Source organism: Ursus arctos, unplaced genomic scaffold (genome assembly GCF_023065955.2).
Source record: "Ursus arctos isolate Adak ecotype North America unplaced genomic scaffold, UrsArc2.0 scaffold_36, whole genome shotgun sequence".
Classification (NCBI taxonomy): domain Eukaryota; kingdom Metazoa; phylum Chordata; class Mammalia; order Carnivora; family Ursidae; genus Ursus; species Ursus arctos.
Window position 1 is genome coordinate 6,486,381 of NW_026623050.1, and position 137,469 is coordinate 6,623,849.

At 55.2% G+C, this 137,469-nt stretch overlaps 6 protein-coding genes across 15 annotated transcripts in view; 3 read left to right on the plus strand and 3 right to left on the minus strand.

The window, feature by feature from the left end:
• Positions 1–13,378: 13,378 nt before the first annotated feature.
• PAK6 (p21 (RAC1) activated kinase 6) lies at positions 13,379–50,146 on the plus strand. 2 transcript variants are annotated; one of them, XM_057306284.1, is made up of 11 exons: positions 13,379–13,751; positions 14,510–14,591; positions 26,039–26,155; positions 37,517–37,725; positions 38,573–39,226; positions 45,040–45,537; positions 45,639–45,772; positions 46,126–46,252; positions 46,367–46,492; positions 46,970–47,104; positions 48,504–50,146. In XM_057306284.1, exons 4-11 carry the CDS (start codon positions 37,522–37,524, stop codon positions 48,669–48,671), a joined length of 2,046 nt encoding a protein of 681 aa, XP_057162267.1. In that variant the 5' UTR covers positions 13,379–13,751; positions 14,510–14,591; positions 26,039–26,155; positions 37,517–37,521; the 3' UTR covers positions 48,672–50,146. The 2 variants fall into 2 exon arrangements, with proteins under 2 accessions (XP_057162267.1, XP_026335819.3); XM_026480034.4 differs by lacking the exons at positions 13,379–13,751; positions 14,510–14,591 and adding an exon at positions 25,382–25,456.
• Positions 50,147–54,132: 3,986 nt separating this feature from the next.
• ANKRD63 (ankyrin repeat domain 63) lies at positions 54,133–55,309 on the minus strand. Its single transcript, XM_044377525.3, has one exon. It carries the CDS (start codon positions 55,307–55,309, stop codon positions 54,161–54,163), a length of 1,149 nt encoding a protein of 382 aa, XP_044233460.1. The 3' UTR covers positions 54,133–54,160.
• Positions 55,310–60,405: 5,096 nt separating this feature from the next.
• Positions 60,406–79,813, minus strand: PLCB2 (phospholipase C beta 2). 3 transcript variants are annotated; one of them, XM_048219018.2, is made up of 32 exons: positions 79,457–79,628; positions 75,879–75,956; positions 75,179–75,247; positions 74,423–74,563; positions 74,202–74,281; positions 74,057–74,110; positions 73,875–73,950; positions 71,753–71,853; positions 71,432–71,598; positions 71,191–71,337; positions 70,839–70,996; positions 70,500–70,582; positions 70,151–70,235; positions 69,452–69,590; positions 69,204–69,331; positions 68,981–69,077; positions 67,886–67,970; positions 67,622–67,746; positions 66,944–67,098; positions 66,251–66,415; positions 65,565–65,664; positions 64,931–65,035; positions 64,698–64,792; positions 64,498–64,573; positions 64,210–64,251; positions 63,870–64,092; positions 63,600–63,774; positions 63,394–63,470; positions 63,208–63,303; positions 62,649–62,706; positions 61,832–61,918; positions 60,406–61,478 (listed from the first exon to the last, which is right to left on the minus strand). In XM_048219018.2, exons 1-32 carry the CDS (start codon positions 79,538–79,540, stop codon positions 61,275–61,277), a joined length of 3,555 nt encoding a protein of 1,184 aa, XP_048074975.1. In that variant the 5' UTR covers positions 79,541–79,628; the 3' UTR covers positions 60,406–61,274. The 3 variants fall into 3 exon arrangements, 2 of the variants coding, with proteins under 2 accessions (XP_048074975.1, XP_048074977.1); XM_048219020.2 differs by having other exon boundaries at positions 60,407–61,478; positions 64,210–64,254; positions 79,457–79,813; XR_007190001.2 differs by lacking the exons at positions 60,406–61,478; positions 61,832–61,918; positions 62,649–62,706; ... (16 more) ...; positions 70,151–70,235; positions 70,500–70,582 and having other exon boundaries at positions 70,910–70,996; positions 71,484–71,598.
• A 13,011-nt stretch (positions 79,814–92,824) lies between these two features.
• INAFM2 (InaF motif containing 2) lies at positions 92,825–95,939 on the plus strand. The gene has a single exon (XM_026480026.4). It carries the CDS (start codon positions 93,318–93,320, stop codon positions 93,774–93,776), a length of 459 nt encoding a protein of 152 aa, XP_026335811.3. The 5' UTR covers positions 92,825–93,317; the 3' UTR covers positions 93,777–95,939.
• Positions 95,940–100,898: 4,959 nt separating this feature from the next.
• CCDC9B (coiled-coil domain containing 9B) lies at positions 100,899–110,141 on the minus strand. 7 transcript variants are annotated; one of them, XM_026480022.4, is made up of 11 exons: positions 109,991–110,141; positions 109,062–109,175; positions 108,681–108,788; positions 107,916–108,068; positions 107,698–107,823; positions 106,872–107,071; positions 106,514–106,572; positions 105,665–105,718; positions 105,467–105,566; positions 104,843–104,885; positions 100,899–104,759 (listed from the first exon to the last, which is right to left on the minus strand). In XM_026480022.4, the coding sequence occupies exons 1-11, from the start codon at positions 110,000–110,002 to the stop codon at positions 104,220–104,222; spliced, it is 1,509 nt and encodes a 502-aa protein (XP_026335807.2). In that variant the 5' UTR covers positions 110,003–110,141; the 3' UTR covers positions 100,899–104,219. The 7 variants fall into 7 exon arrangements, with proteins under 7 accessions (XP_026335807.2, XP_044248417.2, XP_057162268.1 ...); XM_044392482.3 differs by having other exon boundaries at positions 109,062–109,205; XM_057306285.1 differs by lacking the exon at positions 109,991–110,141 and adding an exon at positions 109,269–109,893.
• Positions 110,142–126,839: 16,698 nt separating this feature from the next.
• DISP2 (dispatched RND transporter family member 2) overlaps positions 126,840–137,469 on the plus strand; it is a 12,549-nt gene continuing 1,919 nt past the window's right edge. The window contains exons 1-8 of the mRNA XM_026480021.4: positions 126,840–126,952; positions 132,717–133,046; positions 133,296–133,325; positions 133,474–133,597; positions 133,898–134,013; positions 134,192–134,319; positions 134,531–134,628; positions 136,128–137,469. The exon at positions 136,128–137,469 is cut by the window's right edge and continues 1,919 nt beyond it. Coding sequence (XP_026335806.3) covers positions 126,840–126,952; positions 132,717–133,046; positions 133,296–133,325; positions 133,474–133,597; positions 133,898–134,013; positions 134,192–134,319; positions 134,531–134,628; positions 136,128–137,469 — 2,281 coding nt within the window. The remainder of the gene's footprint in view (positions 126,953–132,716; positions 133,047–133,295; positions 133,326–133,473; positions 133,598–133,897; positions 134,014–134,191; positions 134,320–134,530; positions 134,629–136,127) is intronic.

The window sequence follows — 137,469 nt, forward strand, 5'->3', positions numbered from 1 at the left end:
ATCTTGTGGTGCTGAGGCTACTGGGTGTCTTGATTAGGACTGTGACTGTTAGAAAGGAAGAGAAAAGGTTTTGAATGGGGGATAGCAACCTTTCAGAAATAGAAAAATTACCATCCTACTACCTGCAGAATAACTTGGCGAGGCAAGGGTTAATAAAGGAATGGAAGGAAGTTTTGTTGATTGGAAGATTTGAAGAGGTAGAGGCCAGGGTAAAAAGATCACTTGGAAGCATGTAATAATTTGGGAGAGACTAGAGGTAGAGGAAGTAGTAGACCCCCAAACAGAAGCATGAATTACACCGGGTTTTGGGCATAGGGAAGAAAACTAGAAGAAAGGGATAATGAAAATGATTTATTTCATATCCAAATATCAGAATTCTCAACTGCGCTCCCTCCGTTGCTGGTGCCTGATTTTTTTTTTTTTTTCTTTACTCTAGTTGTCACTGTTACTGCTCTAAGATTGCTGGAAAGCAGAAAATTCTAAGTATATCTCAACTAAAAATATTTAAGCATATATAGTTGAAGCACTGAAATATGACTTGAATCTGAAAGATAATCAACTTAGAAATTTTTGCTCTTAACCAAAATACAACTTTTCAAACATTTTCATGTTTGCTTCTTGTACAACTGATGATGTAAAATTATATATCCGTATCTTTGATGTAATTGAGCCCTTCTACCCCTCTGCTCTCATTTCTCAATCCACCGTTTTGACACATAAAATCATTACTCTGAGGATGGACAGTAAATTTAGATTATTTCTTAACATAGCCTTAGCTACCAATTAGTGACTTCTTCAAGAACCTTGGCAGCAAGGCTGAAAAACCAGAGCTCTGTCTCTGAAAGTCAGCTCTGAGGAGAGGGAAGAGAATCTGGAGAAGTTTCTTTGTCAGAGAATTTGCAACTGTTTTGCCACCTCTCCCTCCATTCCCCATCCCTCCAACCCTGACCGTTCTCTGTAGGGGGAAGAAAACAGGACCGATGATGTCTTAGTTTTCTCTTTGCCTGGGCATAAAACCACAAAGTGGGCACGTTTCCATTTCCCTTGTATTTTGTGCTTGTTTGTCTTTGAAGAAGGAAGCCTCTGTTTTTTGGCAGAAGCTTCAAATGGTTCTTATTTCTCGTCTCACTAAAGGCAAAAGTAGTGTAACAGTGGACCTGGCAGGGGAAACAGCTGAAAAGACAGGATTTTTACTTTAGTTTGAAAAGAGACCGTGGAATATATCTAGAGCCTCACCATTCACAAAGTCTGCTTCCGCTAATCTTCTACCGCTGTTAGAGCCCTCACCTTCCTGTGCTGGTTGAGTAGGAAACCTTCCACCCAAGTCACAGTGCTCTAACTGAGGCCAACCTGAATCTGGACATAAGGTTTTCCTATAGCAGTAGGACTTTAGACTATTAGTTGAGCTATTATCTCCAGGTAGATAAGAAAGCCTTCAGATGGTTGGCTCAGGGCTCTTTGAAACGACCCTTGATGCGTTTAAGCTAACATCTTTAAGCAAAGACACCAAAGAAAGGCTTCTTTTCCGTTGCATTGGAAAATGTGGAATTCTTCCTCCAACTGCACCAATTCTTTCTAACATGCCAAAATTTGCTTCCAGTCTGGCTCCTAAAATTAAGACTTCCCTAGTGAGAAAGATATATTGTAAAAAAAGATTTTTAATACAGCAAACTTCGACCTTAATGAGGTCCTTGGTTCCACCAAAGACAGAAGAAGCTATGAATACTTAATAAAATAAAGGTGGCATTTCCAACCAGTGTGGGAAGAGATGGGGTATTCAATAACTGGTGTGGAAACAATGGGTTAGAGTTTGAACTCTGTCGCCAGTGCCACCACTAGTTCATCCCTTTATGCAAATTAGAAAAAGGCCCCTTCCTCCAGCAGTTTCTGTGCTTCCCAGTGCACCATGGCTTTACTGGATTGCAGCCCCCACGTAGCCGGTCAGCCTGCTGCCCTTGTGCAGTGGGGTCAGCTGCACAGCCATATGCAGTGGGCTTGCCTGCTCCACTGCTTATCTGCAGAACCGTCTTAGATAGATCAAAAACACTAATGTAAGAAGATGAAAATGTAAAATGCTAGGGATGCCTGGGTGGCACAGTTGGTTAAGCGTCTGACTCTTGGTTTTGGCTCAGGGTGTGATCTCAGGGTCATGAGATCAAGCCCCACAGTGGGCTTCACATGCACACACTCAGTGCAGAGTTTGCTTGAGAGTCTCTCTCTCTCTCCCTTTGCCCCACCTGCCTGTGCTCTCTCTCTCTAAAATAAATAAATAAATCTTTGGGGGGAGAAAAGAAAATATAAAATACTAGATTATTTTGTAACCTTTTGTCATTGTGACGTAAAACCAAGATACAGGCAAGAAGATTGCTCTTTATTACTATAGTAGATAAAAACCAAAATCTAATAGGGCTACCTATCTCTCCCCTCCACAAAAAAAAACCCAAAACCAAAAAACAACCCATAAATTAAAACTAGGAAAAATAACTTGCAACATGTATTTACATCATCTCTCACTTGCATTATCTCAAGCTCTCATAGCTGATCTCTATGCTTCCCTACCCACACCCAGTCATAACAGAACCCTTAGCACAGCCTGTGAGATCCTACCGGTCTGCCCCCACTGTCCCCTGCCCTCTTCCCTGACTCTCCTTTTTCCCCGCTCACTCCTCTCGAGCCTGTCCACCTCCTTGCTGCTCCCTAAACACGCCAACTAGCTTCTCTCTTTATGGCCTTTTTGCCTGCCATTTCTTCTACCTGCATCTTCACATGGATTACTCCGTTCAGGTATCCTCTCAAATCTCCACCTTATCAGAGAGGTCTTCCCTGGCCGTTCTGTGCACAGCAGCATCCCCCCCCCCCCCCCGCCCCGCCACACACACTGCTGCTACTTTGTCCCTCTTTACCTGCTTTGTTTTCTCCAAAGCGCCTATCACACCCTCGTGTGTGTGTGTGTGTGTGTGTGTGTGTGTATGTGTGTGTAAATTTTTTTTATTTCTGTATCCTACTACTAGATACAGAAATCTTAAAGAAGTTAACTTCTTCTTTAAGAGCAGGGATTTACTTTGTTTCCTGTTTTAACCCCTTTAACTTCTTTAAGAGCAGGGATTTACTTTGTTTCCTGTTTTAACCCCAGTGTCTGAATGAATAAAATATGATAAAGCATTATTTAACTCTAAAGTACAGAGACCTCTTTAAAAATTTTTGAAAACCAATAGAAACAGACAAAGGACATGAACAATCCAGTAAAAACATTTTAATGGCCAACTCACGTGAGATGTTCACCCTTCATTCGTAATTAAATAAAATGCAAAATAAACCTGAAATTTTTATCTTTCACATAGGAGATAGTTGAAAATTGTATTTGTGATGGTGAAGGGAAGCAGTTACTCATATGTTATTTGTATTATTAGCTGGAGTGCAAATTGTACATCATCGGAAGGTGATTTGGCAATATTTATTAAATTTAAATATTCCCTCCAGCTGAGAAACTTTCCTAAGAACTTATCTTAAAGAAACATTGGCACAGGTTGGCACACTCACAGAAAGGCGCCCTTTGTATTGTTGTCTTCCTGCTTCCAAGATTCATTAGTCCCGACAAGGTGATCAGTATGACAGACCCCAGGAAAACAGGAGTCCGGGAACCAGTGCAGAGGTGACATGGGACATTTGTGTAGACTGCAGGGGTACTCTGGCTCTGGTGCTGACAGCCAGTCTTCTCGTTTGGCATGAGCGCATAGAGATGGCGGAACATACATTAGGCTTGGAGAGAGAAACTCCAGACATTTTCAGCTTAGGTTAAAAACAAAAAGAAGCTGAAGAGAAAACGTGATTACTTTTGGAGAGAACCATAGGAGTGGGGAGAGAAAAGAACAAAGGCTTTTACTTTTCGTTTTGTGCCCTTCTGGACCTTTTGAATTTTCTGACCATGTCCATGAATTACTTTTTTCCTTTTTTTTTTTTTTTTTTTTTTGTCTATTGTCTAAGAAACGATGGGCCACCTAATGACTGTTAGTTTGGGGGTGGTTTTTTTTTTTAATGGGAAATTTGGGAAGCTTTATCATCCAGATATCAAAGCAAGATTAATTTGGAATTAATGAGACACTGAGGGGCGCCTGGGTGGCTCAGTTGGTTAAGCATCTGCCTTCGGCTCAGGTCATGATCTCAGGGCCCTGGGATCAAGCCCAGCCTTGAGCTCCCTGATGAGTGGGGAGTCTGCTTCTCCTTCTCCCTCTGCCCCTCCCCCCTGGTCATGCTCTCTCTCACTCTTTCTCAAATAAATAAAATCTTTTTAAACAATGAGAGAGTGAAAATATTTTAAATAATTGAAGATACTTCTAAACTTCTATTTTTAGTTTGCTAAAAATTCATATATATTCAAATGTTTTATAATTTTTCTATTTGAGAAATGCTTTCCAAAATTGCCATCTTCCTTATAATTTCCTGTCTGTGAACAGGGATTAAATTACATAAAACTTGACTTTTTTTCAAAACAAAATGCATTTTATGGCTTTCATATAAAAACTTGAGTTTCTACAAACTGACATTGATTAAGAAAGGAACAGACAGACCATGATGAACTTAGGCTAAACTTCTATAAACACATACCTTTTTTCTACCAAAGCATACCATTACCAATAATCCTGCCCCTCACGGCCTCCTGTGGCAGATTTTCGGCTGCTGAGCAGTATTGTCCCATAAGTTCAGATCGGCCTCTCCATGGAAAAGGAGTGGCTGCCAAACTGCTTGTTTTCAAACTCCTTGTGAACAAAGGACTATGCATCTATTAATTTTATATATCCCAGAAATTAGCACATAGTTGTCAAAAATATGTTGTGAATTAAAGTGTTGGAAAAGAACAGCTATGAGTTCAAAAATTAGTTGCACTGGAGCTTTGGCGGGGGGGGGGGGGGGGGAGGTAAAATCTATCCTAGGCTCTAGATGTGCTTGGAATCATAATCTCACTTTTCTAGTGTGAGTGTGTTGCTTTATGTATGTTTCTGTAACCTTCTGTTGTAATTGCTGACCTTACATTGTGAGACATTTCATTGTCCTGTTTACTCCTTTCAAAATTAAATGTTATTTCCACAACTGTATTTATTCCATTGGAATGTGTACTTTATTTCCCACATGTGTTTAATCCAGCCTCACATTCATTTGAAAGTTATGTGAATCAGCGTATGCTGCAATTTCAGTCTTACTGGCCTGGTCATGTGATGTATTTTTATTTAATTGCTTCAGTCCTGCAATTAGCAAAGTGAGAAAGGCATTTCATAAAAACAAATGCCCATTAAAATCTGTGAACAAAAAGATGAATATATACATTTATTTGTTTGCTTTTGCATTTTTTCAAACAAAATGGAAAAATCTGGTAATATTAGAATCAGGTGATAAAAACACCGAAAAGATGACACATGAAGCTTCAATGAGATTGGCTCGTTCGAGGAAATGAGATCACTAAGGATGAGTGCATGTGGTACAGTGAGTCAAGGGGTCCCAGCAAAGCGGGGTTAGGCAGGCAGAAATAGGAGCGAGGCAGAATAGATTAACGTTAGCTGCTGTTCCTGGGAGATAGCTTCCATGTCAGCTGGACTTCATCGCTGAACAGGTAGAGAAGCCCCTCCACTTCCTCAGAACTCACCCAGACAGGCACATCCCATCCCAGCATGTCGACCAGTGGTTGAGGCTCCATGGTGTCAGCCACTAGGGGCCGCCCCATAGCTCCTACCTGTACCGTCGCCCTGCTGCCTTACAGGCCTGTGTACGTGCCTTCCCTCTCTCCCTCGGATGAGCTCTTTGAGACAAGACTTGTGGGGTTTTATTATACCTTAGTTTTAACTTGCACATTACAGGGGGTCAACTCCACAGGCCCAGGGCCTGCTAGAACGTCCTCAGTATTGAGGTGGCTCCCTGCCTGTGGTGCCGAATCAAATCCTAGCATGGTGGTCAGAAATGCCTCTAGAGCCAGAATACCTGGGCTTGAATCCTGCTGTGTGGCACTGAACAAGTTACTTACCCTTTCTGAACTAGTGTCCTCTATGAAATGAGGATAGCACGAGTGTCTACCTTATAGAATATTGTGAATTAAAGTTTTTAGTACAGATAACTTGTAGATAGCTTGTATTGAGTTAGTTCTAAAGTTGCTTGCATGGTCTAAAGTTCTCTGGAATCCTCTCAAGTACATTGGGATCCCAGCTAGTTGATCCCCACCTTTACTGTCTTTTGAGTTAATTTATAGTATAGCGTGTAGCCAAATCTGTAATATGATAAGGGTAGGGGAAAGAAGCATGGTGTTCTATAATCTGGAGATAAGGGGAAAGGCGTTGTTTCTGTTGGAGGTAACTTTCAGGAAACCAAATCTTTGTCCTTAAGACAGTCTCAAGATCAGCCAAGTACCAAGCTACCAGGAAGGGTCCGTCTGGTCCCCAGTCTTCAGCCCACAAGGGCATTTCTGTCTGAAGGGTCTCCTCTGGCTTACAGCTCTCTGCTGCTCCTGTGCCGTGTTCAAAGCACAGGAATCCTTAAAAGGCTGCCTCTGGTCAGTTTGTTGTGATGCATCAGGCAGGGTCTTGCTCGGTGGTGGGCAGAAGGACGCGGATTTCCTTCCTTCTAGCCACTGACAGATGTGGCTGACTCCTCTCCCCCACCAGGGGAAAGACCGTCCGGCTTAGGGAGCAGGACCTACTCACCCCACTTAAGCCCAAGACATTTAGTCTTTCTGACACTCTTCTTGCTAGAGCTTAGGCTTTTGGGACAATTTCTATTTTACCTTCTGCTATCTCCCTCTCCTGAGCCAATGAGTAAAAGATGACCACTTGCTTAATAGGAAAAAGAAAAAGGGGAACAGAGGGAGCCCTACAAACTCAATTCAGGAACTAGAAAACTCGGGCCCAAACCCTAGGTCTGCTTCTTACCAGCTACTTGAGCCGGGCAGGTCAGTCTGCCATCTAGAAACTAGTGCACATGGCTCCTACCCCAAAAGGCCATTGTGAGAATTAAAAATAAGATGTGGTTGCTCAGCATGAAAGCTCCTTAGCTCATAGCAAGGAGCAGATTCCTCTTCTCCCCCCCGCAGACCTCAGAGCTGGGTGCACAGGAGGCAGTTGGAGCTGCTGTCATCCACTGTGGAGTCTAAGCCAAGATGGCGACACCTGACTTTCTTACTCACTCAGGCCTCCAGCTGCAACCTGTTGATGCCTGTTGAAATGTGTTCATTTATCCCTCCAGGGCAGCAAATAATCTCTCAGAATATGTCAAAGAAGATGAGCCAAGAAATGTTTATTAAGCTCTACTGGGGTTTCATATTAATGACAGGGACCACGAAGGGCATAAATAGACGTAAGGATGCTCACTCCCTTCGGGGAGTTTATGATTTAGAGAAACAGGCTATTACAGGTTAAAACCAGTAGATGTAGAGAGAAGAAAGTCAAGGGACATCTCAAGGTAAGCGACCAAAGTTCAAAGGAGTGGAGCAGATGTGTTTTAAGACGCTCAGAAAGTGAGGGCCAGACAAGGTTGGGGTGTCATGGCGTGGCAGGGACGGGAGCTGGTCGGTATTAGGTAGTTTTCAGCTACAAAAGTCAGGAAAACAATCCAAAATTTCATACGGGGTAAGAATATCTGTTATTTCACATAATAAGGCTGGAGCTCAGCAGGTGTGGAGGGTCCAAGTTTCTATCCCGCCATCTTAAGCACGTTGGCTTTTGTCCTCGGGCTGGTCACCTTAGGGAACCCAGCTGGCGACCACAGTTCCCAGATCCACAACTTGGAACAGCACAAGAAAACTTTGCCCAGAAACCCTCCCGGCAAACTTCCCCTCTTGTCATCCACATGGGGGATCCCTGGGGCCTAAACTAATCCCTGGCAAAAGGAGGGAAATTACGAATACTGGTTCAAACTAATCAAGATTCCCTTCTGGGGCTGGGGCTGGGAAGGGGCCCTTCCCTGAGCACACAGGTAGGAAAGTGTACGTCCAAATAAACTGGGTTTCTTGCAGCAAGTACGAAGGGAGAGGCAACCAACGGTGCATGCCACGTGGGTGGTGCTGGGAAGAAAAGAAGGACGCATTTGATAGCAAGTAGCGTCCTGGACTCTGAAACAGATTGCCTGGGCTCCATGCCCTGCCCTGTCACTTAGCGACCTGAGCAAGTGAGTTAAATTCAGGAGGCCTTAGTTTTCTCATCTCTGGAATGGGATAATAGGTCCGACCTAGATTGTAGATTTCATGAGGACAACTAGTCTTGCTCACTGAGTTATCCTCAGCACCTAGCACAGAGCTTTGCACCTAGCAGGTACTCAATCGGTATTTGTTGAATGGATTCATAAATTAGATTGTTGTGAGGATTAAATGAGGTAACATATGGCAAGGGGTTAGCACAGTGCATAGCCTATACCTTGTGCCCAAGAAAATTAGCTTTTAGCCCCATTGTAGAGCCCCTGGGAGCCCTCCTCCACACGTGTGCTTTTGCTGCTTTGTTTCACTTGGACCGCCACATCGATCACTAAGCCCTTGCTCATGCAGAAGCTGAGATGTGTCAGGAAGGCTCTGCTCCCGGTGAACTGGGGCTCGGACAGCAAAGGTCCATGGCATCCTCGGCTGGAAAGAGGGTAACACTGGTGAGTCCGATACTTGGGACTGACCAGTTTCTGAGCCGGCCTTCACATTGTCGTTAACTCCTGAGGGTCAATCCCCTGAACTCCCCCCCACACACACACACTGGGACCAGGTCTACTCACTTCTAAGGCCCATGTAGCCAGAGTGGAGGGGCGCCTGTTTCACTCTGACATAAAGCTTCCCCCCACCCCCCGCACCGTCTCAGCGAGGTCCCAGCCAGTCTGACAGAGGGGCGCCAGCCCCTGTCATAGAGGCTGCTCCCAGGAAAGGCTCATCCTATTTCTCCTCAGGGGGAAAAGTCCTACAGGGCAAAAGCAGAGTCCCTAGCCGGGGTCACTCCTAATCCTTTTGAGATTCTGATCTGTCCTCTCCTCCCTCATGTCCCTGTAGCATCGTGATGGGGCATAATGGCAAGAAGGCAAGACCATAAAAAATGGTGCCCACCTTCTGCCCTCTCAGCCATCTGCTGCCACTGGCCTCTTCAATGGGTCTGTCTCCCCACTGGCCATGCCCCGTCACCCTCTCTTCTTGCTCCCCCTGGTTGACCCAGAGGCAGGGGCACTGGGGGGATGGAGGCATGGGGAATGTTAAACCAGTTTCTCAGGGAATAATCCCTGTCTTTCCTCAAACTGCACTATGGTCCCTTGGCCTTCTCCCAGCTTCCCGTGCCCATTGGTATCCAGCTAGGTTCTGCAGGCCAGACTGGGCTATGGAAGGCCTCGGCATTTCCTCTTCACTTTAAGGCAGCATTGGCCTTCTGATCAAGGTCAGTGGCCAGGCAGCAAGGCTATTAGCCAGCAGCAGTAACTCTCCCTGGGCTTTTCCAATTTGCTTTTGTTGAGGAACAGAGTTCCTGGAGAAATTCCCTAATCTGCAGCCCAGCAGGCATTCCTACTCCATGGAGCATGGTGGAGAAGATTCCCCTGCCAGCTGTCTTCCACACATCTTGCCCAGTCCCCAGGGCACCTCATTACCCTGGGCTCCCTGCCCCACCCCACACTCTCAGGATGGACAGAGGAGCAGGCAAGAGATGGCACAAAAGGGACCCAGAACAACCCAGAACAAGCCCTTGAGCTTCCTTCCCACTGAGGACCCCCAGGACTTGACCTTTATTTGACCATCTTCCCCTTTACTACCAACACCTTGGAGGGCAGCAGATATCCTGGAAACCTCTGCTTCGCCCACCTGCCACGTAGGAAACCGTTTGGGAAGATCTCGTGAAGGTAGGCCTCTCCCTCTGGTCTGGTTCTCCTGGAGGCCCAAGGTTTAGGGGCACCTCTAAGGTGAGGCCGCCCCAGAGTGCAGGACACACAGGCCTCCAGTGGCAACACATGCTCATTCATCCAAGCCCTTCCTTTCCAGGTAGGGGATGAAGGTGGGAAGAATTTGTCCCTCCCTTCCTGGCCCTGCAGTAGAGCTGTTGACAAGTGTAGGCAGGTGGAGACAGGCCCACACAGCCATTAGGAAGGTCTTCGTAAAGCTTCCTACATACACGCAGCACAAGGGGAAGTGTGGGGAAGGAGCTAAATATCTAGAAAAATTCATCTGGAAAAAGGAATTTTTACCACAGACTAAAACCCTCGATTTTGTTTCTGAAACTTTTTATCCTTTGGGAAAACCTGGGAAGCATTCGTTTATAAAAACTTCTGGACTTCACTGCTTGCGTGGCCTTTCTGAGCACATCCCCAGTGGTTTCTTTAAACCGTGCAGCGGGACACTGGGGATGCAAGAATCCTTCCAGCTGCCCCTGACCGAACCAAAATGAGGCACGTTACCTTTGAGGCTATAAGCATATCTCCATTTTCAAGAACAAAAGAATAAAGGGAAAAACTTCTATTAAGAAATTGTAAGGCCGCCGTCTTGGCCAGTTCGCAAAGGCTGCAACTCCCAGGGAGCCAAGATTCAAAGGCAGAGAGGCCCCGGGTGACAGCACTGCCGCGGCCTTTGACTGAATTACAGAGCCAGAGCGGGCCTGTGTGGGCAGCAAAGGGGACAATCCGAGCCTGTGAGGAGGGAAAGCTGAGTTCCAGTCATGACTTTGCCTCTCATTTCCTCTGTGGCTTTGCTGAGTCACTTATGCTCTCGGGGCTGCAGTTTTCACACCTGTAGAAGGGGCGGGAGGGGCTGGTGATTCTAGAGTCCCTTTCGGCTCCATGATTCACTGTATTCTAAGTCAGGCTGGCCAGGCACAGAACCTCTTCAGATGTTCATTCATTCCACCGCGTTTACAGGAGCGTTCACTCTGTGCCAGGCACCACGCTGGCTTTCCTGCCCCGGGGAGCTCAGAGCCTGCTGGAACCAGCAGAGACGGGACTCAGCCGGGATAAAGAAGGGCCCAGGGCGCCGCCACTGGCGCAGGAACATCTGGGCCTCCGCCCACCCGTCCCTGCAACAGGCAGTCAAGCTTGGCAGGGGGTCTTCCAAAGGCTGGCAGGTCCCCCTGCCCCTTGTACAACCTAAGAAAGAAATGGATCTCAGTTGGCAGGTATTCTCACCAAATCAAGAAATCACGCCACATGGAGTAGAGGAGTAGGTCTCTGTGCAGCGCATCAGTTTCCAGAAGCTCAGGAAGACAAGAAGAATAAAAGAATCAGCAACACCGAGTATCACGCTCAGAAATTGAAAATGAATAGAAAAAAATAGCAAAGGGGCACCGGAGTGGCTCAGTCGGTTAAGCGTCTGCCTTCGGCTCAGGTCATGATCCCAGCGTACTGGGATCAAGTCCCGCATCGGGCTCCCTGCTCAGCGGGGCGTCTGCTTCTCCCTCTCTCTCTGCCGCTCCCCCTGCTCTTGTGCTCGCTTGTGCTCACTCTCTCTCTCAAATAAATAAATGAAATCTTTATAAAAATAGCAAAGATGCTCTTTTGAGCATCAGCTCGTTTTTGGCCCCCAGCACCCATTCCCCTTTCCTTCAATAATAGCACCCTAGTTGTCTTCCCCACGCCATGTGTGGGAACAGGAGCACTGTGCCCAGGGTGCCCCCCCCCACGTGACCTGAGTCTGCCAGCCACTCCCCTTGCTCTTGTTAGGACTCAGTTACTCGACAGCCATCAAAACATTCCTTTCCTGCTCAGGATGGAGCTGGAGTGGGTTCCACAGCTGGTAGTTGGGGGACCTGACTCATCAAAATTTTCATGCGTAGTGCCATGAGGTCCAATGAGCAGTTCGACCTAAGTGTCTGTGTGCGCAGCTTGAGGCCTTCGCTCACAAGGTCCCTGGGGGGGTCACGGTTTTAGAAGGTGAACCTGCCACGATTTGGTGGGTGGTTAAGGATGAGCAACAAAAAATACAGTCATGAAAGTGGAGAAAAAGACTAATGTTTATTGAGCTCTCAGGATGAGCCGTCCCTGTGCCAGGAGCTTTGTTCATTTAGTTCCCCCAGCCCCGTGAGGCAGGTGAAATCATCCCCATTTTGTGAATGAGGAAACTGAGTTCAGCTGGTTACATCACAGGCCAAAGGTCACTCGGCTGATGACCAACAGAGCTGGAATGTGAACTCAGGACTAGGAAAACTCAGAACCTGGGCTTTTACTCAGACACCACATCGCCTCACTGTGGAAGATTTATGAAAGAGTTCTCAAAAATAATTTGAGCGGCCTAATGCCACCTTGGATATAAGGGCCTAGGGCTGGGAAGAGCCAAGGGGAACAGCAGTCTCCCTCCGGCTGTCAGCAACAGTGGGCCCTCGGAGCAGGAGCTGGCTCGTCAGGGGTGGTGTCTGCAGTGGGGCAGCCAGACACGGGTTCTGGGGGAGCCTGTCCAGGCTGACGGTCAGAGCCAGGGAGAAGATGGTGTTTCTGTGAGTGTGGTGAGAGAGGGGCAGGGGGCCAAGACTAGGGCCCCGCAGTTGGACACTGGGAGGAGAAAAGGAGCTAGGGAAGCAGACAGACAGGCTCAGAAACCAGGAGGGCGTTTTGGAAGGCCAGGCTCCACCTGGTGTATTCAGGGAAGCTGGCCTGTGGGTGTCCAGAGGGGCTCAGGCTGCCGACCTGCACATCCCCCTGGTTCTAAAGGGTCTGAGTGGCTGGCTTCTGGCCCCCCCAACCCAGGAAGCTGGCGCCCACGCTGCCCAGCACCCACTGTGTGCCGCTCTCCCTGTGCCCTTCACAGCAACTCCAGCTGAGACCCTGAAAGGGGAGTTTGGCCCAGCTGCGGCCAGGGCCAGCCAGCTCTGTGGTGTGGGGCGCCTGGGGGTGTGGGGGGGGGGCGGGTTCTGGCTTCTGCGGGCTGGGGAGCTGCCTCTGAGCCTGGCAGGCAGCCCTTCCTTTCCCTCCCCCTCAGTAAAGGAAGGCAGGGAAAAACGTGTTTTTATAAATAGCTCCAGCCCCAGCTGATTTGTAAATTCAGTGGGTTTTTTGTGTCAATGACATCACCCTCCTCCCCATAGCAACCCCCGACGATATCAAAATTGCCAAGCAACGTTGGAGCAGCTCAGCGCCCCAAACGAGCAGGTCGCTGCCTGAGGATTTAATGGAGAAATCCCAAAGTGAGCCTGGGTGCGTGGTGGAGGAGGGGCGCGCTGCGGCGGGGAAGGAGGCCGGAGCTCGCGCGCCGTGCAGCCTGCCAGGCAGCCCCGGGCCAGCTGGCGCGCCCCGGCCAAGGCCACGCGCCCTTTGACAGCCCTGCTGTCGACAGCAGATGGGGGAGGGCACTGGCCTGATGTGCCAGGAGCTGGGAGCAGCCATCCAGGTGACTAAGCCGGCCCACTGGCACTGAGTCACCTGCTGGCCCTGAGATCTCTTCCTTCCCTTTCGCATCTGATTATTCTGGGAGCTGGAAACTCGAGCTGCACCTGGGTCCCGCCCCTTCCCGTTCTCCCCTCTCTACCTTGGGCTCCGAGGAAGATGGGACCCGTCAGGAATCGGCTGCCACCCCCTAAGGACATGGAAGATGCTGTGGGGGCCCGAGGTTCCGGGAGAGAGATGCTGGCTGGCCAAGTGCAATAGCAGACATGGTGATCGGGCTGCCGTGTCCTCCGGAGGTGTCAGGAGAGAAGGGGAGACTGGTCCGTGCTAACTGGAGTCCTCCCGGGCTGGCTTTGAACTCCCCTCCCACAGGATACTGCTGTACACGAGTGGCTTCTAGGGCCAGAGTGGCATTTGAAGAGCGAGGCTGGATTGGCTTAGGCCGGCCTGGGCAGGTAGGTGGCTCTGTGCTGGGTGTGGCCCCACGTGTGTGTGAGAGGGCGCGTGTCACCCCCCACCCCCACCCCTGCTGAGGACAGAGGGCTGGGGATGGGGGACTTGGCAGCAGTTCACCCCACGGATGCTGGGCCCCCCAGGGCCCTGAGGTGGGTGCTGTGGAAAAGGGACCCCAAGCCCCCGGCCTGAACAGGTGAGGCGCAGATCGAGCTCAGACAGGCCCAGTCCCCCTCTGAGCCCACGGGACAGAGACTCGGGAGCACCTCCAAGTCGGGAATGGTGCAGAGGGTTGGGCCAAGGATGGAAGCCAACCCGCCAGGGGGCCAGACGGAGCCTCGGCTGCCCCCCCTTCTGACAGCCCCCGGGAGTTGTGTCATTCGACCGCGTAGTGCCAGTCAGCACCTAAGTGTGTCCCCGGCCCAGCCGACAGGGACGCATGCCCCGAGCGGGGTGCGGGCCGGGGCACGTCTTCCCCCTCCTCAGGACCCCGCTGGGGGCCGCCTGAGCCCCCGGCCCCCACGGAGCATGCTCCGGCGTGTCAGGCAGAGGGGCGTGGGCCACCTCCCGCCGCCTCCCCCAGCCTCCCCCGTGTAGCTGGCAGCCTCACGGGCACACCGGTGAGTAAGCCGCCAGGGGGAGGACGGCTGTGTGCCCACAGAGGCAGGACGACACCAACCAGGAGCCTTCAGGAGAAGCGGCTCAGCCAGAAAAGCACTGAGCTTTGCTTCTGTTCCTTTTTCTCTTTTTCTGCCTGAAGGGAGTGCCTCTTCCTGGGCTAGAGACGAGCACCGGCCTGCAGGGAGGAGCACCAGGCCCGGCGGCCCCAAGGAGTGGCCACGGTAAGGCCCCTGCGGCCGCTGCGGGGTCGGGCTCCCCGGGCGGGGCTGGGGGGCCCAGGCGTCCGGGCCGCCCACCGCCCGGGACAGGGGCAGAGGCTGCGGGTTTCTAGGAGAAGGAGCCCCACACCCCACCCGCTCCGCCGCGGCCTTTCCAGGTTGAGGTTGAAAGAGCCCGGGGCAAGCTGGCTTCTGGCTTCCCACCCGAGGGAGAAATGCTTGTTCCTGCCTTTCTGCTCTTCTGCCTTTACCTCCCCCTCCCGCCGCAGGGCCGAGCTGGTGTGGTGCACCCGGACGCCCCTCGGGGAGGCCCCTCTCACCCCACCACCTCTGGGGCACTCGGCTCAACTATTCATCCCACAAATATTTATGGAGCATTGCTGGGGCTCGCAGTCACACCCTGATGCAGAGTCTGACCTGGCTGAGCTTCTGACTCTGAAACTTGGCTTCAGGTCAGGTTCAGGGGGGCTGCCTGGCTGAGCACCATCCCTTCTCACAGGCCTCAGGCTCCCCACCTCTGCGGCAGGGTTGATGACCTGGTTGGCTCCAGGGGTCACGCCCACTGAGCTCGGGGTTTAAATTGCCGGGGCCCCACCGAGAAGCCAGGTGAATCCAGCGTACACAGTTTGTTCTTTCCCTGGTGTCACAGAGCAAGGTTGGAGGGTCCTGCGTGGGGGTCTTTCCCTAAGCTGGTTCTGGTGGCAATGGGGTTCCAGGAGTAATGGATGGACTCAAGGCCACCCGACTCGGCCCCACAGAAGCTCATCAGCTAGGAATAAGGCCTTTGGGCCAAGCAAGGAGTCCCCTCTGCAGCTTAGGAGTGGCAAACCTGGGAGCCCTACTGACAGGCGTGCCTAGCCAGGAGGGGCTTGGCACTGGGAGCAAGGCTTCTAGAAACACCCAGCTGGGGTGAAAAGCTCTGTGCACCTGAGAATGGGCACAAGGTGGAAGTGTGGGGGCTGCATAGACCTTCCAGGCCCCCAAAGACAGACTGATGATTCTTTGTGAGCTGAGCTCTCTAGGCTGTACCAGGCACAGGGAAGGTGCAGGCCGGTCTGGGGTCTCTAGCCACAGCAAAGTCCACTCAGCACAATTCCCAAGGATGACCAGGAATGCCCTCTGTCCTGGAGAAGGACATGGGACTGGAGTCCAGATGAACCATAAGTGTCTCCCATTCAATTAATCTCCATACCTGGCTCCAGTATGAGGAAAATGACCCAGCTGTGACAGTAATTTGCCTCCTTGCACAAGGTGACTCTGAGCCTAGGGGTCTCCCAGGTGTGCAGAGCCGAGCGGCAGCTGGCCAGCTGGGGGCAGAGTGACAGAGATTGTGGATGCCAGACAAACAGCAGACCAGCTGCCTGGGTGAGGAGGAAGCAGAGGATAGAGGGCAGGGCATAGGGGGCATAAGGGGCAGGAGGAGGAAAGGTTGCCTGGGCTTTTAAGAGGGCTTGGGGAGGGCTCTGGATGGCTGGTTTTCTTATGACCTGCCCACCTTCATGGGAGGCGCTGAGCAGGACAGAGGTGGAGACGCTGAGAGACTGTGCTCCTTACCCAAACAGTCCCAGAGATGCTTCCTTTTCTTTTTCTTTTTTTTTTTTTTTTAAGATTTTATTTATTTATTTGAGAAAGAATGAGAGAGAGAGAGAGCATGAGCAGGCGGGAGGGGCAGAGGGAAAGAGAGAAGCAGACCCCCCACTGAACAAGGAGCCCAATGCGGGAGTCCATCCCAGGACCCCTGGATCATGATCTGAGCTGAAGGCAGGTGCTTAACCAACTGAGCCACCCAGGCGCCCCCCAGACATGATTTTAACACACTGTGCCCTGGGTGCAGAAAGCAGGAAGGACTGTCCTGTGGCCTGAAGCAGAGCCCTTCCCATAGGATACCCTCCACACTGTAAGTGGGAAGGCCCAGAATTCAGGACTAACTTGGGCAGTCGGAAGGTTGCTAGCAACCTCATAAACAGGCAGAGCCAACCGGTTGGAAGGGAGCATGGAAAATGGAAGCTTTGGAGGCAGAAAGAGCTCTCCACTCCCTGAAGCCAAGCTGGCCCTGTTGCCCCCGGGGAGCATGCTGACTGGTAGCTGCCCCCTTCTGAGCTCAGCCTGAGGGCCCACTCAGGGCTAAGGTGAGAAGCACGAGACGAAGGGGAACTTGACTTGTCTGTTCTTGGCAAGACCTTCGCTCAAGGCAGCACATGGAGATGGCAATTGGCGCCTGGTCCTGGCTTGCTGGCTTGCAGGGAGGGAACAGGGCTGCCTGACTACTAAGTACAAAACACATGTGGCAGGGACAGGGGGTGGGAGAAAGTGCTGATAAATGAAGGACCAAGCCCGTCCCCTGGGGAGCTAACAGCTCCTCAGCAGAGCAGTGGAAAGGGAAGCTGAGCTTGGAGCCGACCCCACCAGAAACCAGCTGAGCTACAGAGCCTGGATCAGCAACAGGGTGGTGGCATTCTTCGGCCCACCCTGGGCCCCAGACTCATGGCTGAAGCTGTCAGCCATGACCCATCCAGTCCAGATAATTTATGAATTTAGACCAATGCTGGGAGATGGATCTTAACATAGAACTTAACAAAGATGGACAAAAACGGATTCGTTGAGAGTGGAAAGCAAAGGAAGAAGCAGTTCGAACGGCAGTGGGTGGAGGATGAATGCTCAAGGAGACAGACAAGTGCAGGAAGAGGGAGAACGCTGGGAAGCAATGTGGTACCAGCTCCAGTCTTTCCTGAAGAGCAAATTGTCTGCCCCTGAGTTTGTCTAAGGAATGACTTGAGTCTGTGGAGAGTTTCCTTCTCCATCTGGGGTCTAGTTTCAGGTCTTGAGGACTTAGGCAGTAGACAGTGAAGGAATCAAGAGGCCTGGTCCCCTCTTTGAGTCTGGAATTTTGTCACGTGGTGGCCCTGATTCGTTGAGGGACGATGTACTCCTGAGCCCCATCTGAAGCACAGACTTGGAGAGGCTGCCTGCAGGGGGCCGGACCGAAGACCACGGGGGACTTCTTTTTATTTTTTTTTCAGATTTTACTTATGTATTTGACAGAAGGAGACAGCCTGTGAGAGAGGGAACACGAGCAGGGGGAGTGGGAGAGGAAGAAGCAGGCTCATAGCGGAGGAGCCTGATGTGGGGCTCGATCCCGAGACTCTGGGATCATGCCCTGAGCCGAAGGCAGATGCTTAACGACTGAGCCACCCAGGCGCCCCACACAGGGGACTTCTTGATCACTCTGGCAAGTAACTTAGAAATGCCAGGAACCATTAAGGTTCAGACTCAGAGACTTTATGCTTTTTCTGCCAAAGTTATCTGTTCTATGGATTTAGGAAAGGTAATGTCACGTTCTGTTCACCTGAAAAAACAAGAACAAAGTATGTCCCAGAACATGACATACTTTCATATGCTGGGGGAATACGGATGCGAAAAATGGGTTCCAGTTCCCCCAAAACTGCATGGAGCCACATTAGCCCCAGCAAAGGGACACCCATGGTGGCCACCATTTTCTATCAAACCTCTTTATAACACATCAGGCAGTGCAGAGACCCAGGTCTTTACAGAGGGAAGACAATGACTTTTTTTGCACACCTGTGGGTTTTCTGTGGCAACCTTCCCCTCTCGAAGTGTTGCCTCAGTCAGCAAATGCTGGCGTCTCTCTGCTTGGCTCTGGTTTGCCCAGGTCTCAAAGCACTCAAGCCCCGGGGCCAATGGCTAAGGGGGCGGAGGCAGATCTGTGTTCTCTTGCACACTCAGGCTGATCAGGACGTGGAGAGGGGGACCTCTGGGTGCTCAGAGAAGCAGGTCCAGAAAGCTCAGGTCAGCTAGTGGGTTGTTCTGGTCTCTGATCCCAGTGCAGCAGGGACCCAGCCCGCTCCACCCCGGGGGGCAAATAGCTACCAGCCAGTCACCTTTACTCAAGGTAAAGTAAAGGTGCTGCCTGCCGGCCTGCCCAAGCTCCTGAAGGCTGCCGGAACAGCAGCAGGGTGAAAACCGGGAGGACTGGTTCTTTGCTTCAGCTTCCTGGCCAGGAGCCTCCAGCCTCCATTTTCTTTCTTTTAGCTTCAAATGAGGAATTGCACAGGAAGGCACAGAGGGGAGAGGGAGCCGGGGGACCATTTATTCCACCACCTCACGGGCATCCAGAGCACAGTCTGGGGGCCGTGAGGTGGGGTGCAGAGGAGGAAAGGACTGCCCCTGAAAGGAGCTCGCCACCTCGGATGGCCATAGCACCTTCAAGCCAAAAGGAGTCCCTAAGAATGTTTACTCAAGCCCCATAATACTATAGAGGGAAGCAGAGGCCCAGAGAAGCAAAGTGGGTCCTGAGATCACCCAGCTGACTGGTGGCAGAGCCTTGGTTTCAGGCCTTGGGGGTGCCCACCTCCCAGTCCTGTACTCCCTCACCACCCAGGCTGCCCTTCTGTCAGCAGCAGCGTCAACGGTGCCCCCCAAGCAGGGGCAGGCAAAAGCTGCAGCGGAACCTGATGGTTCGAGGAGACAGCCTGGCCCAACACACTAAGAGGCCAGACAGGTCCTGATGCTCGGCTGTGCCTCCTGCCCTAACAGGGACCTGGCCTTGCCACACCCACCGCCCCGCCCCGCCTCACCCCGCCCCTGCATCTCGCTCAGCAAGCAGCCCCAGCTCAGCCCAAGTTCATTGCTCAGTGCCCCCCAAGGAGAGGCTTTGCCCCCACACTGCCCCACCCCTCCTCCAGGATACTCTCTGATAAACAGAACCAGCTAATTCATAAATGGATTGATTTGACGTTCTCCTTGTCCCAGGAGGCATTTTACCTTTTACCATAAGGCTGGCAGCCGTGTCTTAAACCAAAGAAGAAAGTAATGACGAAGGTATCCAGGAATGAAAGAGAGATTCTGGGCAGAAGTCAGAAGAGGCGCGCAGGACACCCTGTTATTTCCAGTGGTCTTTTCACCAGTACATACTAGGAACCCAGGCAGGAAATTAAATGTCCGGGGTTAGATCCCAGAAGCAGGAGGCCTGTCGCCTGTCATCTGTCACCCTTATCACCAGGCCCAAGCTGGACAAGAGAACTTGTATATTGCACTATAGGGGTCTTGCTGGAAGATGGTGGGTCTGGGACCCAGAAAGGTGGGGTCCCATCCCCAGGGAGGGATGAAGTCAGGCCCAGAGGCAAGAATGCAAGGCCAGGAGTGAGCATGCATGCAGAGCTCTTGGGGAGGAGAGGATGGTCAGCCAGGAAGAGCTGGCCCCACACAGTCCGTCATCCCAGCAAAGGCCATTGTGCCAGCCACTGGTGAGGACATGGCAGTGCGACCAGGACCCCCGCCAAGTCCGTGTTCACATAAAGTTCCTGCGGGCACCATCCCTGGGGTAGTCAAGGCATGGACCAGAGACTGAGGAAGGAAAGCCCCCACGAAGGGATGGCAGTAGCTGCCTGGGCCCCTCCAGGCCCCTCTAAACATGGGCCGGCCCAGCCAAGTGGCAGTTAGACAGGCCATGCCGTCTAACACTGACCCAGGGCAGATGCAGAAAGCCGAGTTCAGGGAGCACTGTAGCCAGGGAGTCAATGTTCCCAAGAGGCCACAGGCCAGAGCGTGTGAAGTATCTGCATTTAGAGCTAAGGTGTTGCCCCCAGACAGTTGGGGACGGGGCCTGGGCAACCAATAGCGTGTTTCCTCACACTCTTTCCTTCCCTGGGGCTCCGGTCTGGACCCTTACCTGGTCAGGCACGAGCCTTCTGCTCCCCCCCCCCCCCACTCACCTGTCCTTCCTGAAAGCCAGGCCCTGGGATCAAGGGCATGGGTGCCAGTCACGGCCCTGACCCGGCCTCAGACCAGGGACAATGGTGAGAGGCTCAGAGGAGGGAGGAAAGGACAATGAAAAGTTTCCATTCAAGCTGCTTGCAGCTGTCAGCTCTGCCAGCAGAAATGCTAGCCAGAGAGCTAAACTGCCAGCAACAGACATTTGCATGGAACTTTGGAGCCCATCAAGAGCAAGGGCTGCGAAGTGATCACAGTGAGAAGATATTAAATGAATTCATCATGTCTCTAAAATGGGTGTCCTTGGGGCGCCTGGGTGGCACAGCGGTTAAGCATCTGCCTTCGGCTCAGGGCATGATCCCGGCGTTATGGGATTGAGCCCCGCATCAGGCTCCTCTGCTATGAGCCTGCTTCTCCCTCTCCCACTCCCCCTGCTTGTGTTCCCTCTCTCGCTGGCTGTCTCTATCTCTGTCAAATAAATAAAATCTTTAAAAAAAAATAAAAAATAATAAAAAAAATAAAATGGGTGTCCTTGGCAGGTAGGTGGCCCGTTCTGTTTCCAGCCCTCCCCAGGGTAGCTCCTACCCCCATGAAGCTGGGAAGGGTGCCGCAGCCAGCTCCACCCCTGCTTCAGCCCCTTGAGGCAGGTGGACGGTGGCCCCGGAGTCTGAGCACTTGTCCACATCACCAGGCCGCTTAGGGCCATCAGACAAGTTCAGCCTCCAGTGTCAGTCTGCATTTGGGGAGGACAGGCCTCCGTATCCCCAGCAGCACAGGAAATCTAGTACAGATGCAGGGCTTGAGAAAAAGGCAGGCAGAGAGAGGGTGGAGGCTTCTAGGTATGGTTCACCTCTGCTAAGGCTCAGAATGGCACAAAGACACATCTGTCCAGCCGCTGGACAGGTGAGTCCCATGGGCTTTCCCCAAACACCTAACGGCCCAGGCAGTGCTGCCACCCGGGGCTAGGGTTCTCTCTCTGGGATCTGTAGTTGCTAGATCTACTGGGTGGACGTAGTAGCAGGTTCCCCTGAAGAATCCTCGGACTCTGCCCTTGCAGCACCCACACTGGGCTCTACTGCTCCCTGTAGCAGCTGTGTGCATGCCTGGCATGGGGGAGGGGAGTTTCTGCCTGGGTCCCTTTAGCAGCTACGGGGGCCAAGGGTCAAGAACCTCTCACCCCGTCTGGGAGTGCGGGTCCCCGGGACTCTGATACCCTAGGCTCTAGCCTTGTCATTCCATCCCCTTCCCAAGAGAGAGGGACACTGTCTCCCCAGTTATACACATCAAGAAACTGAGACTGAGACATGCAGGAAGCCTAGAGAGGCAGAGGGCTCCGACCCAGCAAGAACCCATGGTCTCTGCAGCAGCACTGTCCACCTCTCTCCTGCCTAAGGGCCCCTCCATCCATACTCCCAGGCCCTCAGGGGTTTGCACCCGCCTCTCGGCCCCATCACAGGAGGGGCACTGGCCCAGGCTGCCCCACGAGCAGGAAGGGACAGGTACTGGGCACCCTGGACAAGAGGGAGAGGACGGGGTCTTTTCCTAAGTGGGCCTCTCTCCTGGGTCCAAGGGCTGCAGGGTGAGTGCACAGCTACCCCTCCTGGGGCCCCGGCTCCAGGAGCTCCTCAAGCCAAGTAGCAAGCGGGGGCACCAGCGCCCACCGGCCCAGCCATGCCGCATGCGGGCCTGAGCGCGCCAGGCCTGGTCTAGGTCTGTGGAGGACAGATGGCTTGATGAGGGGTCTTCAGGCAGCATGCTGGTTCGTGACGGGAAATCTAGCACCCTGCTCCTAGCAGGGGACTCAGTGACAGGGTGGAAGAAAGTGAGGCCCCTCTGCCCCACATACCCACTGCCACGTGGGGGTCCTCATGCCCTTCTCAGAAACGGGGGAGGGATATTTCCCACATACACTGTGTCACGTGACTCACCCTTCCTGGGTGGTGGTCAGAGTTGGCGCAAGGAGGGCAATCCTCCCCGCTCAGCTGTTTCCTGGGACTTGACCCCACATGATCAAGTCACGTCCGAGAGTCTGAGTAGCACAGATAAGAGAACAAGCTGGGGGCAGATACACTGGGGTCAAGTAACCACAAGACCTTGAGCTCGTCCCTTACCCACTCAGCCTGTTTCCTCGTCTGTAGAGTGAGAATATAATCGTATAGCGCTTCTGTGCCGGGGCTGTTGTGAAGACGAGTAAGATATGTGTAAATACTCACGAACTGGCAGCATTACTATTTCTCTTACTAGAGGAGGGCAGAGTCACCCAGAGGAAGGAGCCCTGGAAGGAGTAAGTAAGCCTGTCAGCAGTTCTTGATCCCCAGGAAGCTTCTGAAGTCACGGAGCAGAAAGGTACAGGGAAAGGATAATGTGTTTTTGTTTCTAAACCACAAGCAGATCCGTATCTTTCCTCTTTGGCCCTAACCTGGGCTCTCAGCCCCGGCTTAGGTGCTCAGATGTTCCAACAGGCCCCAACAGCCAAAGGCTGAGAGAGAGCTAGCTGGGAAGCACCCGCCCTGCTCTGCGGGGCTGCCCTGATGCCCTCGCAGACAGTACTGCTTGGCCAGTGCCCCAGAGCTGGAGTGGCTCCAACGGCATTGCCCATTGAAATGTCAGTTGTCCGTGTCCCTGTAGAGAGCTCCTGCCCGATCTGAGAATGGCAGTGCATGGACAAGCAGGAGGCCTATGCCAGCCACCAGGGTTCTCCAAAGAAGGCTGTGCCTGGTCCCTTACCCTGTGCTCAGGACTCTAACCTGGGAACAGGGCTAGAGGGAGGCACATGAATGCTAGAGGAGTCACTGTCCCCCAGACTGCTCCTGCCACTGCCTGGGCAAGGCTGAGTCGGGCGTGGATCAGAGGAGGATGGGGGTGCGGGGCGGGGGGACTTAATCACAGGACGAATTCTGCACATCCCAGTCGTCCCATTTTGTAGAGGGTCATCCAACCCAGTGCAGCAGACCCACCTGTAGATGGGACTGGACGTGCAGAAACTGAGGTTGGGAGGGGCCCAGGAGGTCCCCTAGTGTTGTCTAGTATCCAGGATGGGAACCTTTTCTCTAGCATATCTCACTGATAGTTATCTGGGTTCTTGGATACCTCCAATGTTGGGGGATTCATTACCTCCCCTGGTCAGTTATATTTGGGAGTCTCTGACTCTCTTCAGGCCCCAAACCCAATCTCTGCTCCAAAAGGACCCCAGGGTTTCCTAGACTCACTCCTACAGGGTGAGGATGGGACTTGACTAGTAGCCTTTCTGGGACACCCAAGCCTGGATTCAAACCAGATTAAATACCAGTTCATTTCTGATAATATTCTAATGGTCAGTCACACTTTATCGTAGTCCAACAGTTCAAAAGTACTGCTTGGAGCTCTAGTTTTGGTATAGAAGTTATCTGAATTTTTTTATAAGTTATTTGTATTAAAAGAAAATCATTCATGTGTGCACTTGTGAGTCAGTAAAAAGTAATTTAGGGTGTTGATTCTAGGTCCAACGTCATGCAGTTCATTCTAGCTTTGTTCCTGGTTCATCTCAAATCCTCAACAACCAGTTTCCAGAACGCTCCCACCCAGCACAGCTTGCTTCCAGTAGCCAGCATTCAGCCAGTGCTCCCACATCTCTAAGGGGAAAGCCACCCTTGTACCTGCTGTCCCCTCCCCGCCACACGGCCCCCTGAGCCTAGGCTCAGCAGGCAACTTCCTGAGGGGATGCAGGAGGTTAGGGGTTGGCTCACAGGGTCAGGCCTCAGTGTTGCCCTGTCAGAGGAAAGAGAAGGAATCTTCTTGGGAAAGACACAAAGAGGAGGAGGGGAGACAGAGGGTAAGAAGAGGAGCAGAGACTAAATATACGTAAGAGCGTGTGGAGGCGGGCAAGGGGACCTGCACTTAGCTGCCCAGCTGCCACACCACTAAGCCCTATAAGCAATAGAGCCCATATGCAAATGCTTTATCTAGAAATTGCACCCATAGATCTAGAATCAGTGAATAAAGGCAATACATGGCAATAGCGAACTCAATAACGGAAGTTCGAGGCACCCAACGATGACAAAAATCCCAGCACTGTCCTCAGTCCCCGCTGTGACATTGGCAGTCATCCAGCCACTGCTTGGGAGCAGCCACTCAAAGTCTAGATATACCGAATTTCAGAGCCAGAATCCCCCCAGCACTCAGTCAGATACAGCCCTGTCTGGGGGCCCAAGTCTAGGACAGCAAGGGTCTTCTCACTTCCTGGTTTAGGGAAGAGACAGACAGGTGGCCCTGCCTCTGCCCCACAACATATCGACCCTCTAATTCAAAAGAAGCAGGGTAAAGTGCAGCCAGGAGTGAGCCCCTCTGAAGGGCCATCCTGCTCCTAGGCCAGGGCGCTGCAGGGGACAACCTGGGGATGCCAGCTGTGTAACCAGGCCCATTCTCCGAGAATGCAAGGAACTCAAAAGCTTTCTTTTTCCGAGGGGTCCCCTTGGGGGCGGGGGGCTGGGAACCTTGAGGCTGAGGTTCTCAGAACTGAGCCGCGTCTGACGAGGAATTTGGAATCCCTTTAAATCCTGGCTTTCCCACCCGAGAATGGGCCTTGTCGGGATGGGACAGACAGGTTTTAGGACTCCAGCTGAGACTCCCCAGTGAGTCTAGGTGGGTGCACTCGCCCCGCTGCCCCTCTGGCATCCGGGAGGAGTCGGCGCGCGGCCTCCAGACGTGCAGCTGCAATGCCAATCAACGAGTTAATTACACACCGAGGCACTCAGCGGATAATCCAGGTCAGGCCCCTGCGCGGCCCTCCAGGGGCCACGGGGCCACGGCAGGTCGCAGCGGACCCGACCCGGATGAGGGCCCCCAGGCGAAGGGCCGGCCAGGGCGGGAGCCGAGAGTTTAGAGGAAAAGGGTCGAGCAGGGGAGCGCCCCTCGGGCGAAGAGGCTCCTGGCCATGGCCCCTGCACCCCTGGGCGACTTTTCCCGGGCTTTGTGTTCGCCCTGTCCTACCTGAGGCCACACCCTGAAATCAAACTCGCGGCCAGGTGAAGCCGGCGCTGCACAAACAAGTAAGCGCGGCCTCTCTCCGCCGTTCCCGGCGCCGCCGAGGTCCCTCCCGCGGAGGGCGGGCCCGGCTCCCGCGGCCTCCCCGAGCTCTCCAGGGACTTCCCGCTGGGCAGGTGGGTGCCCCGGCCAGCCCGGGAGGCCGGCGACCCCTGGGGGGGGGGGACCGGGACGCAGGGACAGGTCTCCCGCGCGCGCGGCCTCCTTTCCCCGGGTTTTCAGTCCCTAAAGTTCGGGGCTGGCCGGCGCCCTGTGCACCCAGGAGCGGCCGTGGGGAGGGCGCGGGGCTGACGGGCCCGGAGCGCCGGTACCGGGAGCCGGCGCAGCTGGGGGCCGGACCGACCTCCGCGTGTGCGCCGCCGCTTCCGGCCCAGCTGCTGGGGCTGCTGAGGCGCGGGGCTGGGGGATTCGCGCCCCAGAGGGGCGCCGCATGCGGGCCTGCGAGGTGGGGCCGGTGGCCGCGCTGAGTCGGAGCGGAGCGCGGTGGGGACAGCGGCCCGAGGCGGTGCTGCGCCCACTGCCCCTCCTCCCCGTGCGCCGGGCGCGGAGCCCGCCACCTCGCCTTGTACCTGAGATGGTGGCTCAGTCGGGAGGCAGGCCTGGGGCGGATCCGAATGCTCTGGATTCGGCAGGTCGCAAAATCCACCGAGACACATACAACATTTGTCACAATGCATTTCTGATCTCTTTCCACCCAGGCCTCGGAGGACTAGCCAGGGAAGGTCCTCAGTCTTCCCTCTCCTCGGTGCCTGAGAGATCTGCCCACTGAAGGGTGAGGAGTCGAGAGGAAGAGGAGGCGAGGAAGCGGCCAGGAGGTGAGTGAGGAACCTTCAGCCCTTGTAAGGTGTCCAGGAGCCTTCTCAAGACCTCCATGAGGGACAGGCTGGAAGGGGCAGTGGACAGGCTGGTGGCCCTCCTGGGACGCTCTGGGTACTGTTAGGCAGGGGCAGTGGTCCCTCCTAGGTGCCATTTCTCCATCCTTACTGGATGTGCACTGTAACTCCGGCCAGCCCACAGCAGGAGGCCCCGGCGCAGACTTCTGCCTGCCCCTGGCCCAGTCTCTGCTGTGGTCAGGTGTGATGCCTGTCTGGGGCGAGCCAGTGTCACGAAGGCCGGGGCACTGAATTCTTGCTTGGGAAGGAGGCTCCCGAACAGGAAGGGCAGCAGCCGGCCCAGTGTCTGCACTGAGCAGGCCCGGAGGCAGCCCCAGGCAGAGGTGCTGCTCCGCACATCCCAGCCTGCTAGCTCATTGCCCACATCTCCCAACCTGCTAAAATGGATCCAGCTGTTCCCACACCCGTGGAAGATGAGCAACATCCCATCTGGGATCTAGACGCTGCTAGGAGCACCCAGGGCTAAGACGTGAAGAGCTCCCGGCGTGTGGGCTGGGTTTTCTGTGTCTTGTCCTATTCTGGTGTGTTTTCGGCTCCCCCGACTTGTTTTCCTAGGTAGGGGAAAGAGGGGCGTCAAGACCGTGTCTGTGCTCGGGTCTTTTGGAACTGTTACAGCATCTACTGTAATACTGCGAGTCCTCCTCGGGCCATACATAGGACAGTAGCGGAGAACACATTTGGAATCAGAAAGAGCTGGGTTCAAATTCTGACTTCGCCTTCTATTTATTCCTTAAGCGAGTTGTTTTACTTCTCTATAAACTTAAATGTCCTCACCTATGAAACCGGGCGATCGAGCGTGCCTCAGAGGAGAGTTGTGAGAAGTCACGGTGATAAATAATCAACGTCCAACAGCCCCAGCCGTGAGCCACCTCCTCACGCTCTAGTTATTACTTAGGAAAAGTTAAACTACCCAAGCCCTGGATTCTCCTGGAGAACTTTGAGAATGGTCTGGCTCTGTGGCAGCAGACTGGGGAGGGTTTACCGCAAGCCATGGGAACAAAGTAAAGGCAAAGGGTCTGTGGTGGGCAGGTAGAGGTGGCCCGGGAAGGGGCCAGATCTGGAAGAGGCGGGGATGTACTGTATGGTGACTAACATAATATAATAAAAAATCATTATTAATAAAAAAAAAAAGATCTGGAAGAGGATCCAGCTTTGGAGGCAGAGACAGCAGGATGTTCTGTATGTGTCACAGGTGCTCACGTGTGTGTGGGAGACCCGGACACATTGTTGCCACAGGGCTGCCCTGGGCAGAGGGAGCCTCTGGCTTGAGGCTTCTAGTCCTAGCTCTGCCCTCAGCGGCTGTGTGACCCGGGGCAGGTCGTTTGACTTCTCTGAGCTCCAGGCATGTTAGCTTAGAGACAGTGGATTTGAATACCAGCTCCAAACTTACTATCTCAGACAGTCTTTCTCTCTGAGGCTCGGTTTCTTCACCTGTAAAACAGAGCTCATAATATCTAGCTTGTAGGATTGTGGCCATTAAATGCACTTATAAGCACCTAGCACAGCGTCTGACGTGTGCTATGCGCTTTACACCCATATGTGTGTGTATATTCCCTTCCTGGTCTCCTCCATCCTCTCCCCGGCCACCTGTCATCTTTCAGATGCACCCAGTAAAGCAGGTTTGACACATCTCACAGTATTGTGAGCATAAAGTCAAGAGGGGAACGACACAGAGATATAGGAAGTGAAGAGCTGTGAAACATAATCTTTTTGTGTGGTTAGGGGCCTTAAGCCTGTGACTGGGGACTCTAGAGGCTCGTTCCAGCCAGGGTCTAAGGACCCTGTGATGAGGACTCGGGCCTCTGCATGTGGAGGCTGCTGAAAATTGGGCAGAGTGAAGAGGGGTTCGACCTACAGCCCTTCCAGGAAGGCCATTCTTTACTTTTCCCTTGGAGATAACCCCGAGCCCGGGAAAGCCCAATGCTGTGGATTCTAAGTACAGTGAACGGAGGTCAGAGGGCTGCGCTGGCTTGGGCCGCTGCTGGACCACAGCACTGCATTAGTAGGCTGGAGCGGGCCCCGAGGCGGGCCTGAGTCAATATTGACCTTCCTGGCTGGCCAGCCTGGCTCTTTGGCCTCTCATTCAGCTGGAGTGTTGACACAAGAGATTGAATGAGCTTTATTATCATATTCTTTTCAACAACAGCCCCATTATCTCTCCCGCGGGGATTCGCTGGGACCTGTAGTGTGGGAATGGTGACAAGTGCAGGGAACCCAGGCATTTTGGCTTACATGCAGAATGCCCTCTGCCTGCACACTCAGCTTCTCTCTGGGTCTGTCCAGTGGGACAGCAAAACCTCAAGGTCCTGCTCAGCATCCTGGGGACACTCCCTGCTTCAGCACGGAGGCCCTGGGCAGATCTATGAGGCCCTCAAGCAATGGTCGTGAGGGGCACAGCCTGGCTCTAGGACCCAGCCACCCTGCAGGTGACCACTGAGTAGAAAAACACATGAAATTCTCTTCAGGCCCTTCCCCCTGGTGAGACTTGGAGGGGGGGAGGCAGGAAATGAGTCCCCTGACTCACGTGATGTGAAGAGGGGTAGATGGCAGGCCCAGATCTCTGCTAGAGACTGAGGGAGGGCAGAGATCAGCTCCATACAAAGGATGAGCAGCAGGGGACAGAAGGACAGAGGGCAGGGGCATCGGGGAGCGGGGAGGAGCTCCCCATCACTGAATGTATTCTAGCAGGCCACAGACATGTCCCTGTCAGGAGTGCCACTGAGGGACTGAAAGTTGGCCAGGGACAGAGGAGAGGCCAGACCCCATGAGCAAGTCCCCAGGCATGTACACTACCATCTCTCTGGCAGGTGGGGCAGATCAGGGTGGGGTCTAGCAACATCTCTTTGGAAAAGCAAGCCAAACTGCATGAGACCAAGGATTTTGTGTTATTCACCACAGTCCCTAGAACCTGGAGCAGAGTTGATGTACAATAAATGAATTTATTGAATCAATTTATATTTAAACAAACTCCAGAAAGTAAAATTTGAGAATATTCCTGGCCAATAAGAATACTTCAGTGAAAGGCTGGCTTCTGTTTACGATATTCTCAACCAGGGGGCCAGTGAGGCCCATCATTCTTCACGGAAGTGTGTGGATGACAGTTCCCAAAGTGGGTTACAAAGAATTTGGGCAACCTAGCTACAGCTCTCTGGGTGGAAGGGCCCGGCCCTGGAGGTGACATGGTCCTTTTTAGGCCCCTCTGTGCCTGGATGGTGGCAGTAGTGGAGGTACCTTTCTAAGTGCTATAGAACTTTGGGGCTTGGGGGGCCTGGGGGTTCAGTCAGTTAAGTGTCTGACTCTTGATCTCAGCTCAGGTCTTGATCTCAGGGTTGTAAGTTCAAGCCCCACATTGGACTCCATGCTGGGCATGGAGCCTACATAAAAAAGAAGAAGAAGAACTGGGGGGCTTACCTACCTCAGCATCATGATTCTAGAATTGTTCCTTCCCCAGGGCATCATGAATGGGTGTGAGAATGAGACAGGGGTGGTGGTGGGGGGGGTGACAGCTGTCTGCAGCAGCATTCACACCAGGTCAGAGAGACACAGGTCTTCCCCTTCTTTGCTGCTTTACTTGGGCAAATGACTTGATCTCCGTGAACATGGGATTCCTCGTCCACGTAATGGGTACAGTCATAGCCCGCCTTATAGGCTTGTGGGGACGAGATCCTAAATGTGACACGATCGGCCCAGAGCCTGGTGCTTACACTAAGCACTCCCTGCGTGACGACTGCCTGAGTGTTTAGGTATTTACTGAAAATACCTAAAATTGCCCCTTGAGCTTAGAACAGGTACTGGTCCCCTCCTCAAGTACCTGGGGACGCTGGCAGAGGTGAATGGGTCTGTTCCCTTGTCACCACTGGAAATGCTACAGCCTAGAAAGGAGGAGAGTAGGCCGAGGTCACAGGCAGGAACTCAGGACCCGCATACTCTGGGGCCACCCCAAGCCAGCGCTCAGTAGTGCTAAGCAGGCGCTAAGCCTCCCTCAGAGGAAGCCCATGTGTCCCTCCACTCTGGCTTACAAGCACTGGGAGGGGGGCCCACGGTCCCTCCTTTCCAGTCACCTGGATATGGAGGGGAATCCCACCGGCCTCATTCCTAAGAATTTACCAAGATCTCAGGACTGAGACAACCAACCAAATCCTGCCCCCCTCAGATTAGCTGCAAACTCCTCCGGACTCACTTTCTGGAAGCCACCTCCCCAGCCTGCAGCGCCTTCTTGTGGCTCCCTTCAGTGGGCTCCAGGTCCTTCCTTTGGAAGGGATCTGATGTGTGGAAATAGCCAAACCCCACTTGAAGCTGGGTGTGGAAGGTAAGGTAGGTGACTCAGCTGGACAGCAGCACTGCTGGTGAAACAGCTCGGTGGCCCTGGCACTCCAGGCCCTGGCGGTTGCACGTCTGCTCCCCCAGAGGAGCAGTTTGAGAGGGTGACCCACCCACTGTGGCTCTTCTCCTCATTCCCGTTGTGGCCTCTAGAGCAGCCTCGCCTAGCAGTACCCTGCTCCAGGGGGCCCACCGCCCAGACCCCTTGTAGTCATGGGACAGTAGCATCAGCCGTGAAGCTCTACCCACCACTCCTTGAGCCAAGCCTGCAGGTTCCTGGCTTGAGGCCGAGGCCCCGCCGAGCGGCCGTGGATCCGTGCTGGAGAGAATACACTCCTGCTGCTGCTGCCGCTTTTCTCATATATCCAGGCCCTGATGTCACAGCCATCAGCATGCGCTCCATGGAACATTTGAGCCACCCCTTGCAGGGCAAAACCCAAACCTGATTCCAAACAAAGTAAGGGGCAGCCTACACGTCAGGACAGCCCCGATCTCCTCTGGCTTCTGACTCACAGATGAGCCCAGGAAAAAAGCCTCGCAATCTTGATTGAGGGAGCTGGCCCTGCCTCCCCCCCTTCTCCACACTCCCATGAGTCCACACAGGCTGCTCAGCCCCATGGCTGTTCACAGAGACCCCAGGAAAGAGACGAACAGCAGCCCAACTCCCTCAGAACAAGCCTGGTGGACAGAGCAGGGGCTTTGGGACCAAATGTAGGTTCAGACCCCCAGCTCGGTCCTTTCCTGATTCTGTCCCCTTGGGCAAGTTATTTAGGCTCTCTGAGCCTCATCGACAATCGAGAATCATGGGTAATAACAGTAATTCCTACCCCCCCTGGGTTGGTGTGAAAATGAAATGAATTGATCCTTGGGAAGAGCCAAGCACATTCCCTTTCTGGCTCCTGTTCCTCTGACATGACAGCCATACTGTCAGGGACATTGGGCCTTTGGCTCCCTGAACTCTCCCACCAGCTCCACCCTCAGGAGCTGGGTGTGGCAGGATTTCCTCCAGAAAGCCTCTGCCAGGAACTGACAGGCCCCCCATCTGCCAGGCTCTGGCTGGAGGAAGCAGCCATAGCAGGAGCTGTGCTGGGAGTTTCCTTCCCAAACTGGTTTGGGCAGGGCTCTTCCCCTCCCGGTGCTGGGCATTCCCTCTGGTCCAGTCCGGGGCCAGCCAGCAGGTGACGTCTGCAGCCATTCAGAAGGGGGAAGTTCAAAGCATTCCTCAATCTCAAGGTTGGATCCCCGCTTAAGAAAGAACCTTCGGCATCTCCTCCCTCCCCTGTGTTGGGATGAGGCCTGCGACAGGAGGGGCTGGGGCAGCGGAGGGCTCCCTGAGCCCGAGCTGGTGCTTGGCTTCTGGCCATTTCTACTTCAGAGTGTCAGGTCCAGGTGGTTTCTGTCAGGCTAGGCAGAGGGAAAGGCAGGGACTGGCTCTCCGAGGGAAGATCATCTTCCTTCCTCCTCCCTCCTCCCTCCTCCCGGTATCTTCTTTGAGGAAAGCCCTCTACTCGGTGAGTGGAGTGTGCGTGCAAAGAGGTGGCGATACCAGGAAGGCAGCAAGGCAGCTCTAAGGGTCGGCCGGGCTGGTTTACCACCACGGGTTTACCACGGCCTCAGGGCTGATGCCGCAGCCACCCTCCCTCGGCCCCTGGGCCCTTGACCTTGGTCAGAAGTAGGAAACAGGGCTGGAAAATGGAGACCTAAAAATGGCAAATGGAGGCCTCTGTCTGGACCCGGTGTGCTCCAAGGACACGGGACCCGTTGCCAGAGAGATATAGGACGTCTGTCTGCATCTCAGGGGTTTCACACCCAATGACTTGTCAACATTGGACACCTGAGTGGGGGAGTGTGTCTCTTAGAAACTCAGACCTCATGATCACTCTTTATTCTAAAATGTTTTGTTTTCTTTATTTTTAAAAAATTCTCTGAAAGATTTTATTTATTTATTTGACACAAGCAGGTGGAGTGGCAGGTGGAGGGAGAGGGAGAAGCAGGTGGCGGGAGAGGGGGAAGCAGGCGGCGGGAGAGGGGGAAGCAGGCGGCGGGAGAGGGGGAAGCAGGCGGCGGGAGAGGGGGAAGCAGGCGGCGGGAGAGGGGGAAGCAGGCTCCCCACCGAGCAGGGAGCCCGATGTGGGGCTCGATCCCAGAACGCTGGGATCATGACCTGAGCCGGAGGCAGGTGCTTAACCCACTGAGCCACCCAGACGCCCCTTGTTTTCTTGAGAAAGAAATTCTAGAGGGGCGCCTGGGTGGCTCAGTCAGCTAAGCATCCAACTCTTGGTTTTAGCTCAGGTCATGATCTCAGGGTCCTGAGATCAAGCCCCGTGTCGGGCTCCCCCCTCAGTGCAGAGTCTGCTCGTCTCTCTCTCTCTCTGCTCCCCCTGCCCTCTCCCTCTAAAATAAATAAAATCTTGAAAGAAAGGAAGGGAAGGACGGAGGGAGGAAAGAAGGAAAGAAAGAAAGAAAGAAGGAGGGAGGGAGGGAGGAAGGAAGGAAGGAAGGAAGGAAGGAAGGAATGAATGAATCCTGGAATCCTAGAAAGAATCCCCTACTCCTAACCGTTGCCATCAAGAGTTCTGCTTTGGACAAAGAAAACCTTGGTAGTTGAATTTATCCCTGAGACCCATGGGTGTGGAGGTTTTGACCCCAGAACATCAAGGGTTCCGGGAGAGCCCAACAAACTAGGCTCCCATGTAGTCACCCACCCTGGACCTGGGGCAGGCAATGGCCAGACTGTGGGTAACCCCCTCTCCCATCCCCCCATTACTGCCTCCAGCTTATTATTTTAGCTTTCACATTTAGATCTGATTAATTTTGGGGTATGACATGAATTCATTTTTCAGGATTCTTTTTTTTTTCCCATATGGTTATCTAATTGTTTCAGCTACATTTTTTGAAAAGATCATCTGTTCCCTACCATATTGCAGTGTCACATTTGTCATAAATTAAGTGACCTTATATGACTGGATCTATTTCTGGATTCTCTCTTCTGTTCCATTGGGTGATTTGTCACTCCTTGTGCCAGGTCCACACTATATCGATTATTGTACTGTTACCATAAATCTTGGTATTTAGTAGTGTAATCCTTCAACCTTGTTCTTCAAGATGGGCTCTACTATTCCTGATTCTTTATGTTTGCTCTGTACATTTTCAAGTCAGTTTGTCAATTTCTACCAAAAGAAATATGCTGGGATTTTGACTGAGACTGAAACAAATCTATAGATTAATCTGGAAATAATTGATACCTTTATATCATTGAGTCTTCCAATCTATGAACATTCTTTAATAAATTTAATAATGTTTTATACTTCTCGGGGCGCCTGGGTGGCTCAGTGGGTTAAGCATCTACCTTCAGCTCAGGTCATGGTCCCAGGGTCCTGGGATCGAGTCCCACGGTGGGCTCCCTGCTCAGCGGGGAGCCTGCTTCTCCCTCTTCCTCTCCCCCTGCTTGTGTTCTCTCTCTGTCAAATAAATATAAACAATCTTTAAAAAAAATAATGTTTTATACTTCTCAGTGTAGGGACCTTGCACATCTTTGATTACGTTTATTCCTAGGTATTTGACTTTTTTTTTTTTTTTAATGTCTTCATGGACATTTTTTTTGAAGTTTCTCCTGGAACTCATTCATTATAAAAAATACATCCCAGGCACAGCCGAGCGGGGAAGATGCATGCGGGAAGCCCTCCCCGGCTGCTTCACCCTCCCAGTGCCTTGATGTGCGCACCAGCCCAGAAGCTCCCTGAATCCTGTCGTTTAGGGGTTTCTGTGGAGGCCTCAGTGCATAGGCACAATTGATTAAATCATTAGCCATTGATCATTAACTCCATCTCCAACCCCACTGCCTCCCCAGAGGTGGGGCAGGGCTGAAAGTTGGAACGTTCTTTCCATCTGGGATTGCAAGGGTGTTAGGAGTTGTATACCAGGAACGGGAAACTGAGACCAAGTATCTCTTTCCCATTGTACCACAGAATCTTTAAAAAAATTGTTTTTTCTATTTGTTTGTTGTTGGTATGAAGAAATACAACTGATTTTTTTTAATTGACCTGGAATCAGGGATCTTCTACATTCACTTATCTAATTCCAATAGTTTATATATAGATCTTTCTCGATTTTCTATGTACACGTTCATGTTGTCCCAGGCAGTGTTAGTCTCACCACATTCTGGATGCGTTTTTGCAGCCTCTCTTTAGGTGGGGATTTCCCATTAGCTAAGTGACTCGCTCTGATTTCTGACCCTACCTGCCCCCCCTCCAAAACCCGAGCTCAGTTCATTGCTTCCAGCAGCTCCCCACCTTCACTACCACAACCTGGGGTCCTAGGACTCTGTGGTATCCTTTTTCCTCAGACTTTTCCTACTGCCTCTGGGAAAAACTTGTTCTCAGGAGGGGACCCAGGAGGTGGATCCCAGGGCCATTTACCTTCTGCTAAAGATGCTATCCCCTTGCATTCCTGCAGAAAAAGCTGGGCATTCAGGTGGGGCTGGGGGAGTCGGGAAAGACGGATGTTTGGGGATGAAAGTATTAGCTTACTCTTCTTCAGCTCTTGGGTGTGTCCTTACACCTGCAAAAGAATGTGAGTTCACAGAGCAAGGCGGGGAGCAATGACACCATCAGTGAAGCTACTCTAGGGCCAGAGGGTCTATCGGTGAGGCTCTAAGCACAGGACTGCAGAATGAGGACTCTGGGAGCCAAAGCCTGAAAGGGACAAGGTGTTTTACCAAACTGCAAACCGTCTACACAATGGAGAGGTGGTGAGGTGGCCAGGTCCCCCAAATGAGGCATGGCCCTTTGATCAGCGAATCTGTAAGGAAAGGTATTGGGCATCTCTCCTGGATCTGGATCTGCTCACGTCCTGATTTCTGCAGGGCCCTGAGCTGGGAAACAGAGGTGCACAGAATCAGAAACATGAAAAAAGAATCAGCCCCCGTTCACCGGGGGGTCTGCTCACTTAAGCCTCCTGAAGCCTTGTGAGGCAGCCTTTACTAACCCTGTCTTATAAGTGAAGAGCCCTGAGGCACAAATCATTTAGGTAGCTTGCACAGAGTCTCCCCAAATTAGCAGGAGACTCCCCACAATTCGCCTGCAACTCAGCAGGTATATTTCACTCCAAAGGCCTTGGTCCTTGGGGCTCCTGCATAGGGGGATTTGCCTGCAGGGAGCATTTGGTAGACTCCCGGTGGCGTCAAGGCCCCAGAAGCAGCTGACATTCCAAGAGGTGTCACGTGGATTCTGATTGATTCACACGGGCTGAATCCCTCCTTGGGAAAGCTGTGGCTGTCTGAGGACCCCTGCCTTTACGAGTGGGCACCAGCTGCCTCCCACATCTGTGACGTCCTCCAGAACGTGCTAAAGTGACCAAGAAAATGCTGTTTCCAGAGTAGGAACCAAAGGAGAACCCTTGGCTCTGTCTGTTTCCAAATCTTTGGGGCTTTTGTTTCTTTGTTTTATATGCAAAAACTTGTATTCATTGCAAACGAGAACAAAACAACAAAAAAGAAAACGGTCAGAACCACACCACCAGGGGCGCCTGGGTGGCACAGCAGTTAAGCGTCTACCTTCGGCTCAGGGCGTGATCCCGGCGTTATGGGATCGAGCCCCACGTCAGGCTCCTCCGCTATGAGCCTGCTTCTTCCTCTCCCACTCCCCCTGCTTGTGTTCCCTCTCTTGCTGGCTGTCTCTATCTCTGTCAAATAAATAAAATCTTAAAAAAAAAAAAAAAAAAAGAACCACACCACCAAGTCTTTGGATAGACGAACGATCCAGGCATTCAACTCAAGAAACAAACATGCCTGTTTCTTGAAACCTAGAAGTGACGTTTTCAGGTACACAGAAGCCCATTGAGTGTATTTACCATGATAAAGAAAAAAAATTAAAAACAAAACCCAAAAAACCATTGAGCGGCTTGGAGCTGCTTCAGATACAAAAGCTTTCAAGTGAGCAGTCCCACCCAGTCTTCCGTCCACATGTGGTCCTGGCCAGGGACTCTCTGAAGGCAAGCTGGAGTCCTCATTTTACCCTGGGTTTCCAGTCTCCCCATCTCAGATCGGCAGGCCCATGTCCCTGGTAGCTTTTGACATTGTTCATAGGGCCTTAGGCAAAGCCCAGATGAGCAAGGAATAGAGGTTTGGCTGTAAGTTGATGTTTTGCACAGAGTTCTGAGACTCGAGGGCAAAGGGCCCAAAGTGGGGAGACTGACCCCTACGCAGCTGTCCTCACTCACGCCAGATGTGCCCTTGACTCAGGACCCTTCTGGAATCAGGGCCAAGCACTTGGGGACCAAGAGGGCCCTTTTGGGGGGTTCCTGGTCCTGTGATACGTGCTCCCAGACTGCACACCATGTTGGCTTTTTATGAGTGTGGTTTATTACCTAAATAGGTTTTCTGTCGTTGAACCATACTGGGATGGACCTGAGTTAAACAAAAACCTGTAACACGCTGTTGGGTTCAGTTTCTTAGTTCTGTTTAGGGCTTCACTTTTGTTCATACGTGAGATTGGTTCAAGTTTTCTCTTTCCTGCACTATTCTTACCTGGTTTAAGAATCAAAGTCGTACTTGCTTCATAAAATGAATTTGCCTGCTTTCCTCCCTCTTTCTCCTTTTTAAATTATTTGACAGTAAAATGATATTTGTAATGGGCTTGGGATCTTATAAAAACACACCCCCAGAGTCTGCCTGCTCGGCAGGAGACTTGGCACAGACGAGAAGACAGACACCTCTCTTCCTTGTTTATAGTCTGTGTCGGCTTATTTCTGGCACTTTTGTTGTTTCTGGGACTGCTTTGCTGGGAGCTAGCCATATCCCTGAGGAAGTAGGGATGAGAGGTGAGGGGAAGCCCCGGGCTGGGGGGAGGGAGCCCTGAGCCGGGGTTGGGGGGGTCCAGCACCCACTGCAACCACCTAGGCTTCCGGGGGCCAGGCTCCCAGGAAACCCCTCACTGGAGCTCAGCCCAGCCCTCCCCCACGCAGGCACCATGTTCCGAAAGAAAAAGAAGAAACGCCCTGAGATCTCAGCCCCACAGAACTTCCAGCACCGCGTCCACACCTCCTTTGACCCCAAAGAAGGCAAGTTTGTGGGCCTCCCACCACAATGGCAGAACATCCTGGACACACTGCGGAGACCCAAGCCCGTGGTGGACCCTTCTCGCATTACTCGGGTGCAGCTCCAGCCCATGAAGGTAAGGTGGGCGGCGGGACGGTCGGGCTGACTGCAGGCTCTCCCGCTCCACGGAGACCGGAGACCGTGCCTGGCAAGACAGCAAAGACACCTGGAGGAAGCACGTCATTGCCAGCTATCAGTCAGCTGGCTGTTTTCAGTCTCCACTCAGGAGCCTCACCCAGGGGGAGGACTCCATGTCCAGGGGGGAGGAGCCTGGGGAGGCCCTCTCTGCGGGCTGGTAGGGTTGCCAGATTTAGCAAACAAAATTACAGGGTGCCCAGTAAAATCTGCAATTCAGGGAACAACACATTACCTTTTAGTGTTAAGTGTGTCCCATGCCATATTTGGACACACAGCCCCTGTTTGGGCTGGGGCTCCCAGACCAGCAGGATTTCGCCGTGTGGGTCACGAAGGGCAAGAGCGTTTGGAGTCAGGGGCCTGTCAACGTGTGTGGAGGAGAGCTCTGCACTGGTTGCTGCCTCCTCGGGGAGCTCCGGACAGCTTCCAGAAGGCCACAGATGGAGCTAGAGAAAGACAGCAGGCCCCAGGAGGGTTCTGGACCCCACCCCCTGCCCCCTCAGCTCCCCAAGCTCAGCTGCCCATACCGTTTGAGGGGCTTACCCCCTGTCTGCCCTGCCCGACTGCCCCATGACAATAGGCTTCCTCCTTGTATCTCTGCCCCCCCCCCCCCCCCGCACAGGCCTGACCTGCTGTGGGTCCGGGTGAGTGGCTGAAAAAGTAAGGAACAGATGGATGACACAGCAAGTGAGGCCCTTCAGTGTCCCCCCCCAGGATCTCCCCCCGCTCCGTGGAGGCCCCGTGCCACGAACAGGCTGCTCGCTCACACTCTTCTCCCTCCCCTACAGACCGTGGTGCGGGGCAGCTCGGTGCCCGTGGATGGCTACATCTCAGGGCTGCTCAACGACATCCAGAAGTTGTCGGTCATCAGCTCCAACACCCTTCATGGCCGCAGCCCCACCAGCCGGCGGCGGGCACAGTCCCTGGGGCTGCTGGGGGACGAGCACTGGGCCGCGGACCCGGACATGTACCTGCAGAGCCCCCAGTCTGAGCGCACTGACCCCCACGGCCTCTACCTCAGCTGCAACGGGGCCACACCAGCAGGCCGCAGGCAGGTGCCGTGGCCAGAGCCACAGAGCCCGAGGGTCCTCCCCAATGGGCTGGCTGCCAAGGCACAGTCGCTAGGCCCCACGGAGTTCCAGGGTGCCACGCAGCGCTGCCTGCAGCTGGGTGCCTGCCTGCAGAGCTCCCCACCCTGCGCCTCGCCCCCCGCAGCCACCAGTAGGCGCGGGACCAAGGCTGCCAGGCACGGTTCTGAGGAGGCCCGGCCGCAGTCCTGCCTGGTGGGCTCAGCGACAGGCAGGCCGGGCGGGGAGGGCAGCCCCAGCCCTAAGACCCAGGAAAGTAGCCTTAAGCGCAGGCTCTTCCGAAGCATGTTCCTGTCTACTGCTGCCACGGCCCCTGCAAGCGGCAGCAAGCCGGGCCCTCCCTCCCAGAGCAAGGTAGGTGGGGGCTGGGGTCGACCCTCTGGGCCGCTCTCAGCAGGGCAAGGAGCCTGGCCTTCCCTACTTACAGGGTCAGGCTAGGGAGAGTAGAAGGGAACAGAATGATCAAGAAACCAGCTCAGCCTCCACTGCGGATTCTACCCTGAGCCAAATGAGCTCTGGTCTTCCAGAGGCTGTGAGGGTGAGTCAGAGGGGGCAGGCCAGCTCGTTCGTTTTCTGGGGGGCCTCAGAGGGGCTTTCGGTACACCCCTGCCCTCTGCCGTGTGTCTCAGTGGACCACGCTGGGAGGCAGTCACCTTTAACCATAAGCCCAGACCCTCCCCCGGTGCCCAGCGACCACCAGCCTGGCCCCAGCACTGGGCAGTGGCAGGCTCCGGCCTCCCTCTTCCCAGAGCTTCTTTCCACCTCCACCCCTCTCTTGCCCAGTGCTCTCCTGAGGTCCAGCAGACGCTCCCTGGACTGCTTCTCCCTCAGGTGTCAGAGTTTTCATGTCAACTCCTTCTCCAGCGAGAAGGATTCTTTGCTTCCGACCCTGCCCCTGCCTTTTTTTTTTTTTTTTTAAGATTTCTTTCTTTATTTGAGAGAGAGAGAGTGCAAGTGCAGGGAGGGGCGGAGGGAGAGAGATTTCAGCAGACTCCTCGCGGAGCTCAGAGCCCGATGTGGGGCTCGATCTCACAGCCCTGAGATCATGACCTGAGCGGAAACCAAGAGTCTGACACTTACCGACTGCGCCACCCAGGCACCCCCCCTCCCCTTTTCTTGAGTGGTTGTTCGGTTTAGCATTTCTGGAATGATTTGTTGTGCAGTTCACGTGCCACAGGAAAAGCTGGAGGATTGAGTTGGCCTCGGCCCAGAGCAGCCGGAAAGCCGACTTTTGACATGCGCGACAGCCTCGAATGCACAGATTTTTCTTGTGAAATAGGAAACAGCGAAGGGAGCTCTAATGGTGACATTTCTTGGCAGGCAGAGGAGAATGTTTTTGCTTTTTCCATGCCCTATGATGTCCTGTCCGTGGTGACAGTACCATCCTTTCTCATTTAGCAGATGAGAAGGTGGGCTCCGGGAGGGTCACACAAGCCCCAGATATGGAGACTGAGTCAGGGAGGGCAGCAGTGAGAGGGCCCTCCGGGCTCACGCCTCTTGCTCCCCAAGGCTTTCTGATCATGGCATCTCTAGCTCCTTCGTCGGGGGCGGGCAGAAATGAGCTTACACTGCAGCGCGAGGCTGGGAAGTCAGACGTAAGAAACAACTGGTGACAGTGACATGAGTGACAGACCTCCCCTCCCCGGAGGGCTTTCAGAGCAAGCCTGGCACCTCCCCGGCGATGGTGCATGAGTGGGCTCCAGCCTGGACTTGGGTGGAGAGTTTGAGGAGTGGCCTGACTCTCAACCTTCCTAAGTCACTGCCAGCCCAAGGCTCCCAGGGAAGGTTCTGGGCTTTGTGCACTCGCTGGGATGAAGGACGCAGGCCGGGCTCCCCCATGGAATGGGGGGTGGAGGGCTGAACAAGTGAGACGTGGCTTGTTGTGTCTGTGAGCGGAGAGGTCTCTGGAAGGCTGTGCTCCTGGAGAGACACTTCCTTGAAAAGGAAGGTAGGAGCAGGCCAGTGCACACTGCCCAGGAGGTGAGAACTGGAACTTGATCGCTCGCTGGCCTCTTGGGAATCCTGTGGCAGGGTTTCAGGGATTTGGAAAAAGGGGGTGTCAACACTGGGTGGGCACTGACATGCCTGTTTCCGAGCTCCTGCCGGCACCCTACAGCAGGGAGCAGGCTGTCCAGCCAGCCTCAGTCGGCCTGTCCATCCTGCATTTTAGCAAGGATCTGGCATAGGCCACTGCAGCTGGGTGTGCAGTGAAAGCAGGTGGTGGTCGTCCTCTGGGGCTTGGAGACACCCCAGTTCCAAACCCAGGGCAGTGGTTTCCTTCCCGGCCTCTTGGGCTTACATTTCTAGAGAAATACTTCCAAGCCAGGCCTCTAAAAGACAGGGCTGAGACTTCGTCTGAGCTGCTCCGGGCCAGGCCTTCTCAACCCCTGCCCTATTGACATTTGGATCAGAGAATCCTTTGTCGCAGGGGCTGTCCTGTACCCTGTAGGGTATTTAATAGCATCTCTGGCCTTTACCCACTAGATGCTGGTAGCACCTCTCAGCTGGGACAACCAGAAATCCTCCCCATACATGGCCAAATGTCCCTTGGGGGGATAAAATCAGCCCCCATTGCCAACCACTGCATCCAGCTTCCTCCTCCACCCCCACCGCCCCAGGAACCACCAGACCAACCCAGCAGCCAGCCTTCTGCACCTCGGCACATCCCAGGGCTTGGCTCAGGACGCTCACAGCAGCAACTACAGCCGCTGTCCGTGCACTGGTGCCCTAGGAGGTCAAGCCACCTGCCACCCAGCTGCCACCACACCCTTGGCCACTGAACTAGCCAGAAGAGGCTACAGAAGGCTGTGTGGCTCTCGGGCTTTTGCGCTCAGCCCCAGGAAGCTTGGCCTGCAGTCACTCACTTTGGCTAAATAGCCAAAGACCTCGAGCCCTGACTGGGGTCAGAGGCAGGGAGGCCGAAGCATTAAGACAGGAACTGGGGGATTTAGAAGCGGTTCCACTTAGAGGCAGAGAGGCTAAATCAAAAGACCCCGACAATCCACAAACCTTGGTTAAACACCTACTGTGCACCCCGTACTCTGTTATGTGCCAAGGACCTCCGATAGGAGCACAGCTAAGGTTATCAGGCTGACCAGGACTGAAGTGAGCCCGCTCTTACTACTCAGTGCCTCTGGGCAAGTTACTTAACCTCTCTGAGCCCCTTTCCTTACCGACAAATACAGATAATAGTAGCACCCGTGGAATGCTAAAACAACCCAGAGGTTATGAGAATTCAATGAGATTATGCATGTAAGACCCTTGTCAAAGTGGCACACCCTTCATAAATGGCTTTATTATTTTTAAAATATTAGGACATGGCCTTTGCCTCCAAGGCACTTAGATTGCAGCCCCCAGCCCACGGCTGGAGAGCCTGGCCCTGTCGCCATGGCCCAGGAAGGGAAGATGAGGCATTGTCGTAACCATGCATGGCTCTTCCCAGTGGCTTCCCGCCCAGGAAGACATCTCAGTCACACAAGGAACTTCAGAGCCCATGACAACTAATTCCATCTTCTGTCCCCCTTTCTCTTTCTCGGTATGGCTTAAGACATTACCCCTGGTTTTTTCTTGTGGGGACATACAGTAAAAGCTCCCTTCTTGTGGAGACAGGCAGCAAGGCCAACAAAGGGACTCTGGGGACCAGAGTCCTGCTGAGGTGAAGACTGAGCCCAGCCCCATTACCCCGCATCCCCTGTCCCAGGCTGGGCTCTCGGCTGGATCCCTGCCCTTCGCCGCTTCCATCCACCCACCCACCACACCCTTGGCCCCTGAGTTCAGCCAGCACCTGCAGCAGTGTCTCCACAGGGGCCTTGACGGGGCGGGGGGGGAGCAAATCCCCTTCTTGGCCCCTCAGCAGGGCCTGTCCTTACCTCCCCCGTCCCCGCTGCCCAAGGCAACTCAGCCAGAGAGCAGAGACAGCCTGTGTAGGGGGCCAAGAGGCCACCAGGTGAAGGGAATCATTTTACAGCCTGCCGTCGACATCCAGGGGGAGAGAGGTTAGGGGGCCATTAGAGCAACCACAAGAGCAGCTCTAGCTGCCTCTAGGCCCCCAAATTGTGTGCAGCCCGACCCAGACGCTCAGAGAGCATGTTTTCTGTGACCCACACCTTGCAGGCCAGCGGGCAACGTTTTTGTAGGGCCTTGGGGGCTGCCTCGGTGATGGCGTGATGAAGTGAGCTGTGGTGGTGTCCTGTGAAGCCTCTGCTTCCAGGACATGGCCTCCCAGCCTCAGTAGTGGCCTTGCTCCCTCCACCCCCAGTCCCACCCCTCCCGCAGCCTCCCTGAGGCCATGGAATCACAGAGCCCATTTGTCCAAAACTGCTCCCAGTGTGGTCCACTGTCCTCCGGCATCAGAGCCCAGGGGACTCATTAAAATGCAGAGTCACTGCTCTAGGGACTTACCGAAGCTGGACTCTGCATTTTATCCAGCTCCCCAGATCACCATGTATTTATAGACGAGATGGGCTCCAAGAGGGTGCGTTGCCTGAGATTCATCGCTGGTCAGAGCAGAGCAGTACTGGAATCTAGGTCGTGACCCCCAGTCCAGAGGTCCCACCGCTCCACTACACAGAGTGGGGAAACGTGGGTGAGGGTCAGGTGCTGGTGACGACATGGGAGGGTCTCTTTACTATCCAGATGTGCTCCCCGGGCAGGATGGAGTCGTGGCAGCAGTGCTGGGAGGCTGTCCTGGCTCCTTCACTGTGAGGGCTGAGCCCGAGCCAGGCATAGCCTGCCAGAGGCTGGTGTGCACTTTGGGGTGTGCAGGCGGGGTGGGGGCGGCAGTCTGCCACAGCTTGTCTCTCTGCTGGCAGGGTTACTCTCATACGTGCTCCCCTCTAGGCAAGATCAGGCACTGTGTAAGGTGGGGTAGACACCCTGAAGCCTGGGGAGAGGGTGCTGAAGAGGTTGACAAAGTTCTGCTGAGCATGGTAGGGTCCAAGGCCCAGACGTGGGGTCCCTCGGCCCAAGCTGAGAGCCTAAGGAAATCTCTTGGAAGTTGATGTAGTTCTGAGGATCTGGACTAGGGCCCGCTGGACAATAGACAACTGCCATATGATGGGTTCTGAGATGTTCTGGAAAGTTCTCTGCAGCCCCTGAAGTGTCCCTTGTTAGGTTACTTACAGCCCTTTCCAGGTGCCCCTTTTAAAATCATATAATCCCTGGGAAGAGTCATGTTGCACATCGCCAGCTCCTTGGAGAGAACCCAAGGATGGGGCACTTTCCTGCCAGGCTGGCAGGAGGCCTTGGGCCCTGAAAGGCAAGGAGCCTCAGAGGCTTCAGGGCTGGCCCTTGGGCTCACTGAGGCCCAGTCTGCCACTCAGTTCTACCTTCCCTCCCTCCCCACCAGAGGCCATAAGGATAGGCCCCCCACCTTCCCTTCTGTGTGTGGGGGGTCATCAGCCAGGAGTGCTCAGAAGCAAGTCCAGAGGCTGCTCTGGGGAGCCCCTAGGAAACCTCCCTACCCCTGGCCCCAGGGCTTGGGTTAGGCTGGACCTACCTCCCAATTCCAGATCTCTCTGGCATCAGATCCCTAGCCCAGGAGACATACCTGAGAACACCCCAGATGGTAATAGGGCTCTGTGGTCCTCTGTTGGGGCACACTCTCACAGCATAGACATGCAGACTCCCTGCTGTCAGGCAGGAGTGGGGCTGTCAGACCCCTTGCTGTGGCTTCCCTGCCCTGTGCTGGGAAGCAGTCCCAGCTGCCCCACGGCCCAGGGCCTCTTCCGCCCACTTGGGTCCTTGGGTGTGAGCACCCCGGGAATGAAGTAGGTCTCTGACCCAGATTCCCCACAGAGCCTGGCAGTACAGAGGGAAGACAGCCTCCCAGTGGCCTCCCTGGGCTCTGGCTGTCAATTACCCAGGAAGAAATACCCAGCAGAGGACACCCCAGGGACTTTGCTTTCCTTCAGTTTCCCCGGCGAGGCAGAGCGGATGTCAAGAGCTGCTGTTTGGACTGCTCACCCGGGAACGCTGGGGGCTGGGCTCCTAGGCAGGAACTTCGGCTTCAGCTGCGTTTGAAAATCCTTGCCCACAGCACCTCCCCGATTTGGTCCGATGCCCTGCCAGACCTGCCCCTGTCCAGAGGTCACCCCCTGCTTCTGGGAAGGTCACTCCAAACGCTGCCACAGCCAAACCCTTCTCTGTTTCTCTTTCTCTCCCTGCAGCCTAATTCCTCTTTCCGGCCACCACAGAAAGACCCCCCACCAAGCCTGGTGGCCAAGGCCCAGTCCTTGCCCCCGGACCAACCCATGGGGACCTTCAGCCCTCTGGCCACCTCGGATACCAGCAGCCCCCAGAAGTCCCTCCGCACGGCCCCCGCTGCCGGCCCACCCCCAGGCCGGTCTTCCCCCGCGGGCTCTCCACGCACCAGGCAAGCCCAGATCAGCACCAGCAACCTGTACCTGCCCCAGGACCCCGCGGTGGCCAAGGGTGCCCTGGCTGGCGAGGACACAGGTGTTGTGACACATGAGCAGTTCAAGGCTGCACTCAGGATGGTGGTGGACCAGGGTGACCCCCGGATGCTGCTGGACAGCTACGTGAAGATCGGCGAGGGCTCCACGGGCATCGTCTGCCTGGCCCGGGAGAAGCACTCAGGCCGCCAGGTGGCCGTCAAGATGATGGACCTCAGGAAGCAGCAGCGCAGGGAGCTGCTCTTTAATGAGGTGGGAGGAGGGGGGGTGTGGTGGGGCGCTTAGGATGACCATCTGGGAGCCTGGCCGTGGGGACGGGGCCTGGCACTCAGGCAGCCCCATCTGCCCCGCAGGTGGTGATCATGCGAGACTACCAGCACCTCAACGTGGTGGAGATGTATAAGAGCTTCCTGGTGGGCGAGGAGCTGTGGGTGCTTATGGAGTTCCTGCAGGGCGGGGCGCTCACGGACATTGTCTCCCAAGTCAGGTGGCCAGCTGGGAGGCCTGGGCTCTGGGAGCTGGCTGCCCCCACCATTGTCCCAGCAGGGGGATTGGGCAGCCTCGGGCCAAGAAAACTTGGGGTGCCTGTCACATCATTGTGAGCACCCCCTGTCCATTTGGGTTAACAGACCCAGGAGGGTTCGGGGGAGTGGGGTGGGGTCTCCAGCCTAGGTCCAGGCCCATTTCCACTGAGGCTCTAACCTGCCTGGACCCCCGCACCTATTGCCTAGCAGCCGTGGGGCCTCACCCCAGGGGCACCTAATCTGCCAGCCCGGCTGCCCCACAGCCCTGCCGAAGCTCATGTTTTCTTCTGTCTGTGACCTGGCCTTCCCTGTCCAGGCTGAATGAGGAGCAGATCGCCACTGTGTGCGAGGCCGTACTGCAGGCCCTGGCTTACCTGCACGCCCAGGGTGTCATCCACCGGGACATCAAGAGTGACTCCATCCTCCTAACTCTCGATGGCAGGGTAGGGCCCTCCCCAGCCTGGCACACTTGTGCCCCTCCCCCTGTGTCCATGCTCCCAGCTCAGCTCCCACTTCTAGTTCACCACTCCCTGCCCCCCCACCCTTCTCAACCACAGGTGAAACTCTCGGACTTTGGATTCTGTGCTCAGATCAGCAAAGACGTCCCTAAGAGGAAGTCCCTGGTAGGAACCCCCTACTGGATGGCTCCTGAAGTGATCTCCAGGTCTCTGTATGCGACTGAGGTAACCTCTCCTTCCATGGGCCAGTCCTCCCAGAAACTCCTGTTTGGGAACAAACAGCCCCTGTGGCCCCTGCAGAGACACCCCTCCCCCAAAGAGCCCTGGTTTTCAGGTTCCCACTTAGTCAATACCCTACCCCACTTCCCATTGCCCCCTGCCCACTCTTGGGTGGGTCTTCCCTCGCTTGTGACTTTGCTGCCAAACTATTCCCAAAAATGTTCCTCCTGCAGCTTGTGGGCAAGGTGGGGTATGGCCAGGCTTCCCCATGTGTGATGGCCATTCTCCCTGAATGGCTGACAGCTCTGCCCCTAGAGTCAGTGGGCACTCCTGCAGGAAGTCACTGGCCACAGGGCAGATGGACAGGAAGGAGGCCAACTCACCAATGACAGCAGGGACCAGCTGCTCCCGTCCCCCTGCAACACACTGCTACCAAGGGGCCCTACTCTGGCCAGTGGTGTCAAGGACATTCTCTTCCTCCAGGTGGATATCTGGTCCCTGGGCATCATGGTGATTGAGATGGTGGACGGAGAGCCACCCTACTTCAGTGACTCCCCAGTGCAGGCCATGAAGAGGCTCCGGGACAGCCCCCCACCCAGGCTGAAAAACTCTCACAAGGTCAGTCAGTGCTCAGGGTGGACGCTGCTGGCCCCATTCTTCCTGAGACTGAAGGGACCAGAGCCTGGGCTCCCAGGCCCACCCCCTCCCTTCCACAGAATTCGGAGGCTCCCAGAAGAGGTTCCACCCTCCCCACACAAAACCCGCAGCAAAGTCCTGTGGTCGTTTGGACAAGTTTCCACCTGTAGGCAATTGACAGGAGCCTGAGAGAAGGAAAAGCAAGGCTGCCAGGAATCCCTGATGTCCTGGGGAGGAATCTAGAGAAGCTAACTGAGCAGGAGCCCCTCCACTCCCTCTGTCAGGGGAGCCATAGCATGGCACGGTGTTCCCAGTCTAACACAGCAAACTGTCTTTTCCTCCATCAATGCACATCCTGACCACATCTGAGCCACAGGTTTTCCCTTAAAACCAGTGTGTGTGTGTGTGTGTGTGTGTGTGTGTGTGTGTGTGTTTGCGCACGTGCACATTTAACCCTTTTCTGTCAAATCCACCCAAACCCACAGGCCTTACCAGTGGACACCCCCTGCTGGTAGCCAGGTCAGCTTAGGGCGGCAAGTGGCACTGCCATCTGATGGCCAGAGAGAGAAATGTCCCAGAGGGTTGAAACCCAGTCCCTAAATAAAATACTTCTGTGGCCCCAACACAGCTGGATGGGAGGACAGTCTGGAAACACCTTCCCAGTCAGCTGGTCCTTGGAACCTGCCCTGCCAGCCCCAGGACTAACACATAGGGGAGATTTCCAATTGGTTAATTCCCCCAGAGGATGTAGCCTTTTGTAACAGCCCAAGACTTAGTCTTATCCCAAGATACTGGCTCAGAATGAACCAAGATAAGCCCTTGGCTCAGAGCATTAAAGAAATCTTCCTTGTCAGGTCTCACTTTGTTCTTTTCCATTTTTCAAGACACTTCATCCCTGGCCTCTTTTTGGATCCTCACTAAAGACAGGGCACGTACATTTTATCATTAGCCCTTTGGGCAGATTAAGAAAACTGAGGTCTAGAGAAAATTGCAACTTGTCGAAGATGAGGGATAGACCCAGGACTGGATCACTAATACCAATCCCGTGCCCCTTCCGCAGAGCCATAGAGCCTGAAGTCTGCGAGCCTTGAGCAGCAGGGTGGGGAATGGGCTGTGTATTGAGAGCTGGGCTCCCTAGAAACCAGGCATCTTCCTTCCACTGCTCAGCACCACCCCCTAGAGGTGAACTAGTCACTTTTCCTGGACTGATGCCAAGTTTCTTTACCTACCTGATGATCTGACAGTACTGGGCCTGGGAGCTGCCAGGAAGTGAGCAACAAGAGAATTCGGGACCTTCAGATGATGGTGGGGCTGGGCAGATGAGTCACCCCAAAGTGACTGCATGCGACGGCTTCCTCTCAGTGCTGCCCTGTCCTCACAGGTCTCCCCAGTGCTTCGAGACTTCCTGGAACGGATGCTGGTGCGGGACCCCCAGGAGAGAGCCACGGCTCAGGAGCTCCTGGACCACCCTTTCCTGCTGCAGACGGGGCTGCCCGAGTGCCTGGTGCCCCTGATCCAGCTCTACCGCAAGCAGACCTCCACCTGCTGAGCCCACCCCCAGAGCTCACCTGCCACCCATGCCTGCAGGCAAGGGACACTGGGCAGCCAGCCTGCCGGCAGGGCCTGCCTGCCTCATTCTCTCAGTATTCTCTCCAAAGATTGAATGTGAAACCCCACCCACACCCTCCTGCCCTTTAGCCCACTGGGCCAGGCCGGACCTGCCCCTTGGTCTCTCTCCCTCCCAAGAGAGTCCCCAGTTGCCTTTGGGATGATGGAGACCCCTTCTACAGGATAACCCTTTGTTATTTGCACAGGGATATTTCTAAGAAACGTGGAGACCAGCACTCCTGGCCGCTGTGGCCAACCCAGCAGAAAAGGCTGCTGCAGTTTTTTAACGGTAGTTGTACACTAGCGTCCCAGGCCACCTCAGCGGGCACACTGCCTGTCTTCACCAGGATACTTGCTGTTCTCAGCTCCAGCTCTAAACCCTGGGGTCTCGAGAGGGCCACAGGGAAGGTTTCTGTTGCCTGGAGCTGTCTTCCTCCCTCGTGTCTGACTTCCTGAAGGTACAGTCCGACCTGCACCTGCTTCCCAGCCCACCTGCACTGACATCACTCTCCCTGCACAGCCGGCCCTGAACTGTGAACAGCCTGCTCGCAGGCCAGGGAAGTAGGAGGAGCGTTTTTCTGAGGGAAAGAGAAAGAATGGAGTTGGTGGTAAACGTGGTCTCACTTTACAGGATGGAGAGAACATCGTGTGTGTGTGTGTGTGTGTGTGTGTGTGCGCACGTGTGTGTGTGTGTGTGTATATGTGTGTGTGTGTAAGTGGCGGATGGTCACCCCGACAGCCTGGCTCCCTTCAGGTGGCCCACAGCCAGCTTCAGTAAGGCTTCTCCATCCTTTCTGCCACTGAGTTCTACTCTGAAGGGACCTGCTTTCTTGGCCTGGCTTCCCACCTCCCAAGTCCCTTGTTTCTACCTGACCAGCGAAGAGATCTGCATTGAGTCTAATGCATCCTAGGGGCTTGGCAGATTTCCAGGTTTCTTCTCTACTGTCGAGTCTGAGAGCCAGAGACAGGAATGGTGAGGGAACAGACTTTGTTTTACCTGTGAGCTCCATCTCAATAACCAGGTCATCAAGGACCCGTTCTTATCAAAATCTTGGTCTGGGGGGAGGTGAACCACCTCCTGGGTCCCATCCTGTCATGAAAATGGGCACCCCCTTTGTGCAAACCATCGGCCCTAGCTGCCTCTTCAGACACCTGTCTCCTTGTCCCCCTCCCCTCCCCACCTTCAGGGATGTTGTGAGTCAGGGAATCCAGGGAAGAACTCCAGGTGTCAGGACCCTATCTAGATAATATTTTTAGATTCCTCTGCTCCCTAGTGGCCTGCTTTGGGGCCCCCCCCAAAAAAATCGCAAGGACTTTTTTAAGGGTCAGAGTTTTAAAAACAAAAGCATCTTCCCTAGAAACTTTTGTGAATTGTTTGCACTTGTGCCTGTTTTAAATTAAACTGAGTGTTCAAAACCTCTGGGCTGTTGTCTCTGAGAATGGAGCCAGGCTGTCTTCAAGCTGGACACCCTGCAGTGGGTGTCTGGTGTGTGCCCCCCCCACCACGTGAGCTCCCCAGCAGTCACTCAAGTCCGCAGAAAACCCACCTCCCTGGTGGCATGTGGGCCCGTGAGGGCAGATAAGGAGGAAACAAGAAATGAAAGGCCCTTGGGCTGAAAGAGCTGAGAAAGAGACAGAGCTCTCCTTCCCAAGGGAGCAGAACCCAGCCAGGAAAGCTGGAGCCATGTGCTGTGCTGGCTGGAACCACAGGGGCTCTGGGGGCAGCCGCCAGGGCTGATGACCACTTTCTGCATCAGCATCTCCCTTCTCCCTTTTGCCTCTCACCCCAAGACAAGTCAGAGGCCGAACTCTGACTATCCATAGGAAGTGGCCTGGAGCTGCTTCCAGGAAGAAAGCAGTCTCTGTTTCGGTTCTCAGAACTGAGGGGTTATGAAGGAGCAGTGCAGTGGCTGGAAATCAAGAGACTTTGGGTAGGGGAGGTGGATGGAATTTTCTTTCAACTTCTAGCTCTGACACTGATTCCAACACAGCCTTCCTGAAAGCTCAACCTACTCCCCAGCCCAGGGTTCACTGAAACCTCTCAACCGGCATCCAAGAGGCATGCAGACCTCCTTCTGCTCCCCACAGCAGTCCCACCCAGACAGTGGCCCTAGTTGGAGGGTCCTAGTCCCACCAACTCGGTCCGAAGCAGTACCTAAGTCCTGCCTTCAGGCCGCAGCCACAGTGCCCAGGGGGACAGACGGGGATGGAGGCTGATGGAAGGCGGAAGCTTTGCAGGAAGCAAGCACACCCTTCTGCTCCAAAGGGAGCCCAGAATCAGGAGCAGCTGGCAAGGCAAAGAGAGGCCAGTTCTTGCAACTGAGTACTACTGGATTTATTAACTATTCTTCTGAGTTCTAATAGTCCTTCCACCACGCAGTGCCATTCCAAAAGTGTGTGTGTACGTCATTTAGCCTCCCGCACAAACAGGTTCTGAGCTCGTGTTAGGGTGCCGGGATCCAGTGGCCTGGGTGATTCTTCACAACGATGAAAGCAACAAGAGTTGGAAAAGAAAACTGTTCAGAAAGTCTCTTCGAAAGTGGAGTGAGTTCGAGAGGACCCCAGCCTCAAAGCCCTGAGGCTGACAATGAGAAGGAAGTGCAGGGAAGCGAAATATGGTGACATAGAGAAGTTCCGCACAAAGCTGGGCCCGGTAAGAAATCTGCAAGAACAGCAAGTCAGTCAAACACAATTCAGTACTGACAGGAAAGATCTGCTGCGGTTTTTCAGAAACATTGCTTTCAACCACCAAGCCCTTGGCAACTCGGTGGAGAGGAGCCCTCACGGTTGTTTGCTCAGTAAGGAGGGCCCCGGGGTAACACTGAACCAGAAAGCCAAACAGGTCAGCAACATTTGAAAGATGACAGCACCTTCTACCTAATGTTCAACCCAGACCTTAATGGTGTTCTGAAGAAGCCAAATACTTGTATGCTTACACCATTAAAAAACTCCGTGAAAATTAAACACAGAAAGGGAATAAGTGAGCAAGCAGGGATCGGGGGAAAAAAAGGAGTTTGTACTTGGGATGTCCAGTGATCCCCCATCCCACCCCAGATCCTCTCCCTCTGGCTTTTCAGGTGCTTCTGTATCGGTTCACCCACCACCCAGACAGTGGGACTGAAGAGAGGCAGGTGTGGGGGGAGTAAGGAGTAGGGGAAGGGCAAAACACCCCCAAAACGAAAGCAAATCTCATCAGAAGAAAACAGTGCAGGTCCAAGCTTCAGAAATTATAAACAAGGGGTTGGAAACTCCTGTTTTTCAGAACAGAGCAGGAGCTCTCTGGACATGGGAGCCTTTACTTGGAAGATCTTGGGGTCCTTAGTGAAGAAGGGTCTGGGCTCCTTCTACTCCAAATCCGAGTTGTTTTTTTGTTTATCGTCCCTCACTTCACTGCTGGGAAATGACTTCAAGTATCCGGATGTAACATACTACAAGAGGAAGAGGATTTCATGGGTAAATGCACACGGAGGGAGAATGTGGCGGTGATCCCAAGTAAAACCAGAAGTCTAACTGCAAGCCAGGGCGCCGCGAGGAAAGCGCAGCGCTGCCACCAGGGGGCACCAGAGATCACGTCCGGTGCCGGGTGGGGGAGAGAGGGCGCGGCCTTGCCGGCCTCAGAAGGGTGGAAGGACTCGGGAGGCGTCTGACACCTATACCAGACCCGCTCACCTCCAGGAGGACCAGTTTCTCAGCACAGATCATCCTCGCTCTGGGCCGTTCCCTTAGAGTTACTGGTGAGAAACCTTCCGTTCTGCAAAGGCATATAGATCGACGTCTTGAAAAGACCCCACCTCAGACGGGTGAGGCGCTGCACGTTCAACCTTCGGGGTTCACAAAAAGAGCCCCCAAGCGCCAACGATCCCGCGGGCTGGACGCACAGATCCCTGTGCTAGCGCTTCCGCAAGGTCCTGGGGCACGCGTTCGCCAGACCCGCTAGAACCCCCGCCCCCTTAGGCCCGCACAAAGAGGAGGGCTGGGAGGGAGGGGAGGAGAGGAAGGACCACGCCGGAAAAGGGCATTTAACCACCTCTCCGCGGTTGCCTCTGACTCACTAATCTGCCCAGTAATGAAGCTGGGCCGGGCCCGCGTCCCACGCGCCTGGGCAGAGGCAGGGGTCCTTGGTCTCGACCTCCAGCATCCATCATCCGCCCTGCCCTCCATTAACGGCCCAGCGAGAAGCAGGAGCCCTTTAACAGCCCCCTTCCAGCTCTCGCAGGAGTTTGATGTAATTTAAACCCGGACCTGCGGCTCGTGTGGGCTTCCCGACTCCCGCGCGCCGCCGTTTAACGTGGCAAACACTTCAGTCAATTATCCCCCTCGCAGAGCTTCTATTTAAAGAGACATTGTCAGGTTCTTAAGCCTAGGATCAGCCCCGCTGCTTTCTGCCTCATATACAAAGACTCAAACCACGAGTTCTTTGAGAACTGGAAAAAGTACAATTAAACCAAGCCTTCGCAACCATTCCACCCTGCGGGAGCACCCACGTGCGGGACGGGGGAGCAGGGAGGTGGTGGGGGCGGGAAAGTGCCAAGTCCTTTCCATTTCAGGCTCTAAGAGTGAGAGGAAATAAGGCTGGGCCCTGAGGGGCAAGACCTCAAAGATAATACTCAAATGCAGCTGAGTTCTAGCTGGGCTCAGGTGCTGGGAGCTGGGCTCAGAAGGCGTTGGTGCAGGGCAATGACCCCACCTCATCAGCGAAGTTGAAAACTGGGTGGGCCAGAGGCAGAGGGAGCTGAAATTACCCAGAAGCTATTTCAGGGGACAACTAACCTTCCATACCAGGGCCTCTGCCACCCCTTAATATGCTCTCATCTTCTTGAGGCAAGAGTTTCTCCCCAGAAAACCTTAACCTCCAGATTCCTTCCTAATCAGCTCTCCTGTCGAGAAAGGCTCAAAAGCTGGTCTCCTTGCTCTCCTTCTCCAACACTTAAAGGAAGGGAGACTTCGGCGGCGTTCAGCATTACTGTCCACATCACTAAGCAGAGGGGGGAGGCTAGGCCTTTGTTCTACGAGTCAACTCTTCCGCGCAGCCCAGCCGGGGTGTGGGAAACTGATAAGGAGGAGGTGCCCCGGCAGGAGTCGGCAAGACTCAGAACTGAACCTTAGGGCTCACAGTAAGGGGTCCATCTTCCTGGCTGAAAAGCTGTAGCCTGTGGAACCAGTCTTCTACTCCTCCCCTCCAGGACAGGAAAGGTAGGCTGTAGGGAAGGTGAGAGACCTAGGCAGGGAATACCAACAAGCACAAAAAGAGAAATAAAATAGGGGTTCTTTTCAGAGAGAGGATTGATAGGGGTCTGGCCTGGGCAGTGGGGACAGGTTCTGGGATCACAGGCCGAGAAACTGCCCGGAAAGTGAGGGACCTGGAAAAAAGAAATCTCAGTGGAGGAGAGACGTAAGAGGAGGGGGGCCAGGGCTCAACCTCGACGCTGTTTACCGCTGAGCGTGCAGCACCACGGCCTCCGTGCCCACCTGCCAAGGCTGAGGCTCAGGCACCGAGTGGGGCAGAGCGTTGGCCTCTAACTCCGCGCCGCTCTCGGGCCCTGATGCCTCCCCGACCAGGCTGGGGATGTCTGGAGCTGTGGAGCGTCGGCGCAAACCCAAACGGCCAGAGCCGGGGCCGCCCTCCGGGTGGGGGCTAAGGCCAATGGGGGCTTGCACTAAGGTCGGAGGCGCTCCCTCCAGCACCTCCTGCGAACGCCACCGCCCAGTCCCTGAAGACTGGGGCGAGTGTGGTCGGGCCATCAGGGCTCCCGCCCGCAGCCGAGCCGCTTCCTCCTCTGTTACAGCACCCAGCGCCAGACTCATACTCCGGCCCAGCTCGGGCCTCTCGCTGCCCTGTGCTCGGTGCCGGCCCGAGCCCTTGGCCCCTGGCCCAGCCTCGCCGCCGTGACCGTGGCCGCCGGCGGCTCGCGCAAAGCGCGCCAGGAGAGGCCGAGGTAAGCGGCGGGGGCTGGGTCTTCGGCGCTCGGGGCTGGGCGCGGGAGCCGGACGGCCAGGGGGGCTGTCGGAGTTGGAGCCCCGGGCCGCGGCGGCGGCGGCTGCGCGGCCCCAGGGCCCGGTGAGGGCTTGCACGCAGGTCCCGTGGCCGCGGGCGGCTGCCAGCTGCAGCGCCGTGAGACCTGCTCGGTTGGTGCGGTCGAGGCGCAGGCCGAGGCGGCGGAAAGAGCGCACCAGGAACTCGAGCACCGCCCCATGGCCGCACGCCGCCGCCCACATCACTGGGCTGTTGCCCGCCGAGTCGGCCGCCTCGGGGTCGCCGCTGAACTGCACCAACAGCTGCACCGCGTCCAGGTGGCCGCGCTCGCACGCCAGGCTGAGTGCCGTGCGGCCGCGCTCGTCCCGCAGGTTCACCGCCGCACCCTGCTCCAGCAGTAGCCGCACGAAGCGCGCGCGCAGCGCGGGGTCCGGCAGCCCCACCGCCACCATGAGCGGCGTGCGGCCCTGCTCCGCGCGGCAGTCGATGATGCTGCGGTCCAGCGCATCCAGTACAAAGCGAGCCAGGTGCACTTTGCCCGCCTGCATGGCCTCCAGGAAGGTGCGCGTACCCGCTCGGGGGCACAGGTCCTTGGGCTTGAGCATGGCCCCGGCCGCCGCTCCCAGGCGGCCCAGCAGCTCCGCACGGGGGCGCCCCTGTTCCCGCGCCCCGCCGGGCTCTGGGCCCTGCTGGTGTGGCTCCCTCCGCGCGTGGGCGGCTGCAGCCGAGGGTCCTGACGTTCCCACTCTTGTGCCCCAACGGCTCCCGCTTCCCCGCTGCTCCTGGGCCGCACGCCTGGTGTCTCGCAGCTCCTTCCCTGGGCTTCCCGCGTGGAGGTGCAGGTTGCTCGCTACTCTGGGCTCCGCGCCTGGCCCGCCACGAGACTACGGGAGCCAAAGCTCGGATCCCCTCCTGTCTGTCCCGCTGTTTTCCGCGTGTCCGATGCCCCTCCGTCCCTTGTGGCACTCACCCGCACCCGGGGCAGCCCCCGCTCCCCTGATGAGACGGTGGCGCCCGCCGAGCGCGCCTGCCTCCAGCCCTGGCGGGGCGCGCCGCTCCTCAAGCTGCTGGCGCCGCTCCTCCGCCTCCTCCCCGCTCGCGGGGGCCGGGCCACACCGGGGCGCTTGCTCCTTACTTGAGGGGCTCAACGGCGCGGGAGCCGCCGCCCGCCTGCATACCTGGCTTTATAGCCTCGGGGGTCTCCAAGGCAATGGCTGCCCTGGAAGCCGGCTGAGCCGTCAGGGCAGGAAAGCACCCGGCGGGAGAGACCGCCCCGACGCCCACCCCTTCGTGGGCCACGAAGTCGGGGAGCGGCTCCTCCTCCGCGCTCCCCTGGGGCTGCGGCGGCGGTTGCGGGGCGGAGGCGGCGGCTGCTCGCTGGGGGCCACATGCACCAGGCCAGGCCAATCCCAAAGTCACAATCGTCTCTTCTCGTCTCCCCCCCCCTCCGCCCCTACCGGAGTCTGTGCTCTCGGCTCCTTAGAAACTTAGGACCTCGGGCCCGTCGGGGAAGACGGAGGGCTGCTCCCAGCGGTCCAGGTGGAAGGAAATGGAACCCCATGAGGACAGAATTGGACCGCAAGCGAGCTGGGAGGCAGCGGCGAAAGGCGAACGGGGAGTAATTGGCGGGGGCGGGGGGGGGGTACCTGCGCTGCGCGCGGGGCGGGGGGCGCTTTTTCTGGCTGAGAACTGCCACTCCAAGTGTAGCGAATCACGCACTCACACACAATTGTTCCTCCCGCACACGCTCACTCGGAGCGGGGGTGGGGGGAGACTGCGCCCTCCAATCTCCGACGTCTCCAACCCCGACCACGCGCCCGACTGCCAGCTCCCGGCGGCTGACGGGCGGGCGGAGCGGAGACGCCGCGGCCCGGGCGGGCGCCTGGGGATTCGGCAGTGCTGCAGCCGCGCTAACGACGCCCCCGCGCCGCCTCCGCGCCGCTTCGGGGCCGCCCGCCACCCCGGGACATGTGAGAGACCTACGCAAGGCTCCCCAGGGTCCTCGTCTCCCTCCGAAGCACAAAACCACCCCCAGATCGCCGGGCTCTGCTTTTGACTACTAGCTGACCCCTTTCGAAGGGAAGGAGAAGAGAGCTGGAGGCACTAGGTGTGGGAAAACTACCGCATCCCCTCTCCCTCCTGAGGTGGGGGCGGTGGTGGCCAGGCCTTGGTTGAGGGGAGTCAGGGCTCCTCAGAGCCGCCGCGGGTGGGGAGCGGGAGTAGGAGTGGAATGAGTATCTGTGAAGTGTAAAGCAGTGAATCAGTTATCAACTACAGAATTTACTGAGACTTTTCATGAGCCAGGCATTGCGTTCCAGCCGTAGGAAATACAGAAGCAGCAGCTCAGTTCTGGATAGAAGAGACCTTCCCTCTCAAGCAGGAAGATAAGACCAGGACAAAAAAGAAGAGGGTATCAGCTGAGGGCTGAATACCTCTGTTAAATACAAACAAGACCAAGACAGTGCTTAGAGGAAAAGGTGGAGTTGGGTGTGAGGGGCTCTGGGATTGTCTGAAGCTAGGACTCCAGAGGTGGTCTTCAAGGATGTGGGGGATCTGGCTGCGTGGAAATAAGGAAGACATTCCAGACAGATTACATGGAAGCCAGAAAAACACCTCTAGGGGACAGTACTGAGAGCTGCTTTACCAAGTACCTTCCTATGGAAGACAGGAAATGAGGGGAGTAATACAGCTGTCCTGAGCCTGGGCAGAGCCATGATAAGGTGCTTCGAAGCAGGAGCCGTCTGGGGAAAGGTTCTGGGCATGGAGACCATTTGCCTCTGGGAAGAAGACAGTGGGCCCAAATGGGTGAGTGTCAAAGTGCACACAGGGCCCTGCACTCCAGGCTTCTTGCCTTTCTCCAGCTCCTAGGCTTCAGGGATGCCCACCTGGCATCCTGGGCCCAGCCATGGAGCAGGGGCTCCCACTTCCCTCTGTTCTGGGGGGGGGGGGTGCATGTGATGTATGCCTGTATATACTGTCAAGCCCCCATCCCCTTTATCTTTTTATATTCTCTAATCCCCCTGCTCTGCCAATTTTCTGTCATGCTGCCACAGAAAGGGCACAGCATTTGACCTCAGAGTTAAGGGCCAGCTTGAAGGCCTTTACCAGAGTGCCGCTCCAGACCAGCCTAGTCTGATCTGCAAAATGAAGCCCACAATACTAGCCCCGCCTGCTTTAGGCAAGAGCAAGCTAGGGAGTGTCAGGGAAAGAGCTGCACGGTTACTCAGAGTGTAGAAGGCCCAATCTCAGCCGCAGACGTGGGGTCCCCACCTGGGGTGTCACCTGGGGGTGGGCACAGACTCTCCAACCCCAGTAAGGATGCAGGAAACTCTCCCCCTACTCAGAGAGCAGAAGAAAGGCTTTCCTTCCCTTCATGACTCAATTTCCCTTTTCTGCAGCATGAAGGAAATTGCTTTCTTCCCTTCTTTCTGTTTCCAGAGTCAGGGAAGGAGGTAACCGTGGAATCTGTGTGTGGCAGGCCGGCCTGACCGGCCAGGCAGGTGGTGACACAGCCCAGGTAGAGGAGAGAAGCAGTGGGAACATGGAATGGGCACCTGCTTGGTCCTAAAGAACCATGGCCCCTCCTCCTTGAGCTTCCCTGAGAACTCTGCCTCATTTGTGTTCCCGCTCCTGGGGTAGATGGAGACACTTCCAGGGAAACAGAGAAGCTGGAGCAGGTCCCTGTCAAGGCCTCACCCTGGCTTGGCCCAGAGCGCTAGGCTGGCTATTCTAGAACCGAGCAGCCAGTGCATCTGCTCCAGCTGCCACCGCCAACCCGGCCAGGCCTGTGGCAGGATGGGGGGATGGGGCCAGGTCTCAGGCCCTGGAGCCTTTGCTCTGACTTTTCCGTAGGCTCAGTATGTTCTGAACAGAAAAGAAATAGCAAAACTGAAAAAAAGCTGAGCGTGTGCTGCAGAGCACGGAGGCTCCGACAGCCGGAATTAGAAGCTGTCGCTTAGGGAGCCGAAGGCTGACAGGAGATGGAGCTGAGGCAGGGAGCAGGCAGGCGCTCGGCGCTCCCCTCCTCCCCTCCCCTCCACCTGCTGAGCCTCTCCCCTTGCAGGCCCCAGGCTGGCAAAAGAGCTTCCTCCCAGGGGTGCTAGGCTCAGGTCTGCAAGTCTGTCATTCTGTCTGTGGCTGGCCCCCCTCCCGGACCCTCTTCTTTCTTCCTCAAGTGTCACCAGCCCCCTCAGCCTGTCACGTTGCACCAGCTCAGCCGGGTTGGGCCTGGTAGCACATGGCTGGGAGATCCAGAGAGCTGGGGGGTGGGGGGTGCAGGAGGTGGGGTGAGTCAGCAGGGGCTCTGGTATCTGAGTCAGCAATGGGACTGAGAAGGGGGTAGGGACCCTTCCCTTAATGTAAAAGGTGAAACTGAGGCACGATGACTCTACGGGGAACTTTGCCCCAGCCCCACAGATACACAGCAGGAATTCTCCTACCCAGGGCCTTGAGGGGGGCATTAACTCCTTCTCCACACATCCCCTGCAGCCAGAGATGAACTCATGTCCAGGGCCCAAAGACTATGGCCTTTTCCCAGGGGGCACCTCGCCCTCTTTCCAGAGGACAGAAAGCAGGGAGGTGGGTATCTGGACCTGGCCTCCTGGGAAGCCCCCAACCTACTGCGTAGAGGCCTCTCTAGGAGGCAAGACTGCAGCTCCTAGCCCATTCCTGGGCTCCCCAGCTCCACGCTGGGGACCCCGAGACTCTGCCTGGTCTGACTTCAAGGCTAAGGGAAGGCAGTTTCTCCTTCCCCTCAGCAGCCATTGGCAAAAGCTGGGGACTCCCCAGTGGGCTCTCTTTGGCAATGGCCCTGGCTTATGCCCGCGTGCCTGGGTCAGTGCCTTCTTGTAACCTGGCTCCTCACCCCTGCATGGCTCTACCCCTGGCTTGGCAGGGAGCTGGAGCAGTTGAGTGCCCAGCAGGAGAGCTAAAGACAGGGCACTGCTCTGGGGTACAAGTGTCCCACCCTTGGCTGTATCCAGTGTGTATGCAAGCAGGACATGTCAACAACAGGCCTTACTGCTGTGAATGGGCAGGACCCCTAGTCTCAACTTGCAACCAGGGAATGCTAGGATCCCAGAGGTCAGGCCCCCCAGAGGGACGGAAGGTGGTGGTGGTGGTTCCGTTTATTTTCCAAAGGCACAGGTGCTCAGAGCTAATGGCATTTGTTACAACTCTCTGATGAGAAAACAACCTCTTCCCAGAATCAGTCCCCACCTGGCCTCTCCCAAGCCAGTGCCTGTTTCCATTTGGGATTTGGGACCATGCCATAGGTGCAGTGAACAGCTGCCCACAAACCCCTTTCGAGCAAGTGTTGGGTGCAACCATAACTACCTAAGAAGCTGACCACTAAGTCTGCCTAAAGGGGCCCAAGTGGCCTCGAGGTTCACAACTCCCCGAGAGGAAGGGGGCACCTTTGCACCAGGCTCTTCTGCTGCAGCCCTGAAGGTAGAGACAAGGAAGGGCCATGTCTAGTTGGGGGGTGGAGAAGAGGGATGACCTCATTTTCCAGTGGTTGTGGCATCAGGACCCGCAGAAGGAGAAGTGAATCCCCTTCAGGCCCAGAAGCGGGGCCGTTCCACTGGGCTCTGGAAGGGGCCTCACCCTTGGGTTAAGCTCCCAAGGGTTTTCCCCCAGGCCATTTCATTTCAGCAGCATACTATCCCCTGCCCCCCCCCCCCCATTTATTAACTGTAGAACAAAGGCCAGGCTTAGGCAGGAAATTTGGGACAGGGTTCTCTTTAGTAGGAGTAAGAAGGAGAAAAATAAATAAATCTCATAAGGTCAGGAGAGAAATGATGCTGACCTTGTCAGGCAGCCTGAGTGGGGGTACGTACTAGGAAGTACCCCCCCCCCCCGGCCTAGGAGAGTGTCCCAAAGGCCTTCCTTAGTCCTCCCTACAAGCCAGAGGCCCAGTTGTCTCAGCAGTCAGGCAGCTGAGGCAGCTTTTCCATGTCAGCCTCCCATCCCCCACAGGCAAGAGGCCAGGGAAGGGACCTCAGCCTGGAATTCTCGAAGCAGCTGTCCCCAGGGAGCGTGGAGGTAGTGCCAGGCTCTATATCAGGGAACTGACAAGGAGGCCAACTCAGCACAGGTCTGAGAAGGGGCCTCACAGCAGGCGGGTTTGGAGTTTGGTCCTGCTTGACCCAAAGGTGCTAGAGTGGAAGTTCCAGGCAGCTAGGCCTAACCCTCCAGGTAAGGACATGGAGTCCAGGGCGGGACACCACTATGTTGCACGCTGGAAAGGTAAAGTGTGCCTTTACCTGCCTCCCAGTCCGTATCCTTTTGCCCTTAACAAATATGTGACATTTATTCAGAGGCAGAGAAGAAGGATGAGGAGTAGGAAGTCAGATTGGAGAGGACCTCCAAACCTCAGATGGGCCCCTGCCCTGATGGTACCTGGTTCCTGCCTCCTCCTCTAGCCTGGCTGTTGAGGAGGGGGCTCCAGAGTCCAAAAGAGCCCCAGCTTCCCACAGCCTTAGAATGCTAGGGCCTTTCCTCCTGGGGGGATGAGCCACATCCCAGAGAAGAGTGAATGTCCTTATAGAATGTCCCAGTGGGATGGGGGCATCAGAGGCGGCTCTCCTGGGCGCCCGTCTTTACTGTGAGTGGGTCCTGCTCACACAGCTCCCTGAAGGCCTCACAGGGCCTCTCAGGCTTGTCCTTGGCCTCAGAGGGTAAGCAGTCCCTGAGGCAGGCCTTCACTGACTCCTTCACCTCAGCCTCCAGGCCCTTCATCCTGGCCTCGTATTCTGCCAGCGCCTCCTGCTGGAACTGTGGGGACAGCAAAGACCACCGCCAGGCTCAGGAGGGGCCAACTCCCCACTCTCCCTCCCCTGGACAGTCAAACAAGGAGATGCCCAGTCTGTTCAGATCTCCCAGGAGACTGGGGTGGGAGGTGAGGGGTAGTGGAGACCATCAGGGAGCCTCTCAGAGAAGGGGGTGCCAGCCAAGCAAAGAGAGCTGTAGAACTGCCTATCTTACAGGACCCCAGGACACTGTGAGAACCAGGGCCTGTGGCCCACCAGTGAGGGGTGAGTCCCCATTCTGCCCCCACCCAGCTCCTGACTGGTGGCTCCCCGGGGCAGGCCAACTCTGCTGGCTGCCAGGGTGGTAGTCCCTGTCACCTGCTTTTCCATCTCCCGGATCTGTTCCAGGCAGGCTGCCTGCTTCTCCTCTAGCTTCTCCTGGTGCTTCTCCAGGTTCTCTGTCATCTGGGTGGGAGCGAAAGGCAGGGAATCAGGACAACACAGACAGGCAGCCTGGCTTGGAATCCAGCTACAATCCCAGTTAACCAGCTGTAAGACTCGGGATAAATTTGTTAACCTTCAAACAGTTGTTTTAAATGTGTACAATGAAGATAATTGTCTGTCTTGCTGGGTTGTGCAGGAGTGTATGAGACAGTTCATGTAAAGCACCTGGCTTAGAGCCTGCCACAAGGTCGGGATTCAGTAAGAGGAACCCGCAGCCCCCCCCCATGCCTGGTGGCCCAGCTTGGCCAGCTTTGTTATTGTTGTTAATAGTCCCAGGGGAGCTTTAGGTCCATTCTCAGCAGGGCATTCCTTCCTCTTCTGACTTCTTGGAGCCTCAGGAAGCCCCACTCACTCCCTCATAGCCACCCACCCCAATTCCATCCTCCCCTGGCCAGCTAGCCCCTATCATTTCCATCCAGGGCAGCTGGCCAGAGACAGATCCCTTTAGCCTGGTACCCTAACCTCCACACAAAGGGCAAAACCCTGGGGTAGCCTGGGGGCTCCTCCTCTCCTTCATTGCCTCCTCCCATCCCCAGTGCCTGGGCCACTCTGGACTGTGCACCTCCTAAAGACAATGTAAAGTCCTGGGGCCACCCCAACCCTCCTATGTAGAGTGTGAGTGAGAGAGAGAGAGAGAGAGAGAGAGAGTGTGTGTGTGTGTGTGTGTGTGAAGGACGCAGCTCTTACACACCTGCTTAATGACTTGCACCACCTCCTGGATGTGAGAGTTGTTAATCTCTCTCTTCAGCCTGTTGGGGTGATCAGAGTTTCAGAGAGGCCAGGAGGCCCCTAGGAGGAGTTGGGTAAGACCAAGTCTCTTCAGAGTGTAGATGAAATGAGGACTCCACCATAGGCACAGAACCAGCCAGCAGGGGGAATTATAGGGAACCAAGGAGGATGTGAGGGGACATTGGGAGCTCCAGGGCCCATCTGAGGAGAGGGCTTCCTCACTAAAATGCACTGTCTTTCACAGAAAGCAGGGGGGAAGCTGCTGGCCCCCCCCCCCATTTGTATGATTAGTTTTCCCTGAAATTCTCCTCTCTGCTCAGAGTGATGGCTTCTGTGTTTGGCCCAAGGAGGACACTCTGAGCAGAGGTGACAGAAATGGGATGAGCTTCTAGAGCTGGTAACAGGCACATCTCTGGGAAGTGAGTCAGGATCCACTTGCAGGGAGGCACCCTCCCACCTAGACTGGTCCCTGCTCAGACTGGCCCTGGAATTTGAGTCCTGGGCCTCCTTCCAGGGCTCACCTTTCCTGAGCCATCTTGTCTGAGGTGATTTTGACCATGGCCTGAATCCGCTCCAGCCTCTTGGCCTCCAGCTTTTTCTTCATCTCTTTGGTGTCACTGCAGAGAGACAGGCATCAGGGAGATGTTCTGTGGGGCCTGAGCCCTCCCGGGAGGTGAGAGTCAGGCATGGGTGGGAGGCAATCATACGTCTCCAAGGTCTCCTTGAGGGTCTTCAGCTCTGCAGCCTGCTTCTCTCTGGCCAGCTCCATCATCTTGGCGATTTGCTGCGGGGTGGTGCAGGGACAGGCTTAGCTTGAGAGGCCCTTTGCTGTGCCGGAGGCGGGGGCGGGGGAGGGGCAGGGGGGCGGGTGGGCGGGTGGTGCCTCCATCCCCCACCCCCACCCCCCAGGCACCTCCGCCACGTGCTGCTCCTTGCGCTTCAGGATGCACTCGTACTGCTCCTCGCCCTGCTGCAGCAGCTCCAGCTCCAGGCGGTCCTTCAGCTCGCGCGCACGCGCGTCCGCGCCCTCGGGGCCCTCGGGGACTTCGCTCGGCGCGGCCCCGGGGGCCTCCTCGCCCGGCAGGGTCCTGAGGAGGCCACGTGCAGACAGGCCCTGAGCTCTCGGCCGCCCCCGCCCGCCGGCACCACGGAGGGCAGGGCCCGCCGCCGCCGCCGTCCTTACCTCTTCTTGCGAGAGCCCTTCCCCGGGCCGAGCCTGCGGCCCCCGCAGCCCCCCGCGCCCGGCGGCCCCAGCTCGGCCAGCTGCGCCGCGCCCCTCTGCAGCAGCTCCTCCCAGCGCCGCGCGCCGCGCCGCTCCAGGTCCCGCAGCTCCTTCTCGTGCCGCCGCTGCAGCTTCACGACGCCCTTCAGCTCCCGCAGCTCCTCCGGGCTGGCGGTCCGTGGCTCTGCGGGGCCCGGGGTGAGGTGCGCCGCCGCGAGGGAGCCCCCCCCCCGCCCCGCCCCGGAGTCCCGGACCCTCCCCGGGTTCGTTCCCAAGATCACCCGGACTCAGCAGGCCTTACCCGCAGCTTCTTTCGTGGCCTCCTGCTTGGCCCTGGCCCCAGCTGCTGCAAGAGCCACAGGGTGGGCTGACAGGTGCCCCGGGGGCCCCTGGTTCTGGCAGTCTCCTCCCCGCCCCCCGGGGGGGTGTGGCAGTATGGGCCCCCTTTAGCGCACTTTCCAAGCGCCAAGGCTTCCGACACAGTGGGTCCCATCCCAGGTGAAAGTCTGTTTTGGGGGGGATGTTCCTGTGGGTACCGCTGGAGAGGTCAAGGCCCTTCCAGGCTGTGGGAGGACCCTGCAGTGCATACCTGCAGACCCGTTGCTCGTTGGGGCCAATGTCCCGTTGACCGGGCCGACAACTGGACTCCCAGGTGGGAAGGGTTTCTGCGTAGGGAGAGCAGATTACGAACAAGGCTCCAACAGCTCTCTCTGTCTCTCAGCCTAGGACCCTGACCCTCCCTCATCTTCCCTCGGAGAGGGCAAAGCTCCTGGACCCGGCAACACAGACCTCGGGCAGACCTCCCATGGCTTCCTTGAGCTTCACAGACTTCTTATCCTGGGCACTGAAGAACTTGATGGGATTGGCGAGAGCTACGGTGAGATCTGGGTGCATAGGGGCATCATGGGCCTGGTATGGAGATGTACCTGGAAGCCCTCCCCATCCTCACCTACCCCAGGATACCCTTTCCTGCCCCAGTCTGGAGGCTGGCTTGAGGAGGTGGGGGGGAAGGGGCCACCTACCTGCCCAGGTGTCAGGTACATAGTCCTTCATCTCCAGGAAGACAAAAAGTGCAGGCATGGTAAGGGGCATGTTGCTCTCGCTGTGCAGGCACAGGTGGTGGTAGCCTGTCGGGCATGACAGGGTGGGCAGTAAGCCATGCCCATTGCCACCCAGCACTGCCCGGGAGCCGCCCGGTACTCAAGATCTCTGTGTGTAGACTCAGAGAGGACAGAGTCTGAGTCTGGTGCTACAACTTCCTGCTTGCGTGACCTTGGGCAGTTTACTTGAAATCTCTTGAGATTTTCCTTAGCTGTGAAATGGGGTGAATAGGATCTACCTCATGTGGTTATTGTTAGGATTAAGCGAGAACGTGTTAAAAGCCCATTAACTCATTTTAGTACCCGGTATGTATCAGCAACTTGGGAAATGGCCCCAGTAGTTCCAGAAGATTACAGACGTTCTGTTAGGTGAGCAGAGACCCCAGCTCCATTAGTTTCCTATTCTTGCCACACTCCTTAGGGCTGATAACAGGAGAGGGTTAGGTCAGGTCTCAGGGCCACCTCCCTGAAGCTGCTGCACCCTCTGGACAGGCTCCTAAGGTGGGCCTTTGTCTCAGCCCGGGCTAGCAGCAGCAAAGAAGGACTCCATCCTTACCAGAATTCAGGGCGTTAATGGGGATGATGCGGTGCCCAAGAAATTTGTTGCCTTCTTCCATTACAGCCACCCTGAGGGAGGCCAGCTCAGGCATCAAGATCTAGAGAGAGTTCAGGACAGGACAAGCTGGGGCGGGGAGAGGGTGGCCAAACCACCCACCTCCCTGGCTTCAGAAGTCTTAGCCTCAGTGTGAGAACGTGGCCGGTGTTAACAGACTTGGTGAGGACAGAGGGCACACTCTAGGCCACGCACGTAGGCACCCTCTTAGCTCATGCCATGGCTGAGCCACACAGGGGAGAAGGGCTGACCACACAGCCCAGGGCTTGGTGCAGACAGTCCTGGACGGCCTTGCCAATGAGTATCCAATCAGGGCAAAAGACCCCTCCCCCCCAGGACTGGGACTCTGTACCCTGGGACTCTGTACCCCGGACTGGGAGTTCACATTTCTGCCTCCTGTCCTAACATGAACACACATGTGCGTGCACACACACGGATGCACACGTAAAACTTGTTCACCAAGTAAATTTCTGTAAATGTGGACTTGGGACTCTTAAAAATCAGGAGGGCACAGGGTGGGGAGTAGGGAGAAGAGGCGGAGCAAGGAAGTCCCTTCATTTATTTCCCCTTTTCTATGAGTAGAGGCCAAGAAGTAGGGACAGACCCCAACCCCTGCCCTAGCTCCCCACCTTCTCAAAGACAAAAGGCTCCTCCTTCCAGACAGGATTGATGGAGTTGGCGCTGGGTGACAGCTTGGTGCGATAGCGCCTCTTGGGGTCCCCAGGAAGGCCAAACAGTTCCACTTCCACATACGTGCGCACACTGCGATCCGACAGGAACTGCCCAGAGATCACCTGCGGGTGGGGACCCATGGGAGGCCAGCCTCAGCCCTCCCACCTGAGCTCTGGCCTCGCACCTGGGGGCCTCTAGCTCCATAGCTGAAGCTTCTGTTCTGGGCTGCTGTGAAGAGCGCCTTCCAGCTGGGGCCATGTGGCTCAAGGGTTACAGCTAAGCTCTTGGCAACCAGGTGCTTCCGGCAGGCAGGGAAGCGGTGTGGGCCTCCCCACCCCCCTCCGCAGGCAAGGAAGGAAAACAGCACCCTCCCCTAGGGCCTGGGGCTCCTGCGGCCCCACTCTGCCTACTCTTCTCCCCTCCCCCACCCCAGCCTCAGCCCTTCCCCTTGGTTTCCATGGGGACCAAGAGGCAGCCTCCAGTGCTGAGGGGGAGGCAGTTTCCAAGGCAACTTGCTACTGCACGAACTGGCTTGGGCTGAAGTTTTCAGGATATCAGGGGAGGGGGTTGGGAGTGGAGGAGTAGAGCTCCTGTATCGCTCTCCTCAAGACCCCAGCCCTCCCAGCCACTTGTGAGCCTCAGGGCCTTGCCGTGATGGAAAGGGTGGTGGCTACCACCACGTCGATGCGGTCCACGGAGAAGGGGTTGAACTGCTTGTCTGGCCGCCGCATGAACTCATGCTTGAGCAGGTAGCCACTCTGCCCGTTGAACTCAAACAGCGCCATGTTCTGCTGCATGGGCAGGTCTGGGGGGACAAGGGCACTCAGTGAGGAAGGCCCAGCCCCGGGTCTGCACCCAGTCTCTGTTTCCTACATCCCTCAGCCTCTGTTGTCTTGTGGAATGGGGAGCTTGGGTGGACTGGGAGCATGAGGGTCTCTCATGACCCAGCCTGCTTCCTTAGGGTGTCTCATCTCTCAGGAAGACTCCACGACCTGGAGTCAGCGGGGGCAAAGGCACAGCCAGGCCGTGGCTCACAGTGGGAGTTGAGGCCGATGAAGCTGGTGTTCCTCTGGGCTCATTCAGGCAGAGCAGCCAGAAGCCAGGCCAGCACACTGGCGTCTTCACATGCGAACTCATACACGTGCCGTCATATAGGCACGAGCCAACGTACTTAAATCCCTAACCACTCACATGGTTGCACGTGCTCCCAGAGTCTAAACAAACATCAGGACCCCCAGTCTGTTCTAAAGACGCCCCCCAGGAATGCAGTGAAGGTGGGAGAGGCAGGGGGCAGGGGAAGGTTCTTAGGGGCCTAGAAGTACCCTCACCCATCGTCTGGAAGTTGAGGGCAACCATCTGGCAACCGGCGTTCCAGAACATCTGGGGCATGTAGTTGGAGGAGTCCATGCGGGTGCCCTTAGGGTAAATGCGGCTCATCTGGCGCTTGTTGTAGCTGCCCCAGAGTTTAGGAGCTGGCCCGAGGCCACCCACACCAGAAGGACCCAACAGCTCCCTCTGTGCGCCCTGTCCCCAGGCCTTCCCCATCCCGCCACCCCAACCAGGGACCCTGGCTATGGAGTCTTCAAGGATACTCCACAAACTGCACCGAGGCCTTGGAGAGCAGGTCATAGGCCTTGAGCTCTGTGAAAGACGAGATGACATAACTTCGGTTCTTCTCTGTGTGGGAGAGAAAGGGCAGGGGGGCCATGTCAGGCTGGCCCCCCTCTCTCTGGGGTAGCTCCCTCCAGCACAGAGATCCCTGCAACCTAGCATTTCCACGGAGGCCCAAGGGTTGAAGGGGCCAAGCTGATGTGCAGATCTGTGTGGGTAATGGCGCTGGGGGTAAAGTGTATGCGCGGGAGACATGCACGGAGGTGGGGTGTGTGGCACAGTCCTGGAGAGTGAGGGACGCGTGCCCTGGATGGCACAGAGAAGGGGGATCCAGGAGGTCAGGAGCATGCCATGACATTCAGAGAGTGAGTGTCCAAGCTCTGGCTGAAGGGGAGGGGTGGGGAGGGGGGGTGTACACCAGGGGGCAGACCTGTTGCGGGTGGGCACAGGTGGGGCTGTGGACTGCGGGTCCAGGGCTGAGGGGTCAGCGTTGTAGAGGCATGCAGGGCACCAGTGTATGCAGAAAGAGGTGTTCACGTTGGGGGCATGGGCAGCTGAGAAGAGCGAAGCTGAGTAGCGTGGGTGTGCACAGGGAGGGGAGGGTGCGAGGGGCGGATGTGCACTGGCCAGTTTCTCTGCCTGTGGCCCTTCCCGGGAGTTCTCATGCCCAGTGGGGCCAGCGCTCCGGGGCTTGGGCCAGCCCAAGGCACCGTTCAGCCCCGGGAGCCACAGAACCTGTAGGAGGCTGCGGGAGCCCCAGGCCAACAGGGCCAAGATGACCTGTCATAAGTGGCCTGCCTGTCACCGACACACTCCAGAGCATTCTGGTTGGTGCCAAGTTCCTCAGTACGGCACCGGGAAACTGGGAGCCACTGCCACTTCAAGAAGCCCTTTGCCTGCCTCCTCTGCTGGCTCTGTCTATAAATAGGGCCCCCGCGTCCAAGGAAGGGGGGATCCCCCGTCCCCTTCTTCCCACCCATCAAGCTGCTCTGCTGTCAGGACCTACTTCTTAAGGGCCTTCTAAATCCAGCCTAACCTCCAGCTTACCGTCTTCTGCCCACCGCGTGCTTACTTACGGGCAGAGAACTCAAAGGAGATGAACTTGGTGGGCTGGATGTAATTCACTAGGCTGGACATCTCCTCATAAGCTGTCACCTCCAGGCCCGCTGTGCCCTAGGGAGGAGAGGGGAGGTGGAGAAGGGAAAGGCAGCACCGAGGGCAGGGAGGTGGCCCCATGCCCGCACCTGGAGGGCTCTGCTGTGGGGAGCGCAGAAGGGCCCGGGGCTGCCCCCTACACACCTCATCCGACTGCATCTTCTTGATCTCCTCCTCATCCAGGTTTCCCGACTCTTCCTCCTCCTCCTCCTCCTCTTCCTCCTCTTCCTCCTCTTCCTCCTCCGGCTCTGCCCCTTCCTCGCCAGCCCACACTGCCACACGCACAGCCATCAGCACTGGGACCACAGTCCCTACACATCCCCTCCAGGCCCAGCGCTTCTCCCCACTCTAGATGCTCCCCCGCCCCACCCCTCCCCACCCAGGCTACTCACCTGTGTCGTCCCCCACAGAGGCCTCCTCTCCAGGCTCCGTGCTGGGGGCCGCTGGGCCAGAAAACTGGTTCTTTTTATTCTTGATGAGGATCTTGCCTCGGAGATCCTCAGGGCTGGGCAGGGGGGTGCCTGGGCTCAACTGTGGGAGAGGGGAGACAGTCAGCACCATCTCCACACCGTCAGGGGGCAGCCTCGGCGCCTTCATACCAAGCTGTGGTCCATCTGCCCTGCCTGCTTCTCCAGCCTCGCCTCCCACCATTTCCCCCACCGTGTGCTGCACTCCTGCCCAACCCAACTTATCCAGTTCCTCAGACAACTCTTTTCCTTCACCTGCCTAGAATACCCTTTCCCCACTCTCATCGAGATAAATCCGGTTTCCCCTTGGATGCCAGCTTGCCATCCTTTCCTCCAGGAAGCCTTTCCTGATGCCCAAGTACTCCCATAGCAGCCACTGGTTGCGATGGCCTCATTACTTATCTGTCTCCCCACTAAAGGTAAGCACCTGAGGGCTGGGACTGAGTCTTTGTCACTAACATACCCCCCCAAAGCCCAGCCCAGTGCCTGACACATGATAAATGATAGGATCCTGGCCCCACAAGCCTCCCAGATAAATCCCAACATCCTCTGGGGACATCTGCCTCCTTAACCTGGCTCCCACACTGCCTCAGGCCCAGATGCCCCACAGCGAAGTCCACTCACCGGGAACTTTTCCAGGGGCTCTGTGAGCAGCATATCCCCAAACATCATCCGGCAGTACTCAGCCATCTTGGCCTGTTGGCGGGGTCTGCAGGGAACGGCAGTGGGGTAGGGTTCAGCAGCTCCACCCCCCTTTTGTCCATCCTTCTGGGCCCCTGACCCGGGTCATCAGGGCTACAGGGGTTCAGGGAGGCAGGGACATAGGCAGGAGAGCCTGGGGTCCCAAGGAGCTTGTGTGGAGACCCGGGAGAGAGCTGGGGGGCATGACTAGGGGGCGGGAGCGTTGGGGGAGGGCAGCTGCAGGCAGGAGATGGGGACAGGGGAGAGAATGTTCGACAGGTCTGATACGCACGAGTCCACATGGTTTTCAAATGACAGGATGACAGGATAGGGGGAGGTCTTAAAGGCACTTTCTGCGATGGCTTCAATTGCTTCCTGGAGAAGAAGGGGACCGGGTGGAGAGGAGGTCAGTGGTCCAGCCCCAACGGCACGCTTCCCCACTCCCCAGTTTCAATACACATAGAACTGGATGGCCACTGTTGGCCCTGTCTCCTCTGGTCCCCTCTAGTCCCCTCACTGGTCTGAGGCCTGCCAGCCATCCCTCCCTTCTGTTTCACCCACTCCCCTGATCCCCACCCCCAGGGCCCTTCCCTAGTGCCACTGCCACCAGCTTCCACACATGGAGTCTTACCTTGAAGTAGATGTCCGTGGTCATGGTGAAGCCGTGGGTGATAATGGGCTCCTCGTCAGGGGGCTTGCCCTTCCAGCAGTCCAGCTCCACACAGCGGCAGCCAGCGAGCAGCACCTGGCGGTACATCTCGGCCGAGGAAAGGCCAGAGAACTGGCCGGCTGAAGCCAGAGCGGAGGGGAGAGGCAGGGGCTCGCTCGAGGCTGGTCCCGCTCACCCCAGCCCGCTCCCACACAGTCTGTCCTTTTGCAGCCCGTGGACCAGCCCCGCAGAAAGATGGATTCAGGGAACAGGAGCCCCCCCCCCACCACCACCACCGTAAGAGGAGACATCCCAGTGAGGTCACCGTGGTCACCTGTCAGGTAGGTGTTGTGTGAGGAGTTGATGAAGTAATGGTTGAGTGGCTGAGTCATGTCATGGTGGAGAAGCAGCTTGTCCTGGGCCAGCACGCTGTTCTCGGGCCCACAGAGGAACCACACCATGCCCTCCGGGGAGAGCTGGCCTGGGGGAGGTGGGCAGGGCAGAGCTGTCAGGGCTGCAGCCCCTTGGCAGAGCGGGTCAGGCCCACGGAGGGGAGGGGCTCCCTGAGTCCTCACCCCTCTGCACGTTGATGCCACTGGGCTCATACTTGTCGATGAGGCCCCGCACCTGGTCAGGCCGCGCCGGCGGAAACAGCAAAGAGTTGAGACGGGGGTCCCTCTGTTTCTGGTTGATGAACTTGGTCAAGTGCTCCTTGGTCATGTAGGGTTTGGCCTTGGCATGGCTGCAGGCCAGAGAGGGCACAGGTCTGTGGCGCCCCCGGGGTTGGGGAGCACGGACAACCGCCTTCTCCAGAGAAGCCACCTAGTTCCCAGCATGGCAAGTGGGATGTTAGCCACCAGCCCTTCCCCGTGCCCAGCCCAGCCAAGGAAGCTCACTAGGAAGTGAAGATCTCGTCTATTTCTGGCCGAGGACAGAGGCTCATGAGGAAACTCTTGTAGACGGATTCTGGGAAGTCCTCAGGATTGATGGCATCATTCTGGGGGGATAGTCACCTGCGTCATTCCTGCACCTCCTTTCTCTGCTAAAAACCACAAATGAGGCCCAGGCCTGTGCAAGGGAGCCTGTCAGACGGAGGGCTCGGGGCGGGCAGAGCGGCATCAGGCAGGCTCCTGAGCACCCCCTTTTCAAGGGGGCTGGTTGCGGAGCAGAGAGCCTGCTTAGCTGGTTTGCCTTGCCCCTGAACTTGGACACTGGCTGGTCCCTTGGCTGGGGCAGGATTGGAACTAGGAATGACCACAGGGCAAAGAAGACAAGGTTAGAAGTAAGTGGGGCTGCTGCCAGACCAGTGGGCTGTCTTCTTTCTTTTTTTTAAAGTAGAGGACAAATTTTCCTAAAGAGGCGACTCGAATAGAAACAGCGCACCTAACAGCAGAGCCCCCAGAGGCATGAGCGAAACCTGACAGAACTGAGGGGAAAATGAGACAGTTCAACAGTAACAGCTAGAGACGCCAGGAAGCACAAGGAACAACAACAACAAAAGACAAACTGGACTTCATCCAAATGAAAAACCTGTGTGCTTCGAAGGACAGCACCAAGAAAGGGAAAAGACAGTCCACAGAAGAGGGGAGAATATTTGCAAATCAAATATCCAGGAAGGGACAACTCAACGGTAAAGAGACAAAAAAAAAAACCCCAATGGAAAGACAGGCAATAGATTTGAATAGACATTTCTTCAAAGAAGATATGCAAATGACCGATAAACACATGAAAAGGTGCTCCATCTCATTAGTCATCTGGGAAATGCAAACCAAAACCATAAGGAGATACCACATCACTCCCACAGGATGAGTCCAGTTCTAAAAAGACAGACAATAACAAGTGTCGTTGAGGAAACGGGAAACGGGAACCTACGTTCGTTGCCAGTATGATTGTACAGTGGTCAGTCACTTTGGAAAACGGATTGGCAGTTCCTCAGAATGTTAAATATAGAGTTGCCACGTGACCCAACTATTCTACCTCTAGGTATAGAGAGTGAAAACACACGTCCAGACAAAGTCATGCACACGAAGGTTCATAGAGGCTTTATTCAAAATGGCTGAAAAGTGGCCACAACCCAAAGGTCATCAGCTGATGACGCAGAAGCAAAAGGCGGTCCCTCCAAACACTGGGATATCACTCAGCAGTGAAAAGGCATGACGTGCCAATCCGGGCTACAACATGGAAGAACCTTGAAACTCATAAGCTAAAGGATTAAAGCCTGACATCGAAGGTCACACAGTGTGTGATGTCCAGGTTCGGCAACTTTATAGAAATAGAACTGCAAGGAGAATAGTGGTCTCTGGGGATCCTGTGCCTTTGCATTGCATCCCAGAAAAAAAACCCATTAAACATCTTCCAGGATCCTACTGGAAGGCCAACATCAGGCTTAGGCCAGGCACAAACCCTAGGCTCAGGGCTGTATCTGCCCAGAGGGCTCCTTTCTGTAATCCATATAAGGCCCCTTATGGGGTGACCCTGCCTACATCCTGTAATTAAAAATTACTTAGTCAGAAGGGGGGAAAAATGTTTTTCTGTGTTGAGCTAAAGGCTATGTTTTGGCAACTTTGACTCTTGGTCTGTTCCCCTCCCCCACACTCTGCAGAACTAACTCCTTCCCCACATTGCAGACCCCAGCAGGTTGCCTCCATCCCTGCTGACCTTATCTCTCTAGGCGAGAACATTCACTCTCAACTTTCGTTCCAAGGCTAGAACGGGAATGTACCCACCCCAGCTGCTTGCCCTAAACACAGTCTACCAACCATTGCCCCCAACAGTCACCCAGGAGCAGGCAATATAGACCAAGCTCCTCTGGACCCAGGCACCTCATCCCTACTCCCCTGGATCTGTCTCTGTGCCTAGTATCAGAAACCAGTGCTCTCGGGTTAACTGGCTTTTCGGGCTATTGGCTGGGCTGTGCTATCTTTCCTGCCCCCGCCACCCCAACCAGGCCTGGCCACCGTGGCCTCTTGTCAGAGCCAGCCCAGGTGAGGGGTGGGCTGGGCCGGGAGAACCACTCACCTTGCCTTTTGGGAGGTGGCAGGCGCTGAGGGCAGCTTCCACCCGCTTGCGGTCAGCAGGAAACATCTGGAAAAAACTAAAGGAGCAAAGAAAGGCACCAGGCAAAGAGAGGGGTCAGACCTGGAGAGGGAAGGCTGTGAGGAGCTGGGGGGAAGTGTGGGGAGAAAGTCGAGGAAACTCACTTTTTCACAGGAATCTTCCCTTCGGGGTTGAGCTGCATCTTGAGCTTGACCAGGCTGGCGGGGGAAGGGCAGAAATCGGCTTATCAAGGCCTCATGGCTGGTGCGCTTGGCCCCGCACGCTAAGGCCGGGCAGGCAGGCACTTACATTTTGTCCAAGAAGGTGCTGCGGGAGGCATTGGCTGTCAGCGGGTGCTTGACCAGAGCCAGCACATCTTCGGCCCAGTTCTGTGGGACCCCAGAGCACTGCAGTCAGACCCTTGGCCACACGCAGGTGCCCCCACCCCCTGCAGCCCAGACCTGTCCCACAGGAAGCCCAGGTTACCCCCCGGTGCCCAGCCCCAGGCCCACCCGCCTCCCCTGGCACACCTGGCCCACATTCTCCTTGTAGGAGACGAAGTTGTGGAAGGTGAGGTCCACCATGTCAGGGCCGGACACCACAGTGAGCGTCTTAAGCAGGAAGTTGTTGTCAGGGAAGTCCATGTTGAAGACATCCCGGAGCTTCTGGCTCTGCGGCCAGCAGTGACAAGGTTAGGATCAGAAGTGCGCCCCCCAGCCCCGCCCATGGTGGCTCTCCCTGTCCCTCCCCACCGCTCTAGAACTGGGGCCGCTAGGGGGGAATCCCGTTCCCATGGGAGGAGCCGCAGGGGCTGGAGTGGGGGTGCAGAGCCCACAGGAAGAGGTGAACCCAGCAGTGCGGCCTGGGAGTGCTGTGGATTTTGTTTGCCATTTTTCGTTTGAAGATGGATTCTTAGCTCCCAGTCTCATGGAATCCTGGTTCCCACCAATTCCTTCCTCCAATTTTCCTACCGGCATTAGACAAATATAGGCAAACGAGATGGGGAGGGCAGTGGGCATAAGCAATACTCCCAGACGGTCTGGAGTGCTCTGGGAGCAGGACCTGGTCACACAGCATCTCTGTTCACGGCTCCCTGGTACTAAAGCTCTGCAAGCTCAGGAGCAGCCACAGCCCTTCCTCAACTCAGGGAGAAGGCCCTGCTGCCCAGCCTGCCAACTCTTCCCCTCGCTCCAGACATCAGGTTTCCCATTCCCACAGATACCTCTGCCCTCGCCCCATGGGGCATATGGCCATGCTGACCCTGGGCTGCCATGGGGCCCACCAACCTTGGGTATCTTGGCAAACTTCCCAAAGCGGGTATCCCTGATGCTGGTGATATCCAGAAACTCCATCTCCTAGAGGGGGCCCCGGCAGGAGCGGAAAAAGGGATGTGGACAAAAAGGTCCGTGAAGAATGAAGAACAGAGAGGAGGGAGCTTCCAACACCCCTACACGTCTTGGCCAACTGCCTTCCATAGATGCCAAGAGTATCTGGGGTGGTCTGGACCCCAGCCTTCCCTTCCCACCAATCAGGTTCTCCCTAGTCATGGTGAGCCTCCTCCCTTCCTCTGTCCGTTCCTTCCCTGGCCGCTCAAGTGACTCAGGAGCTCTGGCCTGCAGCCTTGCCCATACTCTCCTGGACTCTCCGCAAGTTCCCTCTCCCTTCCCTTCATCCAGGTGCTGAGACCCTTGATCTCTCTGAGCCCTCGAGTTTCCCAGAACCACAGGTCAAGAAGCAGCCTTTTCCCTTTCCCTCTCCCCAAGGGATGCTAAGGCCGGAGCATCCTGGCCCGAGGCAGCCATGGTTGGAGTGACTTAATCCTCCCTCCCAGAGCAAGTAGCCCCTGCCCACAGGAGCAGAGGCTGCCACGGAGCCACCCTTCCAGGTCATTCTGTACTCCCTGGGCATTCACACCTCCACCCCTGCACTATGAAAAGGCTGCTTGGACTCAGTGGATCAGCAGGAGCTCAGGTAGGGCTGCCTCACCTTACTCTGATATGTCCAATATAAGTAGTAGCCCTTGGGATCCACACGGAGGATAACCGGGGAGGCTATTGTGGTTTCCTATAGACAGACGTGGTCAAAAGAAAAAAAAAAAGACAAATAAGCAGGAAAAGACAGAAGGGGTCAGCTCTCTGCTCTGAGACTTCAGGCCAAGCTTCCCTGGCCCAGGCCAGGGGTTTCAGAGCTCACCATCTCCCTAGCAGTTGGCTGTCCAGGGAATCTGCAGGCTTATTCTTTGTTCTCCAGATCTATGGGCTAGGTACAAGCCTTAAAACCTCTGAATCAGGGATGGAGAGGGGCAGAGAATCAGAGATAGCATTTCTGAAAGAGAAGTTTCCCCTCTAAACCCCAAATAGAGATTCTCCCTCTGGACCCCAAACAGGATCTTGGCCCCCCACCTCGCCCTGTTTTTAAGGGCCACAGCTTAGCCAAAGGGGTAGAATGTCTCTTCACAAGACTCAGTGCCATGACCCAGGAGAACCCAACACAGTAAGAGCTAAGAGCGCAACTCCTGCGCCTCCATCCGAGGCCCTGTACAATCCACCTGCTACCTGGCTTCCCGCATGCCCCATCCTCCCCTCCACAACCCACTCCCCGGCCAACCCATCCCCAGCCAAACCATCCAATCCACGTCTATGGTGTCCCATAGACACCAAGCGCATTCCCACCTCCAAGCCTAAGAACCCAACTCTCCCCTGCCTGAAATACCTTCAAAGAGCACCCCAAGTCTCCCCTCTTCTGAAAAGTCTTCCCTGAAACATGCTATAACAGTGTTATGTGGTTTGCACAGCTAGAAACCCATCCGGAAAATCCCCAAGGGCTTGTGGACGCCAGGGAAACCAGCCTGTGCTGTAGCATGAGGTAGACCATCAGCTTCGGTGCTAGACCGTGAGCTCAGTGCCCCATGTTTGCTGAAGAAGCCAAGGACCAAACCAGAGCAAGTGCAGAATTTACAAATAAAATGGTCAAAAAAAAAAAAAAAAGGTTCTCCGGTCAGGGATGGTTAGAGTCTGGGGTAAAGAACACTTGGCGAGGAGGCTGATTTTGGAGAAAGCTGTGTTGTGAGCTCCACTCCCTTTCCTCCACAAGGCAGGGTCGGTGATGGTGCCTGACCCCTCACTTAATTTTTTGGTAAGATTTATTTATTTGCGAGAGAAAGCATGAGTGTGTGTGCATGAGCACAAGCAGGGGGAGAAGCAGAGGGAGAGGGAGAGAAGCAGACTCCCCAGAGCACGGAGCCCTATGCAGGGCTTGATCTCATGACCCTGAGATCATGACCTGAGCCGAAATCAAGGGTTGGCTGCTTAACGGACTGAGTCACCCAGGCGCCCCCGACCCCTCCCTTTAAGCCTAGTGAGGGGTTTCAACTATACTTAGAGAGCTTTGGTCACCCCTGCAGTTGTGGGGCTAAGTAGACTGGGGTCCGACTCCTGCCCAAGAAACCGAGTATTGGAGGCATTAAGACCCTGGTTGTGCTAGATGAGCCCAAATCCCAGAGTCTGTTGGGGCAGTGAACGCAGAGTATGTGCTGTGGTCGAGTGGGCCCATGGGAAAGAGGGGCAGAGTCCAAAGCTACAGGAAACTGAAGGTGGTAACTGGATTCCAAGGGGCTGAAGAAGTAATTGTGAGTGACCCCCCCAAAATAGAGATGGCGGAAGGACCCTTAAGTAAGGGACGACCAGCTCAGTGGGCAAGGGTCTCCTCACTTTGAGGAGAAGCCTCAGAAATGTCTACCAGAGAAAGAATAACCCTAACATTCTGCCAGGCTCAGAAAGCATGAGCCCATTGATGATAGCACCTGTTCAATTAAGAACGTCGGTACCCCTCTCCCACCTGCTTCCCAGCACCCCATGGTGGGGAGGGCTTGGGGGAAGATCAGGGAATCCTGCCACAGACCTTTTCAGAGCACCAACGGCCTACCTAAAACCACTTCTAGAAGAAGGAGGGGGGAAGATGTCATCCAAATTAAGATTTGAGTTTTGAATTATAACTCGTTTCTGAAATAAGACTGGGTTTTATGAGGAACAGTGACCATAGGATTGTCTATTGCCCAAAAGCAAATGGAATGTCTTGTGACTGGCTGTGTCCTTCCATGGGCAGGAGAAGAGCGTCTCCCACCAAACACATTGTGAAGGGATCATGGGAGGCAAAATCAAGTTGGGAGCTGGTTACATCTTTTCATTGTGCTTATTCAACATGACATGACATACTCAAGTCATCTGCCATCTGGGCTAAAGGCATTCTGAGCGGAACCTGTCTCACAGGTGCACGGGCCTGTGACTAGGCTTAGGAGATTCTTGCTCCTGGAGGTCGGGATCCTGGGGCCAGGCCTCAGGGAGGGGAGTGGTACTGGCCTGCAGAGAAGCCCATAGAGCCTGTCCTCACCCCTAATGACCCTCTGCCCAGTCAGGTTACACACACTTCCCAGAGGAACTGAAAGAGGCCACTTCGTTTTTCATTCTGAGCCACTTCCCTCATTCCACAGTCTCCTGGGACCTGTCACCACCATGCCACATCGCCCACACCACTCGTAGGGAAGCAGAAAGCGTCTAACCAGGGGCCTCCTACCCATAGTCATGGCAACCAGATTACTCAGCCTAGTGCAGTCCTGAATGGCCAAGAGCCCCAGGCTTCCTCAACTCACAGACCCAGACTCCCCTCATCCCACCTGTAAGGAGGATGAGCCAGCCCTAAGGGCCTCCTTGCCCCCCAGAGCCTTCCAGTTTCCTTCCTGGCACCAGCCCACTGTGATTCCGTTAATGGGCCTGAGTAGCAGCTTCATGAAGAACCCCAGATTGTTCTCTGGTCTGCCCAAGAGAATCCCTGGCTTGTCACGACACAACATTTTCAGGGGCCGGCAGGACCAGAGTCTGGGAAGCAGGCCCCAGTCTGAGAAGGAACAGACAGCAGAGACAGAGGGACAGGGCAAAGCAGTGGCTTCCCCCTTTCCTTGCAGACAGGCGGGTGGCGGCGGGGAGCTCGGCAGAAAGCAGCCAGCAGAAGCAGAAGTCGAGCAGTTCCTTCCTAGGCCCCTGGGAGCAGAAGCCTCGGGCTCTCCCTTAGGGTGCCCCAGCCTTTTATGGCTTCCCCACCGCAGCTCAGGGTAGAAAGGGGCCTCCCTGGGCCAGGCCAGGGCCAGATGGGAAGAGCAGGAGCGGGGCATCCGTGCTGGGAGTAGGGGCCGGGCTCACCTCTGCTTCTGGCCCTGCCACAGCTTTGGGGCTCTCTCCTCCCACTCATGCTGAGATTAGGATCCCCCCTGCTTGTCTTGGGGGCTTGGGGGAGGACAGACCCAAACCCAAAGAAAGGCCCTCCTGTGAGCACCCGGGCAGCCCAGGCTCCTGTCACGTCCGGACCCCGAGCCCTAGCCCCGGCAGTCAGTCGGGGATGCACGCTCAGGGGCACACACCCTCACCCCCAGGTTTGTTTATCCAGGCTGTGGTAGCCGCTGCCCGGCCAAGCCACACATGCACCTGGTCCCAGCAGACGTAAACCAACCCAGCCCCCCAGCAAAGCCCCTGACAGCAGCCCCCCCACCACCACCCCAGTGCCCCACTCACATCGTCCCATTTGATGAAGCGCTCCCCTTGGCTCAGATAAGCCTTCACCTTGGGGGGCAGCAGGACCGGGCTGAGCAGAGACATGGTGCTAAGCGTCCCTCTCTGGAGAGGCTGGACAGGCACACGCGGGCAGGAGGAGGGAAGGAAGGAAGGCCGGCTGGAGGTGAGCCAAGCTGGGCTCACATGGCACCCGCCCTGAGAGGGTCCGGAAGTCTGGATACTCCTGGGACCCACGGGTGGCAGTGGCTGGCGGCAGAGCCGAATGCTTTGGCCAGAGGCCCATCTGCCTTTTAAATCAGCCTCCTCCCACCTGCCTTCAGTGGGGGGGAGGCCTGTGGTCACTGCTCCTGCCCAGGAAGGTTAGGCTCCCCTCGGCAAAGCCCCCCCCCTCACCCCATGCCTCAGCACTTCCTGCTCGGGCTTCCTTCTTGGTGCTCTTCGGGACTGAGGGGCGGGCCCTGAGGCCGGTCTCCTTGGAGCCAGGGCTGGGGCGAGGGGGTGGGCTCAGTCCCAGGGGTGGTCTCTGGGCAGATGAAGCTGAGGGGCTGGAGAAGGAACAATATGGGGACCACGTGGGGATACTGTTGCCCTGGCTGGGCCTGAGAGGAGGGTGTCAGGAGCTCCCCAGGGGAAGGGACCTCCGCAGGGGTGGGCTCTAAAGCATAGGGGTCTCTTCCAGAGGCTGAGGAGGCTGGGACCACCCTGGACGTGGGAGTTGAAGGTGGGGTAGGGCCCAGCTGGGATTGGGTGTTTTGAATAAGCAAAGTTTGCTGAACACCCAGCTCCTGTTTCTCAATGCTTCCTCCCATGAAAATGAGGTACAAGTGAGGCAATCACACCTCTCAGCCACTGCCACACAGAACTCTTGGCCCTCTGGGCCTCATGGAGGCCTGGAACCTCCGCAGACCAGACTCCACACACAGCAACCCTTGGCCACCAGCCTCCACTGCGCTCTCTTGCCAGGCTCTCTCCTCTGCTCTGTGCCCAGGGCCCAGGGTGAGAACACTGGGAAGAGGAGGCTGCTTAGAGAGGCCTCGGCGCCGGGTTCCTTCTCAGAGTGCATGAACCTAACACTGACCGGGCCCAGGGAGCTCAGTCGCAGCCTCGCTCAGCCAGCCCACTTCCTCTTGCCTAAACGCTCCTCTTTATCACTCTTCTTAACTTACTGCCTGGGAGACTTCCTTCCCCTCTCAGGGCCTGCCTTTCTGCTCTCGGGCCCACCGTGGGCCTTTGTGCCACCCCCGAACAACTATGGGACCCTCACCCAGGCCCTAAACTGCCTCTGCTGGCCAGTCTGGGCCAGGATAAGAGGAGAGAGGGCTGGAGCTAGGGGGATTCCTGGCACAAAAATACCCCCCAGAAAAGCGATTCCAAGATTCCAAGACCAGTGGGGTGGATCTCGTAATAAGACTTCACAGCCTGTGGAAGCAGCTCTAGAAAAGGCAGCTCGCTTTCCTGCCTTCTGCTCTCAGGGCTCATCCTCTGTCCCCTCCCTCCAAGCCTGCAGTCTCTCATCTCTCCTCCCTGCCTCCCTGCAGCTGTGGGCCCCTCTGGGGGCCCCTCCAGTGCCCCAGCAGTTCCCGTTCCCTCCCTGGGATCAGGTTCCCTCTTGGTCTGTTTGAATGGATTTTGCAAGGGAAATCCTGGCCCTTTCCCAAAGACCCTACACCTGTCACCTGCAGCCGGCCCTGGCCCTGGACCCAAGTCCCTCCCTCTTGTCTGCCTGGAAAGATAGTCCCCTCCGGCTCCCTCAGCCTGGAGAAGGACAAGAGGCAGACCCCTCTGGTGTCATGGGGTTGGGGATGCCACAGGGAAGGCAGAGATTTCAGTACTTCTTACTCCGATCCTGTTGATCTTGGGCTCTGAAGACTGAGGCTCTAATCCACAGAATAGAGCCTCACCCATCTTGCCCAGTAATGGCAGTGCCTGGACCCTGAAGCTACCCCCCAATTGTAGCTTCAGCGAGGCCTGTACTCTCCTGCCCACATCCTATCTAGCAGCCCTCAGAATGCAAGAAATCCGCACAGCAAGGGGAGCCAGGAAAACCTTCACCAAAGAGGACTTTTTTTTTTTCTTTTAAAAATACTTAGATTTCTTAAAACGTGTAATGACAAAGAAAAATACTGTGTAAATAATGCTGGAGTGGATATGGAGAAAATCAGGAAGGTCACAAGAATAACCAGTTGGTGAAATGGGGCTCCTGGGCTAAGCTGAGGAGCGGGCACCCCACACCGTCTGCCCATCTCACCCCCCAGGGCAGAAGGTAGAAGGGCGAGGATGCCCCCTGGTGGGTACACTGGAAAGTGTACAAGCTAGGGTACACTCCTAGGGAAAGGCTGGGGATCCAGGGAAAGGCGACTCTCAGAGAAGTCTCTGGGGCGTCTGTGTCCTACGTGATCCACAGAGACACGTTTGCTGGAGGGTTGGGCCCGCGCGAGCTTTGGCGGTTAAGAACTTATATTCAATGTAATGCCTGCCGAGGAGATGATGGTGCCTAGAACCCAGGAGGCGGGTCTGGAATTCTCGTGCTTACTTGGTGGTTTGGTGTGGGGACCTTGTGCTGTGGTTTCCCAGCCTGTTCATCAGAGGTTAGTAGTGGAAGTTAAACTCCGATCTTCAGGTTATAGCCAAACAGGAGGGTGAGATTAGATTGGTTTCTTACCTGATCCCACGACTTACCTGATAAAGCAGTGGGGTTTGGGAACCTGTAGGCCTAGGGTGCCTCTCAGGCCAATGGCTAGCTACTTTTGGAATGAAGATGCCTTGGTTGTTGTATCCTTGGGGGTCTGTTTCTCAGACCATCATAGGGAGTCCCACTCACTGCTCCATGAACCCAGCCCCTGACAAGCTGGTTTATCTTGTGACACTTAACCTTCCTATGCCTCCTCTTTCTCGCCTATAAAGTGGGGATCATAATACCTCAAATGGTTGTTGTAAGCATTCGACAATATAATGTATGTAAAGTACTTAATATGGTGCCTGTGTATGAGCTTAATAGTATCATTGTCATTATTTATAACCATTATTTATGAGCAGACACCGGCAAGGGAAACACAGTCCTTAGTACCTTCCTCCTCAGTATATATGCTATTCTTTCTACAATAAGAATCTTCACTGACTTGCTTTTTGCATCGCTTTCTCAGCAGTTTGTGTGGCTCGAGGGCTGACGTACCTTCCCAGGGCTGAGTTAGGGGTGCTCCTGCTTGTAGACTTGAAGCAGGCTGTGCCCTGTTCAAGCAGGCGGCCTGAACTCATGAAGTCATGAGCATGAGGACTCAAATCATGGACAGGGGCCAACCTCCCACCACCTTTAACCACCACAGCCCCACCGCTGATGAGGCAGGTGGGAGAGTGAGGACCAGGAGCTGTCCACCTGTCCAGCTGTATGTCCAACTGTCATTCCAGATCCAGCCGCCCTCTGCGTGCTGAGAGCTGGCTGTGGATGGAGACACTTAAAATAAGTCCCAAATGTGTTTCCCTTTGTTTTGAGGGGTTTTATTTTTATTTTTTTAAAAGATTTTATTTATTTGACAGAGAGAGAGAGACAGCCAGCGAGAGAGGGAACAGAAGCAGGGGGAGTGGGAGAGGAAGAAGCAGGCTCATAGCGGAGGAGCCTGATGTGGGGCTCGATCCCATAACGCCAGGATCACGCCCTGAGCCGAAGGCAGACGCTTAACGACTGCGCCACCCAGGCGCCCCGTTTTGAGGGTTTTTAGGAGAAGGAAAGAGGCAGAGGAAGAGGGAGAGAGAGAATCTTTTTTTTTTAAAAGACTTTATTTATTTATTTATTTATTTATTTATTTATTTATTTATTTGAGAGAAAGCTCGTGCAAGGGGGTGAGGGCAAGGAGGGAGGCAGAGGAAGAGGGAAAGAAACCCAAGCAGACTCCGAGCCACAGAGCTCCATCCCACGTCCCGTGGGATCATGACCTGAGCTGAACTCAAGAGTCTGCTGCTTAAGCGACTGAGCGCCCCGGGTGCCCCCCATGTGTTTCCCTTTGACGTGCCATCAAACTTACCTGAAGGTATAGCTGAGTGAGCACTGGGCCCATCCTCAAAAGCCCAGAGTTTAGTCTCAGCCAGAGCAAGAGTTTGCTGTGAGATCTTGGCAAGTTACCTGCGCGTCCTGACCTATTAAGCTTTCGCTTCTTTCTCAGATTCCTTCCGACTCTAAAAATCTTTCTCTTTCTACTCAGAAGGGCCAGCCTCGTCCCTTTTCTCTCCTGCCTTTCCTCTGACAGGTGATAAACCTCAAGACGAGAGCTGCAGATGGCAGGAAAGATGGGCCCCTACCCCAGCAGGATGGTCTTGGACGCGAGACAAAAACTGGTCCGTCTCACAGAGAGCTAAACAGAGGTCTTCTCAGCCTCTGTTTAGCTCTCTGTGAGACGGACCAGTTTTTATGAGTGTGATGGAAGGAAGGTGGATGATGTCCTTCTCCAGGTGGGCATGGTGCATAAGGAATGCCCTCGGAGCTGACCTTGTCAGCTGGCTTTGTCCTTCCTCCTGTGCTGGTCCACCTTTTCATCAGGGCCTGGGTAAAGCCACAGTGAGCAAGCCCCTCACCTTTGTGGAAAGCAGGGAGCCAGTGAGGACAGGGAATGTGTTGGGAGATACACTCGGGATCCCAAAACGTCCTAAGCTGCTGGATGGAGCCGCAGCCTGAACCTCACAAGGTAGAATGAACAGGGCTAACTGAGAGATCCGGGCTTGGCTCCAAGGCACCAGCCGTACAAGGACAGGGTGGGGAAGTGGCGGCTTAGCAGAAGCATGTGTGAATAAAACTGAGGGCTTTCGCTGACAGCCAGCTCCATATGAGTCCGGTGAAAAGGCTGCTAACTACGCGGACAGACTCTCGGGCTGCTGAATCGCAGGACTGAGCCCAGTGATTCTCCATCTTGCTATCATTCAGCATGGCCTGGGAAGCTCTGGGAACACTGTGAAACTTGCTGCACCAGACCCTCTGAACCAGGACCTGGGATGGGTGGCTGGGGAGAGGGAAGGAAGGTGAGGAGTTTGGATTTCTAAAGAGCTTCCCCCTTGCTTTCTGGTTGCAGCCAGGGCTCAAGAACCGAGAAAGACTTAGCGCCTTCTCATTCTTGGCATGCATGTCAGACCACAACTGAGATACTTGGGAACCTCAGTTTAGGGTGCTTTATCATGGGGAAACACACACGCTGGAGAACATTTGGTGAAGGGCAGCGAGGATGGAGGAAGCACACAGCACGCTGTGAGGACTGTTAGAGAAAACGGCAGCATGGAAGACACCAGTGGTCCACGAGGTTCATCTTCAGACGCTTAGACTTGTTCTCTGGGGTCCTAAAGGGTTAGAATCTTAGGTGACGGTCTTAGGTCAGCCTTCTCATGAAACATTATGAGACAGAGATTTGCTTGTGGGAAATCTACTGGGAGGTGCTTTCAGAAGCAACACAGCGCACCTGAGGGATGGAAGGAATCAGGATTGGGGTGGTGGTGGTAGAAATTGATCAACGATGTAGTCACCACAAAGGACACCTCTACAAGCAGCTGTAGGATTGAGATGACCCTTCAGAGGCAAAGTGAGATGGCCCCAACTGAGGCAAGAGGACTGGGCCTTTGAAGATTGGCTAGATTATCCCCAGGAAGGGTTCGTGAAGTCAGGCCCAAGGAGTTCCCCGGGGAGAGACTCATCTCTCAGCCACCATGAGCCAGCACTTCTGGCAACAGGGGGATAAGCTTCTTTGTCCCAAAGGCAGGATCTGGGTAGTGCACCATAGCGACCATAGCAGGACCTACTGTGCCCAGTTCAGACCTGCTTGCTTCATATGCCAAGCTCGTTCTACCTGGAATAACTCCTCCAGGATTCTGGTGATTGCTTTCCCTGGGAAACTTACAGGAGCATGAATGGAATGCACTATAGCTCCCACTACTGCAGCTTGATTTGGTGACATAACTGATATTCAGCATCCCCCACTCCCCAACCATCACCCGTTCTAGGTTCTCTTTATCGTCAACTTGTACACCTATGCGTCTGGTTGGCTTACCTGGTGAAATGACTCAGATCCTCATTCCTAAGGGATATGAGCCTCTAATCAGGCTGCTGCATTTGTCCACTTACTATCAAAATTGGACAAGTGTGTACCAAGAGATACCCTAGTGGATGACCTGAGTGCCACACATATTCTTCCCTGACCCCACTGTAGCAGCAAACCTACTCTTCCAAAGGATCAGGGTGAAGTATCTCTACAAGGATGTGACTCTTTTTTTTTTTCCTACTGGTCTTCTGGCACAAGGAGTTTGAAGGACAGAAAGCAGCCACACTTAAAGTTTATGGGATTCTTGTTCTGTCCCTTGGTGGAAGGGTTCTACATCCGGGAACCAGATTCTCTAAACCTAGAGAGCCTGGAACTGTAGGAATAGGAGCCACAAATTCCTCCAAAAGTGTCACTGGGAGTGATATTAAGTGGGGTTATTCCTCTTTCCACCCCTTGTTTCCTAGACCTATCATACCCACTGGGCAATGGAACCATATTATAGTTATTGAATAGGGTACACACTTCATCCTGGAGCATGGTGTCCCATGATCTCTAAAATGGTCCTTCTGCTGCACCTTTGAAAGACTGTTCTTTTACTCTGTCAGCTCAAGTGGGTGGCAAAGTACATGATAGTCCCAGAAGATTCCATGATCTTTTGCCCACTCTTGCTCTGATACAATGCTGTGTGAGATTCCATGTCAGTAAATGAAATACTCTTTAAGCCCTCAGGGAATGGTGCTGGTTGAGGCCGTTAGCAGGAAAGAGAAATCCTTATCTGGAATATATGATGATTCAAGTCAAGATTAATCACCAACCCTTCCAGAGAAGAGCAGGTCCAATGTAGTCATCTTGTTCCCAAGTGGCTGGTTAGCCATCAGTGGCTGGCAGGCTGAACATCTGGCAACAATTGTTAGATCAGCCTTGGTGAGTGGGAGCCCCTTTTGTTGGACCACCCTTGCCACCATATACAATATGCCTACGTGTAGCCTTCGTCTGTGCCAACATGGCCACTTTATTCATGTGCCCATTGTGCCAACATGAGTGGTTGATGACAGAGGCTGGCAAATATCAGCTAGCCAAGTCGTTCTATCTACTTGGTTAATTAGTGTCTCCTCTGGGGGAGGCTCTCAGAGGAGCGTTAACATGCAACATACAGATCTTCACACTTCGGGCTCACTCTCATGGATACATCCACATGCCTCTCTCCAAGACCTTCTTGTTCCCAACTCCCCAGTATGGCTTTTTCTAGGCCTCTGACCAACATTTGCTACAGCCCATGAGCCTATACATGTTTTTACCCAGGGCCACTCTCCGGGGATCCAGGATGATGATTCAGGTCCACAGACATCAATATAATTCAAACACTGCATGACCTTAAAATGTTTGGCCATGGGGGCGCCTGGGTGGCACAGTGGTTGAGCGTCTGCCTTTGGCTCAGGGCGTGATCCCGGCGTTATGGGATCGAGCCCCACGTCAGGCTCCTCTGCTGGGAGCCTGCTTCTTCCTCTCCCACTCCCCCTGCTTGTGTTCTCTCTCTCTCTCTCTGGCTGTCTCTATCTCTGTTGAATAAATAAATAAAATCTTTAAAAAAAAAAAATGTTTGGCCATGGATGCCTGGGTGGCTCAGTTGGTTAAGCAACTGCCTTCAGCTCAGGTCATGATCCCGGAGTCCCGGGATCCAGTCCCACATCGGGCTCCCTCCTCAGCAGGGAGTCTGCTTCTTCTCACCCTCCCCCCTTTCCTACTCTCTCTCTCTGTGTCTCTCAAATAAATAAAAATCTTTAATAAAAAAATGGCCACTTCACTTTCCCCAGTGTACTGTTACCCGAGTAAATGGCCATGGGTCCCTTTGGGGAAGGACTAGTGGAACCATGGCTGAATGGCCATGGTATTACAGAAGCCTTCCTCCTTGGGACCTAACCTCTCCTTCAGGCAACACGTTCTAGATCTGAAAATTGAATCAGGTCTGGAAACTGGACAGGTATTGTGACTTTATACTGGAGGAACTGCCATCAATCTCCTGGCCTTTCATTCTTGATTTCTTTTCATGGTACAGCTCAGCAATTTTGTGTGAGGCCTACGGATCCTTGGAGGTCCTTGAGGCCATTTCAGAGACTGCACAAGGTCAAAATAATACTAAGATGTTATTTGCCTTTTTCACTGCCTAAACATTTGCACTGACAGTGCAAAAGCAATGGTGAATAAACCTTCTGGCATCTTAACAAAGCAAGGCAGTGGCGCCAGGCTGTTTGGGTAGTTCGTTGTGAAGACAGACAGAAAGAAGAAAGGAAGGAAACAGAGAGAATGGAGGGAGGGGAAAAAAGAAAGAAGAGTCAGTTTCACTTAAGAATGTCCTTAATGAAGCAATAAAAATTGCTAAAATTTAGTAAATCGTGACCCTTAAATATATGTCTTTAAAATATTCTCTGTGGATCAGGGCATCTGGCGGTCTCCATGGAGTGTGCAGCTCTTGATCTTGGGGTTGTTGTGGGTTCGGGCCCCACATTGGGTGTAGAGATTACTTAAGAATAAAAAAATCTATTAGGGGCACCTGGGTGGCTCAGTCGGTTAAGCGTCCAACTCTTGATCTCAGCTCAGGTCTTGATCTCAGGGTCGTGAGTTCAAGCCTCGCATTGTGCTCCACTGTGCAGTCGACTTAAAAACAAACAAAAATTCTTGAAAAAACAAAAATAAATATTCTGTTATTCAATGGAAAGTACTGTAGTGCACAGAAGTATAACGGGTCTCTCTTATGACCCACTGAGTTACCAGCTAAACACTTTCTTTCCATGAAAGAATAACTGACGGAGAAACTGTGGCTATTAAGACTTACTTATCTGGCAGATGTTTTTTCTAATTCGAACCAAGTAAGCTGTCACTTTGAGGAAAACAAAGGATAGTATTTGTGACTAATTTTAAAATTTGAACTGTTTGGTGAAAATTAGAATTTTAGAAAACGTATGTGCAGTATCATGAGTTTGACAGATTCCAATAAAATTTTTTTTTAAAGATTTTATTTATTTATTTGACAGAGATAGAGACAGCCAGCGAGAGAGGGAACACAAGCAGGGGAAGTGGGAGAGGAAGAAGCAGGCTCATAGCAGAGGAGCCTGACGTGGGGCTCGATCCCAGAACGCCAGGATCACGCCCTGAGCCGAAGGCAGACGCTTAACCGCTGTGCCACCCAGGCGCCCCCCAATAAATTTTTCTGATATTAACAAATATAACTTGTAATATTGTATAATAGATTGTATCCATATTTGAAAAATCTATATAATTCGATGAGCCAGTATTTCCCAAATGACCAAAGTAGGATGTTATAAAACAATGCATGGGTAGCAAACCCATTCATAGTGCAGGGTAGATTAATAGCCTTGAATGTTATTGAATTCACTGATACAGTTTCAAATTCTACATTACAACTACCATTTAAGAAAATACTACTTGTTGAGTTTTGGTGTAGTCTCAAATTAGGTGAAAAGGCTATTAAAATGCTTCTGTCTTTCCCAACTACATATCTGGGTCAGGCCAGATTTTCTTCATATATTTTAACCAAAACAACATATTGCCAATTGAAGCAGATATGAGAATCCAGCTGTCTTCTATAAAGCCACTTTTAAGAGATTTGCAAAAATGTGAAAAAAGCCACTCTTTCACTAACTTTTTTCTTCCATAAATATAGTTATTTTTTGTAAAAATATACTATTTTTTGTTAACATATAATGGGCTAACTATTTTTCATTAATTGATAAGTTCTTTATAAATTTCTTGGTCTTATTTCTAATGTGGCAAGTGTCAATAGATATAACCCATATAAACAAAAGCTCTTTGGAGACGTCAGATTTCAAGAGTGTAAAGTGATCTTGAGACCAAAAGGTTTGAGACCCACTGGCATGGGTAGAGCAAAACCATTCCTGGCTGCCCATCTAGTTTGCCCTAGGGATGCTGTGTTCTATTCACTGTCTGCGTATCTCTACTGTCAGGACCCACCACTGCGTCCAACTTGCGGCTCACCACTGTATGTACCAACCTCTGGCTTCTATTATTTCGTGGTCCTATCATCCCCATCGCTATCAAAGAGCCAGTTCTGTGATGGCCTCTTGCTGTCAGCCGTGGCCTACAGAGGACAGCCCAGCTGAGCTTCTCCCAGTGTGTTCCTCTTTGCTTTGATAACCAGAGTATCCTCTGGGCCTTCCTGCAGGACTGAAGCGGGTTTCTGGCCTTACATAGAGTACCGACCAGAGCGGGCTCACTTCTTGGAGCTTTTTGAAGCCTTCTTCCATCTTCTGCTATGGCAGTTCTGGCATTTCCATTTCACTTGGCTGGCCATTGCCTTTCTCCTGTCTCCCAAGATCCTTGTCAGGGTATTAAATCCTATTTCACCTGAGAGTGCTCCCATACCAATAAACTCTCCTTTTTTTAACCTCATATTCCGATCCAGCTCCCCATGGATCCAGCCTATATATCCTCTCCTGGCTCCTGCCAATACATGTTGGCTACTTTTGTAGCTCCTTGCACGTAGAGCCCTCTTCCTTCCCTAGCAGGCCCCTGAACATCTCTGGCTGGGTTTTGTTGCAACCTAGGCCTTATTTATTGGTTTCATAGGCTGAGAGAGAGGCAGCTTCCTTTGGCATCGGAGAGCAATTCCAGAGACAGTGGGAGCTGTGAGCCATCAGTAGCCAACACTCCTGGCAGCTGAAAGAATGAGTGCCTCTGCCCTGATCCAAGGGTACCCTCCCTACAGAGACAAATTTCATCTCTGCCTATGAGGCAGAGTAGAGCAGGGATCAGGACCTAAGGCCCTAGAGTCAGAAAGACTCAGGTTTGAATTCTTTCTAGCTGTGTGACCTTGAGCAAGTTACTTCTTTGAGGCTGTTTCTTCATCTTGAAAATGGAGATAAAAGAGTAACTACTCGATAGATCGTTGTGAGACAAATGAGATGATGAATGTAAGGGCTAATTCTGGAGCCAGCACATAATAAGGGTAAGGATGTTGATACCATTATAAGGGGTCAGAACTGTCTAAAGCTGAAAAGTCTGCCTTACAAAGCAGACAATAAGGTTCACCATCGTGGATACTCTTTAGCTGCCGCTGGAGAGGGCTCCATAGAGATGTTGTGGAGGAGGTCCTAGGGCCCTTGGGGGTATTAACAAAAGATGACCTTTGGGACCCATTCTGTCCCCAAGCTGCTTTGATTTTCTGATTTCTCTGACTGCTTACCCTTAGTTGGGAAGAGGCACTTAGAGAAGCGTATTCACTTTCAGGCCACTAGGGGGCCATTGAGTTGCCTGCAACAGGAATACACTAATGGTTTCTTAATGGCTCAGGCACCAGGGAGACCAGGCTCAATTATATCTGAAAGCATTTTGAGTTCCTAGGGTAAAAGACACTATGTAAATCCAGATAATAAATAGGGCTTATTGATGACAGGTTAAAGAATCTGGCACTGTTTAGTTTGGAGAAGAATAGGGTGAGAGGAATTGAATAAGGGCTTTGAGTATATTTATTCCTTAGCATAGAAAAGAGTGACATGCTGTTTTCCTACCCCACTGGGAACCAAGTAAGAAGAAAGAAGTTTACTTTGCAACAGAAGAAATATGGTGCACACTCAAAACAGAAGATGGAAGGAGGCTTAGGGTTGGGCTTACCTGGAATCTTTCAAAATAATTCACCTTGGTATAGTTGATCTGATCAGTTCTGCCAGGAAGACCAGAAAGTAGGGAAGAGAAGAGAGGACAACATCCAGAGACAATTCAGAGATTTTAACAGGCCATCCTGCTGGGCGAGCTCTAGACAACCTGGGAGAAGGATGGGGAAGGAGTGGTTGTCTTTTCCCACAAAAGACAATTAACATTCCAAATTTCCAATGTCTTTAAAATTTCTCAAAAAGTACAAAGGCAAATCGGCTATTCCTGGAGATAGCATCCAGTTGACCACTGCTAGTGGCACGCTCACACCTGGATCTCAGGAATGAGAGAGAGAGAGAGGCTGAGTTATCAGCCATGGTTTAAGCAGCTGATCAACACCCTCAGCTCCGGTAGCCCTTGACTTCTGTCCGGCTGAGGCAGCAGGGCAGGAGTGCTGGGGAGGAGCTTCCTTATAAAGGGAGGGGTGTCTGGAAGGCAAAGATTCTTGTGGAGGAGGAGAGAAAATGGGAAGGGCAGAGAGGGTCCTGTCCCACAGAGTCAGGAGCCAGAAGTCAGGCTCACACACGAAGGAGGGAGGGTGTGTCACACACAGGATCCCATCACCACCACAGTCCTCTCTCCACACACCGTCACACAGGCACAGTCTCACATACCCACTAAGACACCCAGGCAGTCCGCACACCCAGCTCTGGGAACACAGGAAGTAAAATTCAAGGAGGAGGGAACCATAAATTCTGGAAAGCCTTCTACAGAGGGAGTGGGGGAGAACAGAAGGCAGGAGAGAGGAGGGCAGAAGGACTGGGAAGGCACGGGAGAAAGCGGCTACTGAGACTCCGTTTGGGGAGGAGATGTCAGCCCCGACCCGACCCTAGGGAGGACAAACCTCACAAGGGAAGGGGGTCTGGGGGTGGGGTGGAACAACAGCCCATACTCTGAGGTCCAGAGGGAATCAGAGAGGGGAAATTTTCTGAGAGCCACCGGTTCAGTGCAGGTCCTTAAGTCCAAATCAAGCCCAAAGCTGGGAGTCGGAAGCCCCCCAACAGCGGGATCTGGGACTGTTGCGAATTTCAGGATTAAGATGGAAGGCGAGCCTGGAGAACCACAGCTTAGCATGTGGTTCTGTCCCAGAAACTCTGAAAGGTCTGCGCAGCGTGACCCGGGCTCTAAGAGAAGAAGGGAGGGGATCGGGAAGATTTCAGCAGAGCCCCAGAGCCCAGCCGGGGCCGGATGGGGCGGCGGGGGGAGGGGAGCTCGACCAGCTGTGACCACAGTGAGCGTTCCAGGCTCCTTAGCTGCCTGTGCGGGATGTGGGCCAGGCCCACTAGGAGTGAAGCGGTCCAGGAGACCCGCTCCGAAGATACGTGGAGCGGGGCGCAAGCCGAGAGCACGAGCGTGTTATTACCCCCACTTTTGGGGGTATACTGAGGCCTGGGGGGCGCAGCCGTTGCTGCTGTTCCACCTGTCACTTCGGACAGTCTGGAGCGGAGGGTTGAGGCGCCAGAGTTGACAGCTCCTTGCTCAGACCGCCCCTCCCCGCCCCTTTCCAGTTCCGCACTCCGCCCCAAACGGCGCCGTTCCCCTTTTAAAGAAGCGCCCGGGGCTCCCATCCTCGCCGCGCCAGCCCGCGCGGGCTGCGGCGCCGTTGCCCTTTTAAGAACCAGCCTCCTTTAACTCTCTCCTAACGGGGCATCCCGGCGGGGCTCGCGGCGCCCGGCAGAAGCCCGCCTCCCCGCGCGGCACTTCCGGACCCCGGCGTCGCCCTTTTAAGAGGCAGCCCCCAGCAGAGCTCCCCCCGCCCCCTGTTGCCGGCGCGCGAGGTGGGGGAGCCTTGCTGGAGCCGAGCGCGCCGTCCGCGCGGCCACTGGAGACCGGGCGGCCGGCGGCCGGGCAGGCGGCGGCAGCAGCGGATGGGGACGCGGAGCCGGGCGGCTGTGGCGGCTGTGGCTGTGGCAGCGGCGGGGAAGCAGCTGACGGGCCGGCGGCGGCGGCGGCGCTGGCGGCAGTGACTGATCCAGGCCCCGGCGGCGGCTGCAGCGACGCGGTGGAGGGCTGCGGGCGGTCGGCGTGAGGAGCGGCGGCGGAGCGCGGAGCTGCCGAGAGCGGAGGGCGCCGGGCCGCCCCTTGTCCAGTCCTCGCAGGCCGCCAGGCCCCCTCCAGCCGGGGCCGTGGAGCACCGGGGCAAAGGCCGGGGCCCCCCCATGAAGGAGCGCGACGCGGCCCCGGCCGAGCGGGGCAAGCCGGCCACCTACACCGGGGACAAGAAGGCGAAGATGGCGGCCAAGACCAACAAGAAGTGGGTCCGGCTCGCCACCGTGTTCGCCTACGTGCTCTCCGTGTCGCTGGCCGCCATCGTGCTCGCCGTCTACTACAGCCTCATCTGGCAGCCGGTGGGCGCCGGGACCTCGGGGGGAGCCGCCGGCCCGCCCCCCGGCGGCTCCAACGCCACCGGCCCGTCCGGGACTTCGGGGGCGGCGGCGGGGCCCAATTCCACGGGGTCGTCCCGCCGCGAGGCACCGCGCGACGCTCCCCCGCTGCAGGCGGCGCGGCCCATGCCTCCCGAGCCCTCTGCTGACAGTCCCCTGGCCGGGCCGCTGGAGCGGCCGCGGGGGCCAGAGGAGGACGAGGAGGAAGCGGCGGCGGCGCCGGGGAGTCGTTGAACCCCTCCGCGCCAGGGTCGGCCGGGAACCATTCTCCCCTCCCCAAGCCCGGAGGCAGGACTTTGCAGCAGGACGGGGCGGGGAGCCCGCGAGAGTGACCCCCACGGGAGTGAACGCCCTCCCTTCCCGGCAAAGATCGCCAGCTCGCCCCGGGAGCGGGTGGCCTGCAGCCCGATCTTCAGCCAAGGGACCACGATTCGCCGGGGGCTCGGTGTTTGGTCTTCCCAGGACCGTGCTGCGCCAGGGCCCTGAGCCATAAAGGGAATGGGGGGAGGGGTGGGGAGATCCCAGCTCCGAACCCTTTTTCGCCGCTAGCTCTTGTGTATCCTCTGTGCAGGAGTGACTCGGGCTTTCCCCCAAGACTCAGGGGAAGAAGGGAGCTATAGGGGCTCTTTAATAAGCTGAAGCTCTCGCAAGGAGGGCACCAAAAGTAGTGGAGCTCAGGTACGTCAACCTAGTTGCAGTGGCCACAGATGCATTTAATTTATAGATCCCTGTATATAGTTGTTGACATATGCACTAGAAGCTATAATTACACAGAACTATACGTATCCTCCCACAACCCTGGGTAGCTACCCACTGATGGGGTCGTGCAAGGGCTATTTGCTGGCCCCCAAAGTGCAGCTAGCCAGAAGGGCACAAACACTGTTTTTTTCACCACCCACTCTCTTCCCCCTATTTCAGAAAGATAGGTTTATGACCCAAAAGAGTATAATCATCCTTAGACTTGAAAGGACAGTGGAAAACCTTAGGAGAATTAGAAGCAGTTTAGGGAGGGTGGAGAACGAACTAATCCCCACCTCTTCCCACCCTAGTGCCCCCACGGATGAGGCTTCCTGTTGTGGCCCTAAGTATCTGGATATGGGCCAGGGAAGAAGGAAGGGAAAGAGCAATGCCTCTGTGCTTCAATCCTTGGCCTTCTCCTCACAGAGAGAGTTCTCTTAGGAAGAGCAAGCTTTTGTAAGTAGAGTGGCTCACAAGTGTTTTTATTTTATCTTCTGCTCCTCAAGATCTTGTCTTGTTCCAGTAATCACCCTTGCCTTCCCTCTTTCCTGAGTCTGTAGTGACAGTGTAGCCCTGCTATTAGGATGAAATCTGTTGTGAAACAAGAGCTCTGAGCACGTTTTCTGGTTTCGAGTTGTATTACAGAACCAGAAGGGCTAAAGGTGGGCTTCAAGCTCAGGATTGTGCTTTGATAGCCAGTTAATAGACCAGCCGTGGGAAAATTACATTGGTTTGTCTTTACGTTTCCTGATAAACCCTACTTATATGTAGCCTATACTTCGATGGAAATGAGAAACACCAAGGGAAGTGACATCTGTATAGTTCTGGGACAGCAAGAATTATACATCCTCAATTTGGCTTCCATTTCCTTCTGCCACTTGCTTTTAGGCATTTGAATGTGGGTAGTGACAAGATATCAAACCCCTTAGTGTTTCCTTTTTGGGAAATTAGGAACTTAAAAAAAAAAGACAAAAACTTATCCACCTGAGTCCTAAAACAGTTTTGTCTCCAGTTTTCTGGCCTACACTCCAGTTAGCTCTGATCCAAGTTTACAGGACAACAAGTCTTGCTTTAAGCCATGTTCTGTTCTATGAGCTGTCATAGCCTAGGAGCAGGCTGGTAGCACCCCCAAGGTGTCTTGGCTGAAGGAGATTTCTGAGCAGCTGATGTGACTTTGGTCATTAGGAAGCCTTTGAGGCCTTTTTAAATTTTTGGTGGGGGTCTGGGGGTGGGGAAGAAACATAAAATGCCACTTTATAACTTCAATAATAGCCTGTAATTTATATTTATTGTGTGAATTTTTAGTCCTATATTTTAATAATTTGTAAATTGATCTCTTATTCCAAGAATCCTTTGAACTTGCAGGAGGACATCTGGGAATCCAGTCCCCTGTCCCCATCCCTGCATTCTGGACTGTTGAATCCACTTTGGGATGGATCAAAGAGTCTAGAGAGACCACTCATAGGTCCAGCTGCTGGCCTCCTGACTCTAAAGCCTTCACTGGAATTGGGACATTAGCTCCAGCTCTAGCTGTGAACATGACCAGAGACATTATTTATAATTCAGCCATTTAAGATATACCTGTCCTCAAAAAGTCCTGTATATTTTTTAAAAGTTTTATTTTTCAGGTGAACAAAAATACATTCTAAGAACTCTCCATAAGCCTGTGTAAGTTGACCATTTCTTTTTTGTACTCCTTGGGGAAGGAGTAAAGGTTGGAAGAAGAGATGGTCTGAGAGGTGGTGGATGGATGAATAGGTGTAGGAAGAAAAAGCAATCGCCCTGAGGTTTGCTGTGCCCGATGGCTTGACAGAACTGATTAGTGAAGGGCGGCAGGACTGCCTCTTAGTCGGGAAGCAGTCATGAGGTCAGATGAGCAGTGATGTCTAGCTCAGCCACCTTTTACCAACCTTTAAAAATCTTTAAAAGGTTCTGCTCTTAAAGGATTCTGGGCAGATGTCTAGCTGGGAAGCTAAGGGACCAGTGAGTATACATATTAAGAGTTATTACCCCCCAAAAATTTACAAACACGGAGCTAGCCGAGAGCTGAGGCGGGGCTGAGCCACCTAACAGCATCAGTGTTCTTGCCGGTAAACTGTCGGCCCCTGGACAGTTCAAGAAGGGCTAACACTGGAGAGACGCACTGCTGTACCTGCAGGGGTTGGTCAGAGCTGTCTACAGGGGAGCGGGCGAGAGAGCCAAAGGGCTGAGAGGAGGTGTAGGTTGCTTCATAGGTGAGGCTTTTCCTCCCCCTAAAGCAAACAAGAAAAGACATGTGGGTGAACAGCAAAATATGAGGGATTAGTTCTGCTGCAAAATACACGGCCCACAGTTGAGCTGAGCTCATTATTAGACAATGCTGCCCAGTACAAAGCGGAGCGAGAAGCCAGTGTCGGTGGGGCCCCCTGAGGCCTGCACTTCTGCAGAGCTGTTGGGGGGTAGCTTTTGTGCTTTTACATCACCTTGTAGTCTGCAGGGGAGCCTGGAAAAAGGCCGCCCTTCTTTTATTTCCCTCTTCAGCCTACACAGTGGCTTTCTGTGAGAGGGTTTGGTAAGGCAGAGAAGAAGGGAAGTAAGAGAGTTTCCAGGGTTCTTCTCGTCGGCCCCCCCTTTGTGTAGATGGTGACATGTGGCTTTTGCAGTTGCACACGGCTTCACACGCTGGACACATACGGCAGTGTGTGCAGCAAGAGTCTTCTGGCCGCTGAGAAGGGCACTAGCACTACTGGCCCCTCAGAACAGGCCCAGGTTGGTGGGGAGCCGCGGTCGGAACAGCTTTATTTTCACGGGTTCGAAATTAGCTGAAAAATTGTCCGTTTGTCCGTCGGGAAGGAGAGGTCTCTGCAGAGGGGGATTACTTTCCTTTAACTGCTTTTCCCCTGGACTACCAGGATCGTTTCTAGGCTTTTTTACTTCTTTTTTTTTTTTTTTTTTTTTTTACAGATTTTATTTATTTATTTGACAGAGAGACACAGCCAGCGAGAGAGGGAACACAAGCAGGGGGAGTGGGAGAGGAAGAAGCAGGCTCCCAGCAGAGGAGCCTGATGTGGGGCTCAATCCCATAAGGCCGGGATCACGCCCTGAGCCGAAGGCAGATGCTTAACGACTGCGGCACCCAGGCACCCCTCTAGGTGTTTACTTCTATCAGAAGTTCCTGTGTGCACTCACTCCCCAGCAGCCTGAGTTTGGAGGAGATCGTCCTCTCTTGAAAATGAAGTTTTGGAGGGTGAAGGATCAGGAGTTTGCTAAACTGTTTAGACTGAGTTTGTGTTGGAATCCTTTCTTTCCCCCATGATGCTGAGGTGCAGAGAAGTGTTTCTCTGAAGTGTTAAGCATAAGAAATACTTGTCTTCCTAACAGCTCTAGATTTCTGCACAGTATGAGACCACAGCTTGGGAAGCTTTTCTGTCCACCTTGTTTTTCAGTTTTCACTAGGGAATTCTAAGATACTGTGTGCTTCAGTTGAGTATTTATATCCTGTTTTGAAATGCTGAGTGGAGAGCATCTACTTGTTTCTACATGTTTCTTTAAGGGGAACCGAAAGGTCAGGTCCCAAGCTTTAGGGCTACCGCAGCTATTTAAAAGGGGTAATGATTGTCCTCCCCTTCCTGTCTGCAGAGAATGGAGGTATTTCTGGAATTGCAGTGCAATAACAAAAGGGCCACAGCTGTATAGTTTTGTTTTGTTTTTCGTCTCCCTCAGTGGAGGCAGGGACCACAAGAGCTCTGCTCGCTTCGCGGGACCAGCACTAGTCTCAGCGCCTGGCACGTGGTAGCAGGTGCTCAGAGGTTGTCGGTCGTCTGGTTTCATCATTGTGTTAGATGATGAACCTCCATGTTCAGTATCAGTGTGGTGTCGCCGTCATAATCCACTTGTGTCCCCACATCCAGAGCCCACAGTCTGGTTCAGGGGAGCAGATGGCTAAAGAGAACCCCAGCAGACCACAGCTGCACCAGCTGTTCTGCCCACAGTCTCTTTATTTCCGAGGTGAAGGACTTGGGCCTGGCCTGCCTGTTCTTTCCGGGCACTGGAAGTCCACGCGGTGCCTAACGGAGGCAACGTGGAACGTGTGGCCCATTCGTTGTCCCCTCTGTCCTGGCCCTATGGCCCAATGCTGAGCTATAAAAATACCTGCTTTATGGACAGTTTTTGGTCACATCTGTTTTACTTGTTGACATAGCTTGTGGGTTTCTGCTGCCAGAAAACCTATGTTAGACTCTTTGTTCCCTCCAATAGCTAATTTAAAAAACACAAAAACAATTTTTCCCCCTTAACCACACACCTAGACTCTACCAGGCTCTCCAGCAGTGCAGAGAAAGCCACGGCTCCAAGTCCTACACCGTGTACCTGAGCCGCCCGGTCAGTAAGGAGCACCTGGGCCAGACAGTTTCCATATATCGTACAAACATTTGTTAAGTTACTATAAGGGACCAGAAAATTCCCACACAATTCTCGCCCTCAAGAAATTTAGTCATGCCAACAAGAATCTACCTTTGTTACTGCCCTGTTTCTTTCAAGAATCTGCTTTTATAGTAGCTTATCAGTTAAACAGCGATATGGTTCTAACCTCCCTTAGAATATTTTCCACGAACCACTACCATTAATCCAACTATCCAGTGCCTGCAGTGTGCCAGGTGGGCCTCAAAAGTCCCCAAACCGACTTGTCCAGAAAAGCAGTTCAAATGGATTACTAAGTCATTCCCTTTAAGTCTCCCTCTCTCTGCTACGTCCGTGTTCAGAGTCATGAGTGGAGGTCTCTGCCCAGCTTGTGACCTGGAGGCCACCTCAGCTCCCTGCTGGTAGTCTGGGCAGGATTATATCACGGCGGTCAGCCTCTCTGTGTGTGGCCAGCTCACAGCATCACGAGGACCTGGGGGTGGCGGGGGGCAGGCTGTGTGCTCTCGGAAGGGACCCTGAACTGGGAAATAGGAAACTTGCAGACTCAGTAATGACACTGGTTAGGGTCCCACTTTTTCCTTCTAACCCAATGGGAATTCGTGAGAGCAACTAAGGAGAATCGATGTGACAGGGCTTAGAGATCTGAGGACTCAAAGTACCGTGTGTACCTAGGAGGTAATATAGTTTCAAATGTCTGTCCCTTTGGGCTAAGTGATGCCTGGAAAGAGACATGAAGGGGCAGGTAGTAGACATTAAACACCCCGTCCCCAGACCACCCACGTCAGCATCACCTGGGAACTTGGTAGAACTGCCATGTCTTAGGCCCCCTCCCAGACCAACTGAATGAGAGCTTCAGAGGGTGAAGCCCAGCTTTGTGTTTTAACTAGCCTTCCAGGTGATTCTGACACTAAAATCTGAAAACCGCTGGCCCAGACTTTCCCTCTGATTCTGTAACTTAGGGTTTAGGTATTAATGTTTTGACAGATGGCTACAAGGTGACTTTTGACCTTTCTTCTTGGTTGAAGCCAGCCGCCCTGCTGGGGAGAAAGGAAACACCGTATCCCCAGAGTTTGTAAGAGAAAGGGAAAAAGCCTGTGTTATTGGTTATTTTTGAAGGTGCCGGGAGAACTTGCCCTGGAGAGCTCGTTAAGAAGGGACAGGCCTGAAAGAGTCCTGGTTCCCCTCCCACAAAGGTACTGCTGTGTTGGCCTCACCTCCTGCCCCGGGGCCTGCTGCTCCTCGAGTCGGTCCTTAAAAGGAGCAGTGCGTGCCACGTTTGCTCTTTCTGGTGCCAGGTCTGTGCTGTTTCACTTCGCCGGCGTCAAGTGGATGCTTCATGAGAGGTTGTGACGCAGGCCGGCAGGCTTGAGAGAAAGCAGCCTCGGTCTGCGCCGGCTGCAGCTCCTCTCCCTGCCTTCCCAGCCTCGGGGGCTCCCCTCGCTGAGCTTGTGGTCACCCCGGGGCGGGCCTCACTCAGAGCTGCTTGCTGGGGTCTGTGGCTACTGATAAGTGACTGGAGAGGCAGAGTGAAGTGGCATCTTTAGTGTCTCCTATTTCCTTGACACCCCCCTTCCCGACCTAGTCCCCAAAATAAGAAGAGATAGACAGCCATGGGCATTTTAGCCATTTCCTTCGTGGGGTTTTTCTGGGGGTGGGGGGTGGCTAGTACCATCTTTTCCTGTTATTCCCGTCCCTGAGGCCAGGGTTGGGGCCGGAGTTGACTGGTGGTCAAACCCTCCACACTAGTGCCTTGTTAGATAGCTGGGGGTCCCCAGTTACCTGTCCCTTGACCATAAGAAAATACAGTCATGCTGCTCCTTTGGGCGAAAAAAACCTTGACTCTGGGAGGCATAGAGCAAACGCCACAAGGGAGTTTTGATTCTGGGGAAAATAACGAGCGAAGAGTGTGGTGGGAGTCCACGAGATCGCCATTGCTGTTAACGGAGGAAAAGAGGAAATGCTGAGTTATGAAAGTTGGTATGTGGAGTTAAGGGAGATGCTGAGGGCAAAAAACACCCCAGTAAGAGCAGGGTCACTCTGTGAGGCTCTTAATTCCAGTCGACTCCCCCAGGTGCATAAAGGAAGCTCACTGCCCTGGAAGGCTGAGTAGACTTGACAACCCATCCCTCACTTCCCTGAGGTGTACTGACCCCGGTGAAGGTGACACTGAAAGAGGAGGTACAGGAGAAAATCGAGAACAAAGTAGACAGAGATCAAACCGATTAGCTACTTCGTTTATTCAACACATGTGAGTGCCAGGCAGCTGTTCAGAGAGTGCCTACTTAGTGGGCCAGGCATGTTTTGCACTACTCTTATCTTTAATTTTCTTGACAACCCCTCAAGGTCGTTAATGGCCCCATTTTGCAGATACGAAAACTGAGGCTTTTGGAGGTTAAACTTGATCAAGGTCACCCGGCTAGCAGATGACAGACCTAGGTTAAGATTCAGTCTGTTGAATTCCAAGGCCCATGTTTGTTCCACTCTACCATGCTGCCAGTCCTCCAAAAACATCCCTCCCTTGCAATCTGCTCTGCTGCTCCCTTCTGCCCACGTGATAGGGGCTCAGGACAGAGCTATCTTCTGCCCCTTCCACCCTCCTTGTTATGAGGCCCTAAGTCAAGCTGTCATCTCCCCACTCCCCTGTGGGCAGCTTCCTTCTCCGTTCCTCCAGCTCTGTGCCTGGGTTCCTGAGAGCTCTGTCTCATGAAGAACTTGCCATCTTTGAAGAGAGTCTTGTCAGTTGGTTGGGGAGGAAATAGGCATCTAAGAGAAAGTCTCCCAGCCAGGCCTTTAAGCAAAGGAGCCAGGAATTGCTACAGCCAGGCTTCCATGACCCTGAGGTTTGTGGAGGGGTGTCCATGCTTCCCTCCTGCTCCATAGCTCATTCCCTCTGAGGGGAGGAGGGTGGCTACCGGAGCTGCTGGTTCCCTTATTCTGAAGAAGGGCTCCCCCTTTTTTGAGGAAAGCTCAGTGATACTTGCCTGGCGTTGCAGTCTTCCTGCAGGGAAGGTGTCCTGGGCCAGTCTCTCCAACCCCTAGTGACTCCCAGGACATCCTTTCTCCTAACATCCTTTTGGATGTTACCCTTGAGGAGAGAAGCCCTATTTCTCCATAGCTCTTCATAACCCACCTTTCTCTCCTGCGTAGGTCCTCTTGCGAGGGCTGAACCAGAGTTCTGCCCGAATTCTATATCCCCGTCCCGTAGTCAAACATACCTTGGCATATACTCTCTAACGAAGGCCCAGCTGTACAGTCAGTAGCACTGGGGGGGGGGGAGCAGTTTGTGAATCTTAGAATTCAAATTCTTGATCATGATTATTTTTGGAGACATCTGAATTCAAGGACTCTGCCTGAATCTGCTCTTCCCCAGCTCCATCCTTTGGGAATCATGGGTCAAGTCCAGGGTCATGCTCCAAAGGCATTTATGTATGACTGGAGGGCAAGAGGAAAACTTGAGCTTAGAGTTATTACCCTTACCTATTCATGTCTCAGAGGGGTCTTCTTCCCATGTGCGTATGAATATTCCCAGGCCTTGTCAAAATTCCTCTAATCAACCCCACACCAACCTCTTCCACCCCTTCACCTCATCCCATTCCCAACCAGCTTCCTCACTCCCCACTGCAGGAAGTTGGCAGCACTCACTCACTAGCCTCTTGAGCCTTTTCCCAGGTGCCTCAGCTTCTCACCCAACTCTGAAGCCAGGAAGTCCCACCTGGCAGGGGCAGCCCTCGCCAGGTCCCCGATATAGCCAGCAATGAGTCCTCAGAGTCTAGAGTCTATCTGCCCCTAGCCCTCCATATATTCTAGTCCAAACCCTTACTACTCAACCCGTGGTCCAGGAACCAGCAGCACAGGTATCATCAGGAGCCTATTGGAAATGAACATTTCCAGGCCCACCACAGACCTACTGAATTACACTCTGCATCACTCTGCACCTTAACATGTGAGAAGCACTCTGATCTGCTGAAAAGACACCCCCTCCCCATGCTTCCTGAGTAGAGGGGGTGGAGGGTGGAGATGGAGCCAGTGAGGAAGCCCCAGCTGTGAGCCCACAGTTTAGCCCTCCCTTTGACAGGGGAGCACCCTTGGGATGATCTAGACACTCCCTAGAGAAGCCAGAGAGGCTGGTGAGGCCCAGGGCCCTCAGTTGAGAGGAAGAGCCACTGTAGGGCCCAAGAGGAAGGGAGAGGAGAGGGCCACATGGGGAGAGCCCAGTGTGGTGAGAGAGGAAGGGGCACCTGCCGCCCTTTCGAGCAGAGGTGAGGTGCTTCTCTTTGGGCTCCTACCGCCATCGCCAGCTCCCGTCAAGGCTCTCAGTCAAGCACGGTTCCCGCTGTGCAGCTTGGATCTGCTGGGTGACTGGCTCCCCCTCCCTCCTGCTGGCAGAGTCACCGTCGCCCACCGGCTGCACTGCTGCTAGTGGGTGCTCAGGAAATGTTTGTTGAATTGAGAGGAAGCCACAGCTTGTGTGGAGTCTGAATAATTCACCAGCCGTGGGCCCCAGGGGAGGGGCGGGAACAGAGACTAAGTAGGAAAGACAAGTCCCGAAGTTTTACTGTGGCAGAGTCACTTTCTCTGCCCCTTGTCTGAGTCCTTGCTTCGGCACATGCCTGTGTGCAGGGGAGGTGGTGGGGAAGAGGAAGTAGGAGATGGCAGGAAATGGCCCTGGGCGGCCCCCTGCTCCCCCACTCCCCCCCCCCCCCGCCCCCCCACCATCCCCCATGCTGTCTTGATGGTATACTTGATGTCTGACCTGGGTGTGGGGGAGGGGATCCCTGCTGATGAGAGCTCTCCCATCCTACTGTGGGGAGAAGAAGGCTGTCCTCTCCCCACCCAACCCCAGACCATTTCAGAAAGAAGGACTTTCCGGGGACCCTCTCTTTTGCGGAGGAAACCTGAGCTCTGCTGTTCTGTCCCCAGCTGTCCCTACCTGCTGTGGCCTCCCTTTCTTCAAGCCTCAGCCTCCTCTTCCAGAAAGGCCAGAGGCTGCCAGCTGATGGCCGAGATTTCCCCTGGTTTGGCCCTCCTGTGAGTTTGGGGCTGTGAGTCACCTGGGTGCAAGGCAGAGGCAGGGGAAGGGACCCAGGCCTGGACCGGTCCTGCCAGCTACAGAGGCTCCTTGCACTGGAGGAGCCAAAGCCGCAGCTGGAAAGAGAAGCCAGGCCTTGGCGGTGACAGAGGCCAGGAGAGCCAGGTGCCGAGTGCTCCCAAGCCTCCCATTCTTGCCAGGGCAGGGAAGCTGGTGGCCTGGATGGTGACAGACCCAGGACAGGGCTCAACAGCCTTAGAGACCTGGCATAGGAATACACCAGGAGATTTATCTGCAGGTAAAAACACACCTATGCATAGGCTGTGCCCATGAGGGGCAAGGAAGGATGGCTCCTTGCCCTCACAATGTCACCCCGCTGGAGAGTTTGCCCAGCTGCTCAGCCAGACTGCCACAAGCCACCAGCATCCATCACACACAAGAGACAAGAGTGCTGACTTCATTCTTCCCTCCTCCTCTCCCCAGCCTGGCCCCCATGCTCCCAGGAGCTTTGCTCAGCATCTTCCTGCAGGGCCAGGCCCTCCTGTCCTGCTTCTCATACCACCTGTGCCCCTTGCCCTTTGGCCCATTCCTCTGGGGGGCCTGCTTCGTGGCGCCAAGCCCTGCTGGGCCCCAGCCTTGCCAGACCTGTCTTCTCTAGGCTCTGAGGGCCCTGCGCCTCCTTGTGGCTCCGAACAAGTCTGTGCTTCCGGCTCAGCCTGGGGGTCGTTCCACCCCAGGAGCTGCTCAGAACCATCTGGCGAGGACACAGGGTTCTCCTGCGCCCCGAGCCTTGGAGTGAGTGCACACACACTCTCCCCGGACCCAGGGCTACTGGCCCCTCCTAGAGAAAGGTCAAGGGGAACCAAGTCAGTGTTCTGTGGCGAGCCAAGGACTGGACTGGCTATGGAGGCTCCTGACTCCCTTTTCGGCTCCCCTGGGGGTCCTGGGGCTGGGCAGGTTGCTGGGGCACTTGCGGGTCGGCCCAGCCCCATCCTGCTCTCCTTCTGTGACTGTTCCTCCTCGCTCCGAGTCTTTCTGGTACTGTGGCTTCCCTGAAACAAGAGATGGGCCCTGCTGGCTGGCGGATTCAGAGCTCACGTCCTTAGCCCGCCACATCCTATTCCCAAGCACCCACCTCCTGGTTCTCCAGCTCCTCTCTGTCTTCCTTCGTTTCCCACCTGTAGAAACACAGCATGTGGCAGGCCCTACTCCTACCCACCCCCCTTCATGTCTGTCGCTCTGTAGCCAGTGGCCCATGTTCCCAGGAAGCAGCCAGAGCCCAAGGGTCTCAAAGGAACATCAGAGCCAGAACGAGGCTCCAGGATGCTTCCCTTCCAGCCTGACCTTGTTCCCCATCCAGCCATTTCCTCTGAACACCACCCACTTTAGCACCATCCCAGGTCCCCAGCTGCTGTTTATGGCCAAGCCTGCAGTACCTCGAGTTCCATGGGGACTCTGGACGTGTCCCCGCCTGCACCGCCTGGGAAAGGCACGCCCGGCTTCCCGGGGGAAGGCAACTGCTGTAATTACTGCCGGCCTCCCTGGGCACCAGGCTCTTGCGGCTGCTGCCTTTGCTACCGGCCTCTCCCCGAACCTCATTAACCTGCCGCCAGGCAGCCGTCAGGCAGAAGGCAGCAGCCCCAAGGGCCGGAACAGGGACCTGGAACAGTGCTGGGCCTGACCTCCCAGGGGCAAGGGAGATCCAGGAAATCAAGAAGCCCAGATGCTTCCCCTGATTTTGCCCCCTGCCATCTGTTACCTGCGGGCCCTGCCGGTCAGCCTCTCTGTCCCCCGGGCTTTGCTTCGTGTGGCCGACACCGCTGAGGGTCTGCTGGGTGGCCCACCCCGAGTAGTACCACCTGTAAGAGATGGTCCACAAATCAAGGAGAGAAGAGGGCCATGGCAGCCCAGCTCCTTTACCAGGGCATGCGACTCTGCTCCTTCTCTCCTAACTCACCTTTACCATCAAGGGACAGTGGTGGGGGCTGTGACTTCCGGTGGCTCCTGGGACCTAAGTGAGGCAAAAGAAATAGAGAAAGAGTGGGGTGATAAAGGATCCCAAGCAGTAACGCCGGTCTTCCAGGACCGGGAAGCTGTCAGTCTTTCTCTTGGTCCAGGTGTGGGTTTTCTGACTCCCAAAAAGATCCCTGGTCTGGGGATCAAGAGAGCTGGGTCCCTGTGCTCCCTTTGCCATTCCTGGCTAGGTAGCTGGCTGAGTTTCTCCAGCCCCAGCTTCCTCGTGTGTAAAATAAGCAGACTCGCCATTCTAGCTCAGTCAGTTGAATGTCTGCCTTCGGCTCAGGTCATGATCCCGCAGTCCTGGACTCGAGTCCCGCATCGGGCTCCTTGCTCAGCAGGTAGTCTGCTTCTCCCTTTTCCTCTGCCCCTCTCCACTGTTCGTTCTCTTTCTCTCTTACACACATAAATAGATAAAATCTTAAAAAAAAAAAAATAAGGGGACTAGCCATTCTAAAAGCTCTGTTCCTACAACAGGCCAGGGGCAGGGAAACTAGAGATTTCACCCATGAGGGACCAACTTCAAAAGGATCGCAGTGCAGACTTCTTGTGAGCCTCTTCCCCAGACCTTCTGGGGTCAGAACCCAGGGTAGAGGCTGTGGGTTTGGAGGGTGGAAAGGTGCCCTGCTCTGATAGTGAGGGAGAGGAAGTAAGATGTTCTTCCATGTCTCCTTCCAGCTCCAAAAATAAGTGACACACCAAGAGGCAGAGAAAGGAGAGGAAGCCCAGGGGGTGGGGGGGCTGTGATAAAAGCCAAGGAGGGGAAGGGGTGAGGTGGGTATTGGCTCACCCCTGGCGCCGCCCACCCTGGCCGGGCCCTCTTCCCGAGGCTTGCTGGAGTCCTGTAGCCTGTGGAGCCAGAAAGCCAGGCTTCTGTGGGGTGGACACACGCTACAGCAAGACCCATGTGGCCACTGCCTCCCCCGGCCCCAACCCCAGAGCTGACGGCAACAGGATGGCGGTGGGCCCAAGAAATCAGGGGACCCCAAGCCCACCCTGAGCCAAAGGCCCCAGCAGAGAGGCCCGGGCAGACCCTTAACCACCCTGGAAAGGGTCCCACCAGCCCTCCCAGAAGCATCCACAGTTAGTCCTACCCCCAAGCCCCACAAGCATGTCAGTCCAACGAGCTACCCAGCCCTGCCACCCACGTGGGCTTGGCCTTGTCCAGGTCCCATGGGCGGCGCCAGTCACCCTGTGCATCTCTGTGCCTCGCCACACGGGCCAGGTCGATCTGTTCCCGCTCCTGCTTCCACTGGGCATAGTCCCAGCCCACCTCCAAGGGTCCCCCCACTGGCCGGCGGGGAACTGGGCCTGGGACCAGGCCTGGACTCTGGGGCTCCCGAGCACCCTGCAAGGAGAAGACACTCAGCACCATGGGATAAAGGCAGGAAGCCTGACTTAGAGTGGAAATCTGAATCTTACCAACCCCTTCCCTCAAGGTTTTGAAGTCCCCATCTAAAAATGAGATCCATTTCATCTCCAACATGTTCATTTGCCAAAGATACTATTTCCATCCACTTGTTAGCTGTGTCTTTTGGGCAAGTTACTTAAGCTCTCTGTGTATTATTTCCTCCTCTGTAGAATGGGACTAATAATGGTGCCTATCCACTGGGTTGTTGCAGGGGTGTGCAGACAGGCCCAGAGTGGAGAGGCACCCAGCAGTGGTGAGCAAGAGCCAGGACTAGGGGCTGCTGCCACCTAGAGGTCACACCTGGCACATGGCCCACCCCAAGGCCCCCACATGCCTGCCATCAGAGATCCAGTTAGGGTAAGGGGCTGACTTCTGACATACCCTGTCAGAGGGTCTCCACCCAATGGGGAGACTGGCCAGAGAAAGGAAGAAGGGGTGGGAATTCTTGCTGGTGCTGCCTGGGCCATGTCCCCGGAGATAGGGGACATAAGTGACTCAGCTTCTCCGCCTCCCCCAGATGATGACTGCCACTTTCATGTTCCCATCCCCTCTTGAAGATGTACTTTCTGTGCAGAATCCGAGCTGGTGGCCATCTGCATGGAGGGGGTCCGTCCCAAGCCCCTTCCACGTGACCCTTCTGCCCCCTGGTTCCTTGCTCTGGTGGGCTTCTCGCTTACGATCCGCTTGGCCTGGGGGGAGGCGAGGATGGGCAGTGTGGCACAGCCTGGTAAGAGGAGGCTGCCAGCCTCGTGCCTGGGCTTCCCCCACCCACCCTGCTCACCTCAGCTTTGTTTTCCATGGTCACAGCCAGCTCCACCCGCTCCCCCAAGCGGAAGGTACCAGTGTGGGCCTCCACGTCCTCATCCTCAAGCATCCCACTGGCTGCTCCAGGTCTGAGGGACCTTGCCCAGTTCCGGCAGACTACCCGCTTCTCCTGAAGAATGAGACGCCATGCCCTCAGACCACATGGCCAGCGCTGAGCAGGAGCTGCGGACGGAGTCCTGTGGGAGGTGCCCCAGGCCGGGTTCCAGCCCTGGCCCTCCCTGGAATGCCCACAGAGGAGCCGATTCCATGGGGCATTCACATGCCAGTGGCATGAGGTTATCCAAGGACCGGGCCGGGGCCACCCCAGGGCCCAAGATGCCACAGCAGCCTATCCTCTCTGAGCTGGGAAATCCAGAGCGCTCAGACAATGGGGCTTTGTCCCTTAGACACTGCTCCCGGCATTCAGCCCCCTTCTCTGTCCCTCTAGGGCTGGGGGTTTAGGAGTGGCCTGTGGTTTGGAGCATAGCTGCGGGGCCACAGGGCCCCTAACTTTCACATTCATCTGGAAAAGGGTGTGAGGAGGATTCTATTTGGTGGCCTTTTAGCTGTGGCCCTTTGGGGTCAGAGGGACCACAGTGGGCTGGGCTACCTCAGGCCGGGAACTGAAGGGTAAACCCCACAACTGGCAGCGGAGGAAACGGAGCAGGAGCGTTGTTCTTCCCGGACATGGGCTGGGCCTCCACCTTCTCACCACCCCACCCTCTGTCCCTGCGGGGCTTACACCGGGAACCTGGCTGATAGTGACAGTGAGGCCATCAGGTCGGAGGAATTCCGCTGTGGTCACGGCCATGCCCCCCTGCTCCGCCTGCCGCCGGTCTTCCTGGATCTCCTGCGGGAGGGCCTGGGGTCAGCACAGGCCATGGCCCCCCAGATGCACACAGACAGGCCTACACAGAGAGACACCAGTGGGACACCAGGGGGCAGAGGCACCGCATCACAGCGTCCCCGAGATCCTCACAGAGTTTCTGAGATGGACCACACCACCGTGACTCTGGCCCCAGGCCTAGCGCCTGCAGGCCAGACCACCGGGCAGGGGTCTGTGGGTCAGACAGGGAGTACCAACCCAGCTGGTCCTCCTGGCCCCCCATCACGGCCCACTCACCTGGTACCTGCGTAGTAAGGCCTGGTTCTTCTTTCGAAGGGCAACTATCCTCCGATCCAGCTCGGCATCCTTCTCTTCCTGCCTGCTCATGGGGGACTCGGCTCCGTGAGACCCCTGCAGAGGGCAGGGGGCCCAAGCTCCTGACTGCTGGGCCCATCCCTTGTCAGCCCCCTAACTTTCACATTCACCTGAGAAGCATATTCTTACCACGAATGGAGCCATCCCCAGAGCTAGGCTCACACGGGGGGATGGCTCGCAGAAGGCCCCAAGTCCCCACCCTACTGGGCTTGTGTGCCTGTCTGTCTGCCTCTTCAGGGGCTCAGGTCAGGGCCTTATACCCAGGCCCGCAGCTCCCAGCACTGGGCTGCCCCTCCCCCGGGCTCTCCAGGGAGCTCCACTGCTGAGTGGAGCCTGGAATGAGAGTTATAAATGGCTCTGGCAGCGGAACCTGCCGTGACTGGGAAGTTGCCAGGGGATTCAGAAGGTCGAGGGGGGGAGCTGTTTGGCTCCCAGGCCCAGAACCACAGTAAAGAGAGGCCCCGGCTCTGTCCTGGGCTCCCAGGCCGTGGGCCCCACTCCCCAGGCTTGTGCCCAGCCTGTGGGAAAGAGCCGCTCCCAGAAGCCCAGCCTCTCCAGGCCTGGAGCTGCCGGCAGTCGGGGCAGGAGAGAGCCAGTTCCGGGGGCAGGCCCAGCTGGGGAGCCACCCTAAGCAAGCCAGGCCTCTGCCCCGAGATCCCAGGTCTCTCCCTGTCTGGCCGCAGGGTCTCCACTGTGGCCAAATGCCCCTGCCCAGCCCCCCACGGGCCTAGGCACAGCCCTCTTCCTCCCAGGCCCAGCTGTCCCCAGCTGCCCCCAGAGTGTGACTGCCTGGCGTCCCAGCCTCCTCCCAGCCCCAAGAAGCCCCCCGCCAAAGGTGAGGTGCCACTCACAGCTGAGTGCATGGCAACAGTGGGCACCGAGAGAATTCCAGAGCAGCCCCAGGGGAGCCAGAGCAGGAGGGAAGCCGGAGCCGCGGAGCCACCAGAGCCGGAGCCGGGCCTCTGCTGGCCTCTCCCTGCCGGCTTCACTGCTCAGCACACGAGATCATGTTGTGATTACAAAAGACTCCTCTGGGCTCCCAGCCAGGAATGCGCGCCGCCACCCCCACCCATCCACTCTCAGAGGGCAAGGACCAGGGCGCTGGCCCTGCCCAGCACCTCTCCCAAGCCCTGCCCCACGTCCCCACAGACACAAGCAGGAACCTCTCTCTGTTGGGTTGAACCCACACAGGGGGCCTGGCTGCCCCAGGCCCTGAATTCTCCGAGGCCCTAGGCCCCGCAGAGCCCCAGCCCCGACCTACCTGCAGATAGACAGGCAGCCAACCTAAGCCTCCATCCCTCCCATTAGGAAAGAAAGGCCTGCGGGATGCAGACGAGCCCATCAGCTCTCCTAGTCTAAGGCCCCCACCTCAAATGAGCCTCCCCTTACTGCTCTCAGCAGCTCTGGTTTAAGTGATTTGAAGGGACAAGAAGCTTCCCTCCCCCAGGCCACCAGATACGACTACATACCTGAAATAACACCGTCAGTCATACCTTTAGATTGAACATCGTCTTCCCTGTATTTTAAAGCACGGCCACTCCGGAGAGGCTCAGCTGTTCCAGTCTCCCCTTGGTGTGGGGAACTGGGCCTTCCTGCAGGGCCCATGCCACCGCAGCTCAGAGCCGGCCAACAGCCTTCCCCACTCAGGGTCCTCGCTCCAGGCCCTTCCTGGCCTTGCTCTCCATGGCTGGCCTTTCAGCCTCTCTCACCCCGAGAAAAGAAGCAGACTTTCTCAGGAAAATCTCTCCCCAGATCTTCCCAGTATAGCTGAGGCTGGTCCTTCTGTCCAGGGGAGCAGTTTGCCTGGCAGGCCCACTCTTGGAGCCTCCCGGAGCTGGGGCTTGGGGTTCTGGGTTTTTGGTTTTTTTTTATCAGGGATACCTGTGGTCTCTTTCAATAGCTAGAGGGCCGCAACCTCCAAGCCCTAAAGGGAGGGTCAGAGGTCCCTGCATCCCCCACATCCCTGATTGACCAGGCCTCAGTTTCCCTAATTCCAGGGTCTGTCTCCAGAGCAGAAAGCCCCGCTGCTCTCTCTCTCCTTCCCAGACCAGCCCAGTCAGCCAGCGTTTCAATCTCTGTTCTCCTTGAACCATCTCTTCCTGCCCCCCTCCCATCCCCACCACAGTTAGCCTCTTTCCTGGCCAGGCCTTCATGCAGTACCCCTGACCCCACACCCAGTCTCCACAGCCCCAGAGTTCCCATCCTGCTTGGAAATGCCACCACACTCTCTCTTCCTTTCCTGCCGGATGTTCCCACTGAGTCAGACTCCCAGCAATGGTGACGCACCCAGGCTCCTCTCCCTGAGCCAATCTCTCTCTCTCTGCCTCCCTGTCCTTCTCCCACCCTCTCTGTGTACTGCCTCAAACAGGCTGCTGACTTCCAGCCTAGCCCCGGAAGGTCAGAGGCAGGGCCCCGGTGGGGTGGCAGCCCGGCTTCCCACCACCTGCCCCACACCATGTTGTTGGAACTGGGAGGCCTGCCCAGCACCAGCCTGAGGTGGGGAGATGCCCCCCGCCGAAACCTAATGTTCTCCATCATCTTTGGAACCCAGGCTTGCAAACTAGGCCTGGGGCAGTGGGGGGTAGCTAGAGGAGGCTACAGGGGCGGGGCCGGGTCAGGTGCGCCCCTCACTTCTGTTCCCAGCCAGAGTTGGGGCGGGACAGCAGCCAGGGAACAGGAGGTATGGGTAGCAATCCAGCCGTCCCATGGGGAGGGCGACCCAGCTCTTCTGGAAGGGCCTGCAGGGAGAGACTCTCCAAACCCAGTGACAAAGACCTCGGGGCCCATCAGGCTGCAGGCCCGCGTGCCGAGGACAAACCGTTGATCAGATAGGACCCCACAGTCTCTGGTCTGCCCTTCCCAAATGTTACACAGCACGTCACACCTCAGAGCAGCCGCTACATTCTCCTGTATTTTCCAGAGTCCAAGGTGTGTTTATCTGCTCCCCCACTGGACAGAGGCTCCCTGAGGGCAGAAATGGTGTGCCAAGTGCCTCCAGATCCCCAGGGCCTGGCACAGTGCCCTTATAAACCACAGATCCTGGGACGCCTGGGTGGCTCAGTTGGTTAAGCGTCTGCTTTCCACTCAGGTCATGATCTCAGGGTCTTGGGATCCGGTCCCATGTCAGGCTCCCTGCTCAGTCGGGAGTCTGCTTATCCCTCTCTTTCTGCTGATCCTCCTACTGTGCTCTCTTTCTCTCTCTCAAATAAATAAAATCTTTAAAAACAAATTAAAAAATAAGTAAACCACAGACCCTCCCTCAGCGCTTGAAGAGCAAATACGTGTGTGAATAAGCCGTGCTGTCCTGTGCGGGCCCGTGGGTATCCTATGCATGTGCTTTGACTGCTTTTCTCCACCCAGAACACACGCAGCCCTGAGTGAGGCCATAGGCAGTGAAAGCCCCTCCAAAGGGTAAGCGACTCTCGTCTGGGGGAGGTAGGGAGAGACCATGTCTCTGTTACTCCATCCCACCACCAGAGGACAGCAGAGTCACAAAGCCTGAGGAGGTGGGGGTGCTCTTTTCCTTCTCTCCTCCTGCTCCCCAGCTCCTCTCCCTCCGAGTCTTTATGATCCCCGGACTAGAGAACGCCCAACTTTGCCAGGCGAGAGAAGCAACACAGTTGTAGAAGCCTTATTTTATTGATGAGGAGGCCCAGAGAGGTAGCACGATCCACCCAGGGCGCACAGCCTTTTGCGTCACACATGAGACTAGAAGCCAAGACCCCTGGATCCCGCAAGCGCTCTCCTGCCCTCCCACCCCCAGGCTGCCCCCGAAACCCTGTTTCCACCTCAACTTCACTCTGTGCCCTTGTCCTCTCTGCCCTGAAGTGGAGCCGTTGTCCCAGCACCTCGGTCATGGGTCCTGGTCTCAGGTGGCCTGCCAGCTGGGCCCACAGCCCCACGCCTGGAGCGGACCATATGTGGATGGGACTTGTGGTCTGTGGTATACACACGCGCAGTCATCCTGAGGACAAGATGGCTGCAGGTCTTGGGATCATCATGGAGGAGGAAAGAGGAGGGAGAGGCCTGCAAGGGAGGAAGGGACTCTCTGGACCACACACCGAGACTGGGAGCACAGCCCTGACGGAGGCCCCACTCCTGGGACTCACTCACTGCTTCCGGAATGGCCGCCAGTGGCTGATTACTAACACTGAAGCACTCTGGCCCTTGCCCTCCCTCAGCCTCGCCCTAAGATGAGGCAGAGTGGGATGGGGGGCCCAGATTAACTTCACGCTCACTGGCTGTGTGACTCTAGGTAAGTCCCTTACCTCTCTGGTCCGCATCTGCAAAATGAGGTATGCCTACTCCTCCAAGTCGTTGGCAGACGAAATGAAATAACCTGCAACATCCATATCTGGAACCACGTGCACCCCAGAGCAGAGTTCAACATAGTTCTCTTCTTGCCTCAGGTAGGCACGATACACCTACCACTGCAGCAGCCTTTGAGGGGCCCCAAAGGCTGCCTCCTGCCAGCCCGCTGGCACCTGAATACACTGAAGCCCTCTGAAGCCTGAGGCCCACCTATAACCTGGTGGGGAGATCCTGAGGCACCCCCCCAGCATCCTCTCGGAGCCTCCCTTCATGGTGACTCCTGTCCGCAAAGCCTGCAAGGCCAGGTTCCTGCCCCCCCCCCCCACTGCCCCCCTCCCCCTGCCTGCTCCCTCTGAAGTCCCAGGCTCCGGCTGCCATCTCTGGCCAGCTAGTGCTGGTGCCTCTGGAAGCAGTCCCTTGTGCTTCACCTGCGTCTGTTCCAGCAGGAGAACAGGAGGATCCCGGTTCACACCCCAGTGCCCAGGAACCATTCCTGGCTGGGGCCGAACCTTAGAGGTCACCAGTGCCACCTTCCCAGCTCTGTGTGCATGGATGAATATTGAGGAGGACGGGCAAGGCTGGATCACATGAGCACCCAGAAAATAGGGGCAACCCTCCAAATGGGAAAGGTCAAGAAGGTGGCTTAAAGCCTCCTGGGTTTCCTTTCCTGCAAAGCCAATCCCCATCAGGGCCTCGCTCAAGAAACTGCTGTCCTGACTCCTCCTGACCCGAGGTCTGTGTGCAAGCCTCTCAGGCCAGGCCAGGCCTACGCCTGGGTGCGGAGGACTCAGAGTCCATGAGGTAGGGCAGGAGGGACAAGCCCGGGCTAGGCTCCAGCCACCAGGGACGGTGTGGGCCTTGCCTCTCCCAAGAGCACACATGCCGGAGCGGGGTGGGACTAAAGTGCTTTGAGGCATCAGGAGGCAGAAGGAAGGCTGTTTGGAGATCTGCTCCTCTGTTCTGCTTTCCAGGGCACACCCAAGGCTGGGACATCACAAGCTTTCCAGGTTCCGCCCCAGCAGTGAGGGATGGACTCTAGTGTGGAACAGAACCCCTGGGGTCTCCCTTGTTTGGAGCCCTCTTCGCCACCGTGAGTGTTTTCCCAGGACCCACCCCTGCCCCCCACCCCCAGGCCAGAGCTGCCAACAACCGGGAGCTGAGTGCTGCCCTGTCAAGAGCTCGCCCACATTAATGCGGTCCTACTGTGTGCTTTCCCGGGCCAAGACAGTGCGGGAACCAAGACGCAAGTGCCTCCACCTCCGAGGCACTTGCCAACACCAGGCTGCGTTAGCCTGAGGCCAGGGCAGCACAGGGCTCAGGCCAGCCAAGGAGTTTTCCAGCTGAGTCTCAAGATGAGCAAGATTCACGAGGGATGGTCGTGAGAGGGTGTTCCATAAATGCGCCACGGGAAGTGGCAGTGGCACAAGCAGCAGGGCGTGTTTAGATCCTGCAGGGAGTGGCCTGGGTCCGGCAGAGCAGTGGGGGTCCAGGGAAGAGTGAGAGGGGGGCAAGGCGGAGAGGGGAGGAACCAAGACAACATTAAGGACTCAGGCGTAGGGGTCCTCACGGATGTGGGGAGCAGGCCAGGTTTGCCCGCACGCACCCAGGGGGCTCTTTCCTCAGGGCAGGCAGAGAGCCTGGAATGCTGGCATGGGACAGGCAGGCTCTGCCCCCCACTTGCTGCTCACCACAGGGGCCTCAGGGAGGTGGGGTGTGGGTGCGGGCATACCCTCTAGGCATAGGGGGAAAGTCTGGCACGGTTTTGAGGGGTAGAAAGAAGGACAGAAGCCCAACAGAAGGCAGAGCGATTGTTGAGAGCTGGCCTGTCCCACTGAGAAGAGGGAAGGGCTAGGGTGGGGGGCACACGCCCCCTCTCCAGGTGGCATCACCCAGCCTGGAGGCTTCAAGACAGGAAAGCATAGCCTGGGTGAAAGGGAACGTGTTGAAATGCCTGGGACACCGTGGTCACGGCAGGGAAGAGGAAGCAGCCTCGGGGTGGGGAGAGAAGTAGGGTAACCAATTGTCCTGGCTTGCCTGGAACCGGTCCCGTTTGCACACTGAAAGTCCTGCATCCAGAACACCCCTCAGTCCTCGGCAAACCCGGATGTTTGGTCACCTTAGGGGGAAGGAGGGTGTTTACAAGAGGCTGGGGCAGAGAGGGAATGTCTCGAGAGCCTCTCAGTAAAATACTCAGTGATCCAGAAGCCAAAAATGGTGACGTGTCCAGCAGGAAGATCCCAGTGTGAGCAAGGGCAGGGATGATGAGGCCAGGAAGTCAGGAGGTCATCGGTGCTAATACTGAATAATCAGAACACCGTGTTGGGGCGCCTGGAGGGCTCAGTCGGTTAAGCGCCCAGCTCTCGGTTTCAGCTCAGGTTATGAACTCACGGTTGTCAGACTGAGCCCCGTGTTGGGCTCTCCTCCTCCCCCTACCTCTCTCCAACCATGCACACATGTTGGGTGGGGGGGACGTGCTCTGGAGAGCTCTCTCTCTCTTTCTCTAAAAAAAACCCACTGTGCACTTACATACAGCGCTGCCAACGGCCTTACACCTGTGATGTCATTTGATCTCATCAAGCTTTGAAATCTGTGAATTAACTAGGGAGGGTGCTGTTAGCTTCTTTTTGGAGATCAGGGTCAGTGACCGGCCCAGGAGTCTCTGTAGGGGGTGGGGGGGTCTCCCCACTCCACCTGTGCTGCGTCAGTGAGGCCGATGCCCAGCCCTGCACACTATCTCCAGCCCATGCCCAGGACCAGCCACCTTTGCCCTGTTGCCATCAGAAACCTGTCCTCCCAAATTGTATAAAGACCCCTGGCTCTTCTGCCTCTTTCCCTAACCCACAGGGCAGCCCAGGAGCAGGGCGCTTTGCTGGCTCTGCTGGCAGGAATTAGGGGTCACAGAGAGTGACATCCTGCCTTCTTGGCCTTCATTGCCAGTCAGCACCCTCCTTGAGACACCCCCCGTGCCCGCCCCACAGCCTCTACAGCTAGGGGAGACTCCCTTCTGCCTCTCCTCTCCCCGAGCCCAGCCGCTCCCCTCAGAAACGTCTCTTTTGGCTCCTCAGAGTCCATTCTTCTCCACTCATGACTTTCTGGCAGGGAAGACCACCTCTCTCAGACAGACAGAAAGTCCAAGCGCTTGGTGAACGCTCACCATCTCTAAGGCATAGAACCCAAGGAAGGAGGGGACACACCCACAGTTGAGGCTCTGCTCACCCACATCTTAAGTTTGGGCAGGGGAGCATCCACGGGCATCATACTCTGGCAAATTCCCCCTGCCGTGTCTGCCACTGCTATGGGCATCCTCACCTGCCACAGGCCTCCCCCCGGCCCGGGCCACGGCCACTCCGACTGTCCCAGCTTCTCTGTCCAGCCCATCAAGACAGGTCCACCTGCTCTGCCCACAGCCTCCTTGCCTTCCACAGCCTGCCTGTAGGACTCGAACCCGAGCTCACACCCTGACTCCGGAGATGGTGAGAATGGAACCTGGAGCCCAGGGCATTGGGCCCCCACTGTGCTCCTCAGCCCTGCAGCCCCACTGCCCCCTTTGGGGGACCCTGAGGACTCAGGCTTTCTCCTTTCAGCCTCCTGCCAAAGGCTGGGTGGGGGTGGGGAAGTCATACCACCGGGGTCCCCGAAAGGGAAAAGGAGGATTCCCAGAAGGGGGGGGGCTTGCAGGGCTGCCGAGGCCAGGGCGTGCATGGATGCCGGCAGTGCCATCCCTGCCGTGTGGGCTGGAGGGTGGGAGCAGGCACCACATCTCTGTCGACTTCCTGGGACTCTGGCTGCCCTCTGTGCCCTGGCGCCCTGAAGGCACACAATTGTGGGCGTGATGGATTAATAACCCCCTCACCTTCTCATGGACCAAAGCCCTTTGCTCACAATGTTACCAGAGCAGGCTGGAACTTTTCTGAAGAGCGTTCCTGAAAGGAAAAGCAACATCGGGCAAAGAGGCTCAGTCTCCCGATCCGGTGGTCCTGACTGGGACTAACCACACACTGGCGGGGGGACCTCAGGCAAGTTTCTTAACTTCTCTGAGTCCTGACTTTTTTTTACCTATGAAAGAGGGGTAAATAATAACACCTTTCTCCAAGAGCTGATATGAGATCATTGATAGCGTAACAGCACCTGACCCAGGAATACTTTCCTTTCCTGTCCACCATGCAGATAAAGGAGAATCACTTTTTCCTTCTCTCCATTTTTCAAATCATTTTCTTTTCTTTTATTTTTAAGATTTATGTATTTATGAGACAGAGCACGCGCATGAGTGGGGGGGAGGGGCGGAGGGAGAGAATCTCAAACAGAGACTCCCTGCTGAGCGCAGAGCCCACTGTGGGGCTTGATCCCAAGACCCTGAGATCATGACCTGAGCTGAAATCAATAGTAACCGACTGAGCCACCCAGGCGCCCCTTGAATCATTTTCTGATGTGGTTATGTTACTTCTGTTTTTACAGCTCTTGACAGAGCCCAAATTGACATACCATAAACTGCACAAATTGTGCAATTTGTTACGTGCAATGTGTACACTCCATGAAACCATCACCACAATCAAGATAATGAACATATCCGTCAAACCCTAAAATGTCCTCATGTCCCTTCTAATGGCTTCTTTAAAAAAAAAAAAGATGTATTTATTTGAGAGAGAGAGATAATGCACACATGTGACTGCAGGGGGGAGGGACAGAGGGAGAGGGAGTCCCAAGCAGACTCCACACTAAGCACAGAGCCCCATGCAGGGTCGATCTCATGACCCTGAGATCACAGCCTGAGCTGAAACCAAGGCAGTTGCTTAACTGAGTGAGCCACCCAGGCGCCCCTCTAATGACTTCCTCTACCTCCTCCCAATCCCACCACACTGTCTGCTGTCGTTAGTTTACATTATCTAGAATTTTACACAATTTTAGAACTTTCTAGACATAACTATACACTGTGTATTCTTTATGTCTCGCTTCCTTCACTCAGCACGGTGATTTTGAGGGGCAGGCACGTCTTTGCGTGTATCAGCAGTTCGTCCCTTTTTGCTGCTGAGAGCTACCCCATGGAATGCGTGTCCCACAACCTGTTCATCCATTTGGCCTATCGATACGATTTGAAGAATCTCCAGTTTCCAATTTCAGCTATTACAAAGCTACTATGAACGTTCAAGCATAATCCCTCGTGAGGACCTGTTTGCACTTCTCTCCGGTATGTTACATTTTTTTTCTTTTTAAATCGGGTATGTTACTTTTTAAAAATGAATTTAATGCAGCCCGGGGACAGCCAGTCCATCCAGGCTCTTTACCGGGAGGCCTGGCAACAGTGGCTGTTTTAACTTCTCTACTTTCTCTTGCGTGCTTCCAATTTCTCAGGGTTCCTGTTCACCTTGATTGAAATGGGCCAACTGAGGCCTTCTGTCTAGCTGAGGGTGGGAGTGTTAGCAGGCTTCAGTTTCACCCAGTATTGGGAGCCCTAGGGCCACCGACGTTTGGGACCCTCCTTGGTTCTATGGCATCTCCTGAGCAGACGGATGGGGTAAAGGGTTGTTCCCCATTCCCCCCACCTGCTCCCCACCCACACCCCCACCCATCCTGCTTCCAGCTGCTCTTTGCCCTGATAAAGATTAGCCCACCCTCCCTCCTTCCTCCACACCCTCTGCGCATGACCCTCCGTGTGTACCTGATTCATCGAGCCCCTCCCCACCCTATACAAATACACCCGAGGACAGACGGAGCCTCAGACTTCCTCCGGCTGCTTGCTCTGTGCGCCCAGGTAAGGCTCTGCTGGCTGTGGACCGGGGCCAGGAGAGGCTCTCTGTGCAAGTGTGCTGTGGGTCTGCGTGGTCGTGCTTCTCTGAGTATGTGCGCGTGCGTACATTGGTGTCCGTGCCTCTGTTTCTGCTGGTGTGGGTGGCGTACATCTGTGTGGGTTGGTCTGTGTCTCTCATGAGCACAGCGCGGGTCTACGTGCTGTGGTCTGTGTATCCGCATATGTGCCTGCCCGCCTGCCCTGCCGCCACCCCAGGCCGAGCCCCGGTGCCCCCGCCATGCCAGGCACGGGGGTCTCGCCGAGCGCTGAGGGGATCCAGGTGTGCGGGATCCTTTTCAGAGGGACCTGCACGCCAGGTCAGGTCCTTCAAGCTCCTTGGTCTGAATCGGAGGAGAGGAAGTCCAAGGCTCGTCTTGTTTTTCTAACTGAGGTTTAACTGACATAACGTTATATTAGTTTCACGTGTACAACAGTTCGTACTTCTTTAAAAAAGATTTTATTTACCTGACAGAGAGAGCGCACAAGCAGGGGGAGCAGCAGAGGGAGAGGGAGAAGCAGGCTCTCAGCTGAGCAGGGAGCCTGACGTGGGGCTTGATCCCAGGACCCTGAGATCATGACCTAAGCCGAAGGCAGACGCCCAAACAACTGAGCCATGCAGGCACCCCAGGTCGTACCTTTTGACACCCATTTTGCACCTCCACTGACCCTCACCCCCTCCACCCACCGGCCACCAACCACCAGTTTTCTGTGTCTATGAGCTTGGGGGATTTTGAGGAGTTTTGGGGGGTTTTTTTAGATTCCACATGTAAGTGAGATCATATGGCGTTTGTCTTTCTCTGACTTATTTCACTTAGCATAATGCCTTCAAGGCCCATCCAAGTTGTTGCAGATGGCAAATTTCCTTCTTTTTGATGGCTGAGTAATAGAACACTGTACACATGTACCGTGTTTTCTTTGTCTTTCTGTTGATGGACACTTCGGTTGCTTCCTCGTCTGGCTATTGTAAGTAATGCTGCAATGAACATGGGGGTGCACATATCTTTTCCAATTAGTATCTTCATTCTCTTTGAGTAAATACCCAGAAGTGGAATTGCTGGATCATATGGTGATTCTATTTTTAATTTTTTGAGGAACCGCCGTACTGTTTTCCATAGTGGCTGCACCAATTCCCATTTCTACCAATAGTAGCTAACGATTTCCTCCTCTCTACATCCTCACCAACACTTGTTGTTTCTTGTCTTTTTGATACTAGCCATTCTGACAGGTGCGAAGGGTTCTTCCCCGTTCCCCCCACCTGCTGCCCACCCACACCCCGACCCATCCTGCTTCCAGCTGCTCTTTGCCCTGATAAAGATTAGCCCATCCTCCCTCCTTCCTCCACACCCTCTGCACATGACCCTCCCTGTGTACCTGATTCATCGAGCCCCTCCCCACCCTATACAAATACACCCGAGGACAGACAGAGCCTCAGACTTCCTCCGGCTGCTTGCTCTGTGCGCCCAGGTAAGGCTCTGCTGGCTGAGCTCACTGTGGTTTGATTTGCATTTCCCTGATGATGAGTGACGTTGAGCACCTCTTCACGTCTGGCCATCTGTACATCTTCTTTGGGGAAAAAAAAATGTCTGTTCACATGTGCTGCCCATTTTTAACAGGCTTGGGTTTTTTCTCCTTCCAACCTAACTAGTCCTAAGCTTTTCTTTATCACCCCCTTCCCTAACCCCAGCCTCGTGGATCTCTTCCAGACTCATTACTCACTAGGGGAAGGCTCGGGGGTCGGAAAGGACCATGGGCATAGCTCAGAGGCTAACCTCTGCTGAACATTCGTGGCACAAGTAGAAGGCAACAAAAATGGGTGACTCAAGAGGTGCAAGGGGTTGGCGCTGTTGTGTTAGGGATGTGTGTGTGTGTGTGTGTGTGTGTGTGTGTGTGTGAACATTCGTGCTTGCATGTTCAGCAACCGTATGAGTACCAGAGCGCCCTGATGTCAGGTATTTGGTCCTTTTGTCATATACTATAGTCTGACTTGGGGGTCAGAAAAACAATGAATGTATTGTGTGTGCACCAAGGTCCATTCTGGGGTTGTCCATTGTGATCTCTGTGCCAGCCCCAACCAAGACGAAGCCAGCCCTGGCACCAGGGCCCATCAGCAGCTGCATCCAACGAGAGTATACTCATTGGAGAATGGAGAATGGCAAACCGGTTCAGACCCCAAGCCTCCCACCAACTCCCAACCCTGGTGGGAGGAGGTAGGAACAAGCCAGTAGGGCCCTGGAAGGCTTTCCATTCACTTGTGCTGAGTCCCCCAGAGGCCCTTACAACCCCAGCCTTCCCTTCTCTGCTCTGGGTACACTGCTGTCTTCAAGCCTCCCTCTCCCACCTTTATGCCAGGGACAAGAATCTATAGGGACTGGGTACCATAGCCTGGCACAGGGTAGGCACACGTGAATAATTAACATGACTGACATTGACTAAGTGGAATTAATTCATGATTGGGAGTCTAGGGATGGTTCTGGGGGTCAAGTGTGAGGCTGTGGGGTTCAGGGGCCAGTGCATGATACTTTCATGTCCCTGTCTACCCACCATGTGGGTGGACCCGCTGGGTCCATTCAGCACCCATGCCTGGCACCTACTTGTGCCCTGTTCCATACTGGGTACCAAGCTAAGCCAGAGGAAGCACTTTTATCCCTTGAAGGGGCTTCCCCAGGAGGGAAGAAGGAGAGACTGAGATTTAGATGACAGCTAAACTTGACCTGTTGAACCACAGGTTTTCCTGTTGTCACTCCCTGTGCTTGGCCGATAAAGATGGATCCAGGTAAGTGCTGTGGCTGGGAGGCTGTGGGGTGAAGAAGGAGGGAGAGAGGTGAGGGCAGAGGCAGTCGGTCAGCCATATCTAGTGCATGGCAAGAATGTGGGTTTGTGCGAAGGTGGTGGAGGGTTCTAAAAGGAAAACAATCTCTTATATTTTGTAGAGCACTTTACAGTTTAGGAAACATGCTCCTACATCCTTCATCTCACTAGATCTTCACCCTCAGGAGTAAAACAGACAAGCGCTTCTCCCATTGTATACATGAGGCCCAGGGAAATTAGGGGTCATGCTCAGGATGAGGCTGTGGAGATATGGAGGGCCTGGAGCCCAGAACTCAGCTCTTGGCAGCTATGCCCTTGGCTCCCCTTAAAAGGAACAAAAGACTATCCTGGTCCTCAAGGAACAGCAGTCTCATCGAGCAGATGATTCCCAGCCCTGGAGCACTTTACATGCAGGACCACGCAGATTGGTTATTGCAGAATGAGCCCCCTGGACCCGCCGTGGGCAAGCAGAGCAGCAGGATGGCCCAATATAAGCACACTCCGCTGGAAGGCACACAGAACAGAGCAACAAATATGTCCAAGTGGCAGGAGACATGAGCAAAGGCTAAGAGCTGGGACCAGAAGGTCCTAAGCCAGAACCCACGAACAGCTGAGGGTCTGAGCAGAGACTGGGCTGGAAAAAGTAGGATTTGGGGGAGGGGGCGAGCGGGGAGGCAGGGTTGGGACTGTCTGGACGTGGAAGCAGACGAATCAGGATTTGCCACCGTGGAGTGCCTTCCTCAGTGTCACGGAATTTGGCCAAGGTTGAGAGGGCAGACAGCAGGCAGGCTGGGGAGAAGAACCCACACTCCCTGACTTCACCCCACCCTGGAGGACTCCGTCAGCTCTTGACCAAACAGGGATGCACAACTGAGCTTTGTACTGACTTTCAATATATGTGTATCTGTTGTTGAGAGAAGGAATGATGGTCAGGCAAGTGACCAAGTCTGAGGAGCCTTTGTGGGGCTTGGCAGTGGGGGTGGGGCAGGGTTTGGTGGCCACAAAATGGGCACCAGGGACAGGACAGGTATCTCACCGCAGAACCAAATGACCAAAGCTGCTTCTTTTTCTCCTTTCCTCTCCCACAGGTCCAAAGGTAGGAAAGCTCTCCAGCCGTCTCCCCTTTCTCCTCCCCACTGCCATGTCCTCCAGACCTCCAGCCCACTTCCTTGACCTTCAGGGAGCAGCCATGACCTTCCTGAAATGAAAAGTGGGGAGCAGGCTTGGCCATCAGCCTCATGGGAGGCAGGCAGGGGCACCACAGTGCTCCTCCACCCCCTGCCGCCTGCAGCCTTCTCCTCGGCTCCTCTCCTCTTTTCCCATCTGTCTCTCCCGCTTCCTCACATCCCCTCCCTGTCTCAGCCTCTCTCCTGCTGCTTCCCCGCCTGTTCCATGCTTCTCTGCTTTCCTGGCTACCCCCAGAGCCTCCCTGGATGGCTGGATTGCTCCCAAACCCCAACCACACTGCAGTGCCCCAGGGACCTGCCTCTGCCAGAGAAGGGAGGCCCCCACCCCCTCCCCCCATTGGCTCCCACCGGCAGACCTGGCACCTAGGCCTGGAACTGGCCCCACCCAAAGACAGACATAGAAGGAAAAGGCGGGCAGGGTGGGACGTGGCTGTTTGCAGGCATCACTGAGCCTGGATGAGGAAGGGGCTACTCTGACATGGTGACAGGAAGGCCCTGAGCCCTGGAGCCTACCCCTTCCTTTCCCATGCCAAGCCCTCATTGGGGCTTAGGAGGCCGAAGCCGACTGACGATTGGGGCATAGCCCCACCCCCGCTCCCTCAGGGCTCCAGGCCCCCAGTGCCCCAGCGCCAGAAGCAGGGTGGCTGGTGTCTCTCTTCTCTCCCTGGGCTTGTGGCAAGAGGCCAAGAAACCCCTCTGGCTTGGGGTCCTCAGGAATTGTTCCAGCAAAGACAGAAGGTTAAGTCACACTCTTTCCGGCCTCTTCTGGCTGAGGCAATAAAGCCTTGATTTTACTATTTTTATTCTTCCTGGATTCTTGAGTCTAGCACCTGCTCAGGGACAGGCATGGGTTCACACACGCTCCCACTGTCATGTGTACGCAAGCATGCGCATGAGCTTACATGCGTGTACCGGTGTGCACAGCAGGCATGGGGCGGTACCCAGACCTAACTCTGCATGTAAGTGGAGCACACACCCTTGTACCTACACACACACACACACACACACACACTCACATAGAGAACATGTACATGTTCTCCAGCTACTTTCCTCGTCCTTCTCCTCCCCGCCCTTCCCCTTCCCCACCCCCCTTTCCTTCTCCTTCTCCTCCACCTCGGCTCCTGCAGCTCCCCTGACCTTGCCTCTTGTCTCCTCCTTGCTCCTGGCCCTCAGTGAGCTCCTTTATAGCCGCCCCCAGCCCCACCCTCACTTGTGAATAGTCAGCCTGCAGTTCCTAGCCTGGCAAAATCTCGAATGACTCTATAAGGGTTCCTGGGTGAGAAAAGGGAGAAGATGAGATAATTCTGTTCCTCAGTTACAGAAATAAACCAAGGTCCAGGGAGTAGGAGTCATTTCTTGGCTCAAGGAATGGAAACCAATGAATCTAGGTTCTTCCCCTTTTCTCTGCTCAGTGCTCTGGCTTCATCACTCGCTGTCCCTGCCTCCCAGCCCTCTACCACCATCCCCTGCTAGTGCCCAGGAATCCAGAATCCTCTATAACAGAAGGTGGAGGGAAGGGGGGAGGAAGAGAGAAGTTGATCTCAGGCAACTGGCACTGACCTCTGACTCTAACATTGTTCATTTGGCTTTCCACAGGGGCACTGCCATGGTGGTGGCCCTGGCCCAGGGCACCCCCCAGGACCCTGTGGGCACCCTCCTGGCCATGGCCCAGAGCATGGTCCTGGGAACAAACACCCCCCAGGGCACCCCCCTGGCCATGGCCCAGAGCACGGTCCTGGGAAGAAACACCCCCCAGGGCACCCTGGGCCCCCACCTGGTCCACATCACTAAGGAAGCAGAAGAAAGAGGACACGAGAATGGGAAGCCTGAGTTGGGTTGCCTTGCTGACCTGGCGTGGAGCCCGAAGCAGAATCTTCTCTTCCTAATAAACAGCCTCCCAGAGGCCATATTTTACTCTTAAAGAGCCTGTCTTCCTTTGTGTCCAACTTGGCATCCAGGGTGCTGGTGGTCTCTGAGTTCCCTAATTATAAAAATGAGCACCTAGCCAGGCATTCTCAGAAGCGTGACTCAGTGGTGCCCATAACACATGATTGTATAAGACCACTGCTCCTTTCCTTTTCACTTCTGCCCTCTCCCATCAAACAACCTCAACTTTAACCGCATCATATACACCTGGATCCCATGGGCCTCCCAAGGTTCCATCTAGATGCCTCTACAGATCAAAAGCCTTCAATGGATCCCTACTGTCCAGATGTATTTCTCACCATTCCCTAAAAAGACACTGAACTTTCCAGCCTCCTTAACTTTGCCTATTTCACCACCACCACCCCTTCCCAACCTCCAAGTCACAAATACCTTCCCTCCCAGCCAGCTGAAGCTCCACCATCAATATGAAGTCTTCCCTAAAGCCCATTAGGAAGAGAGAGGTCCTCCTTGTACGCTGTGCCCTTCTCTGTAGATTATATCAGCCACCACATGGGCCTAACCACACCCTACCCAGTTGGCACCGATTTATGGGCTGGCTTTTATACCTCCAGCCAAAGTGTAAGCTACTCAGGACAGGCCCACCCCTTCTACACCTACCTCCAGATTCTCCCACCTAGTGACCAATGCCTTGCATAGAGTGACATTTGCACACAGTTTAGGGATACCTATATTCTAAATACTTGTAAGTTCTGACTCTCTTCCTAGCCCCATTCCTCAGCCATGGCACCTCCCTGCACATTCAGCTAGCATGCTTGCTGTGAAACCCTTTCCATCCAAATCCCACATCTGGAACCCTCTCTACTCCCCAACTCCCAGGCCTCTCACACCACCCATGTCTATTCTAGCCCTCTATCCAGGCCTGTCCCAGGCCCATCACCCCCTCCCTTCCCTCATAACCATTCCCTGATAGTGGAGCAGCAAGTATCTTAAAGTGAGTGGCTATTGGGTACCTCCCAGGCTGAAGTGAGGTGATCATAAAAAAAAGAGCTGTGAATTCTCTCTTCTCCCTCTTCCCACACCCCATACTCTGCACTTGAATCATAGAAGCCAGCCTCCAGTCCTAAGGAGTGCAAACCCAGGTCCAGGTCCAGACAAATGTAAAGACAGAGCCAACCTGACAGTGCCTAGTCCCATTGGGGAGAAGGGAGTTGCTAAGCAAAGCCGAGAGAAATGTGGGACTTAAGTCGCCCGACCTCTCAACCCTTCGGCTTCCTGCAGTGAAGTGCGGGTGCCGAAGTTTCTCCCTCTTTCTGGCTGGAAGAGTGCGTTTCAAGTAGGGAGGCTCTCTGCACGGTGCCTGGAGTCGCGCTTCCTGGTCCCTTACGGGAAGATCGATGTCCTCTGGGAAAGGCCAACATGCGGACTACAGCCAGCCGGCCGCACTCCTAACAGCCCCTCTCAGACCTGGCCTGGATAGAGCAGCCCACCTCTACCGGTCCCGGGATCTTAAAGACAGCAAGCCTCCAGCGGAAGCCAAGCCGCGCCTCAAGGAGCCTCTGGCCCCGCCCCGCCCCGCCCCGCCCCCCCGGTGCCGCGCCCATTGGCTGGGCTCTTTGTCGGCCCCGCCCAGCGATCTGTCCGACTGGAGCTGACGCATGCGCGGGAACCCGCCACCGCCACCGCTTCAGCACCAGCGCCCGGACAGCGGTGCCGCCCACGGGCATGGACGCTGGTAGTGGCAGCAGCAGCAGCGGTCCGGCTCCCCGCCCGGGTCCGGAAGGGGAGCAGCGGCCCAAGGGGGAGCCCCTGGCCCCAGACGGCAGCTCCCCGGACAGGTAGGGAGGACCGCTCCGCAGACCCAGCTCGCAGACCTTCCCAGCACCCCCGCCCCAGGTATCCCCATAGCCGCCATATGTCTCCCTCATTCATTCCCCAGCCTCTCCCAAAGCCCCTTCCAGCGCCTCGGAGCTACCGGCCCCCTGGCCACGCCCTCATTCTGCCGTTTCAATTTTGTCTCCCTGATACCCCCTACTGTCAGTCCCCATCGCCCTCACTCCCCCAGTACCTGCCCCACCCACCGTTCCTACCTTACCTCTAGGTCCGGGGTTTCCTCCGACCCTACGGCCTCCTGAGCCCCTCCCTCTAGGCCCTGCCCCCACATCTTCTCAGTAAGCCCCAAGCCCGCGGAGACCTTAGTCTGGGTTCCAGCATGTCAGTGTGCTCGAAGGTGCGCGTGTAGCATAGACGGGAGGATCCCCCAGGTGTGTGTTCTGGGGAGGGCTGACACTCGCCGCCACACCAGGAACTGTCTTTGTCCATCACCGTCAGTTTCCAGTCTGCCTTCATGGCCAGCTGCACACGTGTGGGCTTGAGTCCCCGCGTGTGGCTGCTACCAGCATTCACTCGCTGGAGGCGCAAGGAGGATGGGCAGGCTCTGAGACTCAGGCGGCGGTCAGTACCATCCCTGAAGGAGTCCCAGGCTCAGATCTCAGCGCCTCTCCTCCCTCCACCTTCCTCCACCGTCTGTGTGAGGGAACAACCCAGCCAGGTAGCAATATGGCGCAATTTCTGTGGCCTGCCTGGTCTGCCACCCTTAGAATCCCTCTCCTGCCATGATATTGCCTCTCTCTCTCCTGCCTGGACTGAAATAAGAGGCATTCTTTAGGGGCAAAAAGCAGAGGTGAACATACACTTCCCCAGTTAAAATGTACGTTCTGTACCTCAGAGCAAAGAGGAGGCCCCACAAGTAGAGAAAAAATGTTTTCTTCCCTCTTGTTAACACATCAGCCTGGGTAGATTTAGCCACCTTTCACTCTGAAAGGCACAGAGCTTTCTTCAAGGCAGTGAGACACAGAATGGATGTGTTCCCTGGACCAGGGGGCTGCCTGACGAAGGAGCCAAGGATGGACAGGGCAGGGACAGGACAGGGCAGGGCGGGGGCCTGGGGCCAGGAGTACCCCTAGAAGGGGCTGGAGAGTCATTTGTTGATTGGATATTTCCTCAAGGATAAGCCTCGTCTGGTCTGATCACTTCCCCTGCACCTGGGGACCATTCTTGAGCACAGGAACCACTTGCTCTCCTTCAGCAACTCTTCAGCCATTCCTTGGGACCTCTGGCCTCTCTCTGCACTTCCCCAGAGACTCTGGACACTAATCAGGCAAAGGGACACAGTTCAATTCAAGAAACACAAATATGTTCCTGCTAAGCTAAGTAGTACTCTGGAGTTAGATACTCAGTGAATAAAACAGTGCACCTGTGTAAGCACACCATGGTCCTTTCCTAATTCATTGACTCCAGAGCGATTTGAAATTTTTCACTTTCTGTGTTTTTAAAATTACCTTTTTATTTTCCTATTGGCATGAACTGCTCCCTCATCTGTCTTGGCCACTCTGCGGGATCACATGGGTGTCCATATGGCTCTGTGTCTGTGGGCTGGGGGTGCCGTCAATGTGCATGTACAGTTACCTCTTATGAGTCTCCCAAGTGGAGCTCTGTGTAGGGGACCCTGTCAGCCAGGCCCTGGCTGCTTTAGCTTTGGCCTCTTGAGGAAGCCTGTGTCGCCACTTCCCATGCCCCTGCCTGCCCGCCCCAGTCACTTGGGTTACAGGCCAGCCTAGGGGGTTGTCGGAGGCATGGAACTGAGGGGGATAAGAATAAAAGCTGCCTGGGGCGCCTGGGTGGTGCAGTCGTTAGGCGTCTGCCTTTGGCTCAGGGCGTGATCCCAGCGTTCTGGGATCGAGCCCCACATCAGGCTCCTCCGGTAGGAGCCTGCTTCGTCCTCTCTCACTCCCTCTGCTTGTGTTCCCTCTCTCACTGGCTGTCTCTCTATGTCAAATTAATAAATAAAATCTTTAAAAAAAAAAAAAGAATAAAAGCTGCCTGGGGAGGCAAGGTCTGGGGTGTTTAACCTGTATTATTACTAGGTCTCCTGAAAACCGAGGGCAGCAGGAGCTGGCAGGAGAAAGTTTTTATTCTCAGAAGAGTTTGGCTCTTCTCCTTGGGAGGGTTGAGACAAAGGCCCAGTTCTACAGCAGCTAGAATGTGAAGGGTTTCAAATTCTGCCACAGTGACAATGATGGGCACCGTCAAGAAGGATGAGATTTGGGAGGAGCTAATCTTAGGTCCCTGGAGAGGGATGAGAGGGGTTGAGAAGAAGAGGCTGGGGCCAGGGAGACCCCAGTAGAAGCAAACCAATGGTAGAGGCTGGAATCCCCCTTGAAGAGAAGCCAGCTAAAGAACAGCACAGGCTTAGAACTTTGCCAGACTGGTTAAGGGGGAGTGCTCCCTTTCTCCTCCAGCACCCCCATAGTGCTAGGTACCCTTAATGGGGGAAAAAGAAACCCCACTCCAAGTGGGGCAGGGGAAGCCTGTCTCTAGGAAAAGCCCAGTACTCAGTGAGTGCTCTAAGGCCGTGGGCAGCTGGAATAGACACCCTGGCTGCCCCACCCTCCTGACCCCTGGAATGCAGGCTTAGCTCTAAAGAGGGAGACCAAGGGGCACCTGGCTGGCTCAGTCAGTGGAGCATGCGACTGTTGATCTCAGGATTGTTTGAGCCCCACATTGGGTGTAGAGATTACTTTAAAAAAAAAAAAGATCTTGGGGTACCCGGGTGCCTCAGTGGGTTAAGCATCTGACTCTTGATCTCAGCTTAGGTGTTGATCTCAGGGTCATGAGTTCAAGCCCCATGTTGGGCTCCACACTGGGCATGGAGCCTACTTTTAAAAAATTAAAATTAAAAAAAAATTAAATCTTGGTGCTCCTGTGTGGCTCAGTCAGTTAAGCATCCAATTCTTGATTTTGGCTCAGGTCATGATCTCAAGGTTATGACATCAAACACTGCATGAAGCCTGCTTAAGATTCCCTCTCTCTCCGTCTGCCCCTCTCCTCCCCACCATGCGAGGGTACACGCTCTCTCTCTCTCTAAAAAAAATAAAATAAAAAATAAAATAAAATCTTAAAAATAAATAAATAAATAAATAAATAAATAAATAAATAAATGGATGGGAGACCAAGATTAATGGGTCATTTTCATACCTTCAGGATAACACAGACCCAGAACGGTGCCCAGCATGTGATAAGTGCTCAGAAAAGACCTGCAAGGGGCCCCTGGGTGGCTCAGTCGGTTAAGCATCTGCCTTCGGCTCAGGTTATGATCCCAGGGTCCTAGGATCAAATCCCGAGTTGGGTTCCCTGCTCAACAGGGAGCCTGCTTCTCCCTCTGCCTGCCGCTCCCCCTGCTTGTGTGCTCACTCTCTCTCTCTCTGTCAAATAAATAAATATAATCTTAAAAAAAAAAAGACCTGCAGAATAAAAACCTTAAAGAAGTAAATGTCCACACTTATGCACAGAAACCCAGGCCATTATCCAGCTTCCCTTTGACCCACAGGAATGGGCCAATAAGGTCTTTTATCTGCTAGGACACTGGTTGCTATAGCCACTTTATGGGCCATCTGAGGTCTTGCTTTCGAACAACTTTGGTCAAGTTCCTCTTTTTCTAAACGTTGACTTAGTTAAAAAATAAGTGTCAGGGATTTAAATCATGAGATCAAATTCTGATGCAGCTTTTGAGTAGGAAAAAGGAAAGTATTTATAATTATATATGTACCGAGATTCTCAAGGTGTGAGGAGTTCTAAAATAGAGCTATATTATCTGAGGTGCCTAAAGAGGTCAAACTGTAAAGATAAATATACTTCTCAAACGACAGGCTCCCTGCAGCACTGAGTGCAAGAGGGGGCGGGACAGCAAATGTGTCTTCCACATGCCAGGCTCCGTAGCAGGCAGCTCACGTATGTTACACCAGGTAATTCCTGTACCAAACCTGAGAGGGGGCGTTATCGTCATCCTCTCGCTCAAAAGACAAGGATGCCAGCACCCCAAGAATTGTGTGTCTTTCCCAAGGCCCCGCAGCTAAAGAATGATAGAGCCAGGAGCCCACCTCCAGTGCTCCCCCATTTTGCTCTCGGCATGAAGGTCATGCCTTCCCAGACTGGCTGCTATGCCAGGCAGCCAGCCTTCTGGGAGGAGGAAGAGCTTGCCTATTCTTCCCAGTTCCTCTACTTAGTCTGGGCAGAACCCAGGCTCCCTGGGCAATGTCTGCTTGCCACCATGGCTGGGCTCTGGCCTATAGTCCCTCTGGGAGTGCAGCAGGCAGGGCTGAAAGCCAGAGTTGGCTCAGAGTAAACCACCCAACTATACAAGTTCTGGCAGGCCAGGCGAGTCAGGTGAATGGGGAGAGGTGACAGGGCTCTGCCACCGCTTCCCAGTTCAGAACCTCTCTGGGAACACCCCACAGCCCTCGGGGACTCTGTTCTGTAGCCATCTACTCCTGTCCTAGGTCTGGCAGTCCTGCCACTGGGTGGGACTCCGCCTCCCCCTGCACCCAGGGAGTGGGGCTGAGTCCATGCACTGAGTACCGCCCTCATGAGTAACTCTGAAAGAAGAATCTATTGCTGACTCTTCCTTGGCAAGCCTTTTGGGGGTCCCAACTCCCTCTCCCAACTGTGCACACTCTTGCAGAGCAAACCTTCTGTCCCGTGGCCTAAGGGTGCTCGTAGGGCAGCACTTGCCTCTGCCAAACCTTCCCTGACTACCCCGACCCCTGTCAAAGTTGGGCCTTCCTCTGGGCTCCTTCAGCCCTCTGTGACTTCCTCTCTCACAGCACTCAGCATGTTGGACTGTTGTCAACATCTCCCACCTACTATGAGTGACTAGAAGACAAAGATGGGCCTTATTCATCCCAGCACCACCGTTAGCAGGCTGTCTAGTGCTCAGTATTCACTCAGCAAACATTCCCTGGGCCCCTCCTGAGTGCAAGGCACTGTTCAAGGCACTTGGGCTACAGAGATGAACAAAGGCACAGACGCTGCTCTCCCAGAGCTCACATTCCATAGGAGAGGCAGGCAAGAAACACAACAACCGTCTAATGTCCAGTTGGGGCAAATGCTGTGCAGAGATATAAAGCAGGGTAAGGGGCTAGAGGGCTAGCAGGTGGTTATTTAGAACGGGTAGTCAGAGAAGGCTTCTTGAAGAAGGTCGGAGTTGAACTGAGACTAAAGGTCGGCTTAAGTCATGATCCCGGGGTCCTGGGATTGAGTCCCACATCAGGCTCCTTGCTCAGCGGGGAGCCTGCTTCTCCCTCTGCCTGCCACTCCCCCTACTCTCTCTCTCTCTGTCTCTCAAACAAATCTTTTAAAAAAAAAAAAGAAGAAGTTGGAGCACAGAACTGCAAGTCAGAATGGGTTGAAGGCCCAGTTCTTCATGTCTCACTGAACCTATTTTCAAATACAGAACAAGGAAAGTATTTCCCCCGTGTGAGGAGTATACCAGATCGTATATGTAAAAGTACAGCGTGTGGCTTGTCGCAGGCTGCCAATTATGTTTTTTGAGTGCATGGCCAGGTGAGTGACTGAGACAATGGACCCAAGGGGTAGGAAGGCGATGTACAGCTGGAGGCTGCACCCTCCTCTCCTCTCCCCTGGGACTAATAAGAACAACCTCAAGCCCCCGTCTCCTTGTCTCAGACTACTGAACAACTCTGGGGCGTGGGGTGGCCCAACACCATCCCCCACCCCCATCACGCTGGTCTTCTCTCTCCCCAGGTCCCAGAGAAAGGCTGTGGCCCCTGAGGCAAGCCCAGAGAAAAGCTGCTCCCTCCACAGCGGCCCCCTGGAGGACCCTTCCAGTTCTTCAGGACCCCCACCAGCCACTTCCACCCTCCAGCCTGTGGGCCCATCCAGCCCCTTGGCCCCTGCACACTTCACCTATCCTCGGGCACCACAGGAATACCGGGGGGACAGTTCCCTGCCAGGGCTTGGGGACCGGGCAGCTCTGTGTTCCCATGGCTCTAGCCTCAGCCCTTCCCCAGCGCCCTCACAGCGAGATGGGGCCTGGAAGCCACCGTCTGTGCAGCACCATGTGGTCAGCGTCAGGTAAGGAGGAGTCCAGCGGCCTGCAGGCTTCCGCTGGAACATGGGGCAGGGCTTAAAAGTGGGGTGAGCCCGCCGGGCTCCAGAAAGAGGCAGCCTGGGATGTCGCCTGGATGGAGGAGGAGGTAAGGGTTGGAGCTTGGGAGTAGAACAGCCTGAAAGGGTTAGTACCATCTTCCTCTGTCTCCACACCCTACCTCCCACCCTGCAAGTGGGCTCTGACAAGCAAGTGTCTTTTCTTCTCTTCCACAGGCAGGAACGGACCTTCCAGATGCCAAAGAGGTAGGCCTGGGCCTTCTCTGGCCCCCTAGGGGTGACTAGGTTGGAGCCGAGTCCGGCCCTACCACCGCTTCCTGGTGACTTCTAAGCTCACCACGTCCTGCTACCACACCCAACTCCAATTCCAGTGGCTTCTCTTCCTCTTTCCCAGCTATTCCCAGCTGATTGCCGAGTGGCCGGCGGCTGTGCTGCTGCTCTGTCTGGCCGTCATCATTCTCTGCACCCTGGCTGGACTGTTGGGGGACCAGCTGCCTGACTTCTCTAAGCCCTTGCTGGTAAGAGGCTAAGGGGAGGGACAGGGACGCCCTCCCCCCCCAACACCCCGGCCTGGCCACCTCAGCTCAGTCTGGGGCAGAAAGTTGGAGTGACCCCGGTGGGGGTGGGATGGCAGTGGTGGGCTCTTGACCCCTAGAGGGAGTTGGGGAGATGGTACGGAGGTGATACGCCTGTCCAACAATCCAGAAAGGCGGGCTGGCCTTCCCTGCTCCGGGGACTCAAAGGGGCAGAGCCAAGAAGGGCCAGATGGAGCCCTCCTCCTTCTGCCTGCCTGATCGTCTCTGTCCCCCTCCCTGCAGGGCTTTGAGCCTCGAGACACAGACATTGGGCGTAAGCTAGTGGTCTGGAGAGCACTGCAAACCCTCACAGGCCCCAGGAAGCTGCTTTCTCTTTCCCCAGACCTTGAGCAGAACAGGTAGTGGGTTTCCATCTTTCCACTGTTGAAGGGAATGGGGGAAAGAGAGAGGGCATCGGGTGACCTCCCCAAACGCAGGTCAAAGGGACTTGCTGGGGTCCAGTGGGATGTGGTGTCTGGCCTCCTCTGAGCCCCCACCTCTTGATGGTGCCTGGCATAGATCTTCTCTCTACCTCAGCTCAAATGCCCACACCACTCTGAGCCCCACACCCTGGAGCAGTACCCAGGAGGGCTTAGTGCGGCCTCGAAGGATGGTGGAGCCCCCGGAGGACAGAGGGCAGGAGGACTTCTTCTGTGGCCCGCCCGGTAAGCTGCAACCTGGCCCGTTCCTGCCTTCGATCTCCAGTCACACAAAGTCGGGGGGTGGGGGGCACCGGATCAGGCAGCCAGGCACAGGGTTCAGACTCCTGAGAATCTGAACCTCATAGGGCCCTGGGTAAGCATCTTCCCCCCAGTGGGCCCAGGACCTGATGCCAAAGAGCTGAGCTCTGGGGTGGGGGCGGGGCGTGTGTTGCAGAGAAGAGCTATGCACAGCTGGTGTTCATGTCCACGTCAGCGGGCAGCCTGTGGAACCTGCACGCCATCCACTCCATGTGTCGCATGGAGCAGGACCAGGTGAGCTGACTGGGGAGGAGCCAGGCGGCGGGAGGTGGGGCTAGGGGCGGGCGAGAGACAGGAGGGACCTAATTCCAGGGAAGTAGCTGGGACTGCAGGGTGGACTGGGGAAGACTATTTCCTCCTTAGAAAAGTATTCCAACCCTGTCGAAAGGCTCCAGATTGGCGGCCGGGGGAGGGGGGGGGAGTCAGCTGTTTTTAGAAAAGCCAAAACACAGAGACTATGCAGAGCCTAGGGGATTTTCAAAAGGTCCCGAAAAGGAGCCTCAAGAGCTGTTGAGGAGGCCCCAGCCCAAGGCCCCAGGCTCCATCAACCCAAGCAGTGCCCGTCCAGTCATGCTACCTGGAGAGCCATATACCATAACATCCGAAGAAAGGTTTGCTGCTAGAAACAGTGTAAACACCGCTGAGTGGCCCAAGGCACTCCACACAAGTGTGTGAAGTACTAGAGACACTGGTTAGGAACATGGGCCCTGCAGCCAGACTCCTGAATTCAAGGCCGTTTTTTTAAAAAGGTTTTATTTATTTTTCGTCTGAGAGAGAGCGAGACCAGGCCGAAGGGCAGAGGGAGAGGGACAAGCAGACTCCACGCTGAGCGCAGAGCCCCACATGGGGCTGCATTCCACGACCCCAAGATCACAACCTGAGCCAAAATCAAGAGTTGGACAGTCAGCCGAATGAGCCACCCAGGTGCCCCAAGGCCAGTTCTAATACCCCCTAGCTGTGTGACTTGGAGGCACGTTTCTAAACCTCTCAGTGCCTCGGACTTCGAATATGGAAAATGGGACAAATAATGGTACTTTTCTCATAAGGATGTTGTGGCAATTAAACAAGATAGAATTTGCCATAATGACTGGCAGTAGAAATCTCTCAATCAATGTTGCTATTGTCACCATGACCTCAGGCCCAAGGCCATACCGCTGGTTGGTAGCGAAACAAGGCTCAGATCCCCAGGCCAGTGCCCTCCAGAGCTGCACCAGCTGTTGTGATGTGTTGTGTCATCGGCAGGTGGGAGAGAAAAGGAGGCATGAGGTCTGAAACAGAAATAGCCCTGTCCCTAAGACGGTGTAAGCAGCCCAGTGGACAGAGGTAGGGGGCTAAGGTTTGGCACTGACCCTACCCTGGAATGTTCTGGCCCCTCCTTTTCCCACTGTTTGCTTCTGGTTCCCTGGACCCTTGAGCCATCTGTGGCCGACACAGCCACTTCCACTCCTGGCTGAGACAGTGTAGATTGGGGTACGTGACCTGCAGGGGCCCTTAGGACAGGACCTCTCAGGCCGAGGCCTCGGGCAGCGTTCCTGAGGCTCCCCTTTGGTGGAATCAACATGTAGCCAGGAACTAACTGCAGCTCTGAGACGAGCTCCGTGTGCTGGGCTGTCAGGATACCTCTCCACCCCCACGCTCTAGCCTGACAAGAGGTGAGAGGGCCCTGGACAGGGCCGGGGAACCTGGGCCGCTGCCTTGGCCCTGAGCTCTCTCCTGCCGTGTGTGCCATACAGATCCGCTCCCATAGCCACTTTGGGGCTCTGTGCCAGCGTACGGAAGCCAACAAGTGCTGCCCCAGCTGGTCCTTGGGCAACTACGTGGCCGTGCTCTCCAACCGCTCCTCCTGCCTGGACACTACTCAAGCCGATGCAGCCCGAACACTGGCCCTTCTGCGGGCCTGTGCCATCTACTACCACCGCGGGGCCCTGGTGCCCTCCTGTCTGGGCCCCGGGCAGGACAAGCCGGCGCACTGCGCCCAGGTTCCCGCCAAGTGCTCCCGGAGCAGCGCCGTCTACCAGCTCCTCCACTTCCTGCTGGACAGGGACTTCCTGAGTCCCCAGACTGCCGACTACCAGGTGCCCTCGCTCAAGTACAGCCTGCTCTTCCTGCCCACTCCCAAGGGGGCCTCCATGATGGGCATCTACCTGGACCGCCTCGCCACGCCCTGGGGGCTCTCTGACAACTACACCTCCATCACTGGCATGGACCTGGGCCTCAAGCAGGAGCTGCTGAGGCATTACCTGGCCCAGGACACGGTGTACCCGTTGCTGGCCCTGGCTGCCATCTTCCTCAGCATCGCCCTCTACCTGCGTTCCCTCTTCCTCACCCTCATGGTGCTGCTGGGGGTGCTGGGCTCCCTACTGGTCGCCTTCTTTCTCTACCGAGTGGCCTTCCGCATGGCCTTCTTCCCCTTCGTCAATCTGGCCGCCTTGGTCCTGCTCAGCGGCGTCTGCGCCAACCACACCCTCATCTTCTTCGACCTGTGGCGCCTCAGCAAGAGCCAGCTGCCCTCCGGGGGGCTGGCGCCGCGCGTGCGCCGCACCATGCACCACTTCGGCTACCTGCTGCTGGTCTCGGGCCTGACCACGGCCGCGGCCTTCTACGCCAGCTACCTGAGCCGCCTGCCGGCCGTGCGCTGCTTCGCCCTCTACATGGGCACGGCCGTGCTGGCGCACCTGGCGCTCACGCTGGCCTGGCTGCCCGCCTCCGCCGTGCTCCACGAGCGCTACCTGGCGCGCGGCTGTGCGGCCCGGGCGCAGGGCCCGCGCGGCGGCAGTGCGCCCCGGCGGCTGGTGCTGGCGCTGCACCGGCGGCTCCGCGGCCTCCGGAGGGCGGCGGCCGGCACCTCGCGCCTGCTCTTCCAGCGCCTCCTGCCCTGCGGGGTCATCAAGTTCCGCTACATCTGGATCTGCTGGTTCGCCGCGCTGGCGGCAGGGGGCGCCTACATCGCCGGCGTCAGCCCCCGCCTGCGGCTGCCCACGCTGCCGCCGCCCCGCGGCCAGGTCTTCCGGCCCAGCCACCCCTTCGAGCGCTTCGACGCCGAGTACCGCCAGCAGTTCCTGTTCGAGCGGCTGC

Coding starts and splice junctions, on each gene's coding strand:
- PLCB2 (XM_048219020.2), bottom strand. CDS start 79,540: ATGTCTCTGCTCAGCCCGGTCCTGCTGCCCCCCAAGGTGAAGGCTTAT. Junction 67,971..68,980: donor CTCCTTTGAGTTCTCTGCCC/GTAAGTAAGCAC, acceptor TCTCCCACACAG/AGAAGAACCGAAGTTATGTC. Junction 63,304..63,393: donor CTCAAGGAGACCTTGGAGAC/GTATGATTGCCT, acceptor GTCTCTCTGCAG/TGACACCAAAGAGATGAAGA.
- INAFM2 (XM_026480026.4), top strand. CDS start 93,318: ATGAAGGAGCGCGACGCGGCCCCGGCCGAGCGGGGCAAGCCGGCCACC.
- CCDC9B (XM_044392482.3), bottom strand. Junction 105,567..105,664: donor ACTGTCCCTTGATGGTAAAG/GTGAGTTAGGAG, acceptor CATCTCTTACAG/GTGGTACTACTCGGGGTGGG. Junction 104,886..105,466: donor CTGACCGGCAGGGCCCGCAG/GTAACAGATGGC, acceptor GTGTTTCTACAG/GTGGGAAACGAAGGAAGACA.
- PAK6 (XM_057306284.1), top strand. CDS start 37,522: ATGTTCCGAAAGAAAAAGAAGAAACGCCCTGAGATCTCAGCCCCACAG. Junction 45,773..46,125: donor GACATTGTCTCCCAAGTCAG/GTGGCCAGCTGG, acceptor TTCCCTGTCCAG/GCTGAATGAGGAGCAGATCG. Junction 46,493..46,969: donor GGTCTCTGTATGCGACTGAG/GTAACCTCTCCT, acceptor CTCTTCCTCCAG/GTGGATATCTGGTCCCTGGG.
- ANKRD63 (XM_044377525.3), bottom strand. CDS start 55,309: ATGCTCAAGCCCAAGGACCTGTGCCCCCGAGCGGGTACGCGCACCTTC.